At 39.4% G+C, this 105,718-nt stretch overlaps 1 protein-coding gene across 1 annotated transcript; it reads left to right on the top strand.

Annotated features, from left to right (window-relative positions):
• Positions 1–3,691: 3,691 nt before the first annotated feature.
• On the top strand, positions 3,692–76,199 carry zbbx (zinc finger, B-box domain containing). Its single transcript, XM_085371378.1, has 21 exons — positions 3,692–3,756; positions 4,243–4,356; positions 14,410–14,512; positions 15,186–15,237; positions 15,880–15,980; positions 18,883–18,978; positions 33,584–33,766; positions 38,508–38,688; positions 41,191–41,350; positions 43,485–43,582; positions 46,989–47,110; positions 47,308–47,366; positions 48,453–48,634; positions 49,377–50,210; positions 52,615–52,835; positions 54,286–54,354; positions 54,754–54,922; positions 59,596–59,751; positions 61,734–61,922; positions 62,084–62,153; positions 76,112–76,199. Exons 1-21 carry the CDS (start codon positions 3,692–3,694, stop codon positions 76,197–76,199), a joined length of 3,312 nt encoding a protein of 1,103 aa, XP_085227504.1.
• The last annotated feature ends 29,519 nt before the right edge of the window (positions 76,200–105,718 follow it).

The following is a 105,718-nucleotide window of genomic DNA, read 5'->3' as shown; positions in this document are numbered from 1 at the left end:
ACCTCCTGTGCATGCCAGGAGCCCCACACAAAAAAGTGTGTGTTGGTTCTGGCTGGCTGGCTGACTACATTCTTTCTCTCCATGTTTCCAACCATAGCCAAACATTCAATATATATATCCAGCATGGGCCTGCTGAGGAAGGTTTAACCCAGCAGATGACATTCAGTACAGTGCCATAATCATTGCCTCCTAATGAATTAAATAGCCCTGACATTTCACAGCACAGTGCTTGTCCCTTTCCTGCAACTGCTCTGGTGTTGTAGCCCTCCTTGCATTCATTCTGTTGCTCTCTCATTACTTCTCCTGCATTGCTTTTCCATGTGCCTTTTGGCCTCTTGCTTTGTCCCCTTCTCTACCTGCTCCCTTCAGCTCTATGCACCTCACCCCCCCCCCCCCCCCCCACTCCTGCTTTCTCTTCCTCTCATCCGTCCACTCATTGGTATGCCACTGCACACCCTGCTGTCTGTGCCGGCAGAGCTGAGAGAGAACGGGAGAGGGAGGGAGTCACTGTTTAGCAGCCGAGACAGGATCCAGCTGGAGGGTCACGACCCTAAATGACCATCCCCTCACACACACACAAAGGCACGTGTACAATAAGTCATACACCCACACTTTCCTGATGGCAGGAGCAATAGGTCATATGCCAACAATGTAGGAAGAGGGAAACAGACAAAAGGAGGGAGTACAAGCAAACGAGAGAGAAAGGATTTAGGAATGAGGTGGAGGTGTGCTAAACCATAATTGTCCTGTGGTTTGGAAAAGGACGGCATGGTAGGATAAAGACGCAAGGAAAAAAGAAAAAGTAAAGGTGGAGGAATTGCTTGCTGTAGACGAGTCAAATATTTTCTATTGTCCTGGAATACAAATGAGGCTGGATGAATGCCTGGCTGTACTGTTACGGGCAAGAGCATCTCAAAGGCATATAATGATAATGACAATCAATAATACAGTTATTATTTTAAAAAGGCAGACGCATCACATGTAGAATTTCACTTTATTAATACAAGATTTTTCTGTTCTGATGCACAGTTGGTGCTGCTGATCCTTTATAGGCTACACATATATTACCTGTGGTATGTATGCTGTAATATGTACTCTATTTTTAAAGTTGCAAAAGCACTAAAACTCCGTGTTTTTAACCTGGCATTTAACCTTCTTGTTAGTAACATTGTAATGTTAGAACTCCATCAGGTTTGTATTTTACATGTAGCAATGTAATAAGTGGCTACATAGTGACTTATGTTTCTTGCTTACAAATAAGCACTCTTGCGGGGACACAAACTATATTCCTCACTTTGGTCTTACCAAATTCAACCCAGCACATTTATCTTATGGGCTAATGGGAAATTATTTTGCTTCTGATCTCTAATGCTTGTCAACATGAAATATTTAAACATCATCGTCTTTGGATTACTAAAGACAACTCCAAAGTCAGCTAAAATAAAAAATAAAAAAAATAACGAGGGTTCAAAGCTCTAATCAGTGCTATAAAATTTTATCTTGATGCTTTAAGGATTTTAATTAGACGGGAATTCCCACTACCCATGATTATCAAAGCAATAGGGGAATTTGCTGCCTTTGAATCCAATGCTTATTCCCGGAACAAACAAAAGCACATACACACGGCCTAATTCATTTTTTTTAAATATATCAAACGGGGAAAAAGTTAACCAAAACACAAACAAACACGGATACACGGAGCAAAAGCGCCTCCAGGAAACTCACCCGCCGTCAACCTATCGCGAGACAGGCGTAAGTTGCTATAGTAACCTAACAGAAACATTTCGACTACAGAAGAGAAGCGCTCCTGACGAAAACCTGCAATAAATGTCATGTAAATGTGACCTTTTGGCTTAACAACTAAAAAAAAAAGGTTGATAAATTATCAGAAGCAGATTACTCTAAAAAGAACCGCGGAGCGATTTGGGTAAGTTTCATATTCTCAGCAGCCTGTGAAGTTTAAGTTAGCCTGTTCTACAGTTACCGTCACATGCCACATGAGCTTCACGGTTACTGTCTTAATATTAAATAAACCGGTCTCACAGTAGACATTTTGTCTCGTAGGAAAAGCACAGGGGGGATTAAAAACATTAAGAGTTCCATTAATGACCCAGTAAGTTGTTCCGGTGAGCCAGCATGAAAAATACCAGAAGCTAATCTAATTAATGGGATTTAGTACACCTGCGCTTTTGCTGACACTACAAGAGAAAATGTGTGGTGTGAACAAATGCATTACTGTGTGTGCGTGTGTGTGTCATCTTTACTATACGGCTCGGAGGAGACAGTAAATTTAGCTTCATCCAGTCAAATGTCTCTCTCTAGACCAGCTACTCTCTGTTAAACCCTTTGTAAAAACTGTCGCTGTCTAACATGAGCTTACAGGAGCATACGTCATACCCTCGTAATGGTGACTGGATTGTTCCCCCCCCGCCTGCTGTCAAAATCCTATATGACTTCAACATTTTTTGCGAAGTGTTCAACACCTTTTTATTTATTTTTTATTATTATTATTACTATTATTATTATTGGTATTGAATTTACAGTCAAATCACATTTAACGTTAATTAATTTTGTCTGTCCGTGAACATATGTCATTGGTTTGTGGCAGATGTGGGATTCACTGAATACACTCCATACTCTGGAGGCAAATTGGATCATTGTGCTGGTGTGTCCTCAGTGGGCGTTTGATTTAACTCAGCTTCGTTATAGCTCCTTGCAGTTGCTCCCTTATTTACAAGAGGTCACTGCATGTTTTATCCATTCACATATCCATGCTTTTCCACTTATCCGGCTCAGGATTACAGGAGTAGGGGCTGGACCCTATCCCAGCTGTTAAAGAGTGAGAGGGAGGGTACACCCTAGACAGGTCGCCAGCCTGTCGCAGAACTAACACAGAGAGACAGACAACCATTCACACTCACATACATATTGACGCCTATGGTCAATTTAGAATCACCAGTTAACCTAACCCCACTAACTGCAGCCACAGTGAGGCAACAGTGCTAACCACTGTACATGTTTTATGTGGCAGATCTTTACACCCGATGTCCTTCCTGATGCAACCCTGAAGGGATTTGTGTCTCCTCCTGGCATTGAATCTTTTACAAATTTGCTTCAAGTGAAAAAGCAAAAAAAAAAACCCCCCAAAAACCCAAATCCCCAAAAACCATCTGTTCTGGGATTGGTGTGTTTGTGGCTTTTCATCAATGTTCTAATTTTACCCTATGGATATACGATTATGTTTTTAAAATTGCCTGTGAAATGTCAGTGTTTTCGCTAAGAGACTACCCACCTTGAACAAAATGGCTCGTCTAATGTTACTTTTTCTACCTACTGAGTTTCTAGCAGGTGTGGCTGTATTGCTTTTATCAAACCTGCCTTATCGGCTAATTTTCTTAGTCGTCTTTTACTGCCCCCAAACCATTTATCATCCATTTAGATCCGTCAGATGCAATTTAAATATACGTGATTGCTTGTTTTAACTTCCTATTCTTCTGGGCAAATGCATCCCTGCTATTTTGCTCGTTCCACCGTGGCAGTATTCATTTATGGCTGTGTGTGATTTAACTTGGGCCCTGCATGAGATCCAGTTTTATGCCATTACTGTGGGTTTTTATTGCAGCAGAGACTCTTTGTAAAAAGCACAGCGAAAGACTGGAGAAGAATACCTGAGCCACCAGAAAGAAGAGCCATGAATTTAAATGACTTTGTGGTGCTTCCTAACAACAAGGCCAAATCTGTCAAGCTCAATGCCAGGTAAGATGAGATAAGATCAATGATGTGATTTAAGGCATTCGGTAGAAGCCCATTATTGTTCCTTGGCTCCCATCCTATTTTCATCTGTAACCATTCAAATTCTATCCAGAGAATCGCTATTTCACAAAATGGACTTTCAAGCAAGGTAACTGTTGTGAGGTGGTGCCTGTGTTTCTTGGTAGACTCTATTCTTTTTTTTTTTTGCTCTGTTTTTTACTAATATTGCTCAATACTCCTACTCTAGTTTCTCATTTGCCAACCGGTAATTGAATAAATTACTTGAATAAATTAATGCCTGACTTGGTGATGCCCTGATCCAGTAACTAATTGATTGCATGTATTGATTATTCAGAGATCTGCTAGTGGTGAAAATAAATTGAAGTTATTGATGAAAGCCTTGCTCTCCAATCTGACGGAGGAGGCCCTTTGTATGATTGATTGTTGTTAATTGATTGCTTATATGTGGGTGTGTTTGTGTTAACATAGGAACTTGCAAGAATTGCAAATGGAGACCACGACTCTGGCCAGTGAGAGCAGGGAGATAGAGGAGAAACTGCAACGGCTAAAAGACAGCATCAGTAAAGAGAAGGCGGAAAGAGGGTGAGTATTAATGTTACAGTCTGTATCCTAGAAGAGCAGTGATTTGGAGAAATCGAAAAGTGAAAATGCAAGTGAGACGCCAGGGAAAACACAGGAGAGGTCGAGAGAGGGGGACGGAAGATAGTGTAGTGAATAAGCATGAGCTGTAGCACAAAACACAGAAGAGGGAATTTTGTTTTCCTGAATCAAGTTTCAGCTTACTGAAGAGAGACTTCTCCTTATGTTGTCTGTGGAGTATTTTCTTTACTTGACATAGGGTTTTTTCTGGGTGTTTTCAGCTGTTTAGATAAAGGTGAATAAATAAATAAATAACTATGGGAAACCACATGAACAACCTTCATTCATCATCCCATTTAGCAATTTAACACATTATTGTAACAAGTACTACGGCAGCCTGGTTCCATTCACATTTAGTCTTGAAAAGTCCATATTATTAGGTACAAATATGGCCCACACTATTACGAATGTTGCAGAAGTAGTTGAGACTCGTAAAACTAGATAATGGTTTACAGTTTGGAATTGGAATGGGAATGCCACCCAGTGTGGTTTTCTGCAGCTGTATCCCATCTGCTTCAAGGTCCTATGTGTTATGTGTTCAGAGATGCTGTTCCGCATACTTTAGTTGTAACAAGTGGTTATTTGAGTTCATCCCATCAGATCAAAGCAGTCTAGTCATTCTGCTTGGACCTCTGACATCAACAAGGAATTTTTTCCCAGCGAACTGCTGCCAATTGGATATTTTCTCTTTTTTTGGACAATTCTTTGTAAACCCCGAAAATGGATGTGTGGGAAAATCCCAGTTACTTAAAGCATCTCTTTTCCTCATTCTCATGCTCAGTTTGAACTTCAACAGGTTGTCTTGACCATATCTACATGCTTAAATGATTAGATTGCATTATTTGCATTAACAAGTAGTTCAAAAGGTATACATAAAAAAAGAGGACTGAGTATTTTTCACATGCTATTATTTACTCATATAACTGAAAATATATTTTTTCTTTTCTTTCTAACAAAGTGACCAGTAGTACAACGAAACCTTGAGTAAAACACAGACAAAACATCAATAAAATCTCCTGTCAGCTATGTGGATGTGAAACAGCTATATATCAAAGATGGTGCTAAATTTATTTGGCGAAATAGCTTTCAGTACATAACTTAGGTGTATGTACTGAAAATGTTAGATGAGTTTGAATCTCAGTGACCTTGACCTAAAGCTTTTGGAATTGACACCATAGGTGTATCCACTAGTAGGCTGAGGGGTAGCACTGGTGGATGCCAGTATTTTATTTTTGGGATAGCAACTTTCTTAACTTATATTGGGTAAGATTTACAGAGTCAGGATGAGGGCACAAAGGGAATGCAGAGATTAGATAGTGAAATGGTTGGAGCATATGTGAAAAATGCACCAGTTCAACTCGACTGCATGTCATTCCCCTGCACTTTTTCCCACACTTGCTGTCTATCTCCACTGCCACTATGCAATAAAAGCAAAAGTGTAAAAATGTCAAAATGTCACAAGAAAGCATCCTGAAAAAATGGAAGAGGGAAACTAGAAAAAGGGGAATAAATATAGCAACTTCGTAGACACAGCACGTGACTAATGGAGAGACATGAGGTAGTGCAAGAGGCAGAGAAGTTGCAGCAGCTGTAAAAGAGCAGGCAACACAGAAAGTAGAGACACTGAGTAATAGAGACAGATAGAGGTAGACACCAAATGAGAGAGTGGGAGGTCTGCGACTTCTCTAACTATAAAGGTCAAGAAAAGGTTGCTATGGAAGGAATAAAGAAGCAGTCAGGGAACTGAAAAAGCCAGTCATAGATGAAGTTAGCTCATGCCCATGCAAAAGGTCAGTGGAGCAACCTTTGCTGGTTCACATTCCCGACATCAGAGAGACGATGTACAAGACATAAGAATGAGCAACAGTAAAATGAAGGAGAAAAAAATACAGTGGGAACATTTTTGATGTTAAAATTAGCTTTGAAAGAGATAAATCACTGGCCATTAGCCCCATTTATATTTTCGCCTTACTTTGATTATAATCAAAGTCCTGATGTTGTCTGTCCTTGATGGATTTATCTTGATGGGATGTTGTTGAACCCATTATTTATGTAATATTTTTAGTTAGGTCTATATTTGTTTCCACCATGTCATTAACTGTCACAACTACTTAGATTAACTGAAAGTGGATATAGAGAGTCACTGGCAGCATATACGCTATTTGCACCCTTTCATTTCTTTCTATAAATAAGTTTCTTATATTCTTATTTAATTTTAATTGGACAGGGCAGTGAGAAAGTGGTAACAGTGAAAAAGAACTTTAGTGTCTCTGAAAATCACTCTTTAAAGAGATGGAAGCAGCTGCCTGCTAGTCAGAAATGCTAAGTTATTATCTGTCATGTTAAAAGAAAAAAAAAAGAGCTCCAAAATATCAGGTTTATATAGATGATAATTAAATATATTTTGTTTGAGGTTTTTTGTTTATAGGGTTTAATTTTCAGTATTGGTTTACCAAAGTCACAGTCTCTCTTAAAAATGAGATGTAAGTGTACAGTTGTATTCCCATCGAAGGCAACTCAGATCTCGCTAGACACAGGAAATCACAATTTTTGGCTAAAAAGTCTTCCAACAAAGAAAGAGATAAAAGCAGAGTCAACATTGGTCTGGGCTTTTAAGATCGAGAGCCCTGTGAGCTGCTAAAAGGCTTCAGTTTGACTATTTTTGTTTTGCTTCACTTTGTTTTGGTGTGAGATTCTTCTCTAGTGCAACATCCATTGGTTCTGAATGTTGCATAATACCTTTAAACATTTAAAACCTAAATATTCTAGATTTTTTATTTACCAAAAATCCAGCTGAGTTTGGTTATAATGTTATTCATGTGTTCTTGACAACGAGACCTTTTTAGTCACACAAACACCTTTAAATTATATATACTGTACATACCTGGCTCATTATTGTGAGCCATTCCTACTTTTATGAACAGAAAATTAATTTATAGCCTGAAAACAAACACTGGATATTAATGAGATGTTCATTAATACCTCTCAGTTGTGTTACCTATGTATAGTTATGGAGAACCGTGTAATATTATTAGTATATTATACAGCTCAGGGAAAGCCCTAGTGAGAGCAAAATATGGATTTTATGCACTGAATCCTTTAAATAATATCCACTCAAAAACTATACACACACACACACATGTGAAAATACACTTAAAAAGCAGCAGAGCTAATTACACTATCAGTGATTAAGAGTATGGCGAGAGGCACTCATTTCTCATGATGGATTGCTATTGGTTTGATTCATACATCACCACCTGGAAGTGCAACGTGTTTATCGCTTCAGGAAAGGTGTTGCATGGTTGTTTTTTTTTGTTTTTTTTTTTCTTACTGGAAGTCTAGGTCTAATTAAGAAGCTATCAGTATGGGAAGAGGGCCCTCTTGCCCAGGCTTTTCAAATGATAAGCACATAAACACAGTGTTTTCTGTCAGGCTGAAATACTGCAACATTTACCACTCCACCAGCCCTAGGATACAACAAGATGTGCGAGCGTCAGCTTGTGTGTGTTTCTGATACCTGGCCGGCTATAAATAATGTTATTCATGTGTTTCAACACTGTGGATTACAGACTTTCTTTTATCCCTTTCTTTTTTCTTGGTTTTTTTTGTACTTTCTGGTTTGTGTTCCTTAATCAGACACACAACTGTGCCACAAAAATTCTGTTCAAGCTCTGTGCTTCTGACATATTACAGCATACTCTATAAGTAAGTTCAGAAAGATTTTTGATTTGTGTGTGAGCAAGCTGTAAAAAAGTACATGAAGTAAGAGGTTGTTTATTGTATGGGGAATAGTGTGAAGGTAGGAGAGCAACTGCTTGCCTAACTATAGTGTGAAAATGAATAGTTTATTCTGGGTGTCTTTGTTTAGAGGTATCTCATGATCTCTTTAAAAAACATAATATTCAGACATATTTTCTAATTTTAATTTAGATCGGAAGTAGTTAATTTTCAGAAAGACCACTGATGATTAGCAATTATTTGCAATGTGTTGTCCTTGTGCAGGGGTTCCATTAAGCAGTTTTCTCTGTGCTGACTCCTGTTGTTAGAGTAAAACACCTTTGTTCTGATCACCTTTGGCTTTTGTATACTGGAAACGATGGGAAGCAAGAACTCTGCCACTTAGGATCAGTTAGAAAGTTAATTTTCTTACCATATATTGGTCACAGAACCCAGGTTCCTTGATGCACTGTATAAGGTTGTCATGATACTAGCATTTCAAACTCAATAACGATACCTAAGAAAAGGCTTAATACCATTTTGATACTATGGAGAAAAAAAGTAGTAATAAAATAAAATAAAAGAAATATAAATCCTGGCCCATGTAAATGTATTCACCTACAGGTCTGTTTGTTTTCTGTGCTTCTCATGACTTGGCACCATATTTCATTGCTGATCAAACAGAGTTAGTAAGGTAGACTCCCACTGTTTCTGTCCTGTGGCTGGTAGACTTTTCTGAGCTTCAGTCTGGGTTATAAGAGAAACATAACATTTTTTTAATAATAATGGATTGCATTTATATAGTGCTTTTCGGGACCCCTCAAAGCACTTTACAATACATTCAGTCACTCTCACATTCATACACTGGTGAAGGCAAACTACAGTTGTAGCCACAGCTGCCCTGGGGCAGACTGACAGAGGCGAGGCTGCCATATTGCGCCATCGGCCCCTCTGGCCAACACCAGTAGGCGGTAGGTGAAGTGTCTTGCCCAAGGACACAACGACCGAGACTGTCCGAGCCGGGGCTCGAACCGGCAACCTTCCGATTACAAGACGAACACCCAACTCTTGAGCCACGATCACCCCACAAGTATTTTTTAGACACTAATACTTGTGTCTGATAACATCTGCTGCCTAGCTGCCACATTAATGTTACCATTTCATTATTAACCGCTACCTTAATGTTAAATTAAGAGACGGGTAATCTGACTGTCAGGTGCTAATAGTTAAACGGCGAAAGTTAATGCTGTCTGTTAAATATTTCAATAGGAGCTTCACTGACCCCAATGAAATTCCTCCGACACTGTTTGTCAATGTTGTGAACATCACTACTTCAACTACTAGTGAGGGGAGTGGCTGTGTGCCTGCCTGTCTGCAGCACTGCTGTATATATTTGTGTTTCAGATGGAGGAGGCAAAGATGACACTGTTGGTATCAGTAGTAAATAGGTACCTAAGCCGATAGCAAGGTTTTTCATGGTAATTAGTATCTCTAGTGTGTAGTGTAGAGTTTTTTTGTTTTTTTTTTGATGGGTGAAAAAACTATAAGCCGTCTGTTAGTCTGCAGTCTCGACAAGCAGAGGTTTGTAGAAGTTTTTGAAAAGACATTACTGTAGACTAACAGTCATTTAATAAGTGCCTTTATTGAGTACTACAGTGAAACACAGTCATTTCCCGCTCAGTTTTTATGATTGAACGTCACATTAATTTAACTTTATTTCCCTCCTACTTTTTCTCTGAAAGCTGTGTGCAATGATACAGCAGTGGCTTCGATGTGAGACCCAGCTTAACAATTTGAATCAATTAATTAGTGCACCTCTAATGAAAAAGATGAAATGGTTTCTCATTAGTTTGTCTCTCACTGACATAAAGCAGAACGCAGACAAAGATGGGTTTGGCTAATTTGTTTAATTAGTTGTTTTCAGGTATGATGTGAAGGTTACCCGAATTTTCCCAACTTCCTTCCTTACCTGTCTTTCCCCCCCCCCCCCCCCCCCTTTTTTTTCCACCAAAACATCCAAGTGTATCTTTGACAACACTTTATTATAGATATCAAGCTGTGATTTATTTGTAACTCTGTTTTTCTCTCTCTGTCTGTTAGATTGCAAAGCTCCAGGAGTAGATGAATTGTTCATCTTTGTCTCAGAGTCTTCCTACTCTCTCTCTCTCTTTCTCTTTCTCGCTTGCTCCCTTTTTCTCTCTTGTATGCACCCAGAGAATAGGCGAACAAATTCAGTTTGCTGAGAGGAGGTGTGGTATAATCAGTTTGTGAAGGGTACACAGGCGATAATAAAGCCAGAGCAGCAGCTTGGGGCAAACGTAGTACATCATTCTCTGTTGTGGCCTGCCCGAGCCACAGATTTAATGTAGCTTTGTCTTTAGGCCGTACGGCTCACAGACACAAGCTCTCATCTTATCTAAAAGTATGGTTGAGGTTTCTTTTTTCCGGTTTCCTCCGCTCTCTCTTTGCTCTGCTTCTCGCCCTATCTGCTGCCTATTCCATTATGTTGTCTCTCCGTCTTTTATCTCTTTTCTTTTTTGTTTCATTTGGCTCCCCAGTTTGTGTGATACGTACATGTGCATTGACCTCCTGACCTGATACTACTCATCCCGGGCTGAAATCCATTATTTCTTTCTTTTTCTCTCTCTCTGTTCTCTCATGTCACACAATTACTTTGGCATTGGACTTCAAAGAGAGTTTGCCCCACATGTATGTGTGTGCAAGAGGGGCACATATGTTGTCATTTCTCACTTTGGCTGAGATGGGTCAGATAAAGGTGATAGCTGGGTGTGTTTGAGTATATGTCAGTCTATTTTCCCCAGAATCATCTTAATTAAATTGAACTAACCCTAAATTTTACAGCTTAACCTAACCTTTATGACGTTCTTATCTTCAAACAACTCTGAAGGTATTTAGAAGAGTGAGGACTGGCCAAGCAACAAGCAAGCAAACAAACAATTAATCTGTTAGCTACAAGACTTGGGTTGGGTTGCTTCTGAAACTGTGTTATACTATTATTATTTTGAAGTGTGTTCTTCCAGGTTTAGTTCAGTTTCTCTGTGTGAATTAGATAGCTTTAGCTTTTCTCTCTCTCTCTCTCTCTCTCTCTCTCACTCACACACACACACACACACACACACACACACACACACACACACACACACACACACACACACACACACACACACACTTGTTTCTCTCAGGTTGATTGTCCTGAAGGGAGACAGTTGAGGCACACCCCTGTCAGTGCAGGATGACAGGGGTGTGCCTCAACTGTCTCCCTTAGCGACAGTCCAGTTGCCTAGGTGATGTCTTGAGGATGATTACCTGACGCCTACCCTCAGTGTCAGCACAGCACAGCAACGGCATCAGGGTTGCTGGCAACTCTTGCCATCACACGCACATATATTTTCAGACTCTGACTTCCTGTGCCTTGACAGGCTGCCAGCTCAATCCAAAATAAACTTCTTTCAAAGACAGCCTGACATCACAATAGCATAAATAGCATAAATAATTCAACAACATGAGCATGAATAACTCACATCTAAATGAGGATCCCTCTTTTCTTCACTTTCTCAAACTGACAGGCGTGTCCTGTTAGTGTGTGTATGTAAACTGTATCCACATGCTTATGTGCGTCTGTATGAACACACGTGTTCATTTTTAATTTTGTATTTGCAACTGTGTCCATGCTTGTGTGCAAAAACTTGTAACCTTTCATGTTATGTGATCCCAGCATGTGAATTTTGCAACTAAAGGAGACAAGACAATAGATTTTGTTCACAGCACTGTGCATGGCGATGACATATATCGTAAGTTCATAAATGTTCATTTGTCTTACACTGCAGTTCTGAAATAGACATATCTGCCAGAGAATTGTAGGGAAGTCTGAGAGAGCCCTAGAAACACTACCCAACTGCTTTAAGAATGCTGGAACATGTTTAGTTTTACAGCCACTTTAGTATTGATACTAAGGAATATACAGATACCATGACCCTCTACTAAATTTGTGGAGGCAATGTCACATTTGCTTATAGCAGATGTGCACTTACTTATTGAAAATAAGGGACAGTGCCTTTACACAGGTAATAAATTAAGACTGCTAATTTTTGGTGATAAGCAAGACAAATTCTACCTGTGGATAGACAAATGGCATTTTTTTCCTCAATGATTAAAACTGTGTATTCACTTTGTTTGAACAAAGAAAAACATCCCTGTTTAATTGTATGCACTTCTTCAGCCATTAATAGCTGCTAGCAGTCATAGCAGTGACTTCCTTGCTTTGTTATTTGTATATATGTTTGAACCACAATTTATTAGACTAAGTATTGATAAGAATAGCAAAGTTGCTCAGTTTCACTGTATGTAGCTAAGACACGCACCTGAGAAAAGGAGGAAAGTAGATTATTACACATGATAGAAAAATTACATGTATCTATAAACAGAAAAAATTATATCAATAAGAAACGCAGCCAACCACCAGCCAACCTTGCAAAATTACAACAGCCATAGAATCCTCTCTTATAGACCCAGAAACCTTCATACATACTGTGATTATCTCATCATCGCAGAAAGATGAACAGGCCCCCTGCCTAATCACAGATGAAGTGAAGCATCACAAGGCAATGGGTGGTGAAGACATTCTATTTTGTGGTCTATGGGAATGCACAAACCAGCTGGAGGATGTGCTAACAATCTTAACATCTCCCTGTGCAGGCTCACCCTTATGTCCACAGCTATCATTCAAGAATTCACTGGTGACGTGTCTGAATGATTACTACCCAATAGTACTGACTTCAGCTGTCATGAATTGCCTAAAGCGAGATAAAATCAAGCTCAGCTCCCTCCAGTTTGCATATGAACCTAACTGATCCCTAAAGAATGTAATCTGCACTCTACATCGTTTTGATTTTACCTGGACAGAAGGAAAAAGTATACACTTTGGGGGGAAAAAAGAAAAGAGAATCTACTTGGCTCCATGGGGTGAGAGAGTAGCTTGAGAATCTAACCTGGGGCTGCCATGTTATAGCCATTCACAAAAAAAGATGCAACAATGGCTTTACTTTCCACAACCTCTTCAACCTCCTCCCGTTACACAAGAGGTTTCACATTTTGAGATCCAGAACTTCCAACGCCAGAAACAGACACTTTTATAAAAACTCTGTGCACCACACGCACAACTGCCTCATGCCCTCAACCCTTGGTCATGCGCACACTCTCTCTCTCTCTCTCTCTCTCTCTCTCTCTCTCACACTCACACTCACACTCACACACACACACACACACACACACACACACACACACACACACACACACAGCTTCCCACAGTGTGACCTGATACACAGTGCCTGCAAGTAGCATCTGGTTAAGCCGCCTTCCCCAGCTTACTAGCGGAAGATGGCTGAAATAAGCTTATACACATATGTAACATTTATTTATTCATGAATTCATTCATTAAACTTCCTTCTGTGCTGTAATATTGTAGGCAAATATCCTTTTGCATTTGACCAAATCATGCAATATAAAGCCAAGCATGAGGCATGAGCCACTACTTTCTCTTTCTCTCTAAAAATAAAAAAAGATTCTTAAAATATAAAATTTTTAAAATTGAATAAAACTAATCTGCATCTATATTTCTTTAAAAAATATTGAGAGATTTAAGGTATGAAACTTCAGGTTTTATACCCTTTTCCGTATTTTGCTGACATTTTTTTCTACATTTCTTCTCATCTTAATGCCTGACAATATTATTAAATACTCACGCCCCATGGGGAAACTTCAACAGATTAAAATACATTAGCTTTGAGTGTTGTTACATCCAGCCTGCTGTTCACATCCACCTTGATAAAAATACAGGAATAGCAAGATGTGTCAGTTGTTTCTGTGAAATCGAATCAGGTATAATACAATCTGAGAACGGTGTTCAGACTTCTTTTAAAGTAAATTTGCACATGTAAAGATATCTGTGCATTCATTGTTACTTATTGGTATTTACTCTGTGCTGCATGAACAGGTATACCGAATCCCCAAGACACTGCATAAGGGAATTTCTGTTGGATTTTACTTTTCAGCTGCAGACACAGATCTTGTGTAGAACAAATGTCATCAGAGTCTGTCTTTTTGGATATAAAGCATAAACAAGACAAATCAAGGACTCAGGCAGTTTTTTTCTGTCATTTTTGAGAAATCAGTGCTATGTAACTGTTGATAAGATATGCATGGTCAAATTAATAGGATTGTTTGATTTACAAAGAAAAATCGACCTCTCCCTCTGTTAAGACATTCACAAAGGATTAAATGGGCATCTGGAGAATGTGGTTCCATGACAAGCAATTCTCTCTCATATGGCTCCAAGAAAGACAAAGAGAGCAAGCTCCAAAAGGTACCGTCAAGATAAAAAATATATTTATATGTCTTTAATTTTCATTCTAATTTTTCCTATGTGAGTTAGAGTGACAGAATAAAACACATTTAACTCTTAAACATCATGTCACATTTGTTTGCATGCTAATTACAGCTGAAAACTAACATACAGTATAAGCATTATTGTCCAAAAGCTGTTTTTCAGTTTGTGACGTTAGGATTATGAATGTGTCTTGAATCCTGTTTTCATGTGTATTTGGGATGTACGCTAGATCTTTGGGCTGCAATGCAGATGTCTTTAAATCTAAAGCTGAAAAACAGTCTTCTCCAAATTTTAAAGCCACTTTTAATTGTTCAGCTGTAAAAGAGTGTGGTTGTGGAACACGTCTGGGGAAAAAAGAGATGCTAGAGGCAGTAACCATAATCTAGACTGATATTCCTAATACTAATGTGGAAACTTGGTTTCTGGACAAAGACACTGTGTTCAAGTCAGTTCTCAACAGCAGAGTAATGAGGTAACTTATTAATTTATTTGCTCACACATTATAAAATACAGCAATGTAAACACTAACGCTGCATACTACTGTATGAACATACAGTAGTTTATACCTACAAATACACACAAAACTGAACACTGCGTAGGATTGTTGGTAAACTGAGAGCTGATTTGTTTCTCTATGCTGCCTCAACAGCTGTCAGCAGGTAAACTGAAGATCCGAGTGCTGAAGGATGAAGAACTGACAGGTGAGAAGTTTACAGTCACAACTTGAGTTTCAGAAGTAAAATATCTGCACCAGGTAGGCTTGACATGCAGGCGTACTCTTGGCACTATATTGAACTTCCTTCTACCGTCCAATTGGACGTTAATATGCAAGGGCATTCTTCACAGTTAGTTCAGTACGAGGGATACTTGAAAAGGCAGGTACCAAACTCTGGAGTTTTTCCGTTAAACACTGATCTGTCTAACAAATGTTTAGCTTTGGCATACTTATGTTAAACATGATGGAAAGAAAATCATGAGGCGCAATAGTTAAATGTCTCTGCGTCATGTATTAATTATAAACAGCTAAGAAAACGTTTTAAAGGACTGTCTTTGGTGTGCACAATATGTTGTAACAGGCAATATAACCTTTGGTTTTGTTGTTACATTTCACAGCAGTGTGTGAACTAGTTGTACAAGCAGGCTAACTGCTTTAACAACTTTTTGCACCAATAACAGACGCACTTTTGATACTTGTGTAAAACTTTGCTGTACATGCTAAACTGTATCTCTCTGTGTTTTTCTGTTGGTCATGGTCGTCAGTTGCATAATATCCCTTAAATGTCAGGAATATTAAATTAAATACCCTTACCAAGAGTTAATAACAGTGCACTTGCTCTTTTTAGCCCCGCCTCAACCACCACCTCCACTTCCTACCCAGACGGCAAGAAAAAGCAGACTGAGGGGAACAGTATGTGGACAATGTGAAGTCAAGACTGCTGGAATAGTATGCACGCAAAAACTGTCACACCTGAACAAATGCAAACAACACTGTATGGCAAAAGTCACTTTAACTGTCATGGATGCAGGGTTTGTTTGGCTCTGTCACAAAGCAAAAATTGTGTGTTTGAAAGATCAGATTTTACTAATTGCCAAGTGATTTTGCCCTTTCTCATTGGATTCAGGTAAAGGTTTTGTGTGTTAATAAGGCAGGCACACACACACATACACACACACACACACACACCAAACACTTACACGTGCAGCACTAGGAGCCAATTCACTTGATCTGTTTTCAAAGTTTAAATGTTGAATGTCATATTTTCAGTCCCCCCCCTTTCATTTTTCTTTGGAGTCCCCTCTTCTCACCCATATATCTTACTGCAGTTATTATATAGATTTGTTTCTCTTCTTCCTGCATCAGCTGTTAGCTCGTCTGTCATTCAGATGCTCATTTTCACCTGCCCACCTCCCTCTTTTGTCATTATGTGTTTACCCATCCTTCTTTCTTCCTCGTGTTTTCTCGTCACTCCTCCTTTTCAGTTTTTCCATCTGCCATATTCTGACCTGTTTCTCTCTTTCTTTCTGCACTCCCTTATTCATGTCTGTCTTTTTCTTTCTTCTGCCTTCCTCTCTCTCGCTGTGCCTCAACTGTCCAATCTGTTGGTCTATCTGTGTGTTTGTGTTTGCACTGATAACAGTTTAGTTGGATCCATTCATCGATACTTGAGACCTCTGAGGGCACCATTGTTTATTCTTTCTCGCTCTTCATCCACTGCTGCTCAGGAGGAGGGATGACGGCCTGAAACTGTATGTGTGAATAAGAGGGAGAAGGAGAGAAATGAAGCCTTACCGTCTGTGTGTGTGTGTGTGTGTGTGTGTGTGTGTGTGTGTGTGTGTGTGTGTGTGTGTGTGTGTGTGTGTGTGTGTAATGGACTGAGCTGAGTAATGCATGTTTGATGACCAGTTGCTCCCACCTCCTAAATCCTCAGCTCCCTGTGTAAATCCTATTCTGTGTTTCACTATGAAGCCAGCAGACTTTAGTATTGAATAAGTGATGCTTCTATGAGAGCGAGAACAAGAACAATGATGGTAAGAGCGAGGGAGACTTAAAGAGGAATTGAAGGAGAGGCAGGGGTTGAACTGATTGAGCTGACATCTACAATTTCCCCCCCTTTTTATTGTGGAATAACTTATTTAAGTGCAGCACACACAGTGTGTTAAAATATAATGTGATGTGATTTGCTTGATAGTGCGTTTGATGATGATGATGGCTCTGAACTGTCCAATGAAGGGCCGGATGCCCCCAGTGTCCCATAGTTATGGGCTTAATGGTTGTGCTTATGGTAGTCTGGGCAAGCACATAGGCTAAATGCATCCACAAATACACACAATACCCTCATGCGCACACACATTTTGGATAGCCCTCGTACCCTATAATGATGGCAATAATGGGAAGCGTTACAACTGTCTGTGCCATTCTGTCTGGAACTGCACTTATGCACACAAATGCTCACACACTCACATATGCACTCATAAACGCACAATCACACATCTGTCCTTTTTTCTTTCTTTTTAAAAAAAAAAAAAAAAAAAAACATGACTCATTGTAATAAAAATGCTGAAATCTCATGTGCAACACACACTGCACACCTAGCCTCATGCTTTATTCCAGAGTCATCCAGGCAAAGAAGAAAAAAAAAAAAAAGCTACCTCATTTCTCCCTGTGTAGTAGGAAGAGTGCAGTGATATGCTGCTTGCAGTCTGATAGGGATGCCTAGTCCCAGAGGAGTGGTTGTAATTTATCCTCAGGCCTGAGAGGGGAAATGAGGCCCTGCTTTATGGGACCATTAAAGGGCAATGTCGCAGCTGCAGGTTTGCGTGTACACACACTCACACACATACTTCCATGTATGGATAAAAAAAGAAAAAAAAAAAGAATGAACACACAGCATCACCCATAAAGACATTAATTACAGAAATACATAATATGTATCTAAATAAATTTTTTTTTTACTGGATTAATGTTTGAATCAGCTGGTATAAATTTACACTGTAAGGTTATTCATCCAGAAATCAGCATGGAACTGTGAATCATTGTGTTTGTTGTACTGCTTTATTTATTATAATTATCTATTATTCATCTATGAATAAACAGGTGTAGACATAGCAAATATGCAAGTGAGGAAGAAACAGAAAGCTTCCAAGTCATTAGATCGGGAACTGCATCACACTGTCACAAAATAAATAAATGAAATAGTTAAGTTCCTCCAAGGATAAAAAGAATTGGTAGTGTTTCTTGAAAGAGTGCACTAAACTACACTATTTTAAGTGATGGTGTTGGTAATAAAACCTTGATCTATTGAAAAAGAAACTTGCATGCATAGTGAAGGAAACCAAACACAGGCTAGTTGTTGCTTGACTGTTTGCTTTTTCTCCACCCTAGCCTCCGTGTCTCCATTGCACTTGCCCTTGCTTGTGTGCTCTGTCCAAAGCCTGTTTCCCAAACCTGCTGATGCAATGACTTTTTCCCACTAACAAGACCTGATTCTTACAGATAGAAATTATAATGACCTCCCTTAAGAGGCATTCACTCAACCACACTCACAACACACATGTGCCAAGCACAAATGCACCAACGTGCACACAGCTAGCACACACACAAACACACACACGTGCATCTTGCAGCACCACGCCAGTTTATAAGGAAAGGTTGAGGTTACATCTTTAGCAAAAGAGCGCTTTACCTACCAGTGCAACCACTTGCATGAATTAATATATATGCATACAGTACACAGACATGCACAGGCAGTGACCATTGTTTTTTAAACTGAAAGACATAGAAACACACTAAAGGTGGGTGTTTTTATATGCAGACAGACTGATGGCACTTGGTCTATGTGTTGCAGATGTGTGCTGAATGCACTGAAAACTACTGCGTTGGCTGTTTTGCCAGATTTCACCATAAGGGGGCACTGAAGTTCCATAAAATGATTCCCATTCAAGTGAGTGTTGTTTGCATATGTATCAAATCTATTTTCTCTGTGTCCAACTCTCTTTTTTTCTTTGTCTTCCACTTATGCTTTCAGTAATAAATGTTTTGATCCTATTCTTCTTCAGCTTTACTCATTTTTGTCTTTTTCGTTTCTTAGATAGCTGATCATTATTATATCTTCATAACTATCTCTCATCTTTTTTGTCATTTCTCTTCTTCAGAACATCATACCAGTTTAGTATACACAAGAACACACACAAACAGTACACAGGGCTGGGCAATTACACGAATAAAATCATGAATTGACTTTCTAACTGACCCAATGTCACTTGAGTCAATATGTTCAATAAATGAATTTTCTCACACTAGCAGCTAACCTAGACTTATTGCTCTGAAGACTAATTTACTTGTGTTTAACATGAACAAGTCAAAACTTAACTTGCTAACAAACAGCTGACCATTCTTTGTTGCCATGCTTCTGTGTCCATTCTAACTGTGGTAGCTAGCAGCCAACCTGTTTCACTGACGCTGATCCCTCACCAATGAATGACAATGAGGAAAGTAAAACTTAGCTCAAATTTGGAGAAACAGAAACAGAGAGAGCAATCCAGCATGACCGGTTTTGGGTGAGGGGAAAAAAGACAAAGGCTACCTATAGGAGAGCGAAACAAAGTTTAACAATTAATGATTAAATCAGTTATGATGTATAAACACACATAGAATGAAAAGTATTGAGTGAACAAGAAAGTTTTTGTTTATCCTTTAAAGTCTAATCTATAATAAAAAATTACAGAGAGTGCCTGGTACTATGAAATCTTTAACAGAGCCGGATTAATCGAGGTTTTGTATGTGAGGAGAAGAGCTTTAAATTCATTCAATTTCATTTGTATAGCGCCAAATCACAACAAATCACCATTTATTTATGGCTGTCGTTTGTTTTGTTCTATGTCAAGTACATCCCAGACTGCTTCAATAACGTTGAAACCGTGGCATCAGAAGTCCACGCTCTGGGTAGTTCCTAACTGGTGGTGCTCCATTGTGTGTTTGTCTATCAGATATGCTTTTAGTACATTGTTAGTGTGTTTGTGATCATTGTCAAACTGAAAAATGTAGCAGTTGAGATGGTTGATCAAAATCTGATCCTTTTCTGTGTTCATAATTCCACCGATTTTGTCAAGATCCACAACTCCACCAGTCTAAATACAGCACCAACCCATCACAGAGCCTCTGCTGTGTTTTACAGATGGCTGTAGACACTCACTGTTGTACCTCTCTCCTGACCTCCTCTGTACATATTCTGATGAAGACTTGAAGGATTTGAAGCTAAAATTTCAAATTTGCATTCATTACTCCATAAGACCTGGTGCCACTGGTCCAGTCCAGTTCTTGTGTAATTTGACATACTAAAGCCTTTTCTCCTTGTTTCCCCTCCTTAAGAATGGCTTCTTGAGAGCCACCCTTCCATTGAGATTATTTCTGATCAGGCTTTAGTCAACAACTGATGAATCTACTGAGGGATCAGGTCCATCCCTCAGGTCCTGTGTCAGGTCTTTGCTGGATTTTTTTCCTATTTTCTCCAGGCATGACTTTCAGATACTGTTCATCAGCTAGAGATACCGTTAAGCCACTTGTCCAGTTTGCTCAGGCACAGGGACTGGACCTGACCAAAGCAGTCAATCTATAAAGAAAAGCTTTGAAAGGTGTTCATAAAGCCTGCAGAACTATTGCTCAAGACCACATTAAAATTTACAACAAAGTTTGGGTTCTTGCAAGAAAAATATAAAGAAACAGTTGGCTCAAGACTTTTAAAGAGCACTGCATCTTCACTCTTCAGAGATGATTTTCTATATATCAAGAGCTTAATTTTCAGGTTAAATAAGTGTTTAAAAAAACAGATTACTGAAGGCTACTCATAGATGTACAAAACACATTTCATGGCCCTACCACACTCTTTTAAAGACAGAAAACACTCCTCAACAGCAGTCAATTAAACAGTGCTAACAGCAGTCTTCAGTCAAAGACAGAAAGACAAGACAGCAGGTCAATGTCACAGTTTAATTACAGTAAGCCAATGCTGTTTGCACAGCAGAGGAAAGATTCTATAGATAATGTCTATTAATCTGAGTAGTTGTAAATACCAATTAAAAGTCATGTAGAACAATTGTTTATTAAGTCACAATATAAACAGAAGCAGACAGTGGATGTGCATAGGTACAACAGAGTAACACTATTATTTAACATATTGTCTAAAAGTTGTCCAAGACCTGAGATTAGATACTCAGACACAAGCCTGCACTTCTCAGACACCTTCAGTGTGTACTTTTGGAAATAGATAACAAGCATACAGATTATATTTTTTGTACTCATATAAACAAATGCTCACTGCAGTATACAATAGTTGAGACCACATGCAAATACACACTCACACGTAGACACACAAAGGCTTGTTTTTGTTAATCAGCAGCCTATTAAGCCAAATTAGTATGGAAAGCATATCTAAAAGGGAAAGCTAATTTATCCAAGGATGTACAGAATAATCAAAAGATACAATATGTCATATGGATATACGCTACTATTCTGTTTCTCGACAAGATGTGTTTCTATGGGTTTCAGCTCTAAGCGTTTTGTGTATTAACAATTAACAATTATTAACAAGCTGTCATGCACTGTTGCTCAGCTTATATGGATACCCTTTTTTGCTTTAATAGGGATGGGTATTGTTAGGATTTTATATCAATGCTCTTATTGATGCTCCATGCCATGTGATAGTGAAAAAGAGTGTTTGACACAGTGGTAAAAGGTTTTTTTTGTCTCAGCTTTATGTAAAGGAAGTGTTTGGTAGTCCACCTCCACCACCCAGAGCTGTGGTAATCACCCTGGAATTCAAAATATTAACAAACATAAATTATTTCAGGTCGCCACTGAATTCAAATTAAGCCAAGTTTATATGATCAAACCTAGTGGGGTTTGACCCCACACCCACCTTGATCTAGATCTGTCTGTCTGAAATGTCTGTTGTCTGAGATTGTAGCCAAGTTTACAAATTTGAAGATAGAACAAATGATGGCACAGCGTCTGCCTGCATTAAGACATTTCAATCAGCCTAAGAAGCCACTGTTACAACATGGACTTTTATTTGCTTTTTAGTTGCACAAGCTTTGATTGTGCTTTCATTTAGAAGGCTCAAAAAACAAAACAAAACATCTTTTAATCCACCTTGGTTTTCTCTACCAATATTTCACCCCTTTGCTATCTTTTGTATCAGCCCAAGAGGATGGGGTGCAGCTCCACATACACTTTCAACACTGAAGCCCCTCGCACCATTGAGCATTGGAATTTTTTTTAAACTTGGCAACAGCCCTCTGACACTCTTTGTTCCTTAGCTCATGTTCCCTTATGTAGTTGTTGAGAGAGGATTTGATTTTAGCATCTGACTACAGTCCACTGACGAAGCTTTGGCTACTGCTTGGAACTATTTGCATTTACAAAATTGCTAAAATCCATGCCAACTGTATTCCAAGGTTCATAACTACAGTTAGCTCCATATATATTTGGACTCTGACACAAGTTTTTTTTTTAAAACTTGTTTATTGAAACATATTCCAATTATAGTTATATATTGGATATGGACATGATTTTAGACTCTCAGCTTTCATTTGGGGTTACCTACATTCAAATTGGATGAAGGGATTAGGAGTTTCAGCTCCTTAACACGTTTTTAAAGGGTCCAAAAGTAATTGGACAATTGACTAAAAGGCTATTTCATGGGCAGTTGTGTGTATGATGATTTGATTTGAGGTGTGGTGCTTTTATCTGGAAGATGCAGTCAAAGGAGCTGAAAGCTATCCTTAAGCTGCAAAAACAAAACAAAACAAAAAACGATCTGAGAAATTGCTACAATATCAGGAGTGGCAAAATCTACAGTTTGGTACATCCTGAGAAAGAAAAAACGCACTGAGCACTCAGCAACGCAAAAAAGACCTGGAAAGAAGACAACAGTAATGGATGATCGCAGAAAAATTCTGCAGGAGGTAGGCGTAGTGATATCCAAGTCTACCATAAAGAGAAGACTAAATGAAAGTAAATACAGAGGGTTCACTGTAATGTGCAAGCCACTCATAAGCCTCAAGAATAGAAAGACTAGGTTGAACTTTGCTAAAACACATCTTAAAAAAAGCCAGCACTGTTCAGGAAAAACATTCTTTGGACAGATGAAACCAAGATCAACCTCTACCAGTATGATGGTAAGAAAAAAGTATGGAGAAGGCGTGGAACAGCTCACATTCCAAAGCATCATCTGTAAAACATGGCGGAGGCAGTGCGATGGCCTGGTTGTGCATGGCTGCCAGTGGCACTGGGACACTAGTGTTTATTGATGACGTGACACAGGACAGAAGCTGCTGAATTCTGAGGTGTTCAGAGTCATACTGTCTGCTCAAATCCAGGCAAATGCAGTCAAATTGATGGGGAGGCATTTCATAATAGACATAATTGACAATGACCCAAAATATACAGTCAAAGCAACCCAGAAGTTTATTAAAGCAAAGAAGTAGAATATTCTTCAATGGCCAAGGTAGTTACCTGATCTTAATCTAATTGAGCATGCGTTTCACTTGTTGAAGACTAAACTTTGGACAGAAAGGCCAACAAACAAACAGCAACTGAAAGCCACTGCAGTGAAGGCCTGGCAGAGCATTTAAAAGTAGGAAACCCAACATGTGGTGATGTCCATGAGTTCAAGACTTCAGGCTGTCATTGCCAGCAAAGGGTTTTCAACCAAGTATTAGAAATAAACATTTTATTTACAGTTATTTAATTTGTCCAATTACTTTTGTTCCCCTGAAATGAAGGAACTGTGTTGTCTCTGTCCAAAATTGTATGGATGTAACTGTTCATCCTGTTAATCCTGTAAATCTTTCTAAATTTTCCAGTTCAACTTTGTTTTTACACCTGGCCTTTGAATATTCTGCCTTTTTGCTGTATCCAGGCAGAGCAAAAGCAAACATGATATCATGACACTGTCAGCTTAATCTTTTTTGGGCAATTTTCTGACAGTTACATTATTCTTCCACAGCATGTCTTTTATCCTGTCTTCCTTCTCTCCCTGTGCAAAGGGACCCCGAGGTCCAAAAATTGTGTGTATTTAATTACATGTAAGAGATGTGGGATCCAGTATGTGGGGGAAACTGGTAACACACTGCTCACCAGATTCACTCAACACAGGTACAATATTACACGGAAGAAGAACACTCACACCCACCTGGTCAAACATTTTTTATTGCATGGCTGGGATTCTGTCACAGCGACGGTCATTCAGATCAATTCAAGGTGGACAACACAACAGAGATGGAGAGCTGAGAGGATGTGGATTGCTAAACTGAATACAGTTTATCCACATGGCCTCAACGAAAAGGGTTTTAGGAGGTATTAATCCAACACCATGTATATAGTTAATATTTCAATTTTTTTTATGTGTGTACTGATGGACATTTTGTCACTGCACTTGGGACCTCGGCTTCTTTCATGCCTCACGGGGGAACATCTTGGCCCTGAAACCTACCCTGACCCTAACCTCAGTGACCCCTATAATAATTTGACCTCCTGCCCTAAACCTAACCACTTGCCACCCTGATTGGACACGAGGGTTGGTCATCCCCCACCCCTTGAGTGGACCCTAAACCTAACCTCTACACCCCTCCTCCCCCCACCTCTCGAACCGCATCTATGACATTCCATTTGGAACTCCACCCTGGGGGGGTCCTGGATGCCTGAGATGGGAGCAGGTATGGTCTGTGCATTGGAGCACGGCCCCCTTCGGGGACCGTGCTCCCAACTTTGATTTCCCCCAACCGGTCGCAGCAGATGGCCTCCCCTCCCTGAGCCTGGTTCTGCCGGAGGTTTCTTCCCGTTAAAAGGGAGTTTTTCCTTCCCACTGTCGCCAAAGTGCTTGCTCACAGGGGGTCATATGATTGTTGGGTTTTTCTCTGTACCTATGAAGTGCCTTGAGGCGACTTTTGTTGTGATTTGGCGCTATATAAATAAAATTGAATTGAATTGAATAAAAGAATTAACACATAAATAAACACTGTTTATACAGGCACTTTGGTACTGACCGGTCAGGTACCGACCCCACTTTATTTATGTTTCTTTGTACTTATCCTGTGTGCTACCTGACTTCTCATTGGCTGGAGACACTGATGTGTATACAGTAGCCACCACAGTGAAACAAAGCCATGGATACTGACAAAGAGAAAAACTGCACACACTGAAGTAGCTCTATGAAACCACACAAGACAACTGTCCATCTACATCTCCTCAGTGTTCATCTCTGTTTCTATCCTCACTTTAGTCCCTTGTAATGCAAAACTGTGTATTTTGGCAGGACATAAAGACTGAGGATTATACACATGCAGCTGACGCAGGCATATCTCTTTCTCTCTTCTGCTAATCCTGTTTTATTTGCCTTGGAAAGAATGAGGGAGGAAGAGAGACAAAAAGACAAAATGAATATTAAGTTCATCACTATGCTGTTTTGGGGCTTTCATCGGTGCCTCATCAGCTCCTGTGTCCAGCCGCACACACACACTCCCAAACGTGGTTCAATTAATGTTTGCAGAGCATTTTCATTATTTGATTTAGCCTAACCTGTAGGGAGTACCAAATGAATATGGTATGCGATGATATATCAAGAAACTTAATAGCTAAGTTTAAGCTTTACAGCATTAATTATAATTGACAATAGTGTGCCTAATTTAGCAAATGTAAAGGTTATGAAAATGTTATATTCTCAGACTACCCTCACCCCCTCACTCTTTCTTTCTGATGCTTAGAAAACTTACAGCACTGTAAAACTTAGCAGAACTCTGGTGGTTTTAGAAACTAAAAACTATGGTTAAGTAATTGATTGATGCGACTGAGCGAGTTTACTTTTCATTGTTGTGCGCAAAGTCTTCCCTACATCACTTGTCTGTTTCCAAAGGGAAAGTTAAAATTACTCTCTTGACCTTAATAACATACTCTCTTGAAGGCAAGTTCAGTGATCCTGGTTTCACAGCTAAACAACATCCTGGAAAAATTATAGATGGTATTATCTCACTTACAATAAATGATACTATGTGTTGGACAGATTTTCCAAGTGAACGAGAATCTGTGTGCACAATTAAGAGCCAATATTAATGACGAAAACATCATGATTGTTTTACCATTTTAAGCCGTTGTGTAAACTTTAAACTGCATTATTTTTGATGTCAGATTTGAAGGATGGCTTTCAGAATCTTAACAGTTAAACCCAGGGTAGAAGAAAGCTTTGATAATCCCAAAAGACTGGCAAAAACACTTGAACAAAACTTTTCACCCTTAGATATGAGGCTGAATTAACTTTAAAAAGTGTCTATGAATTCTTGACAGTGCATTATGATACGGTATGATGATGTGAGTGCATACTTTCGGACAGTTTCTCCTTGAAGGCATTTATTGTATTACAATTAGCTGTACAAACGAAAAGTGACAGAAGTTGTCTGAAGAAGGAAAAAAGAAGAAAGGAGAAGTTCAAAGCTGTACCCACTCTATGCAGTCTAGGGCTGTCCCAAATACCGTCTTTGAGGATTTGAGGCTTTAGTGATTGTCTGACAAAAATTCAAAGAGAAGACGGCTGCACTTACAGTTACATAACGACTTGCCATGGTTTATATTCTGACCTGTTAAACATTATTATTATGTAGATTGCAGTTTGAAATTGATTAAAGGGGTACAAGCACATATATGAGTTCATTTGAGGTCATTTGTGAACAACTTTTAGGAGGCCATCTTTGAAAGTTTTGGTGTTATTGCGAACCAAAGACAGAATTTGGATGCTTGACATTTTTTGACAACTTGCTTGTCAGTGCAGCTTATGTAAAATGAGAGCTAGTACAAAGATTAAAGGTAATGAATACAATTATCTGAAAAAGAGAGTTTGTCACAGAACTCCATGCAGTCCTGTGACAAACTAGACACTCCCCATTGTTCAGTAGTTTGTAGAACCACCTTTAGTTACAAGTTTACTTTCTCAGCCTCTCACATTGTTTTCGAGGAATATGGTCTGATTCTTTATTTTACAATGTTGCTTCGTTTATACACAGCTTTCTTAGTGTCCCACTACAACATTTTGACCAGGTTGAGGTCTGGACTTTGCCTGGGCATTTATAACACTTTATTTCATTTTAAATCATTCTGTTGTAGATCTCCTGTTGTGCTGGGGATACTTTCCTGTTTGATGCATGATTTTGGTGATATGATATTGTGACAATACTTCACTCACAAAGTATTGCAGTTTATCACCTGCAAACTTTATTTTATCCAGTAAGATAATAATCTCGCTTCAATTTTTTTTTTTTTTTGCTTCAGGCATTCCAACACTGTCACAAAAAACTGCCATAAATGTTTCCATAACACCGAGTCAGTCTGTCTTTGATTGAATGGGGTCAAGTTAGCAATTGCATGCAATTTGTTTCTGATAATGCAGCAATTAAGGGTGATAGATTTTTGAAAATCACTAATTTGTTGCTATCAAAAAGTGGTTGTAATAACCCTTAAGCTCTAAGCAACCATTTAGTCATCACAAGTTGTGATCGGTCGCAGGATGTGAAATGATTCAGTACAACCAAAAGGCAGCTGCTGTGTTTTTTTGTTGTGATAAACACAGGGAGGTTACCTTGCTATTTTTCTCGTGTTACATGAACTTTAACATTTAACATGCTAACTAAAGTCCGTAAAGTCTGAGCTGCATCTGAGATGCTCCTAGGTTGTTGGTTTTTTTTTGGAATTTTTTTTATAATTTTTGGGCTTTTTGGAGTTTCTCTGAGCATTGCATGGTCTGACCTTAGGGTGAATTTACTGGGACGTCCATTTGATTGTGACATTGTGTTACCTGAATGCTCTTGATTAGTAAAGTGCCAAAACCTCTGCCTTTATAGCTGTGCTCACACTTCATGGTGATCAATAGTCAAGTGCATTTATTAACATCACCTGGCTGCCATTTACTCTCTTAATTCTCATGAAAGCATCAGTGAACATTAGGAATATACTCCGTTTTTCACAGGACTCCACACATTTCTATGAAAACCTTTTCTTTCACATGATATTATTTTTTATTTTATTGGTGGTTTATATATTTATGCTAAAGAATCAGAATCAGAATACTTTATTGATCCCTGGGGGAAATTATTTAAAGCGTATCGGATTAAGAAATTAATATATTGGGAGTTACCTTGTCAGTTACCTTGGCAAAGATCAAAGCTTTGAAGCATTTGTGTCAGCCAAAGGTTTGTATGGTTTTTAGATCATACGTTTCTAAAGGTTGCTACCAGACTCAGCTCATTGTCTCCATGCCGTCAAAATTTGGTATCAGAAGCACTTAGATAATCTTGATAACAACCACAGTTCATACCTGTAAATAAGGCTATCTGATTACCAGAAAGAGAAGCAGAACAATTGCTTCAGCAGTTGCACTGTTTAAAATTTCTTGCGATGCAAAGATTGCAGTCAAAAAAAAAAAAGTGTCCCCAGGTTTGTTGGATTATGTTTCGAGACATTCGCTCTCACAAGATACTAAATTCAGCACTTAGAGTGTATCACCAAATTAGCTGGCCTTTGCTTCTATCACTGATGAGACCAGCGATATTTCAGACTGAGTGCATGTTTCTGTCTAGTTGGGCGAATGCAAATCCATTCATCTATACGACATTATTACACTGTGTTACTGTGGAAGACCAGATGTAGAATCCTTTACAGAACAAGAGGGTCTGACTAGGAACTCTATATCATCGTACTTTTTGCTTTCAGGAGCTAGTGTTGCCAACAGAAACAAATCTTCTGCTAAAAAAGGCCCAGCTCTACTGCCAAGATAAAGACAGGAGAAAAAGGTTTAACTAAAATAACATACGATACATTGGGGCCTGACTTACTAAGTGGTACAAATTAGGATGAGGCTGTGTTCTTAAAAATGTGCCAGTGAGTACAGAGAACAGTACAGTGAGAACAGTTCTGTAAGTGATCTATGAACAGTGCACTAATTTATAAATAAAGACACAACCAGTTCATTTCAGTCGTGACCATCACCAGAATTGAAGTGTTGTCTGCTAACCAAAAAAATATGCTGTGCAGGATTTACAGATGTGTTTCAGATTAATTGGAGGCAGCTGAAGGTGTTTTTAATATAAAGGCAATTTTTTTTCTGTCTGAAATTGCTGGGAACTTTGCGTGTGGGATCCCTGCAGACATCTGTTCCCTGGATAAATCTTGTGGTTTCGATTACAGCAGAACTCAAAAAGAAGATCTGTGTTATTACAATCCCACCATTAAAAACCTGAAATCTGTATGTAACAGATGTAGAAAAAGACACCACATTAATTACATCAGATCCTGATCCATCCCTGTGTTAATAAAGGGGTGAGGGATGAACTGTTACATTGCCGGGTGCTTAAGTACATGTGTTATTCATTTTTTTCCAACAGGCTGTGTGGCAGTGTAGGTAATATGAAGCCGGTTTGTAACATTCAGACATTAATCTGTCACACTTCACGCCTGTCTGTCAATAAACTGCCAGTTTGAAGGGGAAAAAAGCAGTTGCTCTGGGTGTGAAGACTACTGGGAAAAGACAGATTGACACAAGACATTTTCAATGTGTGCCAATCTGTGTGAGAATGTGACTGAAAACCTGAAACACTGCAAATCACTCTGGTTACTGTAAAAGGTAAATTGGTTACTTGTAAAACAAGAAAAATCCTTGTATGTGTCTTGTATTGGGATTCTTGCACTCTAAAGCTGTGCTCTATTTCATCAAAATACCAATACTACTGAGGAGGAAGTAATATTTGGAGCTTGACCCTAAACATTTGGGGCAAGGGTGTAGTGAAACCTATATAACAGAGCCAAAGCTTGGGTCCAGTCACACAGGTCTGGAGACCAGTTGGCAAGCTCCTGGAAATTACCTACTGGACATTTTTCACTAGGGAAAGTGTGCTGGCAGTTTCTCTTAGCCCCAGTTACGCACGCCTTAGAGACCAGTAAGCAACCCCTGGCAAGCAGTGATTGGTCAGTGAAAAATGGGTATTCCCTGACTAGTTGTTGTCAGTGTAGGAAGTTACTTGCTGTTGCTAGCTAAAATTGGTTTCAAAAAGCTATATGGTGCTGCAACCTGCCTGCGATCACTTGGACCACTAGTGGATTGCAGCGTTTGCCTGAAGTTTATATGGAAAATTTCGATTTTTCTGCAAACCCTTGCAAAGTACTCTCTAAGCAGCAACTATGAAAAGAGTGATGCAAACCAAAAATGGAGTATGTCTGCTTTCAGTTAAAGTTGGGCTTTTGGAAGTGTGTTGTTTGAGCAATAAGATAAATTTTTTTTTACCTTGAAGATGATGCCTTTTCTTTTATGATTTAGTTTTACTGCTCAGCTAGTAGTGAGTAAGTGAATAGTTGCATATTACAGGGTCCTGTTGCAGTCTGCTAGAAACCAAAGAAACCACTACAAGCTTTTTAGTGTAGCACCCTCTTTGTGACTGATTTCATCCAACGACAGCCTGCAAACTCCGGAAACCAGTCAACATGTGGTTGGGGAATACAGATTTTCCCCTGAGGATATATGCATCACATTTACAGCTTTGAGCGATACACCCACCCAATTACACACTTGTTCTGATATCGTCTCTGTCTCTGACTCCAAATAAATTAACATTCCTAGCAACAACTATCACAACCATGTTAGGTGCAAAATAAAACATGTTTTTTTGTGTTTTTAAGTCGATACAATTCGCAGTAAATTGTATGCTGTGAACATTTTGTAAATTAAGTTTATGTGATTCACTTAATGACTCTCCTCCCAAAATCTTGTGTTCTACAAGCAAAACTCCAATGAATACATCTAAAATATGGCTTCCATAAAAATACCCATATCCATGCCCTTTAGTCACAAAATTGACACTGAGCTTCTTTAGTAAATACAGCAGCTTTGGTCTTGCACAGACCATTTGGCGCAGACCATTAGTAAATCTGGCCCTAGGTGTGCTTTCTGTCAAAATATGACTTTATCTCTTTATCTGGACTCACAATATTAGATACTACAGCAGAGTTAGTGGGAATATAGTTATTGAAAAGAGATTTAATCACCTAATTGTTTGTCCACATATAAACAAAAACAAATAAACAAAAAAAACAGATTACAGAACAATTTGGTGCATAAACCATGGTCTTTTTGTAAGGAAAGTAAATCTTTCATCTTTCCAGTTCACACAGCTTTTGATAGAGCCGAAATACTCTTAGCCAGTTTCCTTTTTGTGTCACCCACTGACCAAAAAAATGGATATGCATTTTTTTTTTACAAAATGCTCTACATCAGGGGTCCTTGAGGGCTGGTGTCCTGCAACTTTTCCATGTGTCCCTGTTGCAACACCGCTGAATACAATTAGTAGGTCATTAGCAAGACTCTATAAAACTTGACTGCATGCTGAGGTGGCAATTCAGCCATTTGATTCATGTTACAGCAGCGCATAAGTGAATGAACATGGTGCAATAGAAGTACTTTAAGAAGTACATTTTTCCAAACACTTAAATTTACTTAAATTTACTCGAGTATGGTTAGGGGTTGCCACTTCATCATGCAGTCAAGTTCTATACTCATGCCAATGACCTACTAATTTTATTCAGGTGTGGTGCAACAGGGACACATGGAAAAGTTTCCTTACATCTTGTCAGTCTACCACCTTTTCTAAATTCCGAAAATGCAGCAAAACCATAGCTCACAAACGAAATTGCACATAATGAACACAGTTGAAATTTGTGGTTACATCTCCATTAAAAAAGTCAGTGATGAAAAATGTCAACAGAACGAGTGTGAGCAATATCTCCAATATGAGTTGTTGTCCATAATTGCCAGAAAAGATGATCAAAATGACTAAAACTCTTATGTAGCTTTAACAAAACTTTCAGTTCCTCAATGTTTTCTTGACTCCACATTTGTTGGTGTATTACTTAAGGACAAAATGTAAGTCTATAGTCTTCGCACCCTTGGTTAGTCATGGAATACAATATTGAATGAAGAGGTGACATACATTCCATGTTTCTAAAGCAAGATTCGTCAGGACCTTTGCCCCTGATTTGTGCCTGATACACAGAGCACCTAAACCCTATACCACCTTCTGGCTTTGCCAGCCACTGGGCTCCCTCCTGTGAGCACCATGCACAGATCTGGCTCCAGGGTGAGACCAATTTAACCCTGTCACAGGCAGGGTAGTCATGTTCCTTACTTATTGTTTAATCATAGGGGTGTTTCTGATTTGTTTCACGCTGGATCCCAGGTTATTACATTCACTGCCTCAAACGGAGCATTTTGGCCATCGCCATCTTGTTTTGGCTGTGACATCAGTGGAAATACTATGATGTCCACTAATCTCAGTGGACAAGCATTTCATTTCAATTTAAAGCCTATATATTCTTTTTTTCTATAATCCTAAATGTAGTAGTGAAGACACATTTTTGACCAAACATGGTGAATAAACATAGCGAGAGTGAGCCAGTGTATTTAAAATAGACTTTTTTAGTCCATCTTTACAACATTGTAGTTTCTCTAAAGCAGTCCAATATCAACAATATCTACCACCACATAGTTGAGCAGCCTAGCACCAAGTCAGACGATCTTTTTTTATTTCCTTAAGAATTCTCCTTCATATCTTTCTTTGACCTGATAGTATTTCCACTGATGTCACAGCAAAAACAAGATAGCGATGGCCACAATGCTCAGTTTGAGGCTCCATGTCCTTCTCCAGTCTATACATGTCGCCCTTTCTGCCCAGGCTCTTTGTGGATTAATTTACATAAAATAAAGATGCACACATTAACTATATAAAATGGAGTTCATTGTTGTGACTTTCAAGGTTATGCCAGTGATGTAAGTATGAGCACTTAAAATGATTAGGTTGTAACCTCTAAATGGGGTTCGTGGCAGTTGTCGAAAGAGCCCTCATCTCATTGACTTTTTGTCATTACTGTGTATCAAATTTGTTCAACACCTTTTTCATTTCTGGAAAATTTGTCACTCTGTTGTCTGCAGTTTGACTTTTAGGACATTCATTGTAAAGAAAGTACAACCTTTATTTATTAATAAATTTCTGTTCATTGTTATTGCTGATCAACATTTCTTATCTTTGTGATAATAGCATTGTTGAAGAGTCTACCTCTGCACTCCTGTGGCTTTTTTACAACAAAATGCACAGCTTTGCCTCTGATCTTGTTTTTCCCGCAAGTGGGATCGAGCTATTTATAAACAAACATTTCAGAGAAATGCAGGTTAGCTAAACATACTTTCATAGGATTGCCTTGTGCAGAAATTAATAACCTTGACATTTACTTTTAATTTATAAATACACAGCAAAATCTCCAGTGTTAATTTAACACTGGAGATTTTGCTGTGTACCTCTTTTATGATTTTATGCTATAGCTTATGTATCAATTCGTCCCCATTTGTCCTAATGCAGTATTTTTTTTTCATCTGCTATATTATTTGCAGTATTTAGTTTCTATCATTTTTATGAGTAACAACATAGTGATCTAGTCTCACATGCTATGGCCTTCTGTTACAGACAGACTTACAGACCCGTGTGAGCACTCGAGATGTTGTCAACAGCTTCAAGAAACAGACTGACCCTAGCTCCGACTATAGCACTAGTCCTAATCCCAATCCTGGTACTACCCCCAGTTCCAGACAGCAAAATGAGAGTCCAGAAAAAAGAACAGAAGCTGAGGAAAATCCTGACTGCGGCAAGGTAAGTAATAACTACCATTTAATACTTATTGATATATAAATATTCAGTGTTTATGAAGTCTTCTAAACTACTCAGTTAGTTGTACACATGATCAAAGTGGAGATGCATTGACTTGTTTAATACGTTAAATATTGTACAGTATGCATGTGCTTAACTGTGCTAAGCACTGTGCTAAACAAACCAATATACAGCATTAAAGACTTGAACTGCTACGGCAGTCCATTGAGTAATTTTGCTTACTTGAGTTTTTGATGACAAAAAATTAAGCAGAGCTTAAATGGATGTTGAAATGTTGCAGTAAGATGAGCTATGACACTTACAAAAATGTAATATTGGACTAGATAACAAGGCCAGGGCTTTAAAACGAGAAGTATAAGAAAAGCCATGTTTTCTTTAAAACAAAGCTTCTGTCTTTCACACATAATTTTTGAGGTTTGTCATTTTTATTCATTATTTATTTAATTAGGGAATAATAAAAACTAATTAAATTATACTAAACGTGTTTTCCATCCATTTTATTTAAAGAAAATCTAAATATGAGATTAAATGATATTCTTAATAATGGGGCTTTGCCAATTGTTATACCAACAATTATTTATTTACTTTTTACGTATGTAAAAAAATTTCAAATGGTCATTGATTACTGAATACATTTTCTTCTCTACTGCAGTTAACCGGCTGTGAAAATTTAATTCAGACATACCAGACAAGCCTTAACACTGTTAAATTTTACCCCTGCACACTGTGAGTCAATTGAAAAGACTTCAAACAAACTCTAATTGACGCTATATCCACAGGCTGTATCTACAGGCAGGCTGGTGAACTGCATGCACCTTTGGACTAAAAAATGCCCTCCAGCTGTGTAGGTCTGGCAAGAACAGTTAGATTGACATTTCAGACTTTTTATACCACCGAGCTCAGTTGACCTTATTCAAACAGCAGTCATTTTGAACAGCTGGGGTCAGAAGGTACTGAGGAAATGTCTTTGAATGTCAAACTAGTGTTCAACTTATATGTTAAAACTTCATATACAGGCATTAAATTTTCACCAGTCTGAGCAGCAACAGACATAGAAACCTCCCTGCTTAACACATAACTTAATATGTTTTTAATTCTGGTAATAGGCTGAATATTTAAAATTGATGTGTCATTTTTATTAAAAGGAACTCAACATTTGACCCTCAAGGTGTAAATTTACTCTCCTGAAACTCATCTAGGCTGTTATAAACACATATTTTCATTGTTTGAAAAATCCTGAATTTATAATCCTCATTTTGACCTATGAAAGACACCATTACTTTGTGCGTGCAGTGCACTTAGGGTAAATTAATGGCACTCCAGAGCGATCATTACAAGGTCGCCATTATAAATTATGAAAAAGAAATGTCACATTGTGCTGCTTTTGATTGTGATTACCAGTCCAAAGGAAAGAAGAGGGTTGATTTTAGTCTCCACAGCTTTCTTGTCAATAGGAAGAGGAGAAAGAAGCAGGAAAGTCCTGGTGGAGTAAGGCTTGTTGTATTTGATGCATTAGTTTAGTTAAAGCCATAAAGATGTGATAACCAAAACCAAGTGTGCCTAAAATGCACTTTGATAAGGAGTCTAAATGCTGTCAGAGAGCAAGTAAAGGTCAGTTAATTTGTGTAGTTCTATGAAAGCTAATTTCCATTACTGAAAAGAAAACAAAAAACAAAACTCAGAATTGAAAAAAAATAACAACATGAAAATGTTGACTTATGGATTTTTTTTTCAGTGGTGGAAACAAGTTTTGATACATCCAACACACAGGGTGCTTTACACAGGCATAGAAAGGAGTACGGCAACACGTTTAACTATCCTTGCTGAAGTACCACGACCACAATTTATGGACACCTGCAGTTGTTCCGGTGTTGTGTTCAATAACAGAAGAAGAAGGAAACAAAAACAAAACACCAGCCCACTGTAATCTCCAACTAGCTACACAGTTTTGCCTCATTAATCTCTTTTATGTGACATCCCTCTGGTGATAAATACATGAACACGATAGCCTTTCATGCTGTACTGTTTAGGCCCAAATCGGCTTGATGTTTGATGGCCTGCAGTGACGTGAAAAATTAAACCTAACGTAATGAGCCTGCTTTGAAAAGGAGTAGAAAGTGCAAATATTTGTTTAAAAATGGGTATAGTACAGATACCTTAAAATTCTACTTAACTACAGTAGTGAAGTATTTGTACTTGTTACTTCCCACCTCTGTTTTCCACTAAGCAGCAAACTGTTCATTATGGTGGTCGCTTTGTCTGAAAGTGAACCAACAGTCAGCAGGAACCTGACAACCAACAGTGTCACCAGCTCAGCAAAAAAGTGCATGTTGTTCTTCAGCTAAGAGTGATGCAGCTACTTAGCTGGATACAGACATAGTGGATGAAGGTAGACAGTGGCCAGGCGAAGTGTGTGAGTCAATATTATGGATTGTGTTTGTGTGTGAAAACAACACTGACTTGGATTAAAAAGTCAGACAGCTGCCTCGTCCCTTCTATCATAGTTGTCATTTTAATGCACATCTCTGATAATGGCAGTTAAGCTTTCCTGCTCAGTTAGGTTGTGCTTGGGCATAAATAGAGGTTCTTGGAGACATTACATGTTTGTCTTCCTAGAGGATCCAGAGACTGTGACCAAGACTGGTACAAATATTTGACATCATTACCCAGAATGCAGTATGATTTAAAAACAGCAACAACTGCAACAAAATAAAAACGACGGCTGCCTTTGTGTGCAAAATTTATTAAACATTTTATCCCCGCCAAAAGACAGCTACTGTTTATTTTTTTTAATATCACATCTAAGGGGCTGGTTGTAGGCTGCAATTGTATTAACTACTCATTAAATGATCCACTAAATTGTAAGCTAATGTCCAAATCCCCCCCCCCCCCCGCCCCATTTCAGATGTAAATATAAGTATCTCTTAATAGAAAAAATAAGAGCACTCATTAAACAATTTTTATGCTTATAGTTCAGTGCAGCCATTTCGCATAAGAGCATAAGAATAGAAAGAATGGCAATAAAAAATAATAACACACATCAAGGAAACAGTTAATACCCACTTAAACAAGGACACAAACACAGTGTCAGGCTTGCTTTCAGCACCACAAAGCTATTCAGAAAAGATGGAAGTGAATGAAAATCTCCAACAGATTAAACAAAAGTAACCACACATTTTTTCCAAGCAAAACCATGGCAACACCTTCAGTAATGATTTTTTTCTTTGTTTTAACTATGTTTATTACATTTTTTCCCCGAAACATTAGGCCATTTACAAAAATAAAGTAGAAATAAAATATTCCAACATCAGTGACGATTAAAAAAAGATAAGTTAAGCAAGACTCAATAAAACATAATAAAACAAAAACAGTCCCTTAAGCCCAGTCCCACTCCCACTCACTACCAGACAAGAACTATACTGGAATCAATAATTTCTGAGGCAGGAGAAAAACTAAAAACAGTCAAATATACGTACTGTATGCGAATGAATAAATAAATGTTACATCACCAACACAGAAAAGAGTACAGTTAGATAGATTTAACTCATGAATTTGACAATACTTACACAGAAATTTACATTTGTAGAAAACAAACATATAAACCCAACAAAGACAGCAATCTATTATGAATGTAGTGCCTGAAATCAGACCAGCATTTGTCAAAAAGATGTCTTTTTCTTTGGAGATTAAATGAAGCGACATGGAGATGAAGGTGGGATCTGAACTTTTTCATAAGAGAGAAATACGAATATTGCCAGCAGTCATGGCTGGTTTGATATACTGTGCCTGGTTTCTTTTGACAGGGGGGGACATCAGATATGTCCTCTAAAAGGGCTAATCTAGGTGAAGAGGGTATCTCACATCTGACAGTCCTGTATATCCTCTCTTATTGAGCACCAGTAATCTTTTAGTTTATTGCGTGTCTAAAACATGTGGATAAAGCCATCTGTTTCTTTTTTACACCTAGAGCAAAGATCAGAAGTTGATTCAGGAATGATAAGTTGAACATGTTGCATCTTACCAGCACAAAAGCTGCTGTGTCAGGGAAATCAGAGCTACACAGGAAATAAGATTTCATGGCAGAGAACAAAAACAAAAGCAAAAAAATATCTACCAACTCATCTATGGGAGTTTAAGCAGATTTGTTTTGTTTGGTTTCCAACTGCCGAACGCTTACTGACTTTTGTTAGTCACTGTGATATGTGTGTACAACAATCATTGTTCTTTTACCTCAAATGAACTTTACTATGAGGAACAGTTTCTATTTTCAGCCTTATTTCAGTTGACTTTATATTTAGAGGTCTAATATAAAGATAGATAAAGAGTTCCTGTTGCCACTAAAATGATGCATCAACAAGGGTATTGCCAAGGTTACAGCCACGCTCGTACATATGCATATTTTAGGTTTTGCTTGTCTTTGCCTTTAGAATATGAATACAGGTCAGTTCCTGCAGCACACAAAAACTCATTAACTGACCCCCTTCATTAAATTGCAGTCATCAAAAAAACCTGAAAGGTTTAGCACCATCATTCTGATTATATTTGCTATGTTAGGATATCAGAAAAACAGTTTTTTGTGAGTAGTATTTGATTTGTGCTAACACTAACACTAACCTTTATCAGTAGGAGTCTTATCATGCACAAGGGTGCTTCTTACCCTTACATCACACTGTTTGCCATCAATCCCTGTAAGTACACTGATGAAACAACTCTTCTATTGCAGATGTTAGTTAGGAGTCATGGAGAGGAGAAAAAGGTGGGAATTACTGAAGATGATAACAAAGGATTTCTACCCTCACTCCTTAAAGGAGAGTACAATGAGGAGGAGTCTGCAAGATCTTTCCAGGAGGCGCTCAAATTATGGAGGGGGAAGAATGATGGAGTCTGGATACCTGCCAGACCAGGTACACTAAATTGAACTGATTAAATTTACCCAGTGTTTTGACACTAATGATAATGAGAACATAATATTTATCTTTTATTGTTTGTTTGTAATTCACAGTCTTGGAATGGCTGCCACTGACTAGCACTCTCACCTTTCAGCAAGGTCGTCTCTGGTTCCTTTCTGTGTGGAGTTAGTATATGCTCCCTGTACCTGTGGATTTACTTTGGGTGTATCAGCTTCCACCCAAGGTCCAAATGCTTGTTAGACTAATGTTAGGTCAACTGGTGACTGTAAATTCAAAAAGTGGTATTTTGACTTGGACAGACTGCAGTGACTCTCAAACAGACTGTTAAGGGTTTGCAAATAATTGCCATCTAATTCATACAGTCTGTATTCACATTGCAGTCAACTGGATTCAGTCTTGGAAACAAAGTGAATGGACTTCTTTAACTTTGGACTTCCAGGCACCTTGTTTCCAAGCTCTTTGTACCACCATGCCCTGAATGACTGAGAACCTACACAGACAAATTGGGAAAGATGTTGGTTGTAAAATATTGTACACATCACCTGCATATCAAAAATTATGCTTACCTTTTATGTGAATGTGACATCTTGGGTATAACTGGGAAACACTAGGAGCTTTAACTAATGGGTGCAGCGTTCCACTGCTCCTATGTTTTGATTGCTTCCTATTTGCTTTTGTACTAGTTTTGTTTTCTAAAACTGCATCTCATTAGCGTTAGATTCACAACAGGTTGTTCATCCAGCATCAGCGTCAACTGTAAAATACCACTTTTGATAGAAGGGGACTTGAATTTCTAGAAATAAATGACATTTTACAGCTCCTTAAAGATATTTGAAGTGGATTTGAATGAGTATTTTTATTCTCAGTTATTATTTTTGGGACCCAAGATTTTTCTTTAGCCCTGGCTTGAACCTCTCTCCACGGATGAAAAAACAATCCTTTACGTTATTAAAACTCTGTTGTACCAGAGGGTAGGTGATCTGCTGGAGGGCATTTGAGTTGGTTTGCACTGGACCATACCCTGTATCTATTCTATTTCTTCTTCTCTAGTACCACCTCCTCACTTTCCACTCTTGTCAATCTATTGCTGGGCTCGAATACTGTGCTGAAAGTTAGTTGAGGATTGAAAAGTAGCAAACTTCATTTCTGCATTAATTTAAAAGCCAGAGTGCTCTTTAAAAGTGCTTAAATGCTAAAGAAAATTATGTGGTTTTTTTTATCATGAAAAGTGGTTGTTTGAAGATTAATGCCATGTTCATCCTATCTGCCTTCACTGCTGAGCTTGTGTGTGTGTGTGTGTGTGTGTGTGTGTGTGTGTGTGTGTGTGTGTGTATGAACATGGAAGCATATGATGTTTGGTGCTTGATGGAAAAAAGTTGAGACCAGCTCAGTTTTGATTTGTCATCTGTCACACCCATGGCACACCATCTGTCGGTATCAAACTTCCAGCCTCCATTCCGTCGCAGTGACTTGTAGCTAGTTGCTCCTGCAACACACACTTCCTGCAGTGGAGTGGAATAGAATGTATGTGGAGCACTGTATAGCTTCACTACCAAGCTGCAGTGTCTAACTACGGCTATCAGATTAATGTATACACTTACATTTGTATTCAGCTTTTACCAACAAATATATTTTTTTCTCAGCTCTTTCTCTTTGCATTTTCACCTACTTCTCAGTTTTCCTGCTTTCCCTCTCCCTGTATCTGCTCTGATCTGGTCTTACAGAAAGTGCTTACCACTGCAGTAGGAGGGTAATCCATGGCTGTTGCATATTGAGATAATGAGAGGAGTGTTAGGGGTGCCCTACTCCACACCACAGCACTAATCGCCTCAGCTTTGTGTATGCGTATGTGTACACGCGCAAGTGTTCCAGGCAATTTTGTGTCTTTTCGCAGATATTGTGTATCTGCATCTGCAATAATGTTTGTGCGCTCAGGTTTATGCGGGTGTGTATTATTAGCACTATTATTCCAGGTTCTGTATATGTGTCTAGGTGTTTGTGCTTTTTATTAGACCTCCTATTTTCTCTGCTTTACTGCGTGAACAGACTCTGCTCCTCTCTCCTTTCACTCTGCTCTGCAAATTGCTACTAGCCCCTCCAGCCCTAATTATTTCTGTCAGGCCAATGGCACCCAGGCCCAATTTAAAGCTTCCACTGAGGACTGCCAAAGTGTCTGGAGTACAATCATAACATGTCTCCTTCTTATTTCTATCTTTTATTTTCTCTCATGCGCTCACTATGTTCCTTTAGTATTTCATACATCTTTTTTCTTATTCCCACAGGGCTCTCTCCTGTCTGTTTGTGTTTTGGCACTTTTGGCATGGTGACAAGGTGTTTTCTCACTTTTTGAGGGGAGTGTGTTGAGAAGCTGCCGGATTATGTTTTCCTGCTACCTATTCTACCTTTCTGAATCTTTTTTCCTTTGGGGCATTTTTTTCCACCTCTTACATCTTAACTTTATTTTTGTTTGATGTCCCTCTCCCCATTTCCCTCCAGTATCAGTGTCAGCTATGGCGACCCAGACTGCCCTCCCTCCAGACAGAGAAGCTGAAGGACAAAGAAGAGGAGGGGGGGGAGAGAGGGTTCCTGTCAAGGTGAAGTTCACAAAAAACAGCCTTACCTACATGGACAGATTGCTGCTCAAGAAGCACCGGAGGTACAGATAGAAATGTGCATGCATCACACATATAGTTAATATTCAAAACCATGTTGAGGCTTCTGTCATGAGCTTCAGGCAGTAGGTTCAGTGAAAAGTTATGCTTCTCCCCTGTTCGTTATTCCTTGCAAATGTTTTATTGTTAAGAATGATTAAGAGCTTTAAAAGCAGTATCAGCTCAAAGTTTTGGTTTTGATTTATTTATGTTATCGTATATTTGGCAACAACTTTTAATGCTATAACCAACTGCTGTGACTTTTCCTTAAATAATGGCTAAATAAATTATAAATTTATTTAGAGTATAAATTTTATAACTAAGCTACTTGGTACATGTGCTGCCTATGATACCTATGGTACCGACGTATCATTGTCACCAGATAGATGTCTCACATGTATCTGATGACATCTCTGTTACGCAGATACAACCACACGATCGAGTTTTTACGTCAACTTGTCCTTGTAGCATCATATACACCCTTAGTTTCTTGCTGCCTCCAGTAAGGGGTCAGAGGTATACCACGCTGTGCACAAACACACACATACATAGATTTGTTATGATACTTTTTGTTACCACGGAACTTGTTTCTCTTGCTTCTCTGTGGTCTTCATAACCAGCCGATATCAGTCACCAGTGTATAAAGCAGTTTCTTACTACTTATTGTGCAGTACACCGCCTGCAGGCTTGGCTTCAGCAGGTCCCATTATTACAGCCTTTATTTAACCAGCTTCTTTTTGGGCTGAGTAGTCCACTGGAGAGCAGGTCAGGGATGAGGCAAGAAGAGTGCAGTTTCGGGCCCTCCGACTGCCTGAGCAGGAACGCTCTAAGTCCCCAGCTGTAGCAGCCTTTAACTGTGGAATAGACCAGAGAGCCAATCTAGAGTGCAATAAGCCTGCAGCGGTGATGGTGGCAGAGCTTAATGGAGAGACAAAGAGACTGGCTGGTAGAAAGAAAGTCGAGGTTGAATTTTAACAAGCTTCAATAATAATGGGAAAAAGACTGAAGGAAGGAAGGAGTTTAGTGGTGGAAAGAGCTTTAAAGAATTCACTAGAAGTGCTCAGCTATATTAGAGTCATAACTCTACCATCTTGGTAGATTTGTGCATGGCCTGCAGGTTACAGAAAGCAAGCTTGTGACCGGGGGGGTGCGTCAGTTTGATTTCCTGAGCTGGCTAGGCGGTGTGGTCAGGGTAAGTGAATGCTCGTTCTTCCATCAGCTGCCAGAGTCAAAGTATCTGTGATCAAAGCACTGAACCCTGAAATAAAAGTCTGCACAGACTTATATAGAACTGACATCTGAACTGACCCTCACCTGCATTTACTGGCTGGTTTAACTGTGCTAGATGATTGCAAAATTTAAGACCTGAGCCTGGCTTGATGTAAGATTTATTGCAATCCCAAAAAGTAGCTTTAAAGCACTTTTACATTGTCAAAGTACAAAAGAAAAAGAAATATTTCATACACCATATTATCTTTATGCACCATCAGGCAGTTTGGTCCAGGCTTTCTTATTTTGTATAATTTAAAATAGGGTGATAATGACAAAACCATTAGATTATTAGTTCATACATAAAAAAAGAGAAAATCATTTTTAGAGATCATCTGCAGGAACACTTTATCAGGGCTGGTCACTGCTGATCACTTGGTTGAAGGCTTTCTCCTCTATCTTTATTTTTATTTTTTTTACTGCTCTCTAGCGAAAGCTTAAATGTGCAAACAGCCTAAGGCTAGTAAGTGAGGCTACATCATGTGAAGTACTGTACTGTTTGCAAGAAGAAGAGAGCTAGCTTGGTCCATGGAGGACTAAGGAGAGGCAAACAGTGTTCAGGATTAAATAAAGTAATCTACAAAGTCTGCCGCACATTTCCTGCAGTGGGAAGTTGGGGTATTAGTGTGTGTTTTTTCCTTTTTTAAAAAAAATCAGAATGCAGCAGGCTGATTTCACAAAACATAAGGGAATAGTGTGTTGGACATATGTAGGTATGCATCTGTCAATCATTCAGCAACAGAATGAGGTGATAAAGGGAAAGAGGAAAACATGACACTTAATAAGTTACTTAAATTGTTACTTAAATTACTTTTTCTGGCTGGGGTCTATCCTTATTCACTGTTCTAAATATGATTTCTGTGTTTTCAGAACACCAGTTGAAATATACCCATCATCTCAGGCCGTCTCTGCAGATCAAAAATGTCTGCCTGCTACAACCGCTGAGGAGACTCCAAGCAGTATTAATGGTAATAAACATGCTAATATGTAACTGCATAAAGAAGTACATCTGTAAGCCTATGAACATCTTTTGACAAACAAATGAGGGACACAATCATACTATGTTCAGAATTGTGTATTTTCTGCTGTACACATCACTTTTCTGAAATACATCCCAGAACCAGGCTCTCTACCAAACAAATAAACAGCTCAGGACTGAGTAGTTTGACAGATAACACAAGTGCAAATCACATAACACACTCCAAACACACACTTATACAGAAACACACAATGGCAAAATCTTTCCCTCTCAATGGGTCAGACGTATCAGTACCTGCCCATCCAACCGTGGCACTGTGACGGGTAATCACTGGCTGTGATTGTGTGGGCAGAGGGCTGTTAGAGGTGGCTCAAGCCTGACAGGGTAAGGAATGGGGTGAGGGGGAAGTCAGCCTGTAGTGTGGAGCACACGATCTGGAGCTCATCAGTCAGTACTAGTGTCCTGACTTTTTGCCCCCAGCTGAGGCTGAAAGGAGACATATACCAAGATTAACTCTCCCCTTCCAAACCTCTGGACTCGGAGGCTGTCAACTGCCTCTCATCATATCAATCAAGATTCACTCTAAACCTGACCTGGTTAGGATCTGCTAGTCCTTGCTTTCCCCCCTTTCCGAATAGCTGTCTATCTCAAATCTTTCTTCAGTCAAAATTTCCTGTGTTTACAGCAGTAATGATTGATAAGAAAAAGTGACTCAAATTCTCTTTAAATGTGTTTAATAACAAGAGTGCATTTCAGAAATAAATATGTCAGCATCTCTCTGCTGTGCCCACATAGTGATTCTTACAACAACGTACATTCTTACTATCAAAATAACCCAGAACAATTTATTTTGAAGGAGAACCTGATTGCACACCTTATTTGTTGCTAGACAGGAACTGCCCTTACTTTATAATGCTTAGAAAGCTATTAGAGGACCAGGTCAGGTCTTGGTGTTTATGACCCTGAGAGTTTAGTTGTTTATTTTAAAGGGGATTACACCACTGTATCCAAGTGGTTTTAACTGTGGCTACAAATTGTCTATTTGACAATGCCCTGCCCTTGAATAAACTTCCCAAACAGAAGGTTTCTTAACCTCCTTTATCCCAGAGCTCACTTTTTTGTGCTTTTTTAATCAAAAATGAAGCCAAATAGTTGATAATTTTCATATAAAAGAATAGCATTGACTGCATATCCCTTTATTGAATGTATGAAATCATAATAAACCAATACAAACTCAGTTATGCCTCAACAAAACTGCACATTAAAGCCAAAGACCTTCTAGAAACATGTCTGGCAGCCTTTTAGCCATCTTGATATGATTCTAGGACTTTTGAAACAGCGTATATACATTTTACTTTAGATAAGCTTTAACCCGTTCACGCATAGTGGTCACTACAGTGGACAGCTATTCAAAGGCTGTTCTTGTATTTGTGTCAGTGTTGATAGTAAACATGCACAAAAACCACTACATCTGACACTGATGTATCACTCCATACCCTGCCGCCCACTCAAAATGTATGTTGTCCACCTAAGTGGACATGTAAAAAACTCTTTGAAAAGTCCATGTTTAAAAAATGAAGTTCAAAAATCTTTTTTGTTCATGCCTAAAGATGAATAAAAAGTCCTAATTGAGGTTGCCATAATTCACGCATGAAAGGGTTAATTTCAGTGGTCGTTTCGACCACAAGTATTTTGTAGCCTTTGCCCAAAATGACGTTTTAAAAAGCTTTTTCTTCCTGAATGTCTTTGCCCTCAGATTTCAATTGAATGCCATGTAAATGTTAGTCAACTGGAGTTATTGATGTGAAAATACATGCACTTATTTTACAGGACTGTTCTTATGTAAACTTTATTTTGTTTTGATGCGCTGTTGTAGGAAATGATACAGAGCTTTCAAGATCTACACTTACATATTGATAGACTTAGATTTGCACATTTATTTACAGCTCTTACTTGCTTGTAATAGAGAGTCAAACAACTCATTATTCCTTCATCATTTCCATACTCTCAAATCAGTGAAGTGCTAATTATATTCTAACTCCTTTTATAATATAAAACAGTTATTAAAATAATAAAACAGTTATTCATACTACAGCTTTCATTTCTCTACTCACAATTTAATAATTAATACTTTGTTTCGGTTATATGCAGATGTGAGGAAGACAGCAGTGTTTTTTCTCCTTTTCTTTTTGGGAAATGTCGAGCTGTTTAGCAGCTGATAAACTATTCCTTCCACCTGCTTCAAACTTTTCTAATGCATGCAAATTACAACAGGTTGCAGAATCTCTCCTCCTCTCCTGTCTTTGAATATAAAAGGGAGGGCATTGTGTGTGTCCATGAATAATAAAAGCTGTTTTCTGGCGGCATGTTGGGAGCGCCCCCTTCTTTTAAATTCTCATTTTAGTGAGCTGTCAAACCCATGTGGTGATGTGATAGAAGAATTGTTAGTGAGGGAGAGAAGAAGAATTCAGAACAGCATCATTAGCAAGAGTGAAAGAATGGCAAATTAACTGATAGAAAAGGAAATTTCATGTATATTCATGTGCCAATTGTGTTGGTCATGATAGGATAACAGTATAACATGGTATACTGTTTTGTATGTTGCATAAATAGCCATATAAACGGTAATAGCTTGTAAATATTTGCTTGACATTAAAACCTGTCCCAGAGATAGTAGACTATTACAAATGTCTGGTGTAATTTTTTGAATGGGAAAGTAGTTTCCTTAGCAGTGAGAGCATTACTCAGCTCCTGCTGTGTCAGCAACATAGGAAGACCTAAGTGTTCACCTGTATCACTGGGGCCTCCTTTACATGTAGGAAGAGATTAGAAATGAAATGCTGGTATCATGTTATCATGGCACGTTCATCAACACGTTGCTGATGATACTTCTTCATGCCTATGGCTATATGTTTATGGTTGTAGCCATTCTGCCAAAATCAGACAGTCAGATACTTTCTGCTCTTTGCAGTTGACAGAAAGAACACTTTGTATCCATCATTAGTCATTCTCTAGCTCACTTGCATGACTGCCAAAGCCAAACTTTAGGAGACAAGCTAACTGCCAAAAACTGAGAGTTAACCTGGGAGTTGAGTTTTGGCCTGGTCTGTAACCGATGCTTAAGACAATCTGTACATTTAATAGTAAATTCTCTGTCAGTGCAAATGATGAATAATAAATGGCTTGCACTTTAAGTGACTAGAAATCTACTAGTACAGAAAAAAATCACCTTTTATATTTATGTTCATCTAGAAGTAGCTTTATAAGTAAAAAGTATAAGCTGTAACAAAGCAGAAAGAAAAGCAACTGATTCTTCAGGTCACACCATCAACAACATATCAGAAAGCACGGCTCTGTCTCTTTTTGTTTTCTTTTGATTGTGTGTGTGTGCGTAGCTGAGGAGGAGGATTTTCGCCACTACTGTGCATCACTGTTTGCTGTCCCTGTCAGCATGGGTGGACCTGAGCCACAGGTTACTACACCTGAGTCATGCCTCCGCATTGAAGTCCTGGATGAGGTGAGAATAACTGGAGTATTTTATTTTAAAGGATTACACCTCAGTGACCACATGTCTACACATGACAAACAAGGAAAAATAAAGACAAAAACTTAACACCTGTGCACATGACTTTACAACACTAACATATTTGTTCTTTCTCTTTTTTTCCCGTCTAAATCATGTGTCACAACACTGATCTCATTTGTTGTCCACAGACAAGCAGAGACAGGAGGGGACTCAGTGCTGCTGAAAAGAAGGCAGACAACAGCCCAGAGTAAGGCTCAAAGAAAAAAAAGAAAATGTAACATTCTACAGGAACCATCATCACTAAATAATAGTTGTTTAAGCTTACTAATTATTTTGTAAATGTTATTGGTCGGTTAGTTATCAACTTGTTGTAAATGTTTATTAAATACATTGTAGTACAGAAGCATTGTTTGGATGGCTAAAAATGAAAATGTTGTGGAAGCTGATAGAAGTCATCAAAGATTGTGACAGTAAAGGTCGTTACACATCTACTGTAGCGCGTTTTGCGAAAAAACAACACGAAATTCTGAATTTTCTGGAGCCGAGCTTACCTTGTAACGTGTATCAGAGTTTTTACAGCAAATTCGTCCTCAGAAAACACACGGAAAGAAAATGAAACCAACATCAAGCGATGATGAGCTGGTCCTGATGTTTCTAAACTAGAAAAGGAAGAAAAAGAGATACTGGGTTCATACAATTCTCAGGAGAAGGCAGCAGCGGGCAGAATTTCATGGTTTGATCCAGGAGTTGAAGCTGTATCACTGCTGCATTCAAGATTTTCAGGATGTCAGTGGTGCAGTTTGAACTCTTGTTAGTTAGAGTTGTGTGCAGGTCTGAGGGAGAGAAAGCATTTAAGAGAGCCGATTGACCTGGAGCATGTCCAGCTGTGTGTCTGAGGTAAAATAGTATATTTTTTACTTCTATATTATTCTATATGCAGTACTGTTGTGTGTTTTAAAGTCAAATGCAGTAGTCTGATTGTTCAGATCTGATTGTTTTGATCAGAAAAATACAAAAAACGGAAATGGTACAGATTCGTCAAGTGAATTTATGTGCTTGCTGTGAACAGCTGCATTTAACGCATGAAATATTTATTTCATGAAATATTTTTACAGATTTTACACGTCTGGTGTGTAAAGGCCTTAACTGTTAATTTACTAGCAGGAATATCATTACACAACATGTAACAGGAAACACTGGAGCAAAGTCAATTAAGGTTTTTGCAAAAATGTTAATTATTTAATTATTAAAACATATGAGTGCTGTTTGTGTCTCTCTGATTGACTTTTAAAAATGGACATAGATTCACAAATTTTCTCTATTCATCACTCAGGGTCCATACTGTTCAGTGGATTTCACAGAAAGGAAACTCGGTGGTGCCCAAAACAGCCCTACTAAATGATGGATCCTTAAGAGTCGGCCCTTCTTCGCCTGTTGCACCACTACAGTCCAGACTAGTTCAGAAGCTCAAACCATCTAAGCCTCAGACATCACAAGCTGGGCCCTCGATTAAATGTGAGCTCTCTATTTTGCAGCGAAAGAGTAAATGACATGCTTTTTTAATCTGTATCAGACTGTAGAAGCCAGCAAGTTTTCTTTTAGATGTAGGTCACTTTTACATTAATATTTCTCACTTTATTCAGTTCTGACACACATACATAGACATACATAGAAAGGAAAGCATAGTACATCTGCAATTCCCCAGGTATTAGGCAGTAGGGGATTGCAGTGACACTCTGTTGTGTTGAAATGTGGCTGTGAAGGCAGAGAAAAAAAGGACATCTGTTTCAAAACTGCACTGAGGTTTTTCACAGCCTCCTGTATATTCCCTCATATTGTCATATGCGTGGCCCGCTGCTGTCTGTGATACTCTTTCTCTCTCTGCAAACCCTCTCCACACATTCCCTGCGCTCCTGGATGTGGACGGGGTCTCTCTTGTTAAAATCTTTGTCCATGTCAGCCAAAAGCCTGTGCAGATTATTGGAATTCTGTTTTCTCAGGTGTTTCTTTGTTTGTATATGTCCATTAATGCTGCAGTTCAGACTTGTGCAATTTGGAAGTGGTGCATAAATATTAATACACTGATCTAGTAAAGTAAGGAGACTGGAGCTCTGCATTCAAGCATAGTGATGCTGTTCTGTCTGAAAATCCTGAACAACAACCTTTTTTTCTTTAAGCCATGCTTATGAAACATTATCTGAACTCATGCTTACAAAAGCAACCAATGCACTGAATGTTATTTGTATCTTTTACACAGCACATCTATCTAAAAACAAGCTGTCAACATGCCCCACTGCTGAGAATCCAACAGTTTCAGAGTCGTCAATCAAGACATCACCTGCAAAGTCACCTCGCCAATCTCCCCAATCAACAGCTGACTGTGGAGCACCACAACATATCTCCTTGTTACCACATTCCCAGCTTAAAGCTCCCAAATCTTCAGCTGATGTTTCAGTTACGACTAGTAGCAGGTCGCCAATCTCAGATGAGCATCTCTCCCCTCCTCCATCCATATCATTTCCCCTTAGGTCTACTTTCACAGTTTCATCATCCAGCGCTACTGACTCAACCTTATTGCCCAAAGTGAACCATCCGGCCCCATTAGAGAAATGCTCGGACTCAGCTCTCTTGCCAGATCAACCCCAATCTTCCCAGTTATTTGTAGAGCCTATTTCCTCCCCAAAGATTTGTGAATCACCAAGAAGCAATCTGATGTCCCCAAAGGAATCCCAGTATTTCTTATGTGACCCAGAATCTCTTCTATCAGATAATCAACTCCAGTTGCCTTTGTCCCCTAAGACTACAAGTGCACACTCACCAGCAAAATACTTGGAACCAGCTCAATCACAAATAAGTGCTGTGGCTTCAGAAACCCTGTCAAAGTTATCTCTATTTGATGCGACCCCTCCAGATGAACACTCTACATATAGGTCAACTCAAACATTTGAGGACGCTCCAGTTATTAGGTCTGTTGAAACAGAGTCAACTCAGTCACAGGATACAAATTATATCCCATCATCATCTCTCTTAAAAGTCACCCAAAATAACGTTCTTCCTGTTAAAGTGGATGAAGAAGAGAGGTTATCAGTAGGTAAGTGAAGTGCAGTAATGTGCCCACTCTGGTATTTATCTTTGTGTGTGCCTGTGGGCGTACTGATGGTGATGAGCAACAATTAGACCCAATATTTACTTTGTTTTTGTAATGAAAGTCTTGTTAATGGGTGCTAAATTAACTATTTATTAAGAGTGGTTTGTCTTAAACTGCTTTTGTGTGATTACATTACATTGTTAGAAATCTTTGTTACAAATAGATGGACTCACAATGTGACTGATAAAAGCTTCTTTGTTACTGTCAAAGACAAAACAGTTGGTGAAAACAGTCTTTGTGTGGTTTCAGCTCATCTTCAGTTCTCTCACATGCTTATCATGTCATGTCACTTTTGTTTTTATTCTTGCAGCTATAAATTGGCAAACTACTCCGCGGTGATCTGTCTGGCTTTAACTACAGATCTACTCTAGATTCACTCTAACAAAATGCAGATGAGATGAGAGATTTAATTGTTACCTTATCTTGTGAAGAAGCATTGCCAATTTACACCTCATACAATTAACAGCTCTTAGATCATATGATATGACATTTCCACCTCAGCTTTAATGGCCAAGGAGGGTTTGGTACAAGGTCACTCGCTAACAAGGTTGAAAAGCAGAGGTAAAGGGCATGCGTAACAAATACTTTCCAAATAACCGGGTAATAGAGGTTAGAAACTGTTTCGAGCAAGTAATAATTACATAGTCTGATATTTCTGTTAGTAGTTTAAAGTCTGCCTGAATGCAAAGGCAAATACATCTCTATATGCCCTACTTCCTAAATATTCTTTCCACTGCATAGCTACAATTTGTACATAGAGAATACTTCTATTATGAAGTCTATTTCTCATAAATTGATTTGATACATTTTGCATTTCAAGGCATTTGCTGAGATTTCTCGAGACCAGACAATAATGTCTGGGGAGTCAAATTTGGATCACAAATAGGAGAAAGAAAATAGGAGAAAGAAATGTCCATGTTTATGGATGGGGAAGCACAGGTCTTTGCAGTAAAGTGATTCCTAATAGAACACTTTGTCATGCCACAGTTTGAACACAATTCTCACTGGTCAGGCAGTTTATATGAATAAACTGCTTGTGGATCTTAGCAGTAATGGCTTTCTTTTATTCCACTGGGCTGTCAAAGCCAATTTAGATCCAGCCATAAAAAGTGTTCTTTTTCTTTTTATTAGTATTGATTAATGTTTAGTTTTTAAGTAAATACCTGACATAAAGCTAGAACAGACAGGAAGGTAATTACGCAGCAGAGAATTGCCCTTCCCTCTTAGAGTACTTTCAGTGAACTTCATAGTTAATGTCATGCATCTCAATGTGTACAGATGTATGCCCAAAACAAATGGTTGGAAAGATAGGAACAGACTTTATTTGCTGTGTACATTTATATGAATATCACTAAACATTTAGTACTACTACTAGCCAATTAACTCTTGTAACTGAACAATCAAAGATTTGTGCTCAAAGGAGTATTTTGAGCTGTGTGGGAGTATTTACACAGCTCAAAAGTAAAGTATTTATTTGAGTTTTTTCCTTACTCTTTTTGTTTGGGTCTATTTGCGTACACATTACGGTCCCAGTCCTGAATGTGTATGTAATGGTTATGGTTTGCTAAGTGCAGTTTTATTCAGAAAAAAACATTACTAAAAGACTTTGAATTTGACTAAAGTCTGGGCTGTAAGTTCATAATGGCTTGTTCTGTCAGATCTGTTCCTGGTATTACTTTTAGTTTTCACACCTGCCTGTTCATCCATCTCCTCTGTGCTTTCCTCTTGGATCCTTCTGCCACTTACTGTAGCTTCTCAGCTGGTGTAACTCTAAAAGCTTGCTTCTTCAGCTTATTAAAGCTTTAAGGCCCTTTCATATGAAACATGATAAAGGCACCCTTGTGTTCTGAGACCCATTCTTTTCTATGGTTTGCACCATACATAGCCAAGTTTCCTGCTGCATGGAACAAAGTACAGTTCAAGTGCACCAGCTGGGCACATGTGCATGCCGTTGTCACCGCAACATAGCGTGACATACGTTCATGTGGCCCATAGAAATGCAAAATTAATGTATACGTAAAGACTATGAGTGCTCTTAAAAATGACATATTACAACCAGAATGCAGCAGCCAGAGCAGTGCCATGTGAAAGGGCTGTTGTAGTTTTCATTGCATCATAGAGATGAAAATCCTGCTGCTGTGGTTTGAGTCATAATAAACAGTTTTTAGTCCAACATTGTTTGGATGACAATAATTCTGTAATAATAATAATAATAATAATAATGCCATAGCATTTTAGATCAAAGTCAACAATCATAGTCTATGAAACAACAAACAACTTATTGTAATCATAACTTAAAATAAACCTTTCATTCTCTAAACATGTATTCCTGGATTTTCGCCTGAAGACAGTGGCGATGATATGTCCAGTGATAGCCTGGGTCTGGATCCACTTGAAGAAGATACTTCAGATGAAGATTCACAGATGCAAGGGCGTTTAATGAGAGGGAGCTCCAGAGAAGAGAATCCTGCCATATCTCATCTAGAAGATTCCTTTGTTCCTGCAGAGACAGAAACAACAAAAGACATGCAGACTGATAAGTCAGAAGAGCTGCCAGAACTATCCATGGTAACATATTACTGTATTCCCAGTTGCTTTTGGTTCTTGAAAGAGGGAGCCTTGGATTACAGAGCTGTCATTGCATTATTTTCTCTGAATCAGTCTTCTCCTAATGAAGGAATATTATGCAAATTGCAAATGGCTGAACTTCGTAAGTGGCTGCCAAATTGACAATCAGGAACGAATACAAAACAGATTTGTCTTTATTGCTGGTGTAACTTGAACCTTAACCTATTAACTTTTTAACCATTCTATTTGCGACCATTGTTTCTGTGTGACTCATTTAAATTGTCCAATAATGACCTTAACTGAGACATTTTTCAGCCACAATATTAAGTGAGAAGTTTTTGATGCAGAGGTGCATATCTCTCATTTTAGCCGCACAGAGATTTTTACTGCACAAAATGAGTAATCTTGTATGACCTCCTTTGCTTCGCATAAGTGGTTCATTGCTGACAAATAACTGATTGAATTAACAAATGAGTCATTCTAGTCATCCACTGAACTTTATCTGGGAAATATCTTGAAGCTGAGTAATAAAACTTTTTGAAGTTCATTACACTAGACATAATCACTGCACTGAATGAGAAGGCTTCAGCGACATACAGTTAGAGTTTCTTATTGTAGCTGACCTGATCTATTAGATAACATTTGTATCACACTAATTACTTTACATTATTCATCTATAGCTCAGAGACATCTAAAGCTGTGGTGTTAAAGGTGCAAACCATTGAGGGAAGAAAAGAGTAACAGAGTGGATTAAAAAGGCAGTGCTTGAATGGTCCCAAATGACTTATCAGCCATTTAATGGTATGAATCCTTTATACTGTGACAGAGGAATGAAAAAAAAATAAGGAGGGTAGTGCTTTATTAAAAAGCTGGAATAAAATGAGGCTCATGATTGTAAAGGTGGTGGTTATCTGTGGCCTCTGGACCTGAATCAAACTGCTCATAAAATGATTAGATGGTATTTCTGTCTTTTTCTCACTCCCTCTCTCTGGACCCACCTCTTTGGTCCTCTGTGTATGTTTTTCTCTCTGTCTCTTTCCTTTGTTCAATCTTTTTCTTTCCTTCTGCCCTTTTCTTTTATTTTAACTTTACTAACAGTTGGCTAGTTTTATAGTTCAGGCAGCTAGTCATCATCCTTCTTATTATGAGGAGCTATTGGTCTGCACAAAGAGATCTCAAGGTTTTTTTTCTTCCTTTTTTGCAGCACACTATCATTGTATTTGGTCTCTTGCTGTTTCTTTGTGTTGTGTTGCCTCTCCTTTCTTTTACCCCGTCTTCCTCTTGTCATTCTCCATCCTTGCTCATTTCTTGCTCTGTGTGGCACTATTCCCACATGCCTTTCTTTCTATACTCTCCCAGCCCATCTGCAATGTCTTGCAAGGCTAGCATGCTAATGCATCAGATCTAATCTTATCTAAACAGAGCTTCCACATTTTCTTCTGTCTCACAGGACGACACTTGCAAAGGGACGACAGCGAACCCACCACACTATTGTGAGATGCTCTCGCCAGCTCCAAGGGTTAATTAAAAATCAATTCATCAAGTTTGGATGAGAGAGGGAACAGTAGCTAGCTCATTTATATGTATTTGCACATTCTAAACAGAAAAATACAAATTTAACATGCTTACCTAGCTTGAAGTTAAATTAATATTGTTTGCTCTCTTGTTTTATCTTTTTGGACTGATTCAGGAAGGACTGTATTCACAGATAGTTTTAAGAGCAAGCTTTTATTTTGTATTCCACTGTACGTTACTCTCTTTCCATGTCTCTGCGTGTATCAACTTACTATCTCATCCTAACATGACCTGTTTTTTCTCACTGTTTTCCTTTTGTCATTCCCCTTTTTACTGCTTCCCCCCTTCCTCCTTCCATCCCCCCTTCTCCTGTGTTCCTCCATCTGTTTGTGTATACCCTCAGGTAATGCACAACCAGAGTGCTGGGTCTGGATCAGAGCATTTCTGTGATCTGCATGGGTTTTCGCCTCTAGGTTTGGATATGATTGCCAGTCAACCAGAGACACCAGAACATGCACACTGTGACCCACTTCACACATGCCAGTCTCCACTGCGTGATTCAGACCCAACAGGTAGGTTAAAAAGGGAAAGTCTTTTAATGTGTATGAATAGTGTGCTTGAGATTTTATGCTTCAATTTCTTCAATTGCCATCCTGTTTTTCCTTTAAACGACATCAGAAAGTGTGGTTGCTGCTATTGTGCTTCATGAGATTAGATTGTGAAGATTACCTCTGTGTCCAGCTTTTGCCTGGAGATACTTTCCAATTTGCGAGAGTTATTCATGTCACTAAGGCCTCATAATAGGATTTAGAACAAATATGTAAAAATGTAGAGCTTACAAGACACACGAAAATGAGTTTTAAACCCAGAGGAGTGCTGGCTGCTTGGTGAAAAACGAGAGATTGGGGACAACACTGATAATTTACTGCTGGTGGGTCCAAAGGGAGCTTTCCTGTGATGCCGTTTTGTTTTGTGTTGTATGTGAGTGTGTGCAAGCCTTTGCTTTCAAATGCTTTGTAACCTCTGTGCTTCTTTCTACCTATATTTAGCTCCTCACTTTTCTTAACTTTAGGAAAACACAGGCTCACGCCTAATTCTACCTGCCTAAAATGTCGATATTTCATCACAAAAGACTCACAAGTCACAAAGTAGTAATAAAGCCTGCATCCTTGACACATCACAGAAATTTTACTTTAGTTTAAGAGGAACTTTAAAACACAGAAAGCTAAAAAAGGTTACGTATTGTGATAATGTTACATCCAAATGAAATTAAAGTGTATGATCCTGTTCAAATACACACATCAGCCACAATATTAAAACTACTGACAAGTGAAGTGATCATCTCTTGTATTTTTTGACAATGTATTTTCCTGCTGGGGTACTATGGAACTGGGTATTTATGTAGTTGTTACTGTAACATGTATCCCACCCACCTTAGAACTGTTGGGCCCCTCACAATGACATCAATACACACCGGCATTGGCCTCCAGCAGGACAATGTGGCTCATCACACTAGAAAAACTCTCCCATAATCACTCAAGGAACACAGTGAAATGGTCATGGCATTGATTCATCAGATTCTACACCAACAGAGGTAACAAACCACAACCCAGAGGAACCAAATTATCGTCTGCCAGTGTAATGATGCAAGACTCTGTAGGATACCCCAAGACCTCCCCTTAACAGGACAGAGGTGTTTTGGTGGAACCAAGACAATCTACTGAGTATTAATCAGGTGGTTTTAATATTGTGGCTAACTAGTTATGGTTGCATAGTCATGGTATGCAGTAAGGTTTGTATGTAATAGTATATTACTTATTACCTATCGCTGTCATTTGCCTTTGGGAGACGATGTGGACTTTTATCTCCTGCTTTTGGTGTTTATTTCTTGTTTGTTACACCTTCCCTTCTGTAACAAAATGGCTTTAAGAATGTTGCACATTAACTGCAGGTGGTAGACCATGCTGTAGCCACTGAGAAAACTGCCTTCTGAGCGTAGCATTAATGTTCTATTTGTGATTGCAAAATGGACATTTGAAATGCTTCAAAACTAATAATTTGTAAATTGGATATGTGTTTATGCCCCTCGCACTGAACATCATAACATATGGAAGTCTAGCAGCCACATACAGTACTTGAATGCCATTTATCAAATCACATAGTTCTTAGTATAGCGTTAAATGAATAGGGTTGACGGTGAGAGACTCCCACAAGGGCACCGCTAGCCTCCTCGCACCATGCAGCCAACCTCTCGTCAAATCCCGCTCTGTCTCTGCCACCATCGTTAAACCTCCAAAGTTAATGAGAGAGAAAGGTTAGAAAGGAGGAATATCACCTTGACAACACTTCACACTCATTTATGTCCTTCCATCCCTCCATCTGTCTATTCTGTTTTTATCTTCTTTCCTTTTTTTCGTTGGCAAGACTGCAATCCAACAGGTTTTATATGTCTGCTGCTCTACAGTTTCACCCTGCTGTCCCTTTTTCCGTACTCCCTGTCACCTCATCAGTCAGAAAATTAGGTTGTTAGTGTGCAGTTTCTGTCAAAATGTGCATCGAGTCCAACAAAAGGAAAGACAGAGAGAGTCAGGCAGGCAAATAGGAAGGATAATGACCCACACACATATGCGCGCACACACGCACGCACACCACACATGTAGAATGGTCCCTTTAAATCTATGTGTGTTTTCCAAACTAGCTTCAGCCTTTTCCATTTTCTTTCGAGATGACAAACTGTTATGCGACTGCTCGCCCTTTCCCTCTTATTTATTTTCAGCTGATTTTGAGTAGTAAGTATGTTCTCCAGTCAGTAGTATTAATCAATTAATTAATTAGCTGACCACAGGAGAGAGAGCTGAAAACAGCAGTAATTGCATTGCAGCTGTCAGGACTGGTTGAGCAGCTTGTTAAGCAATATTTGTTTAGTACAGTTTCTGCTGATAAATAGACAAATGGATTATTTTATCAAATTAATTTACTTGAATTAATCTATATAAGTCACTTAGGCTAGTAGATTATGTTATCTCCTTACAGCCGTGTGTGTGTGTTTCTTTTTACCTTGTTTTGTCAGCTCTGTTAACTTGAATGAGTATTTAAATCTGCAGAAGCCTTTGAAGGGGCTCATTCGTGTGTATGTGACAATATTTGTGGAATAACATCTCATAAAAATCCTAAAATTGATTCAGCATCCTTTTGTTATTATGAACTACTATTAAGTACCTTTGAAATACCACATTTTATGAACTATTGATGATTACAGTGATTTGTATACTTAACAAATACAGTGTAAAATAGTTTTACTTTAATTATCAAACAAAAATGAAATAAATATTTGTATTTTGTTTTGTCATCTTGCAAGTTTTATAGTCTGCTGCATTCATATTCAGTCATAGCCAAAAATGTTTTTCCATGTGGTAGTGCTGTAGAAAGGTCACAAACTAGACTTAGATAGCGAAGAAAATCCATTGCAGTTTCCAATTGCCTGCTATATGTCCAACTGATAGCAGCGTGACAGTGAATGATCTGTCTCTTTGTATTTTGTACATTTTGGATCCAGATATTCTGAGTCCTTTTTAAAAGCATGTAAAGGACAATATCAGAATGTGAAAGTGTGCGATGATATATTTTTTTAAAGAGCAACTGCAAGAGAACAAGAAGTATGCATTTTTATGAATCCAATATACAGGGAGTGCAGAATTATTAGGCAAGTTGTATTTTTGAGGAATAATGTTATTATTGAACAACAACCATGTTCTCAGTGAACCCAAAAAACTCATTAATATCAAAGCTAAATGTTTTTGGAAGTAGTTTTTAGTTTGTTTTTAGTTTTAGCTATTTTAGGGGGATATCTGTGTGTGCAGGTGACTATTACTGTGCATAATTATTAGGCAACTTAACAAAAAACAAATATATACCCATTTCAATTATTTATTTTCACCAGTGAAACCAATATAACATCTCCACATTCACAAATATACATTTCTGACATTCAAAAACAAAACAAAAACAAATCAGCGACCAATATAGCCACCTTTCTTTGCAAGGACACTCAAAAGCCTGCCATCCATGGATTCTGTCAGTGTTTTGATCTGTTCACCATCAACATTGCGTGCAGCAGCAACCACAGCCTCCCAGACACTGTTCAGAGAGGTGTACTGTTTTCCCTCCTTGTAAATCTCACATTTGATGATGGACCACAGGTTCTCAATCTCAATTCTTCTTTTATACCCTTTCTTGCCAGCCACGCTGTGGAGTACTTGGACGCGTGTGATGGAGCATTGTCCTGCATGAAAATCATGTTTTTCTTGAAGGATGCAGACTTCTTCCTGTACCACTGCTTGAAGAAGGTGTCTTCCAGAAACTGGCAGTAGGACTGGGAGTTGAGCTTGACTCCATCCTCAACCCGAAAAGGCCCCACAAGCTCATCTTTGATGATACCAGCCCAAACCAGTACTCCACCTCCACCTTGCTGGCGTCTGAGTCGGACTGGAGTTCTCTGCCCTTTACCAATCCAGCCACGGGCCCATCAAGACTCACTCTCATTTCATCAGTCCATAAAACCTTAGAAAAACCAGTCTTGAGATATTTCTTGGCCCAGTCTTGACGTTTCAGCTTGTGTGTCTTGTTCAGTGGTGGTCGTCTTTCAGCCTTTCTTACCTTGGCCATGTCTCTGAGTATTGCACACCTTGTGCTTTTGGGCACTCCAGTGATGTTGCAGCTCTGAAATATGGCCAAACTGGTGGCAAGTGGCATCTTGGCAACTGCACGCTTGACTTTTCTCAGTTCATGGGCAGTTATTTTGCGGCTTGGTTTTTCCACATGCTTCTTGCGACCCTGTTGACTATTTTGAATGAAACGCTTGATTGTTCGATGATCAAGCTTCAGAAGCTGCTGCATCCCTCTGCAAGATATCTCACTATTTTTGACTTTTCTGAGCCTGTCAAGTCCTTCTTTTGACCCATTTTGCCAAAGGAAAGGACGTTGCCTAATAATTATGCACACCTGATATAGGGTGTTGATGTCATTAGACCACACCCCTTCTCATTACAGAGATGCACATCACCTAATATGCTTAATTGGTAGTAGGCTTTCGAGCCTATACAGCTTGGAGTAAGACAACATGCATGAAGAGGATGATGTGGGCAAAATACTCATTTGCCTAATAATTCTGCACTCCCTGTATGCATGGCTGTTCTGGGTGAGGTGTGCTATGACCCGTCTTTAACTTTTCCTTTAACTCATTTAGGGTTACAAAGTTATGGGTTAAGCAGCAGCTTCAGAGCTTTAAATGAGGAACACCTGGTTTTCGGTGTGATGAAGGACAACCACAGGCAGCCAACTGGAATTCAGATTCACTCATCCAGGACAGGAGAAGTATCAGCAGATGAACTGGGAACATCTGGTGAGTGGAAGTGTATTTGCGCTGTCATGAGTGCTTGTGAGTATTTTGTTTGTGTCTATGTGAAGATTTTCAGGTACACAGAGTTCTTTGTGCTTTTTATTTATTTACACACACAGAATTCTATTGTGGACACAATTAATACACTATATCTCTGCATATAGAAACACTATTTCAATGTTTGTGCTGGTTGTGAACAGACATATTATCCACTTATACTGAGCACGTACACATGCAGGACTGTGGGTTGATCCAGGAATACATCCTTTCATACAGATACACGAAACAGTGCATTAATCTCTTTATGCTGATGCATATTTGCACACATAGAAACCTGAAAGACCAGAGAGTAAATTGTTTTATTCAGTGAGATTTCTAATTCCCTCTCGGTGTTGATCAGTTCTCTGTATTATTTTGCCTAACTCACTTCTTTCCATGTTGTCAAAGTATTTAAACCTGCTTTCATAAGTCTTTTTTTAAATTAATCTTATCCAAGAGTTCCAACTCTTGAGGCCCACATAAGCTACACTCAATTAATAGTCTTGTCAGATTGAATGCTTAAACTTAAGTTGGAGGAGTACGTTAGTTAAAAACAATAAATAAAAACAACTTTGAAACATATTTAACTATTCTATCAAAATGAGTGTGCACCATTTTTTCTGTATTTTTAATTCACAAGGGAACCTAAGCACTGATGTTTCGGCAAGTTCCCTCTCAGAGTGCTTCCTTGTGCTGTTTTGTCAGTGTGCCGCTCCAATGTGCTGTCTGACAGCACACAGAAGAAGGCTTCTCGCCAAAACATCTGTGCTTTGGCTCCCTTGTGCCATTAATTAATGTTTTAAAATAGCATTGTGCCCCTGAGCATGTTTGTAAGTGGGGAACTCTTTTTAAAGTTCACAGCATTTGGTTTCCTTTTTTCCCCTCCATACTTTACTGTAGTGTGTTCCATACAGCAGTTATACCTACAGTACAATTATAATAATATATCACATGAAAAAGATGCATATGTTAGGTATTACATCTCAATTTGTCTTAAGGCTATTAACATATCCCACATACAGTCCATGCAGAATGGAATTATTCAAATCTGACCTTCCAAAGGAACGCTTGAGTGATATCAAAGTTCAGTCTTCTTCATTTTACACTTCATACATTTTAAATCTGGCACAGAGATTTATCAGTAGCAGAAATCTAAATATGTGTGCGCCATCTGCTTTAAAATTGAAATAAATCGAGTCTAGAGGTATGTGTGTGTCCACATGCGTTAGAAGCACTCCCCTGCATGCATCATTCTTCCCATGCTGCTTAGTTTGACAGTGCAGGTGGTTGTGAAGCACTAAGTGGAGGTTCTGTGCCAGTTGAAAGACAGAGGCAGGCACTGAGAGTGGGTGGAGGGAGGGCTAGGTGAGGAGACAATGGAAGATTGAAAGACTGAAAGATTTAACACTGAAGCTGAAACTGGTTAGACAGCACGCAGCATGAGGAATCAGTGTGCTGCAGCCACACATACACACCCACACTATCATAGCTTCTCAGTGGGGGCCTCAATGTAATTTACTGTGAGCAGGTGGAGATGGATGTTCAATCTGATTCAATTTGATGTGGCTCACACAGGAGTGGGATGAGACACCACTCATTCCACTGACAGTTGTGATCGACCCTTTTTTCTTGAATCCTGAGCAACATACCATCTTCTTCTTACCTTCTCCATTCTTCCTCTACACCTGTTCTTATCTACTTCTTACACTCACTCTCTCTGTAGCTGTTTTCAGAAAATACCTTTTACTGTACAGCCTCATGATCATCATTCCATCCTTCCTTATTCACAGCTTATGCGTTTCTCTACCCATTTCCCTGTTTGGCTTTTATTCCATATCTGCTTTCAGGCTATCTAGCAAGTATGCATTAACTATTTCGCACTGTCCGTTGCCAAACCTCTCATTCCTTGTCCCCTCCTTTTTCTCGCTGTTTCTTTATTCCCACAGTGGACTCAGAATTCTCGCCAGTATTTTGTCCATTGTCCCAAGCAGCCAGAGAGATCATGGAGATCTGTAATGTGGACCAGATGGGCTGTGAGGACCCTGACCTGGAGAGAGACACAACTGCACATGCTCTGAGCAGCCTGGAGCAGGAGCTAAGACTCATGGTCAAGAGCGCAGACCAAAAACCTTCATGTATGCAATCACATATACATGATATAGCTATCTGTGATCAGTATATTATTTTACAGATCATGATCATAGAAAATAATACAGTAAGTGTTTGAATGAATTATGAATTACAAGAGTGATTTAAACCATTAATTCTTAACCTTTCTTAAATATTCCATCCCAAGCAGGCACTCCAGGTACTGGTACAGAACACAGTGGAAGTCAGGATGAATGCAGTAATCCCGCTTCCAAACGGTTTGTAACACACATCCTTAAATTTGATTACCCTCATGCCTTTCAATTGTATTTGTGCGAGGATCACATCAAGGATGAGCTTATCATAAAGAGGGTATATGTTTTTGTTGTTAGTTGACCTAGAAATGCTTAGGCAGTTGTTCAAATGTCCATTTGATGTTGATATCCTGAAAGGCAAATGTGAGTTTCTCCAGTGTGCGAATCAAACAGTGAAGTGTCGTACCTTCCCGTTTTCATACTGTGTGTCTGTGTCTTTTCACCATGGCCACCTTAGAATCTCACCCCTTACACTTTCTCACACACCACTACCAATCCAGTGGCCACGACAGGGGGTAATCCCTCTTTTTTTTTTGGTACTGCATCAATGCCTCTCGCTGTCGGATATGTGGAGTGTGTAATGGATCGTTAGCAGCAGAACGACTTTAGCTTTGACAGCATGTTGGGTATCCAGCCTTAATGTGCTGCTTAATGTGAGTATGCGTGTGAAAAGAAAGAGGAAGTGTGTCAGTGTGGTTTTGTATATCAGAAACTGACTCTGAGTGTGTGTGCCTGTGCATTATTGATGTTTTTTTGTGTTTGTGGAGCGGGCATAATCTGCGCTAGAGGCCTTGTGCTGAGCGGAGCACTGTGAATATCACTTTGAGACGTGTAATAAACGGATTAACGCATACTACAGTGAGAGCTCCCAAAACAGCTCCTTACATCCTAAAACATACACAAACACACACTTAGGATGGACTTAATCTGGCTACTTTGGTTCAGCTTCACAGGTATCATGTTGTTTTTGTTTTTTATAGGCAGCTCTTGTGCTTCCACCCTCACCTGGTTTTCCTCCTAATATGCAGATTGGACTCTTGTGACATTGTCCAATTTATTGAGTATGCAGAAACACTGGATTTTCATGATGACAGGATCTTGTCATGCAGTTAGTTGACACAGCTGTAACATTATTGTTTTATTAGGTACAGTGTGTTTTGCCAGTTCAACTCAGCAAGTTTTTTTTTTTTTGTATAGGGTCAATGAACCGTCTTCATGAGATGCTGTTCTTTCAGACCCCGTTGACTTCAGAGTAAATGTATGTAAATGGATTTCAGCTGTAATGTAGATTCTGCTGCAAAACATATTGAATAATGGTATAATCAGGAAAACTTGAGTGCATTTTTGCATATAAAATATGCATTTGTTTTAGTGAATATTCCAGTAATAGTATACAGTATGTACACTCCAAGGTACACCCACACAACACAATAGCGAATGCTGTCACAGCATATTATGGGCGGTCTGTGTGCATAGACAACTATTTATCATCTGCGCTGCTTTTACTCAGCTGTCTCTGGTTGCTTGGCAGACGTCCACCACAGTTGGTGGATTGTGAGAACTGAATATCTGCTTTTGCTTTATTAGTAGTTACACTATATGAGTCCAAACCAAAAAACTACTTCACGTTTTGCAGCTGTATGAGGATGCAGCAGCATGTACGAGTCATGCTCGTCTTTGAGAGCAGCTTTAGGTTGTGAAACAGTCTGTGTTAGTGCTGTGCCATATCATAGCCATGAGAATACCAGTATGCATTTTGGCACGATATAAAAGTGTCATATGGTAATATCTTTGATATAGCGACACCTTACATTTATGTTCCCTCGTGTGCACTACAATGAAACAAACCCATATGTGTCTAAGAGCAAGAGCAGGGTGTGCGCCTCTGATGACAATATACTGCATAAAAAGGGAGCTACATAAAAAGAACCACTGACAAAACACAGTGCTTTGCAAAACATGCATGAAATATAATAATTTTTGATAACTGTTGAGTACAATCAGGCTATGAAAGCACTCTAACGGAGATACTAGCAGTTGGTGAAGTGCGACCCAAAAGTAAACAACTGAGAGTCACTGTAGCCCTCGATAGCTGTGCTTCATATGACAGGAAGAGCTAAAGGTGAAAGGAAATTACTGGTGGGTTACATGGTTATAAAGGAGGGCTTAAGTGGTTAAAAGCTCGACCCAAGATGTTTTGGTAGCTCTCGTGACTTTAATAGCAACGCCATAAACGACACTGGGACAGCTCTGTCTTATCGTGGCGACTCCCTTTATTGCCAAACTGCAACATACAATACACACGGCACAACCACCAGAGGGTGCTGCATGAACCCTTGAGTTAGTCCTTACCATAACATCCCCCTTTCTGAGTACATTATAACCATAATGTTTCCTGTGCTAATCCACATTTATGTCAACACTACATTCACTGCAACTTAACTTGTAGCTGAATATTTCAATGCTGTTACGTTAACTTTTATTCTGTAACGGACATTTATTGTTTCCACTTTATAACAATTATTTTATTTAACTGTGTGAACTTATCCAACTATGAAGGTGGGGTAGACTTCCCAATCCTTCCGCTGAGTGAGGGGATTATTCTGCCCCTGGCTGGTCACTCAGGTGCTCGAGAGTACCTACTACCTACTTCAAAGTCTTTAAGGTACCTCGGTGGGTTTCTGTCTCTGGTGGGATATCTTTTCTCAGTAATCCGGTCATTCGGTGGTGTAAGACACTGCTGTGCCTGGTTCGAAACCGGGCTGCTGCTGTCTTCTGGTATGACAGGGATCTGCTGTTCTGTCGGTTCCGTCTTGGTCTCTTTTAGTGTGATGAGATGGCTCCTGTTTCGACGTAGAAGTCCTCTCGGGGTCTCAACAAGGTAAGAACGCGGCGTCTCTGCTCTGCCTGATATAGTTCCATTTGTTTTCATGTCTGTTATCCAGACTTGATCTCCTGGGTGTAGTCCTGTGAGGTCTTGTGCTCTGTGTCTGTTGTTGAACCATTTCCACTGTTTTTCTCTCTCCTTCCCTTCTCTCTCTCTCAGTTTAGTGATGTTTGTCCAGCCTGGGTTGAGGCAGGATGGAAGTATGGGAACTGTGGTACGAAGTTTCCTCCCCATCAGAAGCTCTGCAGGGCTATGTCCATTGGCAAGTGGTGTGGCGCGATATGCCATGAGAGCAAGATATGGGTCTCCTTCTTTCTGTAGAAGGCTCTTTACTGTTCTCACTGCTCTTTCAGCCTCACCATTGCTCTGAGGGAATCTCGGGCTGGAAGTGGTGTGGGCAAAGCCCCACCCTGAAGCAAACTTTTGGAAATGTTCTGAGGAGAATTGTGGACCGTTATCCGACCTTAACTCTGTTGGAATGCCGTGGCGTGCGAATATGGACTTTAAGTGGTCAATCACTGCTGCTGATGTGGTAGAGGACAGCTTAGCTATTTCTATGTATCGTGAGAAATAGTCCACTGCAACCAAATACTGGCTGTTACTCCACTCAAAAAGATCAGCACCAACTAACTCCCACGGCCGTGTAGGAAACTCAGTTGGCATGAGTGTTTCTCTGGGTTGCTGTCTCACCTTTGCACACGTCTCACATTCTGCTACCAGCTGTTGTAGTTGAGAGCTCAGTCCTGGCCACCATACCGACTGCTTGGCTCGTTCCCTGGACTTTACAATGCCCTGGTGACCTGTGTGCAGTCGTGTCAAAACATCTTTTTGTAATATTTTTGGGATAACTATACGCATACCTTTTAGGAGAAGTTCATCTTCAACAGTCAGGTCCCCTGCATGCTGGTGGTATGGGAAACATGGACCTGGTATTTTGAGTTTGTCCGGCCAGCCATTCTTGCAGTAGAGTTTGATTTGTTTTAGTGTTTCGTCTTTGTCTTGCTGCTCTCTTATTTGTTGTAGTCTCTCCTCTGTTGCAGGAAGACCTGAAATCACCTGATGTGCATACAGGTTCATTTCGTCTCTTAATGTCTCGTCACAAACAGTTTTTTCTGGTGCTCTGGACAGCACGTCTGCAGTTGCGATGTGTTTGCCTGGGACATGTGAGATGGTGAAAGAGTACCGCATTAATCTCATTCTCAGTCTTTGTACTCGTGGTGGCAGTTCGTCTAAGTTCTTGGAGCCCAAAAGTGGTACTAAAGGCTTGTGATCTGTCTCAACATGGAACTCAATGCCTATAAGAAAATCAGAGAATCGCTCACATGCCCAGGTTATGGCTAACGCTTCCTTCTCTATTTGAGCGTACCTCTGTTCCGTGGGGGTTAATGCTCTTGAAGCGAAGGCCACTGGTTTGGTTGCGTCATCCTCTTGTTTCTGAAGTAGCACCGCTCCTAGTCCATAGGAGGATGCATCAGCTGATACTGTTGTTTGTGCTTTGGGGTTGTAGAGTGCCAAGTTCGGTGGTTCACTCAGTTCTGCCTTAATGTTGTCAAATGCTGTTTGTTGAGCCTCACTCCAACACCACATGTTTTTGGTACTGAGTAGTTCTCTCAACGGCTGTGTTTTCTCTGCTAAGTGGGGAAGGTACTTGCCTAGATGATTAACCATTCCTAGGAATCGTCTCACTCCACCCACATCCGTGGGCGCTTCCATGTTGCTGACTGCTTTCACTTTCTCCGGGTCTGCTTTGACTCCTGCAGCATCGATGATCTGTCCGAGGAACTTGATTGAGGTCTTTGCAAACTCACACTTCTCACTTTTCAATGTCACCCCAGCTTTTGTGAGCCGTTCCAGGACTGCGATCAGTCTCTTGTCGTGCTGGATTTGTGTGTCAGCATAAACCAGAATGTCATCCATCTGGCAGACGACTCCTTCCAGCCCCTCTAAAAGCTGAGACATTCGTTTTTGGAAGTGTTCGGGGGCCGAAGATATGCCAAAACAAAGTCTATTAAAACAGAACCTTCCGAATGGCGTGATGAAGGTTGTGAGAAGAGCTGACTGTTTGGACAAAGGTATTTGCCAAAACCCTGAGTTAGCGTCGAGTTTTGAGAACAACTTTGCGCCCTCTAGCTGTCCTAGGGTGTGCTCAACTGATGGCAACATGTGTCTTTCTCTTTTCACAGAATTATTTAGTTTGGTCAAGTCCACGCACACACGCACTTCATCTCTGTTTGGTTTAGGTACTGGAACCATTCCTGCACACCAGTCGGTAGGCTGCTCTACTCTGGAGATTACACCTAACTCTTCCATCCGAGCAAGCTCTCTTTTGACTTTGGGTAACAGGGGAAGCGGGACTCTTCTTGGAGTTGACAGGGCAAACGGTTTGGCGTCTGCTTTAAGCTCAATTTTGTATTCCCCCGCCATCCGGCCTAACCCACTGAATAGTGTTGGAAACTGCTGCTTCACTGTTTCTACTGAAGTGAGTGACACAGTTTCTATTCTAGCCACTAACCCGAGTGCTACGCTCGCTATGCGGCTTAGTAATCCTTGTGTCAGGTCTGCTACTACATACACAGGCTGTACTGTAGCTTTGCTTGGAGTGCTCAAGTTAGCAGTAAATTTCCCTCTAACTGTTAATGGAGACATTCCCACCCCATATAGTTTCAGATCTGTGGGTTGCAGCTGCGGTTTTTGTGCTAGAGTGTTGTACTCTTTTTCAGGCAAGACGGTTACGTCCGCTCCTGTATCAATTTTTAGCCAGCAGTCTGCATTGTTAACTTTTACTTTAGTCAACCACGCATCCTCTGTTCTATCTGAGGCTACCGTTCCCAGAAATGCTATTTCTCTTTCTTCTCTGTTACCACCCGCTGCACGTATTTCTCCCACTGCCCCAGACCTACATACTCTTGCGTAGTGACCTTTCTTTTTGCACTGATTGCAGAGTACCTCTCTGGCTGGGCACTGGTGTTTGCTGTGAAAGGGTGTCTTTCCACATCGGTTGCATTGGCTTTTCACATTCCTCTCCGTGGTTTGTGGTACAGTCTTTCGTGGTTTGAAGTGTTTCGTTTTTGCTTTAACGATGTCCACGTTGCAAAGATTCTCCTGCTTGAAGTTGTTTTTAAGAAGATCCTGTTGTTTCTTAACAAGTTCACTTTGGCGAATCCGTATCACTGCTTTTTCTAATGTGAGCTCCGCATCCATTTGTAGTTGCTCCGAGAGTCTCTTGTCTCTTATTCCGACAACGAGTCTGTCTCTTATCATTTCACTGTGCAGCGCCCCGTAGCCACAATGCTCAGCCAAGGCATATAGGGATGTAATAAACCCGTCTGCAGTCTCTCCTGCTTCTTGCTGCCTTTGGTTGAACTTTGCACGTTCAAAGATAACATTTCTTCTGACTACAAAGTGTGCCTCGAGTTTGTCTTTGAGAGTGTGGTACTCACTCGCCTCCTCTTCGGTCAGGTTCAACGAGGTGATCACGTCTTCAGCTTCATCGCCCATTGTATATATCAGAGTGTTAACCTGGTTTTCGTCCGATTGTAGCTCGAGTCCGGATGCTATCCTGAACCTGTCGAAGCGTCGGATCCATTTCAGCCACTCTTCCGGCTTTGAAAAATCAAACTTCGACGGCGGTGATACTTGAAAGGCTGCTGGTGCGGCCGCCATGTTGCTAGTCGCGAGATGCTAGTTAGCGCTTCTTGCTAATTTGTTAGCTTAGCTCTTACTGTGGCTGTTATTGCAACCTTGCAGGGCGAGTTCTCTCCGGTGAGGAAGTTTCCGTGTTCCGTTATGTTCTTCTTCTCTCCCGAGCACTTCTGACACCATGTTTTGGTAGCTCTCGTGACTTTAATAGCAACGCCATAAACGACACTGGGACAGCTCTGTCTTATCGTGGCGACTCCCTTTATTGCCAAACTGCAACATACAATACACACGGCACAACCACCAGAGGGTGCTGCATGAACCCTTGAGTTAGTCCTTACCATAACACAAGATACAACATCCCAGGCAATGTTCCCTCTAAGCTGCGCGCGTGCGCAATTGCGCACTGCTGGCACGGTCTCTGCGCACAGAAAATCTGCGTTGCGCGCAAAAAAAATCTAACCTGAATTGCAATTAAAATTAAAACTTTAACAATTCTGTTTTGCAGTGTTAGTCAGTAAGTGACTGGCTGCTGGGATTAGAACGATGCCACCTTATCCCATAGTGCAGCCAATGATGCGATTCACAATCGTATATACGCAGCTAATCAACGTCATTGACAGGCTATGACAGCGTCCTTATGCACGCCAATGACAACGTGTACAACCATTGGAGATGTGAGCAGGACAGACGGAACAATTGACGGAAAAAGTGTGGACTTTATACCAGTTTTTAAATTGTGTTGACAGGCCACGTAAAACCAGAGTTATCATAAAAAAATATATGCAATGTTTGTTTTTGCTGAATACTATCGTTGTTTATATTTACTTCGGGAAGAAACGGTTAAACGGCGTTTTATAAGGAAAACGCTCGAAGGCGCTCTCCGCCTGGGCGGGGGGAGGGCGGGGGAGTGACGGCGGTGTTTTGAGATGTGAGAGATTTGCGACGTTTAGTATGGGCAGAAATCTGTGCCATCAGAAACTGAATTTGAATAAGTTAAATTTGAATTTGAATTGCTCAGATTGAATCTGAATTGTAACTTGAATAAATGCTTTTAAAAACTGAATATGAATTAGCCTAATTTGAAATTCAATTTATTGGTTTGAAAATGATCATCACTAAACTGAAATTGAATTTTATAGTTTGAAAATGAATTCATTTGCTTTGAAACCGTATTTTATCCTTTAAAAATTTAGCTCTTGAATAATTTCAGATTCACTTCTCACCATTCAGTTTCAGTTCTACAATTGACCCTGTGCACGAGAAAATGCTAACTTCCTGGTTTGAGACCGGATGTGGGGTTGTACATTTCCGGTAGCTTTACTTTGCGGTCAATCGCTACTGCAAAGATATACTCCAAAATCATGTCCAAAACTCGAAAACGGAAAGATCATGTTAAGTTACAAAGAGCAGAAGGTGGGAACACTCACCACTGTTGTGTCACAAAAAATCTAATGATCACTTTTGACGTTTAAAGAGTTTAGATCGATCAGTTGTTTACATCACTCAACACAAGCAGAACTGCATCACTGCAGCAGAAGACACATTTCACATTCAGAAGCACATCTCTGTATAGTGACTGGTCTTATGATTTAAACAGGCAAATGTTCAGCATTCAAACTACAGGTGAAGAATAGTCAAACCAGATGTTTCCCCCATTATGTTGATATCAGCTAGTCAAGTACACACCTACACAGCATGTTAACAAACCGTGAAAAAAGCCACACAAAAAATGAATGATTGCTGGTAACGGTTTCTATACATTAGTATTTACGAAGAGTATGTTGTGACTTACCTTAAAAATTACAGTGGTCCCTCGCTAATAACGCGGTTCACCTTTCACCTCGCTGTTTCGCAGATTTTTTAGTGCAAGTTTGCATGCTTTTTTTTTTTTTACGTCACATTGTGTCCTGCGTCCTGATCGCTGCAGACGATCTCCTCCGTGACGTCTCTCATGTACAGTACAGAATCGCTGCATCGATCGCTAGCAGTGTGACTCTGAAGTGCAGTACTGTATGTCCACAATGTCCAGGAAACGTTTTGCACCGTCAAAAAATAAAATTGGCTACTTGATTTCACCTATCGCTGGTTATTTTTAGAACATAACACCCGCGATAAACGAGGGACAGCTGAGAAATATAACATTTGAATCCCTTTTCTCTTTTGCCCTGAGGTGCAGGGAAAAAATATCAACAAGTCGATGAACATCATTTACAGATATATTGGGTAAATGCCCAAGACATCTATAGAAATGTAAATCGCCGCTTGATTCATTCATTTGCTTAACTTGTTTTGGACCATAAACCAGGCACGAATAGGACAACGGAAACAAAGCTCCCCACAGGAGTTTCCGCACCGGAAGTAGCATATCCTAACGTGCACACAGTCAATTCAATTTTAGTTCTAAAATTCAGTTTTTTGGGACTTACATCCGGTTCTGGTTCAAGAGTAATCAAGTGCAGATTAATAGAACTACGTTTTACTAGCGGACCGAAAGTGTTACTGACGGGAATCTACAGCGTCTTGAGCTGAATTAAGACTTCAGAAGTCAATTGTCATGTGGAATGACCAGCGGATAAACTCTCAGGTTGGTAATAAATGTATTACATGTATAAGAACAAGATCATGTTAACAAATGATAGCCGTACAGTAACTTTTATGCTTATTGTAGCTGTTAGCTAAAAACGCTAATTTAGCGTAGTTTGCCCTGAATTCAGCTTTGACAAACAAATATGATCGACTGTTTCTAGTAGAATTCCAAAGTTGTCATCTTGTACCCTCTCAGAGTACCCCCTCTGTATGCTTGCAGAGACCCCTACAGTAGGGAAACATGCAAAACGGTGTCCAAACCTTTGTATTTCAGCTTTATTTATGTCTTACACAGCATCCCAACTCTTTAGCTAACTTAATAACTTTAGCTAAAGTGAATAGTTAGTCTAATTCATTAGTGCAGCATTACTGGATCCTCTCTGTTTGAAGTGATATAATATGATATACAACTATCACTGAAACAGCAAACTTTGTAAATAAACAAACAACACTTCTCATTCTCTAAACGTTTGGCCACAGCTGTAGATTACACTATCAGTGCTTGTTCACTCTTGACAATAATTACATTTCTAAATTTACTTTGTGCATTTACAGGTAAACAATATCTAATATTTTATCTAAATGACTGCTTTGTCTTTGAAAAGGTGAAGAGCCTGAGGCCGGTGACAGTCCAGTTCTACTCTAAGTACATCCTTACGGTGGCTCACAGGACAAGGCCACATTCCTGTCCTGCCAGAAGAGAAGAGAAACTTCAGAGTCTTCATGCAGTTCAACCACACCTGTCATATTCCATATGACAGGGGTCTCAAACTCCAGTCCTCAAGGGCCAGTGTCATGCAACTTTTCCATGTGTCCCTGGTGCAACACACCTGAATACAATTAGTAGGTCATTAGCAAGAGTATAGAACTTGACTGCATGCTGAGGTGGCAACCCCTGATCCTACTCAAGTAAATTTAAGTAAATGTATGTATTTGGAAACACATACTTCTAAAAATACTTTTATTGCACCATGTTCATTCACTCATGAGCTGCTGTAACATGAATCAAATGGCTGAATTGCCAACTCAACATGCAGTCAAGTTCTATAGTCTTCCTAATGACCTACTTGGTGTGTTGCAACAGGGACACATGGAAAGGTTGCAGGACAGCGGACCTCGAGGACTGGAGTTTGAGACCCCTGCCGTATGGTGTTCATGCAGTTTTCTACTCAACAGTTACAGCATGTCTGACTGCCTGTTCAGCATATGCAAAAATATATGATGAGTTTAAGCATGTGATGACAAAGGTCTTCCATTATGGTGTTTGTCATCACATGTCACAGACATCTAGATGATCATTTGGAATAACCAAGAAACTAAAAACTTGTTACTTCATCTTTTGCCTTTATTATTATTATTATTATTATTATTATTATTATTTTACATTTTTAGGCATTAGGTTTATTTGTAGTAGTCCTTTCCAACTTCTTTCCCTCTTCCATGTTACTGTGTCAGCTTGTCAGCATCTATTTGGGGTTGGGAGTGGAACAGAAAGTCAGGAAATCCAAAGTGCCATTAAAACCAGGAGAGGTTCTTATATTTCAGAAGAAGGGATTAATTCAAAAGAAATGACCTCAATGCCATATTTTATTTAGGAACCCTAGAGAGCACTTTGCAAAATAACACATTCTTATAATTTCACCCTCAGATAAGCCAAGCTACAACTGTCAGGGAAGGTGATGTAGGTACAGAGCATGTGAGAGTGGTTAAGTTTGTCTCTTGTCTAGATGAAGGCACAAGAGGGATCAATGGCAAGGCGTAGAGATTCAGTGTCTTCAGTCTTCAGTGGACACTCCATTTCTGGCACAAAACACCTGTAAAAGATGGTCGATTTAGGAGGTGACCCGACAACTTCAGCCTGTCAAACATAGCAATGGAGCAGTATGTTAAAAAAAAAAAAAAAACTAGTTAAGCATGCACTCAGTACCCTAAGAATTATTATGGTAGTTAAACACAGTGACAGTCACATATCATATCACTTCAAACAGATGTGATCCAGTATTGCTGCACTAATGAATTACACTAACTATTCACTTTAGCTAAAGTTATTAAGTTAGCTAAAGAGTTGGGATGCTGTGTAAGACATAAATAAAGCTGAAATACAAAGGTTTGGACATCGTTTTGCATGTTTCCCTACTGTAGGGGTCTCTGCAAGCATACAGGGCTCTGACAGGGTACAAGATGACAACTTTGGAATTCTACTAGAAACAGTCGATCATATTTGTTGTCAAAGCTGAATTCAGGGCAAACTACGCTAAATTAGCGTTTTGAGCTAACAGCTACAATAAGCATAAAAGTTACTGTACGGCTATCATTTGTTAACATGATCTTGTTCTTATACATGTAATACATTTATTACCAACCTGAGAGTTTATCCGCTTGTCATTCCACATGACGAATGACTTCTGAAGTCTTAATTCAGCTCAAGACGCTGTAGATTCCCGTCAGTAACACTTTCGGTCCGCTAGTAAAACGTAGTTCTATTAATCTGCACTTGAACCAGAACCGGATGTAAGTCCCAAAAAACTGAATTTTGGAACTAAAACTGAATGGTGAGAAGTGAATCTGAAATTATTCGAGAGCTAAATTTTTAAAGGATAAAATACAGTTTCAAAGCAAATGAATTCATTTTCAAACTATAAAATTCAATTTCAGTTTAGTGATGATCATTTTCAAACCAATAAATTGAATTTCAAATTAGGCTAATTCATATTCAGTTTTTAAAAGCATTTATTCAAGTTACAATTCAGATTCAATCTGAGCAATTCAAATTCAAATTTAACTTATTCAAATTCAGTTCCTGATGGCACAGATTTCTGCCCATAGTTTAGCACAAATCTTATGTAGTTAGTGTGTAGTGTAGTCAATAGTTTTGTTGTGTGTGTCAGAACAATGAGGCGACTGCTGAATGTTACAGGTGTTACAGGAGTGATACATCTCCTGTTGTCAGGTCTGCAGGTGTTGTTCTCCTTTATATCATAGTGGACAGAAATTATTTTTTGGAGTGGCACAAATAATCAGGTGTGGCATCAAATTTGATGCAGAACACCTGATTGTTCTGTAAATAGTTTGAAATTTTTATTTAAAAAAACGCCTTGGCTGCATTTTTAGGTAAACAGCTGCAAAAAACGTTGTTGTTTGCAAAACTCAGTTACTTTTTTGAAGAAGTAACTAAATAATCAATTGCGCAACATTGGTCATTATATACTGTATTTTGCAGTCAGAGTTACAGGACTCTCTCCCAGACCACAGACTCATACTCATAATAGTCAGAGCTTTATAAAAAAAAAAATGAAAGAAAGTTGTTTTTTCAAAATTGGAGTTCAAGTTATTTTTACTTCCAATAGTGTTGCCATACTACACAGGTCATGAACAAGATTTTCTTTAAATGCCATTGTAAGTGGGCTAAAGCAGCTAATTAAAAGTAGTCTAACATAAATGTAAATGCTGTAATTTGATTATTTTAATAAACCATGTAACTTGGATGGATTCGATGCTGGCGTGACCACAGTGCACACGTCTGCTGTTGCTCACAGTGGTTCAAGGGATCACTCAGGGAGTTTGTGCATTCGCTCAGACACATGAAAAATTAGAGGGAACATTGATCCCAGGTAGAAAATATTTTTCAGTTTTGTTATGTGACAATACTGCACAGCCTCTACTAGAGTTACAAAGTTGTTGTAAAACTAAAGTGTGAAGCACATTTTTGTATAATTCATACAGCTTAATGGCTGTTTTTCTCTAATTCTACACAGGGTCAAAAGTATATAAACAGGCTCAAATATATACATATATCCAAAGTTTCAATGATCTTACTGTTGATGTGAAGTAGAAGAATTTAGGTGTCATCCTCCTTCCTCATTATTCCATTCTCTTTGTGGAATGTACCAGTGCCACTGATGAAAAACAGCACCCAAACATGCTTGACAACTGGTACAGTGTTCTTTGGTTTGAAAACTTCATCTTTACTCCTCCAAACATACCTCTTGCTATTATGGTGAAATAGCTCAAATGTTATCTTGTCTGACCATAAAATTTTTCTCCAGAAGAAATTTTGTGATGCTGGTGTTCCAGTTCATGGCAGGCTTGAGCCTTGTGGTGATTTCTGGACTTTTCTGGAACATACAAATCCATTTCCTGTCATTCAAGTGACTTCTTCCAAGTGTTGGCAAAATTATGAAACATCTGAATGACTTGTATTTACGCACGTGAAGTAACTGTGTGCTTTAAAAAGTGCTGTACAGTCAAAGATATCATAATTATTACTCAAACTTTTTAGAGAAAACAGTACCTAGGCTACTTTTGCGCTTACATTTAACTGATGCTGTAACTGGATATAATGCTATGTCACAACTATTTTGCTATATTATTCGAAGTTTGAAGTTAGCTAATACAATAAAATCAAGAACACTGCACATGCTGGCTGAGATGGCATCAATAGAGTGACTCGTTCTTATTTGGAGGTGGGCGGTGTTTTTTATGACTCCCAAGGTAATTTGGTGTCGTCGTAGCTGAATACAGGCGGGAAACGCTTCTCCTAAATGCCTGAAGCAAAAAAAAGGAAGAGTGTACGGACAGTTGGAGGGGTTAATTGTATCACTTTAGTATGAGTGTTTAAAAAAATGGCCAGCAACTTCTTAATCAAAATATTTACTCCTTGGTCCTGGTTTTCTTTTATTTGTTTTATTTATATTACCACGGTAGCCATTTATTCACTTGATAATTAGTAAGTTTCACACAAATCAAACAACTTAGATTTTTAAATGACTAGACTGGATTCAGATTTAATCAGATTTGATCAAACTCCACCTTGGCAATGACAGATGCCTGTTAACACACAAGCTACACTTTCAGCTGTCCATCTGTTACATTTTCCAAATCTTATCTGGCAGAGGAGAATTTTTGATATCCACATCTGAAAGTAGTTAGAAAAAGAATAGCACATCTGTTCTTTGATCATAGGCAGGTATTTGAGTTTTATGAGTATAACACGTTCTCCCCTTGATTGGTGGATTTTGTCTTGCAGAGGCGGGGTCACTGCTGAACAAGAAGAGGAGGAAGAAGATGAGGAGGAGGTGAAGAGAGATCGACAGAGTGTCCTCTTGCTACCCTGACGGACACATGTGCGTGACAGTCATGCAAGCGAAATCCCACAGTGGATGCATTTTTAAATTGTGTTCATTACACTTAAAGGTTGGTGTAGACACCCTTAAACGCATAAGTCTAAACTTTTCTGCAATAATATGAAAAAATATAAATGTAATGCTTGTTGAGCAATGAATAAATGCTGTTTGATTTATTGTTTGTCTCTTTTTGTATGCCCTTGTTTGCCATACACCATGTTTATGTTAGTTCTTATACTGAACAGCAGCTGTGAGATGCATTCCTGTGGATGGATTAGCTAAAGGTACAAAAACAATGCGACTGGCAACAGAAGGGGAGCTGACATGAAGATAAATGGTGACTTTGGCTTTATTCTCAGCAGGAGTCTTCTTGGATCCCTTTGATGGCGTGTTTGTCAGAGTGTGTGCGTGTGCTGTCTGAGATGTGCATTAAAGGACCGACATTGAGGGACAGTTTGCTGCGGTGCCAATTTTACCTGCAGGGGTTAGGAAGAACATTTTTCTCTGTTGTCATCACTTTGTTTCTTACAGTTTTTGCCCGTTGCCTGAACACATTTTGCAAAACTTTGCTCATTGTGCCAAAACCCTAAACACAAGTAAACATGACACAACACTGGGAAATATACCATTCACATCTGCACCAAATTGAAACTCTACTCTCAAAACCTAAACTCTGCTATCAAAACCTAACATTCCTTTGTCAAAATGTAACTCTGTTGACAAAATGACACATACTTGCATCATATGCAAACACTTACAGAGCAGGAGGAACACACTAGTCTACTTTATATAAAGCACTGCAGTCTTTGATTTCCATTGTTCATTCAGAAGGCATATTTTCAGGAGACACATTTGCAAACAACCAAAAAAGCAAATAGACCTACTCAATATTGTACATTGCAGTACCATGAATTCAGATAAAGCAAAAAAAACCAAAACAAAAAAAACCCCATAATACAGTAATAGAAAAAACACTATACTGTAAACAAAAAATCATGACAATTGTGCATACGTGGGCTCATGGATCCCGCCGTCTGTTGGGGTCTGGCCACAGGACCTCATCAACATCGCAAGCAATGTCTTCTCCCGCTGGGCACCGGGGAAAATATCCTCTTCCATGTCAAACCATCCATGGATTGCTGTCACCTGAATGTCGCCGCAGGCCTGTTCCATTGCCTGCAGAAGAGGCATGCAGGCATGTAGTTGGCGGTCATATACACGCCATCTCCAAGCCGAAAAAAATTCCTCTATAGGGTTTAAAAATGGTAAGGGGGCAAGCATACCACTTCAAGTTGACTTTGGTTGGAGAACCAGGCCTGGACCAGAGCAGCCCGATGGAAACTGACATTATCCCATATCACCACAAACCTGGGCTGATCTGGTCTGTTCTGTACAACTATATCATGGAGAGCATCTAGAAATGTGAGTATGTGTTGGCTATTGTATGGACCCAGTATTGCATGATGGTGCAGAAGCCCTCGAAGGCATATGGCGGCACATAATGTGATGTTTCCCCCGCGCTGCCCTGGGACGTGCACAATTGCCCTTTGGCCAATTACATTACGACCCCGTCGTCTTGTTTTGCTCAGGTCGAATCCAGCTTCATCAATGAAAATGTATTCATGAGGCTGTGCAGCTCCATCCATGGCCAAGATTCTCTGAAAAAAAGGGGAACATATCACTGTACTACAGTGCTACACATACAGCACCCTCACCCCATCACACAGGTACCTGTGTAGCTCTCAGAATGGATCCATGTGGTACTGATATGGTACATATTCAGCTGCTACTGGACTTCACCAATACTCTATTGTAAATGTAAGGGACAGTTACACGTACCCGTACATATTCAGCTCGAAGTCCTTTGACCCTGTCACTGTTCCTCTCGAATGGGACTCTGTAGAGCTGCTTCATGGTGATGCTGTGTTTACCCAAGATGCGTCTGATGGTGGTGATGCTCACATGGTCTATGTTGCTGAACACTCGCCTGTCTGCAAGTATTTTCCGTCGTAGCTGGTGGAGACGGATGGCATTGTCTGCCCTCACTAGGTCCACAACAGCAAGTTCCTGCCGTTGTGTGAACAGGCGTTGGCGTCCTCCCCCAGAAGGTCTTCGAGTCATTCTAGAGAAATACAACCACATATTGTCATCGGTTTGCTTATTTTTCTTACAGTACTTCACTGTATATACTGTATCATCCACTGTACAACACTGTACTTCAATATAAGTAATCATGGTATGTTTCACAGAAACTACCACTTTGGCTGCAAAAGGAGCATTAGCACCCTGCAATACCCTGTACACTTGATATGGTAACTGTAGAACAGTACTATGAAAACCATCTGAGTAGAGTAGAAGGCAGTGAGATGAAGACAGACCTGTTTTCTAGTCGGAATTTTCTTACAGTTTTTGCCCGTTGCTTGAACACTATAAACCCATGCTCAGACTAAAGTAACACAACGTGAAGCTTTTGTTACCATACCTCAAACACATGTACCCATACCTTAAACAGCAAAACGTTAACCAAAGTTGTTTGTTCTAATATTTAGAACACTCAACACTTCTGTTTCATACACGAGTGGAGCAGGTTATCCATTTGAGCGTGGGATTTTTGACAAGCAGTCAGACTGTGTGGATAATCACAACCATCAGAGTTCATTATGTGCAGCGGAGTGGTTTGCCTGCCTAGCTCTGTGTTTCCAAAAGAAAGGGTGGGCAGTCAGCATCTCTGGAAGCAGGCTGTAGGTAGCTTAGCCCAGCGGAGGAGTTATTTTATTTTCCTTTTAATTGTGTTTGCAAGATGTACGTTTGAATGAATGCACACACCTAGTGAGATCTATAGCCGCTGTGGATAGATGCTAACTTTGATGGCATTTAGGATGAAGGGTAATTTTTGCACTGCATGTTATTTTGTGTGTGTGTGTGTGTGTGTGTGTGTGTGTGTGTGTGTGTGTGTGTGTGTGTGTGTGTGTGTGTGTGTGTGTGTGTGTGTGTGTGTGTGTGTGCAAATGCGTTTCTCTGTGCACACGGCTCTAGTCTTAACTCCAGTCACTATGGAGGGATATAGGGCTATTTTATTTGTCCTGACGTTAATCGCTGGGAGCAGACAGCAAAAGCCCTGTAATCCAACAGCAATCACCGCAAGGCTGATTGATAGCACAGGGACAGAGAGAGAAAGACAGAGAGACCAAGAGATAGACAAGGAGAGAGAGGTGAAAAGGTAGATCTTTGTTATTGTGTCCTTCACTGAGTTTATCACTTACTGTTTAGGAGAGGAAAATAACAGAGACATAAATCTGATGGATATCGAACTGCTAGGCTGGGTTTAAACAACTCTGAGATCTCTGCACTCCTTTCCTCTCGATCCTCTTTCTCTTCCTCCTCTCCCTTGCACACAGACACACACATGCATGCAAACAGGAAGACGAAAAAGAGAGCTGACCTTTGTAAGATTTGGAGTTGTGTGTGATGTTGATGCTGTCAGAAAGACAGTGAAACTGGAGGAGTTGACATTTAACTCCACTATATTAACTGACCCTTCTCAGGAACTGGAGTTCAGACTGGGTGCATTACAAAAAACAGGAATACCAAAATGCCAGAATATGAAAGTAACTCATCATTTAAATAATTCTTAGGGGTAAATTCACAAGTTTTGTTTTTTCTTTTGTTTTCACGTTGACTTCTGATACATTATTTTAATACTAATTTCAATCTTTAGCTCTAACCCAAAAAACAGTTGAAACTGGTCACTGGTTCAGCTACAGCTCTCCCTCCCCGTCTTTAACTGTCTCTTCTTCTTCTTTAAGTGTACATGTTTTTGTTGTTTTAGTGGCTATTTTCATTGGGTTGTACCGTGGAAGAATTTTGATCCGCTTCCAGATATCTTCCTCGCTTGTCTTCTGATGAAAACCCACTCCAATTTCCTCACCCAGAATGCCCTGAAAAGATTTTCTTGTTTACAGAGTCTCACAAGTCGCCTTTATTGTGCCACGAAGGATGGCAGCTGCATACGCAAGCAACATTTTGAGTCCACAAAGAAACTGAGAAATGGGCAAAATTGCAGAAAAGGCACTAATATTTAAGAGTGTTATTTACTCTACTCATTCGCCACTTTTTATGAAGTGTTAGTGGACGCATTTGTAATATTAAATGCTGACGTATGTAGTCTTTAATTTCTTTTTAATTGTTCTGTGGTCATCTAGATTGGGGTTGGGAAGAGTCAGCAAGGAAGGATGAAAAAGAAGTATACAATCAGGGAAATGACAGTTAGGAAGAAAAAAAAAATTTGAATGTGTTCAGCGTTTAAAGTTTTTAAAAAGCTATTGACAATAAATTAGTTATATTGATAAAATAAACTTGCCCTATTGCCAAAATGTCATGGGCAGACAAAATGCTGTTAGCAGTGGTAGTGAAGAATTGCCTCGAAGTAGCGCATTGGCATGTAAACAAATTAAGGTGATACTTGTCTGTGTTTACCACTTAGGATGTTGCAGCTAAATAGCCAATTAAAGGACTAGTGACATTACCAGTGTTCCCTGAATGTTATTTTGAACAGTCATTGAACAAACTAATAAGGAGGCGTGAGCCCAGATTTAAAAGTGAGATAAGAGTAAACTGGTGTGAGCCACACGTGCAGCCCTTTGGTGTCACGGATGCTACTTTTGTACAAAATGAGACGTTTGGCAGATTAAAGCAAAAAACAGCAGAAACTGATATATTAAGGTGTTGGCTCACCACCAGAGCTGCTACCAAAACTGCTTCGTTGCACATTGACATTGATTGTCTGGAACTCTACTGCAGGGAAGAAAGCACCCTCTAAATGATAGTCCATCATCTGGTGTTTTGATGATTGTAGTGGAGAGTGCTGTCAAACACATCAGTCGAAAATCTCCTTTAGGTGTAGAGGATTATGCATTTAGAGGAGGCCTCTCCATTTTGCTGAAAGCCTTAAAGGTGTCAAACTGACAGAATATCCTCTGAGATTAGTTTCTTAATCTGTACCTGAAATGGTGTCTCTCCTATCTGATCTTGAGAATATGTGTTGGAGAGTTACATCAGACTTACCGAAGATAGATGGCTAGGCACGGTGAATTTTTATAAAGATGCCCTTCCTCGTGAGAATAAACTTAGGGACTGGGCGACAGGATGGCAGCAACACATCCTTACCATCTATGAGGTTTTGTTCCATAAAATTTATGATCCCAGAAGAAACTTAGAAGGGTCTTCAGCAATCTTGTCTGAAAGCATCCAAATTGGTGCCAGGACCCATGTTTCCCAACAATGCAGCGTATTTGTATGAGTCCTCTTCACTTCACCCCTCAGTGGATTTAATGTGGATGATTAGTGACTAGATTAAAGGAAGACAAAAAAAACAAAAGCATGTTACTGTGGTTATAAAACACTCCTACATTACGTAATATTAAAATAACAGTATGACTATATCCTGTTAACCCCCAGGTCTGGCACTGTGTCTGTGTATGTATGTATTGATGCAGAGAGTGCTTAACCACCACGGTCACCTTTGACCCCCCCGAAAAAAGAAATGAAGCGCACTCATTTATATTTCAAGTATGCTGTGTAGCTTGCAGCTGTATGAACAAGCAGCTTGTTTTACTTTTGTGCTTGTCAGGCCGTAGGCATATTTGCCATCTAATCCTGTCCTATGTTGTTGGTTGCAGTCGTGCCACCTCATTACAGGTGAAGGAGAATATGTGTTGTCATTGTGAAACATAAAAAATGCCTCATAGCTTGTAAGTTGTATCGATGGCTGTATGTGCCTACGCTATTAGTCCCGGGCTGTGAATGGATGTCACATAGCACAGGTATGGAATAACTTTGCAGGCAAATAGCAGAATATAATAAATCTTGTTTATGCTCATATTTTCTTTAACCCAAACCCTGCTTCTTCTTTGGATAGTGTTATTATTTCTCCGTGGCCATGTCCTCACATGTCGCCCAGCTTTAACTTAGTTGTGCCTTGATATAACTTTCAAGGTTATGGGCCTCATCTATACTTAAATGACCCCATATGCTAGAGATGGAAGTACAGTGTGCCCTGGACAAAAGGTTCAGCCAGAGGAAGTTATAATGGAGGGGAGGAGAGAGGGAGATGAAGTGAGAAAATATAAAGAACAGAGGGGTTGAGAAGGTAGAGGATAGAAATTAAGGAAAGGTCAACAGAGGACATGAAAGAAATGGGGGTTGCAGTAGGAGGGAGAGGGCCATCCAGTTTGATAAGGAAATGTATTTTCAACTCTTCTCTTCCTCCCTCTGTCTGTCTCTAGCTCCGCCTGGCCCTTGTCTTCTTACACTTATTCCATCACTCCATGAACAGCCATTTCTCCCTAACTACTGCCAGTCAGACCTCCCCACCCATCGCCATGGTTTCTTCTTCCATCTCTCCCTCCTTTATTTCTCTTTTCCTTAGGCTGGTTTCTATTGCTTCCACTTGTTTTCCCACATCATCTTTCTTTTTTACTTTTAATCCTTCCATTTGTCCCCCCCCCCCCTTAGTTTGGTGGCAGTCTCCCGGTGCAGTGGTTGAGCCACAGGGACCCGCTGACAAATCGATACATCACTGTAATTAATTCTGCCGACCCTCAAAGTGTTTAACGAGCAGTTCCAACCCCCTCCTCCCTTCTCTCCTCCGCCTTGCACGTGGGTTTTGGTGCAGTCCAGTTCAGTGGTTAATGGTGAGGAGGCATCCATGTGCAGCGAAGTGCTGCCACTGTTAGGTGAGGGACAGGAGATGATACAGTTGAAATGTGTGGGTTTGGAGGATGAAGGCAGATTGAAGGTGTTTGGGGTTAATCTGAGAAGCTCTCTGGGTGAAGGATTGGTCCAGCTGGTTAATTAGAATGGGTAAAGGGTAGATGTAAAATGTGTGGCCTTGAGAGAAAAGAACCATGTGCCAGACAGAAGTTAGAAATGTGTGTGTGAGTGCTTGTGTGCAAACTGTCTGTATGTGCTGTTAGTTACAGCTTTTCTTTGACTCAACATCACTCAGTTCTGTCTTCAGCCTGGTCCTGCGCTAGAAAAAAGGGGTGCTCGCCCATCACAGATGGTGGGAATCACATTAAGCAAAAGTGAAACAAAGGAATTGATGTTCAGAAAGATTCCATTAGCAGAGTATTGGCAGGAGGATCTTTAAAAAAATATCAGATGTAAGTAAGGTGAAATGATAATGAAGTAAAGACCAAGTTCAAGGTCAAGTTCAAGTTCAAATTTTATTCGCCACATGCAGGTTGCCCTGCAGTGAAATGAACCCGCCCCCCGACCTTACACACACAACACAGACATCACATGGGGATACAAGTCAGAGAACGGTTGCATCACAGAAAAACCACTGAAATGTACACTACAATGGGAAAAGTACAAGAGGAAAAAAAGAGACCTCTACTCATGCTGGGCTACAGGAGGACAGCATGAGAACAGAGCTCCTCGTTAGGCATCCCTTGCTCAGACCCCATTAGACTAGTTTCTCTCTGCAAAGTCTGTCTGCGTACGTGTATGTGTGTTAATGTAAGCTGATAAATTATAATGCATTCATTTATAAAATGATCCAGTTTTGAGGATGACATTGCCAAGTGTAGAATACAAAAGGTAAAAAAGTTTTAGTTTATAATGTTAAATTAAAAATGTCAAGAGGAAAAAGGGGGGATGTGCATATGCATGAGATTTTGCAGTAGAGGAAGCTTTAAGTGTATTTGCTGTTGTTTTTATTTATGTGAGAGGGGAAATGGGAAATGTATCGGCGTTTTAATGCATGTAATTGCTTTCCCTACATGTACAGCTGTGTATTTAAACAGTGATTATATTTTCCAGCAGTGTTGGGGATTAAAGTTTGAAATTCAGCAATTATACCACAGTTATGAATCCAAAGAACATTATGTTGCTTTGCTATTTTGAGTGAAGCTTCAAGTTTGATGGAGGGTTTAGTTTAGCCTCTGCATTAAGTGGACAGGCTGATTTTACCTTGGCAACAGGACTAGATGTGTGGGGAGACAGGTTCCACAAAAACAAGAGAGAATGTGGACTCCTGGTGTCAAGTCCAATGCAGACATTACCTGTATTGAAAAGACATTTCACTCCTATCCAGACTGTGTAGGACATGACTTTCAGGCTTTTTCACGTCTCCAAGAGAATGCAGGACACCTTCTATGTGCCACTCATTCGTCCAATATTTGGTTAAATGAATAACTACTATGTTCAGCAAATAAATAAATATTTCACCCAATCAAAACACAATAAGAATATTCTGCAGAATGGGAAATGCTTACATTTCAGCCATTGTACCTCTGTAGAACAATGATGATGATGTTCCTTTCAGCTCTGCAGCCTGGTCAAGTATCATTGTCTCCACACTCACACAGAAATATCAACATGCATCCTTTTTATTAGATTTATAAAGCTGCAGATATGCCTCATTGTGTTCAATCAGACTCTCATTCTTTGTGGAAATGGGTACATGTGCAGAAGCTTAAGTTCCACTGCCACAATTATCCACGAATGGATGTGAGATTGACTAACAAGGGTCTGTTATGCACAGCTGCGGCTATTTTTAGCATATGTTCAACTAATTCATCATGTGTACCTGTAAGCTATCACAGTGGTGTCTCATCATCATTACTAAATGTCAAAAAGATGATTAATCTGTAGCGCTCATATTGGAAAAAGAGAAGTAATGGCTTAAATGTTAATAAAAAGCATGAGAACATCCATCCATCCATGTTCCTAACTGCTTATCCAATTCAGGGTTGTGGGGTGGGGGCAGTAGAGCCCTTCAAAAATAATAACAGAATCATTGAAATTGGCAACAACAACCACCTAAGGTATTACTTTTTCAATGAGAAATTTGTAATGGGTAATTGCTTCATTCTTTCCAAGTCACTGTTTGTGTTATTATGAGTGTGTCAAGACTGAAACAGTGGGGTGTGTGACTGACTGATATATTGGGTATGATGTTCCATATCCCTCCCAAAGCCAGTTGGGTTCATTAACTTCAGCGTGATGATGCTGCTGAATGCTGGTCTGTATGACACAAACAAGAGCTGTAGCATATTACCAAAGAAAATGGTCCTTTCTGGGGAAACTGGTATTACCAGTGTTGAGTGTTGTATATGAAAGATGGGACTTATGGTCTGAAAAGTTAAATATAAGCATTCATTTCTTTAAAAATGCATTATTTCTAATAGCAAGTGGGGCAAGAAGCTGAAGAAATCAGATTGTGTAAAAGTCTATAGGAATATGACCCTTGGTTTAGTTGTTTTGTGACAACAATTTCCTGATGAGCTTATGGTCTCAGTTGCTAGTTTGAATTCTTAGGCAGGGTTCACAGGAGCACGTCTGAGGCTTCAGCAGCCTTGCTTCTCATTAATTTTAAACAGAGCCTGTTGCTGAACTAAATTATGGATCGACTGCTTTGCTTGCGCTGAAAATCAAGAGGAATTAAACTTCTGAGCACCTAGTCAAATCATGTTTATTCAGATGGTCTAGCACGGCTGTTGGCCAGTGAAATCCTGTTATGTGAATATTCTTGGAGGAGGGGGATCAAACTCATTTAATGTCATGTGCCACATGCAGCCCATTTTGATTTTAAACGTGCTGGACTAGTGAAACTCCTCTCTCTGTCAGTGTAAAGAAGTTTAGTGACATATTTAAAATCCCTGAGATATGTTAATACTGACTAGCTTGCATTGTGGTGATTGGTTATTATTGCTACGACAGTCGTGCCAGCAAAGATGGTGCCAAAGAAGCAACACATGTTCCGCCTCAATCCTACCTTACTGAATATAATGTTCTTTTAAAAAAACATTATCCTTTTAATTTATTAATGTACATAGTATAAGGTAGGCTTACCCTCAATATTGTATGAGCCTATTGTGTGATGTCCAATACATTACATCTGATTTCAAAATACCAAGATGGTGATGACCAGATCCACATTGGAAGTCTTCATTGACCTGAGTGCGATGCCATGTTGGCCATGTCCATCTCTGATAAAAATGACAACACTGAGGGTTGTGTAATATAATCAGACACAATACTGATATGATGGATTCAGTTGTATTTTTTCCATTTTATTTTATTTTCCGATTTGCTTTTTTTTAAAAAGACAAAAAAAACAACAACATTTCTCAGTTTTCCTGTTGTTCTTCACACCATTTCACTTGTTGTTTTGTTTTTTTTACCAGTTATCCCAAAATCATGTATTTTAATCTTCATTTGGTCTTTAGTCCCTCAGATTCCTTCATTTGTGGCCTTTAAAAAATGTGTTCTCTTGCATTGCTTCACTGTTATGGTCCAGATTTGTCTCCAATTGCTCGTTTTGCCTTTCTGACTCTTTCCTAGTCCATACCCACAAACACACACACACATTCCTCTAGTCTGCCACTTAGAATTATGTGTGTGTGAGACTGCCAATGAGGTGATTAATGACTTGTTTGTTTGTCGTTCTTACTATATCCATTCCCTTCATCTTAATTAAAGATATAGCTGCTGATTTGGCAGGACCCACCCGTGTAGTGCTGTTTATACAGCTGATACTTACAATACAGTCTATGCTGTTCACTGTTCAGCTGAAATTCTACAGTAATTTGATGATTTGATGTTTTGCAACTCACTTTTTAATGATTACTTTTGTGTAGTTCAGACCTTCCCAGAGTTTTAACAAAGCTCCCTGTGAATATACATCGTCTCTCTGTGTGCAGAGTAGCGTTTGTGATAGTTCACATGAGTATTTGTGTACCTGTATGTGTTTGTTGCCTTTATTATCTTTCCTTGATATTCTTGCAGATGTTTTAGCATAGTTGGATCCACCTGGATTTGACAAACTTTCAGGAAACTTTTGGGAGATTTTGAAGAAGAAGAAACTAAAAATGTCGTTGAAATCTAAACCATAAAGAAATCTCTGCTGTATCCAAAATATAAAAGTGACACTGAATATTTAAGGCCATTTTGATTTTTGATTTTGATTTTTTCATTTATGATGCTTCTCAGAAAAACGTGCATATTATAGTTGGTCAAATTCATTGTAGCATAATCATTACAAAAGCCTTAGAAATGGGTCAGTGAGCTGACTGTTGTGTGCATGGTGCTAATGCATCTAAAAAGAAAAGAAAAGTTTACGATACAGAAATGTCCAACTTCTGAGAAATATGTATGTTTATTTAAACACCTGATACTTAGTAGGGGCTCCTTTACCTCAGCTTACCTGTATCATTGTGGTGTAGCATGGCAGTGATCAAGTGATCAGCTTGTGGCATTGCTGATGTGTTACTGAAGCATAGCAAGCTTTAAGAGCAGCTTACCTCTCGGTAATACCCCATAGATTCTATTTGAGGTTCAGGTTAGGTTAGGTGAGTTGGCTGGCCGATCAGTCAGCAAACTGCTTGAATGCAGTTTTGAGACTGTGGGTAGGCGTGAAGTTCCTTTTGGAAAAGGAAACCAGCAACTCCATAGAGCTTGTCAGCAGATAGAAACATGAAGTGCTTTGACATCTCGTGTTTGAAGGCTGCGTTGACTCGGACAGTGCACCAACCATCACCAATACCAGCAAAAAAACTTCATGCTGAATTTCTCTTTGGATTCTCCACAGACCGGACTTTAATTTCCAAATACACTTTGGACCACTGAGAAACAGCTATTCTTCTCTTTAGCCCAGGTAAGATGCATCTGACAGTGGTTCAAGAGTGCTTTGATATTAGGAATGAATTCCCTTTCCTGAAGATGTCTCTGTGTAGTAGCTCTTGATACACTGACACCAGCTTCAGTTCACTCTTTATGAAGTTCTCTCAAGTTCTTCACTTTACTTTTCTTGATGATCCTCCAAAGGCAGTCATGCCTGTTGCTTCTACACCTTTTTCTAATGAACATCTTCCTTCCAGTCAGCTCTCTAGTAATACACTTAAATACAACATGTCAGCTAACTGCCAACCTTTTCAGTAGAAGTGGGCGAATTAATCTAAATATTCGTACCAACGCTGCCATTGGTATGTGACTGGATTGATACTTTGTTTTTATCCTCCAAGTTCAGTATGTGGCCCACTGAATTAAGGTTAAATCAGTTTCGTTTAGTTTTAGTATACCTCAAACATCCACTATGAAAAATGTACTTATTGTTTTGGTTGTCACTTTTTAAAACTTTTTAATAGACGATAGTCGTAGCCCTAAACAACATAAGTTGACCCAAAGTCTTAACTAATTTAGAAGTGATTAAAATGTGTTCAGAATTTGGCATTTGTATGAGATTAATCTTGTAAATTATGACACACTGCTCTCCCATGCATAAGCTCCCTTTATAAGCATGCAGATATTGGATACTGGCGCTATATTTACTTGGTATCGAATCTCTATCCAAAATTGGCAGTATTGCACACAACTGCTTTTTACCTTCTGTGTCGAGGGCGTCGATTATTGTCATTTGTAAAACCTGCCAGATCAAAAGTCTTCGCCATAATTTTAGTTGAGTGTGCCAAAGCCCACCAAGAGACACTGTTTGAATGTAAAATACTAGATTTCTGATTTTCACAAGCTATAAACTATAATCAAAACAGTTCAACATCTAAACCTAAACATGGGTTGAAATATTTTGCTTTCTGTCCAATTAATACAAAACATATGAAAGTTAATCTTTGTGAATGAAATTAAGAACAAAGTAAGATTTATTTATTTATTTTTTTTACTTTTTTACATGTACTAGTATTTTGGTGAAATCTGGGGCAAAGTTTACAGTCATGGTATTCATTGCAGCATTCACCAAAAAGTTCTGAAGGATGCATTTTGTATTTACCGCTGCTGAAGAGAAACGTTGAGACGGGCTTGAGAATGACCTTTTATTTTCCATCATGTTTTAGTACAAGTCTCAGCTGTTTTGAAATACTCCTGTTTGCTTTGTACATTTGCACGCACCGCTTCCTTTTAATGTAATTTCAACTTTCCCTTCATGTTGTTATGAAACATTCAGCTCCATTCAGTGGGTGTGATAGTTCAGAGAGAATACAGGAAGTAGTGTGCCCTTAATGTAGCAAGGCAGACAGAGAGAGGTGGTGGAGGTAGTGAATGGGTATGCAGTGTATCTGATGTTCTCGCAGAAGTTTTGTTTGCTGGATTCCCAGATATTGGAGAGGGTGAAAATTTGAAATCCTGCCGCTGAATTGCTTTGTTTGGCCCTTTTGGCATGCTAACAGGCACAAAAACATTCACACCTCTGGTTCTTTTACTTAAAATGCTTTGTTTGGGCCTTTAGAAACACACAGAGAACATGTAGTCCATGTAGGACAAGCAAGCCCCTCGCTAGCTGATTTTAACTAACCGATGAACCACCATACCCAAAAACTTCAAAACACAGGAGTAAAAATGAACCCCATGGCAGTAATGTAACTGTGTTTTAAACAGAACACAGTGTTTCTGTCTCCCTGACTGAACTATACTTAAACATAAAAAGACTTTTTGTGTTTTTCTACGAGCTTGTATGCAAGCTGCTGGGTCCCCATGTGGGAAGACCATGTGGAACTCAGTGTGTGTGTGTGTATACAAGCGTGTTTGGTGCAGCGCTGTGTTAAGGCTAAACACACTTAAGGCTAAGCAATCAGTGAGTAAAGTTTCCCCGCCGCTGTCATTAAAGCTCCACATAAAAGCTTAAGCTGCTTTTATCCTTCCAAGGAAGAAAGGGAGAATGTCAGCACATAATTAAATTAGATGAAAGGAGGGGAATTAGAGGCTTCCTCCTCTTTAAACACAAACGACTTAATCAGAACCTTGGGCTAAATGAGAGACAGACGGCTACATGATCACGGGGAGGATAAACATCCATCTCCTTGTCTACATCGTTTTTGCTGTTTCACTTTTCTTCCCCCGCCCTGTCTTTATTATCTCTCTTACCTGCCGTATATGTAACAGAGGCAAACGTACAGAACATTTGCCGGTCGACATCTCTGGATTTTGCTTCCTCTCACTGCATTCTGTAACCGCCATCCCTGTGTTCGTACAATCGGTTCAGCTGTTTGTTCTAAAGCATACATATGGATTCTTTGCATCTTCCACTTTTTCTTTCTCATCCCACAAATTCTACTCTGCTGCAGTGTTTTCAAATTCATTTTGAAGAAAAAAAAATTGACCTTGAATTCTCCATCCACAGCATGCAGAATTTCAAGAGTAAGAAGCTGTTGGACCCTGATGTATAAGCCCTTATTGATTTTGGAATATGAATTTCATCATACTAGACATTGATTTGTTTCATGTACCCCCACAGAGAATGGCAGTTTATTTTGTGTGATGCTTATAACCACTGATTGAAGGACAGGATGATGCAATGGAGTGCATCAGAGTTTAAAAAAAGAAGCTTCAGTGAATTTGTTTGTTAGACTGAGCTCTGCCTTTAATGTCTGCCAAGGCTTTCACTCTGAAATGAGATCCACTGACACTAATTGATGCTAATGAAGTTATCAGGAGGAAAGTCTTATATTTTGCATGGTGGTACCATCTGTAAACTCTAAGTATTTAACAGACAGAGGAATTGCAATGCAAATTAGTATTTGCAGGACTACCAGCTTTTAACATATAGTATTTCTGTGTTTTAGTTAGCTACAGTTGTGGTCAGAAGTTTACATCCACTCATCATGGGCATGATCATCGCAATAATAAATGTTTTAATGAGTTCTTTGAACTGTTCTTTTTCCAGGGTGGAATGATTGTACAGCATTCATCTTTAATGGAAAAACAAACAAACATGAATTGGATGCAGCCTGTTGCTTTTACAGTATAATACTTGTAATAAAAGTACAGTAACAGGAATTAGTGACTGAGTAGCCCGGAGCGTTTCTCTTGATTTCTTTAGTCAGGGTAAATTCATTCACCTGCACAGATTAGCTAAACGAACCCTGACAGCCGAGTGATAATAGTTGGTTAAATGTTCCTTAGTAAGTTTCACCTTGACCAGGTGTTTTTGGTAGCCGTCAAGAAGCTTTTCACAAATACGTTCTGGCTGGATATTAGACCGATCATGTTGGGAGAATTAGTAGAGTTCATTTAAATTAGTTAGTTTCCTGCCATGGATCTGACGGAGTAAAGGTTGGGGCTTTTGGATGGCCACTCCAGAAGCTCAATATTAGCCTGTCTTATCTATTCCAAAACCAGTTTTGATATGTTTTTCAAGTCATTGTTCTGTTGGAACAACTGTTTCAAGTATCAACAACCTACCTTTTCTTTTTTTTGAAATAGATAAGATGCCAGAAGATACCAGACCAAAGCTCCCCCCCCCCCTTAAATCCTTATGCACACGGCCAGCCTATTTTCATTCCCATTATTTTGTCAGATCCGCTAGCGTGCCTTATTTACTCACAAGGTGTCCTTTGTTTTCAGTGCACCCTGACGCTCTGGTTTATAGCTTTCCTTAGATGGGTCTGTCACTCCTGGCTCATGCTTTGTCAACATGCAGGGTTACTGTTGGAAAGGGGTATTTTTCAGTCGACCTAAACCTCACCAGTGGAAGCAACAAAATATGAAAACAAAGTGAAAAGTGCAAACACACAAAGGACTCCCCAACCTGCTAACACTGATATGTTTTTTAGATCTCTAAAACAGAACCTTTTTTCTCGGCTGTGAGAGTGCATCAAGGAGCACCGGCAAAGGACGGCTTTTGCGTAATGGGGAGATTCAGGTACCATCTAACAAAAATCAGGAACAGTACAAAAAAGCTGTCCAGCCAGACAGAGCAGGCAAAATGGAGGAAAAGCTGATATGGCTCCCATTTAAAGAAAAAAAGGATGTGTAAAGAGAGTGGGGAGAGGGGGTTTGAGTTTCCCGTGACTCTTATTTCTCCTTAACTACACACCTGCAAAGTTCTGTGCCTGTTTTTCAGTGGGTGTCCCAAAGAACATTTATTTATTGAGGCAGGCTCACTCAATGAAAACGACAGCCACACTAGCAGCTGGTAAACAGAGTCAGCTTTGGTGGGGAGAGTGACTCTTTTATTTTCCAGGATTGTCTTGCTTTACAGTATTCCTCTTCATTTTGCCTTAATTGGTGATCTGTTATTATTTATTTCATTTTTAAACATGTTTTTTACTATTTCCCTGATTACGTCCCTAAACCGGAGTAAGATAACCTTTATTAGTCCCACACGTGGGAAATTTGTTTTGTCACAGCAGGAAGTGGACAGTGCAAAAGTTATGAGGCAAAAATTAGAATACAATAAGAATAAATACAGTACACAACTGTACAGAATAGAATAAAATAAAATACTATATACAGTAGAATAAAATAAAATAAATATACAATAAGATAAAAATAGAATACAAATACAAATACTATATACAACTGAGTAAAAATACAAACCGGAGTGAGAACTTATTTGTCTGGGTTTACCTCGTGTGTGTGTGAGGGTGCATGTATATGTGTTTCAGGGTAAAGAGCGCTTGTCCCACCAACTTTATTACAGACCTCAGGAAAGCCATGAAAGTGCTAATTAGCAGTACACAGAGAAGTGGTCCCAGCGGCCAATCGAATCTGCTTTTGAAACCGTTTCCCCCTGAGATACCATGGAAACATGGTGACTCCGTAACTAAGGTGATGAGATATGATATCATCTATAAGGGTTCCACATCAGTGCAATTTTCTTTTATGTCAAATCAGATGAAAGAAAGGTTGTTTTTTTTCAATGTTGTGATGTGAACATATTCTCTCCTGTGTGTCTTTTTTTGTGACGATTTTTGGCGGTTCTTGTTTTTTTCATGTGCCCATTAATATTTTCAAAGGGGAGATGTTCAGGAAGGAGTTCATAGATTGAGGCAGGTTCATTCGGAGTGCATGTTGTAAATGAGCTTTTGTTTTCCACAGACACAGATACCAGCAGACAGTTTCTCACAGTTGTCTGTACACTAACGCTGTCCACACGGTACCTTCCTTGCTTGCAGACTTGCTGATACACACAGAGGGGAAAAAAAGAAAAAAAAAGAGAGGAGTGCGCTGGTTGAAATTCGTGATACAGATTTACAGGGAGATGAGTTTTGCAACTTATTTGGACATCGCAGCAGGAAACCACACTGTGGCGTATCTTCTTCGTGGGGGTGATAATACTATATACACAAAACCAAATCAAAGTAAATGAAATGGCTGATATATGGAGAATGAGCGGACAGGCGAGAAGGACATGCAAAGAAGATGACGGCATCCTCTCTATCTGAACTTTGAATGTGCGTATGTGTGCACCCATTTGTGCATGTGTGTGCCTGTGTGGGTGAGGCTTTGCTGTAGCATTTGTGGAATCAGGGAAGAGATCATTTCTGAACATAGGTTCGGGAGTACAGCTTCAATTTATCTATTATTCATCTGCTGATCTATCTATCCCCCATCACTATTACAAAGGTCAAGCTGTCCTCACATGTGCTGTCTGCACTCCCCAAACAGAAGCTCATCAATAAGTGTTAAAGGATAGCTCAATATTGTGCTGAAAACATTCTGTTCTACAGGCTGTTGAGCTACTGACCGAGGTGGCAAGACAAAATTAACTGTTCTTTTAGGAGACAGAACAGGAACTAATATCAGAGGGGTTGTAATGTAATGACTAATGACAACATTTCACCCTTTTTTCCAACACGTTTTAATTATCTCAGTGTCCTAGAAAAGCCCTGAAGTACCCATTTAAAACACAGCCATGAATGTTTAACCACGCAGATATTGACACTTGTAAATGACAGTAAATCACAACCCCTCTTTCTAATTGGACTGGCATTTTGAAGGTCAAAGTTCAGGTATCTGAAGATTGAACCTGGGGTCATTGTTTTTTACATCTGACAGAGAGTGGATTTATTATTCTCAGAAGATACAAATAAAGATCTTAGTAGATCTATGCAGCGCACTGCCGTGAGAATTAATAGATCTCAGAGGAACGGAAATGCAGGCCTCACAAATCTCAACAAAAACAAAAGAATGGAACTATTTGTTGCTTTGAGGTTGTACTTGATCTCCATTTTTAACCTAGTCTAGCTAATGTTTTAGTACACAGTAATATTACAGAGCTGCAAAGCAAAACAGACCGGATTGCAACATATCATGATTTTGTGACACTGGTCTTTTATTGTTTTATGTATACGGGCTGCCTCATCTTGCTGCAGATGCATGAATGCCTGAAAAACTGTAAAATCTTATTACTTTGAAAGTACTCATCAGAATATTTAGCATTAGCTGACAATGACAAGTGGTGGAGGAACTTTGCACAACTGTTCCTTTAGTAAAAGTTGTAATACCACAGTAATAAAACGCCTCACTACACGTACAAAATTGTACGTGTAGTGAGGTAAAGACCCGCAACCCTGAATTAAATAAGCGGAAGAAAATGGATGGATGGATATTAAATTGAATCAGTTACAGTAATACATCATATAAAATCATGTTTTTGTAATGTGTATGTGCTCAAGGCTGTTCTTGCTAAAGTGCTAATGAAGTCTCATCACACAACACTCTAACTCTTCTACGTCAAGGTAGCCAAGGTGGTCAATAAGAAGAAAAAACTTAACTGTTAAGATCATAAATCAGATGAATCATAACAGTGATAAGTCAAAATTGATGTCAGAGCAGTAAAAATAGAGTCAGGAGCAGCCAATCTCTTGCCAAAGAACACAGGTTTATTTAAAGTGTGCATGTGTAAACAGACAGGAAAAGAACATGGGGCAGAAGGACCCAAATTTCGCTTGATAGGAAGCCAAGTAATAATGTATTAATAGTATGCACGGCAGCATGCCATATGAAACATGCTGTTTTAATAGAATACTACTACTAGAATAATACTACCAATACTACTTCTAGTTTACGCAATCAGTCATGGACAGAAAGGTCTTTTATTTCTTCTTTTATCTGACGTGAGTGAATAAAAGAAATCATAGTTGTACGTTTCTGCACACAAACGTTTATGAAATAATAAAAGTCATGGGGAAACTGAGCGTAAATCTTCCTGCACTAGCTCCTATGGGCAGTCTTGTTGAGAAGCTCCACCCTCACAAACACACTATGGGCATGTCAATTTCTCGATAAGACACGCTCAATAATAAAATTGTTTGAAGAAGGATACAGTTAGCAACATAAGAGAAATTGATCAAATGAGGCGGGAAGAAAACAGTGTTATCTGAGAAACTGTCAATGGTAATGCATGCACAAAGGATGTAAGCATGAGGCAAGAGAAATGTGCTTACACTGAGCTGAAAAATAGATGACTGCGGTGAAGAAGTGGAAAAAAAATGAGAATTAAGCAAGAACGATACAGCATGGAAACAACATCAACAGACTGATTTTCACTAGCAGAAACTGCGTTGCCTTAACTATTCAGGCATTCCAAAAGCATCAGAGACTTTGTACATAAATACATTTGGACAAATTTGTTTTTGTTAGAGGTGCACATTGTGGTCCAAGTGTATCAACTCAACACAATGAGAGCACCCATTACTTAAACATCAATCTTTTTTATTTAACCCCATGTTTTATCAGATGTTTTGTGAAAACAATACCAGAACCAGAACATTTTAACGTGTTTAAACAATGTGTTAAAAAGTTAAGAAGTAATTTCAAATATAAAAGGAAGAAATGATCAAGAAAAAAATATTGTGATTGGCTGCTAGATAATGCTACTGCTAATAGTTTCTGTTGTTGATTATTAATAAGGCTACAGTAGATCAAATATACTACTATTCCCTATACTATATATTTGGTTACTGCCATCTCAAGGGCTTAAGTTTAATGAATGAAATGAATCTTTAACCAGTGGCTTACCGGTTGTGTCCTGTCATTGTATGCATTGAAATTTGCTTACAGTCTTGATGCCAGCAGCTGGGAACAATGAGACAGTCAGTAGATCATCATGAAGTGGCTGCAAAACAGTGTTACACCTAGCAAAAATGGCAATGAAGCTGAAACAAACCAGTGGATGTAACCTGTTTGTAATGCTGCAGGCCCAACTCAGATTATATGTACAGGCAGCTGGACAGGTTTTAAATGAGTATATTAGAAACAAAATGGGAATAGCCACAGTTACAGTAACATATGCTATAAAAATTACTCACACTCATGTCAATATGAACGCTTGTACAGTCCCCAAGCATATTCAGCCTTGTTTTCCCATAGATTTTGTAATGTGCTTCACTCATTATGGCCGAGGAATGACTGTGCAGCATCTATCGTTAATGACTTTAAAAACACAAGAACTGGGTGCAAAAGTTTGTATTTATTTTGGATTTTATGCCCAAACTTCTGACCACTACTGTTGTTGTTTGTTTGTGATTAACACCTCTAACTAAGCGCCATCCCACTGAGTGGCAAATACGTCTCCATTATAGTGTGATATTAGACAGAAATTGTCAGGGTCCTCGGTCTGAGCGACCCAGGATCCCTGAGCAGTTATGAATTATATTATTAGTATTATTATATGTATTTTGGTGTTGCTTCCCTTCTCTGTGCTTGTGTGTGTGTATATATATATATGTGTGTGTGGCTGAGCACCTGTTTATAGGCGGCGTCAGGCCTGGAGGGTGTGGTCCTGCAAGGGGACTGGCCACACCCGAAGCCACACACCTGCTGCTGATCAGGCCTCGTCGGGGGAGCTACTTAAGAGAGTCTTGGAGCTCCCACCGACGCGGGATCATTCCATGAGACTCCACGTTAGTCTTCTGCTTAGTTAAAGTCTGAGTGTATGCCTACTGGAATTAAGTGTCTTGACGGCTGCCTCTGTCATTTTCCCCTCAGGAGGAGCGTGGAACATCGGAGGGCAGCAGGCACGGGGTGTGTGTGGACACACGAGAGTGGAGAACACGGAGCACGGACTTTTTGGGAAGACACGACACGGGAGTCACGGGAGAGCACGGGGATTTACTGTTATTGTTTCCATCACTGTAAATAAACGCACTGTTTATACACAGAGTACCGCGCCTGGGTCCTCCTTCCCCACTCCTTCCACGGTGTGCCATGCCGCACCGTGACAGAAATATCAACCTGCTATACTAACTACGTCTCCCCTTTCAGTATGACATTGCACTGTAAATCTTTTTTTTTCTCAAGTTTAAGTCAAACATACAAACATACCAATGAAACTTATTTATGCTATTTCCAGAGTTTTAAGAGTGTTAAGGTTTCTCTATAAGCTCCATCCTGGTCCTTAATCCGTTCAAGTGAAATCAGCTGTCCGAAACCTGGGTGTACTATTTCACCCTAATCTCACCTTCGAGAAACACTTAAACATGATCACCCAATCAGGCTATCATTCATGCTTTCATTTCCACCTGGTTAGATTATTGTAATGGTCTTTTAACAGGTATTAATCAGAAAGCATTAAATTAAGTCAGGTGGTGGAAAATGTAGCAACCAGATTTCTTACAAAAAAACTGAATATGTGTAACTGTGTAAAAGAAACTGAACATATCACACCAGTCTTAATGACTCTGCACTCGCTGCCTATTACTGTTAGTGTTAATTTTAAGATTTTACATGTTACTTTTAAAGCCCTACATGGCCTGGCTCTAGAATATATACTAAAACTGCTGCTTCCGTACCAACCAGGGCACAGGTACAAGCCTGTTAACTATTCCCACCTCAAGCTAGACAAAAAGGCGATCGACTGTTTGCCGATTAGGCCTCCTCAGTTGTGGAATGACCTGCCTGAGGAAATCTGGCTCGCCTCACCAGTGTCTTCATTTTAGTCACTGGTTTTGAGTCATTTAGATCATAAAGCTGTTTTTTTTTGTTTAGGTTTTTGTGGTTTTTTGTAAAAAGTTAGAATAGATTTCATTATTCTATTCTATTGGAATCACATTGGATCTTGCAGTCTTGTGTCACCTTTTATGTAATTTCTTCATGATGCTGTTTCTAGGAAGCACTTTGTAATGCTGGTTTTGATACATGCTATACAAATGAACTTTATTATTATTTGACTGTCAGTAGCTGAATGTGGGAAGAACTCAAAAGAGCACATTGTGTTCCTAACTTTTACTGATGTCTTTGTCAACCTGGTGGATCGGACAGACAACTATCTGTCTGAATCCATGTTTTCAAGCTGCAGTTCCAAGGCAAAACAGATTAGCCATGGCTTTGGCAGATACAGTATGATAATATGCTGATATTTCTCCTAGATTATTAAAAAACACCATATGGACGTGCTAGCAAGGTTAAAAACGTGATTTTCCGTGGAGGGCTTTTTTAAAAATCACCTTATTTATGTGGCGGTGAACATGTTTGATGTGTTTACCAAATATTTTCCCACATTCAGCTGACATGCAGCAACATTAGCTTTCATCTCGAGCATTTTTTTTCTAATTACCAGACAAATCTAATCTAATGTTCACCCTTCATAATAAGCTCTCCACCAAGTGCCGAAGTAAATCTTCAGCTCTTAAGCCCCCAAATGCTCCACAATGTGCTCCACTGTGTTTATCAGCTTTGTCTGTGTGCTGCTCAGTGATGGGCAGGTGGTGCACATGGGGTTTTTCCGCTCTGTGCAGTGACTTGAAATGTATCTGAAAAGAACAGCAAGGCTACATCAAAAGATTAAAATTGAGGGCATTAAATCAAAACAACTATCAAAAGGTGATGAAAAACTGTGCAAAGCTGAGAGGAATTGCAGAGTGGATTTATGATGCTCTGTGACTTGGCCTATATGGGCTATGTACTTCAATTTACATGTAGTCAGTTGGGCAGTTATTCATGAAAAAATACGTTAATGCCGCTTTACATTTTAAAATTCTTGAGTTACAAGAGCAAATATGTCTGCAGAAGAGCAACCAGACGGCTTTCTTAAGACAGAGGTTTCAAAAGTTAAAAATCTAATGACTGCTGCAGATAGAATTCTGGTTAAATGCCCAGATGAGCGACTTAATCTTTATGTTTCAGAAGTCTTTCACAGATACTGACTCATGCACCATCCATGTCTTTGTAGCTTTAATCCTAATTTATTCTGTCTCTTCTCTTTTACTCACATTTTTCCTTGATTATCAGAGTGGATTTAAAGTAAAAGGAAAGAGAGATCCACTTGGATTCACCAGGTCAGTCTGTTTCTAAACTAAGAACTTGTGTTCTTAATAGTTTGCACGGCAAAGTATGAGAGGGTGACCAAACAGCTGGGGTCTTAGCCAAGTTTCAGGATCAGCTGTGAACGAGTGGTTTGTTAAATTGTTGTACAACAAAGTTCCAGTGAGCTGGACAGTAAGAAAAGAGAGCTTGCTTTCATTTTTTTTCTTATTCTTTTTGCATTATAGAGCTGTGCTATGCTTTGTGTGAAGCAATCTTTTGTAGTTTCAAGTTCAAGCTTTTATGTTCAAGGTGTTATTACTTTTTTATAACTTTCAAGGTTTGTTGAGTTTTACCTTATTCCCTAGTGCTTGTGTGTGGGGTAGAGGAGCCATGCATTCATAATGCATTTGTCTGCGTGTGCGTATGCAAACATGTGTGTGACTTCTGTTTGTTTGCAATTCATTATTTGCATGTTTGTGTAGCTGAGCCTCAAACTGCTGTGTTAATTAGCCTGAAATTAATTGTGCAATATGTTAAAGACAAGTATGCTTAAGACTTGACTGCATCTGGTTATGTGTTAAAAAGGCTGTAAGATTGTGACTGGTGAAGGACGAAAACAATCGGGAAACGTGTTTGTTTCTCTGTATCTTTAGCTCTGCGGTTGTGCTCGAGCAGCGGTCCCCAACCTTTTTTGCGCCACGGACCGGTTTATGCCCGACAATATTTTCATGGACCGGCCTTTAAGGTGTCGCGGATAAATACAGCAAAATAAAACTAGTACCGGTACCGAAAAAAAGATTTATTCATAACACACGTGAAAAGACCCAGGAAAATCGAGTTGACGATAAAAACGATAACAAAATAACGCTGAAAACTGATAAAAACCCTGAAAACCATACATTTCACACCTGAGCCTCTACTCTCGCGGCCCGGTACCAAACAACTCATGGACTGGCCTTTAAGGTGTCGCGGATAAATACAACAAAATAAAATTAGTACCAGTACCGGGGGTTGGGGACCGCTGTGCTAGAGGACTCCCAGTCTTTACAGGGAGTGCAGAATTATTAGGCAAATGAGTATTTTGTCCACATCATCCTCTTCATGCATGTTGTCTTACTCCAAGCTGTATAGGCTCGAAAGCCTACTACCAATTAAGCATATTAGGTGATGTGCATCTCTGTAATGAGAAGGGGTGTGGTCTAATGACATCAACACCCTATATCAGGTGTGCATAATTATTAGGCAACTTCCTTTCCTTTGGCAAAATGGGTCAAAAGAAGGACTTGACAGGCTCAGAAAAGTCAAAAATAGTGAGATATCTTACAGAGGGATGCAGCAGTCTCAAAATTGCAAAGGTTCTGAAGCGTGATCATCGAACAATCAAGCGTTTCATTCAAAATAGTCAACAGGGTCGCAAGAAGCGTGTGGAAAAACCAAGGTGCAAAATAACTGCCCATGAACTGAGAAAAGTCAAGCGTGCAGCTGCCAAGATGCCACTTGCCACCAGTTTGGCCATATTTCAGAGCTGCAACATCACTGGAGTGCCCAAAAGCACAAGGTGTGCAATACTCAGAGACATGGCCAAGGTAAGAAAGGCTGAAAGACGACCACCACTGAACAAGACACACAAGCTGAAACGTCAAGACTGGGCCAAGAAATATCTCAAGACTGGTTTTTCTAAGGTTTTATGGACTGATGAAATGAGAGTGAGTCTTGATGGGCCAGATGGATGGGCCCGTGGCTGGATTGGTAAAGGGCAGAGAGCTCCAGTCCGACTCAGACGCCAGCAAGGTGGAGGTGGAGTACTGGTTTGGGCTGGTATCATCAAAGATGAGCTTGTGGGGCCTTTTCGGGTTGAGGATGGAGTCAAGCTCAACTCCCAGTCCTACTGCCAGTTTCTGGAAGACACCTTCTTCAAGCAGTGGTACAGGAAGAAGTCTGCATCCTTCAAGAAAAACATGATTTTCATGCAGGACAATGCTCCATCACACGCGTCCACGTACTCCACAGCGTGGCTGGCAAGAAAGGGTATAAAAGAAGAAAAACTAATGACATGGCCACCTTGTTCACCTGATCTGAACCCCATTGAGAACCTGTGGTCCATCATCAAATGTGAGATTTACAAGGAGGGAAAACAGTACACCTCTCTGAACAGTGTCTGGGAGGCTGTGGTTGCTGCTGCACGCAATGTTGATGGTGAACAGATCAAAACACTGACAGAATCCATGGATGGCAGGCTTTTGAGTGTCCTTGCAAAGAAAGGTGACTATATTGGTCGCTGATTTGTTTTTGTTTTGTTTTTGAATGTCAGAAATGTATATTTGTGAATGTGGAGATGTTATATTGGTTTCACTGGTAAAAATAAATAATTGAAATGGGTATATATTTGTTTTTTGTTTAGTTGCCTAATAATTATGCACAGTAATAGTCACCTGCACACACAGATATCCCCCTAAAATAGCTAAAACTAAAAACAAACTAAAAACTACTTCCAAAAACATTCAGCTTTGATATTAATGAGTTTTTTGGGTTCACTGAGAACATGGTTTTTGTTCAATAATAAAATTATTCCTCAAAAATACAACTTGCCTAATAATTCTGCACTACCTGTACATGTTTGCAGATATTATAGCTCGATATTAATCTTGCCAACTCTTAGTTAGTTAATTAACGACCGATCACCTACTTTCATAACAAAAAAGGGCATCTACAGAGCAGTAACTTTCAATCTGACATTGCCTCTCCTCAACTGGTCGCAGCAGATGGCTGCCCCTTCCTAAGCTGGTTTTGCCGGAGGTTTCTTCCTGTTAAAAGGGAGTTTTTCCTTCCCACTGTCGCCAAAGTGCTTCCTCATATGAGGTTGTCTGATTGTTGGGGTTTCTCTGTATTATTGTAGGGTCTTTACCAGAGATGAGCAGTAACGCCCATCTCTGTAATCAGATTACAGTAACGCGTTACTTGTAACGCGTTACTGTAATCTGATTACCTTTTTCAAGTAACGAGTAAAGTAAGGGATTACTATTGCAAAATCGGTAATTAGATTACCGTTACTTTCCCGTAGGAACGCTGCGTTACTGCGTTACTAAAACCGTGATTTTTTTTGCGAGAATGTCTCATGACAGTGACGTAAGCGAGTGTGCTGTTAGTGACAACAGCTGTGTGCAGATCAACAATGGATCACATATGGATTCTGGGAGAGTTTGAGCGTGCAGCGTTTAAAGCGTGGAAGTACTGACCTTACTTTGAGTTTGATTCCATAAAAAGTGACAAAAACATTAGTGTCCATCGTGCGTGGGAAGAAAACTTTTTACAGCGAAAAAAACCCCTAAACTTCCAAACAAGCACCGAGTGCGCAACGACGTAATGGGAAACTCACAGAGAAACTCGCTGATTCTTCAACTGACCGCGGCACACCTGCACCAGGGTAAACCTCCGCCTACCCTACTCCTGCTTTACATGTGAAAATAGAGCAACAGGACCGCTGAGTCTTTGACTTTATTTATTTTCTGCTGTGTTTTACTTGCATCTATTTGAAAGAGTGAGTGTAAACACAAAAAATATTTTATTTTATGTGCTGGAATGTGCAGAAAATAGGTTTAAATGTTAAACTAATTTATTCAAGTCAGAGAATGTTGCATATAATAAAATTTTTGCTTGATGCATAAAGTTAAAAGATTAAAACTGATAAAACAAGTTAAAAAAAAAGAGACTTTTCCATTTGATTACATTTTGTATGATGGATTATGCAGAAAAAGTAGAATTGGGCTGAAAGATCTATCGCTTTATCACCTCTTCAGGTTGTAAATCGTCTTTTTAAAAAGTAACTAAGTAACTAAGTAATTAATTACTTTTGAAAATAAGTAATCAGTAAAGTAACGGGATTACTTTTTGGGGAAGTAATCAGTAATTAGTTACTGATTACTTTTTTCAAGTAACTTGACCAACACTGGTCTTTACCTTATAATATTAGGCATCTTGAGGCCACTGTTGTTGTGATTTGGTGCAATAAAAATAAACTGAATTGAATTAAATTGTCCAGCAGCAGTTTCAATATTAAAATTATATATTAGCATACAAATGATGATGATGAAATTTAGCTATATTTTGCTACTAATAGTTTTACTTACGTAGGATTTTGTTTAGACATGTTTGTGCATCTCTTTTTTTTTTTACACAATACTGTTATTTTTAATCTAGTAAAAATAAAAGCTCAAATTAAAAGTATGTAAAAGATTAATATATCTTTTTACCCACAATGCAAATGTGTTAAATATAGAAGGATCCTGTGCAATGCCATTTTTCTTGTGTTTTCCCGCTGGTCCCTGGTGCCCCACTCTGCCATCACATTTGAAAAATCCCCTGCCAGATTATAGTCAGGAGGAATTGTCTGTGCAGTTCCTTTCAATATGACAACAGTACAGAGGTGGCTGCTTCAATAGAATTATTGCTTCTCGAGCCAATACTAATTTAATGCTGGTATTATATTGTTACAAATATCAAATCAGTTAAGATGAAAGCACATCTTGACTGACTCAGGTAAAGCATAAGCAGGGCACAGGTGTCTGTGTAACAGAATTTCCATCACCATACGTATATGCATCTGTCACATGTAATGTAATCAGATTGTCAACCGCATTGCGGCTTCTGGACAGCTCACGCTGTAACATCTGCTACCGTCCTGATTCACTTATTGTTTACCACCCATGATTTGTCTGGCACTGAGAATTGTGTTGTCTTGACTGATCTCAAACTTTAATATCATTACATAGCATGGTTTTGATAGGCTGTACAAGGTGGACCAACAATCATGATGATAATTTTCATGCACCTGTAGTAGTTCATGTGTTTAGCTTTAACACTTTCTCTTTCTCCGGCATACTTTTTGCACAACTTACACCGTTTAAACATGCAGCTTTTTCTCCATATATTTGTACTTCTTCCAAAATGTAAAAGCACACTAAAAAAAGAACATTACGTTCTGGTGTAGTCAGTTACTCTGCATAATGCCATATAATCTTGTCACATGGGATGAATAGCACAACTAGGAAAGACCTCAGTTCATTAGGACAGCACAACACTGTTGTAGATTGTATGAATTGGTCCTGTTAATGCTAAATTGCCATGCATTTGCATCATACATAAATAAAACTGTATTTACTTACTTCTAAGGGAAATGGAATATTTTGTGCAAACAAAATACTGCCTCTGTGCAACATTAAAAGCATTCGACTGGACAAACACTGTTTTGAAGCCTCTACAAAATAACAGTAATTTTCTGTTTTTAGTGGGGGATCAAAAAATAGTCCGATTTCTTTCGAAGCCATGCAATGTTATAAATTGCCAAGTTAGATATGTGTGTACATTTTTTCTTGGGTGTTCATGTGAAATGCCATCCATCCATTTTCTTAACCACTTATCATCGGGGATGGGGTGGAGCCCAGACCCAGCTGTTGCGGGGTGAGACGGACACCCCGGACAGGTTAACAGTCTAACAGAGAGATAGACAACCACATGTGCTCACATTCACACTTACAGCCATTATAGAGATCCAACGTGTCAACGTTAGCCCTGCGATAGGCTGAACTGTGCAGGATGTATCCTGCTATTCACCCAGCAGAATAGGTTACAGCCCCTCTGCAACCTTGAGTTGGATAAGCAAATGAAAATGGCTTCTGGCAGAGGACCTGAGCTTGAGGGTTAAAAGACTCCCCGGACGGAGAGTGGGAAAGTTTTATATATTTGGAGGGCCTTTCTGTGTGGAGTTTGCATGCTCTCCCAGTGTTTGGGTGGTTTCTCTCCAGGTACTCTGGCTTCCTCCTCTTCTGCGGATACTCAGGTCTTTTGGAGTGAATGGCCCACTCCTGAAGACCTTCTATCACTCTGTGGTGGCCTCAGCCGTATTTTATGGTGTGGTCTGCTGGGGGTGGCAACATCTCTGCCGGGGATAGGAAGAGACTGAACAGGCTGATCCGCAGGGCCAGCTCTGTTCTAGGATGCCCTCTGGACCCAGTGGAGGTGGTGAGTGACAGGAGAATGGTGGCTAAGCTGTCATCCCTGTTGGACAACATCTCCCACCCCATGCAGGAGACTCTGACAGCACTGAGGAGCTCCTTCAGTGGCAGGCTGCGGTGCCCATGGTGTGGGACGGAGAGATTTCGCAGGTCTTTCCTCCCCACTGCTGTCAGACTCCACAACAAAGACTTTTGCAGCTGATCAAACCCACACAAACCCACACATGTGCAATAAGACTAAGTGCAATACTCTTTTCTGCCAAACTTGTATTTTTACTCAGTGTATATTTGTATTCTATTTTTATCCTATTGTATATAGTATTTTATTTTATTCTATTCTATTCTGTACAGTTGTGTACAGTATATTATATTAGTCCGGTGTTAGCAGCGATACAAACACTATCATGGTGAAGATAGAGCTAAACAGTTAAAGCAATGCTGTGGAGTCACTGGTCAATCTACCTTAATACCCTCATCTATGGCCACGAGCTTTGGGTAATGATCCATCAAATG

This window comes from Diplotaxodon limnothrissa, linkage group LG14 (assembly GCF_057381915.1).
Source record: "Diplotaxodon limnothrissa isolate DT_005_m linkage group LG14, D_limnothrissa_male_GT1.1, whole genome shotgun sequence".
NCBI lineage: Eukaryota > Metazoa > Chordata > Actinopteri > Cichliformes > Cichlidae > Diplotaxodon > Diplotaxodon limnothrissa.
Note: the sequence above shows the minus strand (reverse complement) of the source record. Positions and strands in the feature narration are given on the sequence as shown.

Coding starts and splice junctions, on each gene's coding strand:
- zbbx (XM_085371378.1), top strand. CDS start 3,692: ATGAATTTAAATGACTTTGTGGTGCTTCCTAACAACAAGGCCAAATCT. Junction 43,583..46,988: donor GACTCCAAGCAGTATTAATG/GTAATAAACATG, acceptor GTGTGTGCGTAG/CTGAGGAGGAGGATTTTCGC. Junction 54,355..54,753: donor TGCTCTCGCCAGCTCCAAGG/GTTAATTAAAAA, acceptor GTATACCCTCAG/GTAATGCACAACCAGAGTGC.